This window comes from Capra hircus, chromosome 24, assembly GCF_001704415.2.
Source record: "Capra hircus breed San Clemente chromosome 24, ASM170441v1, whole genome shotgun sequence".
In the NCBI taxonomy this organism is placed as follows: domain Eukaryota; kingdom Metazoa; phylum Chordata; class Mammalia; order Artiodactyla; family Bovidae; genus Capra; species Capra hircus.
In genome coordinates, this window is record NC_030831.1 from 5,074,459 (window position 1) to 5,218,637 (window position 144,179).

The window sequence follows — 144,179 nt, forward strand, 5'->3', positions numbered from 1 at the left end:
CTGCCAAGTCGCTTCAGTCATGTCTGACTCTGTGCAACCCCAGAGACGTCAGCCCACCAGGCTCCCCTGTCCCTGGGATTCTCCAGGCAAGAACAGTGGAGTGGGTTGCCATTTCCTTTTCCAATGCATGAAAGTGAAAAGTGAAAGTGAAGTTGCTCAGTTGTAGAGACCCCATGGACTGCAGCCCACCAGGCTCCTCCATCCATGGGATTTTCCAGGCAAGAGCACTGGAGTGGGGTGCCGAAATGTAAATCAAAACCACACTGAGATATCACCTCACAGCTGTGAGGGTAGTCAATATATATTTTAAAAAGTGAGGATGTGGAGAAATTGGAATCCTTATACTACTGATGGGAATTTCAAATGGTGCAGCCTCTATTGAAAACAGTGCAGGCTTGCCTCTCAAAATTAAAAGTGAACTACCATATAATCTTGCCATATAAGTTTACCATATAAACTTACCATATAAGTTTACAATATAAACTTCCCTGGTAGGTCAGCTGGTAAAGAATCTACCTGCAAAGCCGGAGACCCCTGTTCGATTCCTGGGTTGAAAAGATCCACTGGGGAAGGGACAGGCTGCCCACTCCAGTTTTCTTGTGCTCCCTGGTGGCTCAGGCTGTAAAGAATCCTCCTGAAATGCAAGAGACCTGGGTTTAATCCCTGGGTTGGGAAGATCTCCTGGAGGAGGGCATGGCAACTCACTCCAGTATCCTTGCCTGGAGACTCCCATGGACAGAGGAGCCCAGTGGGCTATAGTCCGTGGGGTCACAGCACCATACAGTCCAGCAATCCTACTTCTGGGTATTTATCTGAAAGAAGCGAAATCAAGATCTCACAGAAGTACACGCATGCCCATTTTCACTGCTGCATTATTCACAATAGCTAACAGGTAGAAACAACCTAAATGCCCATGGATAGATGAATATGTAAAAAATAACACGTGATTTATACAAACAATGGAGTATCAGTCAGCCTAAGGAAAAACGCATGCCATATGTAAATGTAGACAAACCTTGAGGATGTCATGTTAAACAAAGAAGGACATACTGCATAATTCCATTTACAAAATGTATCTACAGTAGTCAATCTTATAGAAGCAGAGAGTAGCATTGTTGTTGCCGGGGGTTGGGAGGAAGAAGAGATGAGTTGTTGTTCAATGATACAGAATTTCAGTCACACAAGATGAAAAATTCTAGAGGTCTACTTTACAACAATGTGCATATAAATTACACTGTACTGTACACCTATAAATTTGTTGATAGGGTAAATTTTGTGTTATGTGGACTTTTTAAAAACTACAATTAAAAAAACAAGTTTAATCAATTCAAACACAGAAAAACTGGGTTTGTTTAGGGCAGATATGATGCACAACCAATGGTCAGCTGATGACCTATATTCTCCATTTTCAAATTCTACTCAGGACAAAACCTGAAGAGTTTGGATTCTGTGCTCCTATACCTGCTGTCCATCTGACTGGAATAAGGTTTTGTCAGATAAAATTACTCTAAATTGTGTTGTATCAATTAGAGCTCTTTTCCTGTGCAAACGACAATAAATCAATGCAAACTGACTTTGGCAAAACTGAACTCATCGACTCATAAAACTGAAAAACACAGGAGTAGTACTTTAGGCGCAATTTAATCCAGAAGCTCAAATAATACAAGATAATTTGTTTCTGTTTTGCTTTTCTCTGAGAAAAAAGAGAATTGGCTTTTTCTGAGGGTCCTAAACATCCCCAGGCTCAGTTTTTCCTTTCTGGAGGCTATCCATGCCCCCAAACTCTGGATGCTTCTTTCCTAGTCTATCTGTACTATTCCATAGTATATATATACTATGTATCCTATAGAGCATAACATCCTTTGTAAGAAAATATGCAAAGTATATTACCATAAAATTAGCATTACTGAGTAGTCCAATAGGTTTAAATAATACTTAATAGATCACTTAGCCATATTCATAAAGCCTTAAGATAAGCATCCATTTGGCTCCTATTTTATGCCAATACCTGTCTCAGTGGACTCTCCTTGAACATTTGACAGAAATAATGTCAGTATATCATTTGCTTGATTTGGTCAAGTGTTCATCACTGACCAGTCACTTTGGCTGTAGAATTTAATGCATTAGTTACTGACCTTAAATCACTCCCTACCCTTGGAGGCAGAAATGGACAAATATATTTATATATTTTATATTATTTAAGGAAAGTGTAAATGTTATCTTTGAATAATCTCTTTGAAAACTAACTTCCACATTTCATTGTTTAATCCACATTATCCTTACAGTAATAGGCTTTAATTTTATATTTGGTATTCCACAAGAGGAGGTTTTCTTTTCAAGCACCTTTATCCATCTGTATGCGGTTATGAATCCCAAGTTCTGTGCCTAAAATTTTAAAAATGAGTCAAAACTATATACCAAGAATAAATTATAAAAAATCCTTATTGCTAAGGGTAGCAAAAACAATATGTTTCATCTTTGAAATATTTATAGATTTTCTAAGGAAAGGCAAATCCTTCATTTCAAAAAAATGGACAAGGTGGTTCTTGAAAGTATATTCCAGTTAGGTAAAATAAGGTATTATAGTCCAACATATGAATATTTGTTTTCTCTTTATCTATCATCTGTCTATTTATCTAGTGTATTTTATTATTGAGCACTTTTTTCCTATTTTGGGGAATCAAAATTATAATCATTTTAGTCTTCTTGAAAGTAATCTATACCATCAGTATTAGTACCTAGGAGAAGGAAATGGCAGCCCACTCCAGTGTTCTTGCCTGGAGGATCCCAGGGACGGGGGAGCCTGGTCGGCTGCCGTCTATGGGGTAGCACAGAGTCAGACACGACTAAGACGACTTAGCAGCAGCGGCAGAAGATGGTCTTGGATGTGCAGAGAGTATCCAGTGGCTGTGTAAGGGGTGTTACTTTAGGAAAACACGTTGATTCTTCATGAATCAATCTGACCTTCTCTCATGCATGTGTGGGTGTGTGCTACACCGCTTCAATTGTATATGACTCATTGCAACCCTATGGACTGTAGCCCGTGAGGCTTCTCTGCCCATGGGATTCTCCAGGCAAGAATCCTGGAGTGGGTTGCCATTTCCTCCTAAAGAGGATCTTCCCAACCCAAGAATCTCACCCTAGTCTCTTAATCTGTCTCTTGCTTTGGCAGGCAGCTTCTTTATCACTAGTGCCACCTGGGAAGCCCCTTCTTCTCTCACTCCTTTGCAAAACTACTCTATTCAATACAGAACATTCTTGAAAAGGAAAACAAGCACTCAAAAAGAAGAAGCTTTATATAAAAGGTTTGCTCTTTCCTAGAGGACTTTGTCATATAAAAAATCATTTGGGATAAACTCCCAAAACAAACAAAAAAGATAGATCTCTGTTCACTTAAGATGATTGTCATGACCACAAATTTGCACAAGTGATATATTTGGCATTAGTTTGACTGCCCCTCTGAACTCTCTGGAATCATTGCTAATACATATTTTAGGCTTCTACAGCTATAGCATCTGTTAAAAATCTTTTTCTTGTTGTTTGAGTGTGAGTTTTCCAGTGGAATCCTCATGGTAGCTACATGAATGTTTTGAGGAATACCTCATTCAGACTTGGAAACAGAACTGTTTTCTATGACAAAAGTGAACAACTAACTGGGGTAAATGTAACAGACGGTGCTCAATGCACAAAAAGATGATGAGCTCTGTTTCCTTATTTCTGAACTCAGCCTAACCTCAAGCTCTAACATTTGCTCAAATACAGGAAGATAATTACTTTCTAAATTAAAGATACACAACCACTTATGATATAAAACTCAGCTCCTAAACCCCGTTCATTGATTCTCAACCAATAACAAGGATAGCTATGTCCTGATGGGGAAAAATTCTGTTGTTATTTTGAAAGGGACATAATTATTAGTAGACCCTGGGAATTAATGAGCAGGTGCCATGCTGAGGACAAAATACAAATATCAAGAAGACATTTTTGATATGGAGGAACTTCCCTGTAACTCAGAATTTAACGGCTTGACAAGGACACCTAAAGCAAGCACTAACTGTTAGCTAAGTCTTCCTGGTGGCTCAGCAGTAAAGATCTTCCTGCCAATGCAGGAGACACAGGAGACTCGAATTCAAAGCCTACTGTTTTGTGACAACTTAGAGGGGTGGGATGGGGTGGGAGGTGGGAAGGAGGTTCCAGATGGAGAGGGCATGATTCCTGGTGATGAGTGGCAGAAAAAAACACGACAGTGTAAAGCAATTATCCTTCAGGTAAAAATAATTTCTTTTTTTTTTTTTAAGAATAATACTTGGGGCAGGGCTGTTATGAGATGGGGCAAGGTTTGGGGAATGGCTAACTCAGAAGGAAAACATTAGAGTTTCTCTGACCCAAGGCACACTCCAAACTCCCATTGCCTAATTTCAGGTGGAAAAGAGCAAGCTAGGACTTAAAGTGCTATTCTTTCTTTACATAAGCATCATATCAAGAAGCTACTAGTCCCAAGGGATAATAAAAAAATGTCACAATTGCTGTGTAAGCACTCTGAAAGAATGCAAGGAATCTGCATGTGATAATCTTAGGCCATCTGACACTAATTTAGCCACCAAGTGATGACTCCTGAATAAATGACCCAGACCAGAACAGCAGGAAAACTATCCAGCTGAACCCAGCCCAAACTGTTGACCCACAAAATCATGAGCAAATAAACTAATTATTGTTTTAAGCCATGAAGTTTTGAGTTGACTTATTTTACTGCAATTAATAAGTTTAACCGAAGAAGAATACATTAGAAATACTGGATACAAAAAATGATCATTCCTAAGATGTTAAATAAAATGAGAGTATTGAAACAGTCAGTGTTGAAATACTGTCCAGAAGTTAGCAGGAAACAAACTCTTGGATATGAAAGATACATGTAAGGTTAGGCACACATCTCAGAATGAAAGATGGGGAGGATAATAAGAAAAAATGGAAGGAAATATCTTGTGTTAATAATAACAAAGAATGTTATAGATCTCAAACTAAAAACACATACGAATACCAAACAGAATATTTTGGAAAAAATAAGCAGCTAGAATCACAATAGTAACATTTAATAAAATCAACTGTAACAGACTTTTTTAAAGATTATGAAGAAATGGAAAAGAAAACAACCAACACAGACCTCAGAAAATAAGAATTACACTGACAAGAATTTTCTGAAAAGAAACATGGGGCACTAAATAGCCAGTAGAGCTATGTTGTCAGTATTAAAGAGAAAAACACTTCGAAACTGAAATTTAAAAGCTTGTAACCTATCACTTAAATTCAAGAGTGAAAAGAAAGATATTTTTAGCATACCCAATTTTCAAGAATGCTTAGTTGACTTGTTAGAGCAAGAATAATGACTTCAGAAGGATATATTATTTTATTCTGATATTAGTTCTGTATGCTTATTGGTTGAATTTATCAGTTTTGTGTTTTGCATATGATATATTTGTTTTTAATAAATGTTTAATAGGAGTTTAAAATGAGTAGCAAACTCATTTTGGTATGTTGAATTAAATTCCTGCTTACACTAAAAAAAATTGATCTTACCTACATACGTTCCCAGGTTTTGCTAGTTTTCTTTATTTATTTTTAAAATATCTGTGCATTTATTTATTTGGCTGTGCTGCGTCTGGTTGTGGCATGCTGGATCCTTGGTCCTCACTGTAGGGTCTTAGTTGTAGCACGTGGGGTCTAGTTCCCTGACCAGGGATTAATGGGGCCCCCTGCATCCGGAGCAGTGAGTCCCAGCCACTGGACCACCAGGGATGTCCCGCTAATTTAAAATGTATTTAATCAGTCAGTTTCTTAGGGGACTGTGTTAAAAATCTTCAACTGCAATGAATATTTCATATATTTCTCTATTTTTTCATTATTTCCTTTTTAAAAAAATGTTAATCTGAGGCTAAATTTTAGCTATACATATGTTCAGAAACATTATATCCACTCGCCGTGTTTCTGTTTTCTGTAAGTATACAACAGCATCTTTTTCATGATATTTATTTGCTTTGATTCTATTTGCTTAACAAACATTGTACAAACTGGATTGGGCCTCTTTTGCCCCAGAGTAGCATACCTCTGGTCTCCCTTTACATTGCTTTCAGCCTCACACTCACCCTGATGCTTGCCAGCCCAGAGCTAGTAACAGGAAAGGTCTGAGAGATCATATTTTTAATTTTTTAAAAAAGAAACTCAGAGACTTTATTAAAGTATTAACATATTACTATATCACTAATATTACAGTACCAAAAAGAAAAAGAAAGTATTGATCTTTATAAATTACATTAAGGGCTTCCCTGGTAGCTCAGATGGTTAAAGAATCTGCCTGCAAAGCAGGAGACCAGGGTTCAGTCCCCGGGTGGGGAAGATCCCTAGAGTAGGAAATGGCAACCCACTCCAGTATTCTTGCATGGAGAACTCCATAGACAGAGGAAACTGGCAGGCTACAGTCCATGGGGTTGCAAAGAGTCAGACATAACTGAGTGACTAACACACACATACAAATTACATTAATGTATCTTTAAATGAGAAAAAACTGTAAACCGATACAGTACCCTGTCACAGTAATGAATAATAACATTATAGTAACAAATATATTTTAATAAAATCAATATTATATAAAAGATACAATTTATGTACCTACTAAATTGTACCATTGATATTCTCTTTATTCCTTGGTTTTAAAACACAAAAGAACCTACAAAGAAGCACTCATTTCAATTTCAAAGATGAGAGATCATGCTTTTTAGAGACGGCCTTCACAACATATGCGGTCTGCAATGCGACTATGTCACTTTGCCACAGATAATAAATTCCACTTCTCTGTTCCCTTGTATCTGAGTGGACTTTGCAATTGCTCTGCTCAGTGGAATACGACCAAAATGATCATGTGCTAGCTGAAGCGGACACTTTCACTGGCCTTACGGTTTCTATTCCCTGTCACTCATACGTCAAGAAACCACTGTCAGATGTATAAACAACCTGATACTGCCATGCTGTGGAAGTCCAGGCCACGTGGAAAAGCACCAGGGCGTTAAGCATCACTGTTTAAGAGTGGAAGAGTGAAAGAGAGAACGAGGGACCCCGAGGCATCGGACATGGGAAGAAAGCAGTTGTTTGGAAGTTGATCCTCAGTTCTGGTCCCATCCACTGGTACCTCAGGGAGCACAACCAAGGCACCTTCTCACAATCTTATTAATGGTCTTGCAGCAATACGCTACACGGCAATAAAAAAAAAAAAGCTACAGCAAGTGTCATTGGCTTTGGTGCTGAGCAGAAGTTGGAAGCTGAAAGGTCCTTAAGTAGACTGTTACGGGGAGCTGAGAGGATAATGCTGGAATTGTTATCAGAGGCAGAAGAAATGTTGACATGCATTATACAATGCTGGAAAGTTTAACAAACTGCCCATGTCTGCTCACCTTGTCTCTCCTTATGTTGAGTGCATGTGTGTGTGTGTGTGTAATTACTCATCTATTTCAGTAAGAATTTGTAACAACATGACAATTACCTTCTATATGTCAAGGAGTTTCTGTTCTCTGAGCTTTCTCTTAAAATTCACTTGCTATTTTCTTTAATTGCTTTGCGATTCATGGGGTTGCAGAGAGTCGGACATGACTGAGCGACTGAACTGAACTGAACTAAAGAAAATGTTTGTTTTTGTTTTTCTTTTTTTAAAAGCACTTTGGGCTTCCCTCGTGGCTCAGAAGGTAAAGAATCTGCCTGCAGTGCAGGACACCTGGGTTCGATCCCTGGGTCAGGAAGATCCCCCGGAGTAAGGAATGGCAACCCACTCCAGTATTCTTGCCAGGGGAATCCCATGGACAGAGGAGCCTGACGGGCTACTACAGTCCATGGGGTCACAGTCAGACATCACTGAGCAACTAACACTTTCACTTTCATGGATATACTTATTACATTCAGCAGTGGCTCTGGAGGTATACATATCCTGGCTGGATGTGATTAGTGAAAAAAAAATGCAGAAAAATATTAGGGCTTTCCTTTAAACTCAGGTGAAAAAAATCCAAATTGAGTAGCAAGTTTTTTTCTTCCTACTTTTCTCCCAGGCTGTGAATTAGGAGATCTAGATTTCATCAGTCATTATGTTACAAATGAAGTGGTATTGTGGAAATCACTTCTTCTGGTCTATTTTTCTTTTTTTTCATTCTAAAATGATAGGATGGGATAAGACAGAGGATTTCAAACTCAACACTCACAGAAGTCAGAAAATCCGCTCCATTCCAAATCCTACATACTCATAACTGATGCTGTAAAAATACCGATAGTGATGGAAAACTATACGTTAGTACAAACGAAATGGTAAAATGGTGCAGATATTCCCAGCATAGTATCTAGGGGTAGCTGAGGATGGAGGAGATCATCATGAATTATCAGTTGTTCTTTCAGATTAATAAATTGCTGACATTTAGGAATGCCAGTAAACTGTGGTCCAATAATGATTTTTAAGTGAAACAAAAATTATCTAGAATGGGACTTAACAAAATACATTACTTGAAAGCATCAGCTTATAAACTTTTGAACCAAAAGAACTATGCTGTGCTTTAGTTACAAATAAAAATAATTGTAACTTAGTCCTCTGTGAATTTAACTCATATTAACTTGGTTCTCATGATCTGACCTTATGAGAACATCTAGTTCCTATAATACCAAGGCAGGTCTCTCACATTACAGTCATCAAACACAAAAACCTAAAGGACACACATTTTAAAATAAATCTTCAAATTTCTATTCTATGTGTATATGAGAACTATTTTCTCTTTACTTATCTGTTTGTTTCTTTGACAAAAACCCACTGTGCTCAGAGTACTGTGTCATATAAGCTTGTAACAACTGTAATTAATCCTTTAGTTTCCCAGAGAAATTTATAAAAATTAACTGTGTGTGTGTCATTAGAAAACTGTTTTGAAGAATATTATTTTAAATGGTACATTTACTAAAAAGCACTGATGACATCATCTCTTGATTAAAAACAAAAAAGTAAGTGTAACTGCTTGGCACAAATTCTGCTGCAGTATCGCTCCTTCCTGAAACTGTCCTTTTTTACAAATTTGTCTGCCCTAAAAATGGGGGAAAGAGCTATTTTAAATTTCTCTTTTTGTCTTGCAAAAGGAAATGAAAACATGTGGGACATTTCCTTGCAACATATTGAGTATAACAGAAAATGGAAAGTCAAAGAAACAAATAGATACATAGATAAATGACTTTGCTATTATACTATTTGTTAATTTATTTCAATGAACTAAAGCTTGTTTCTTTCCTAAGAATCATGAAGTTGAATTATGTCATGAGTCAGATCTAAGCGTTGTCCTAATTTAACATTCAGAGTTATTTTCAACAAGAAAGTTTTATCTTTTATCAATTTTCCAAATCATCCACATAATATCCAATAAATTATGGTAATAATAACATGATATACTTTAACATAGCTGAAAGAAGTAAACTTAAGTAATGCTATTACTTTATATACTTAAAGATAAAAATTATCTTTGGCACCCATAAGTACCATTAACATATCTAACTTGGCAATTTTAAGTAGTCTTGCTTATAGTCATTAACAGATATTTTGACATGGAATATGTAGGTTTATTCTTCACCTTAACGTACATTATCTAAATATGACCAAATCCTTTTTAAACCCCTGATGAGGGTTGTTTTCTCCCCTAAAATAACAGTGAGTGGGTAAAGAACAATGAACATCTCAATCTCAGTCCATATACTTAGAAAAGTTCCCTTAGTTTATGCTGGTTTACAGGCTACTAGCAATTTCATTAGGCCAGCGGTTACTAACAAAACTTCTTGTTTCTAAGCCACTGTCAACTAAAAATGAACCAGCAGAAAAATAATAAAGTTTTTCTAAAGTGTACCTGGTATAGTTCGGTAGGTAATGGACTTTTCTTTTCCCCTCACATTTCTCCAGACGTGATAATACATTTTTCCTGGAGGACAATTACCATTAAATATGAAACAAGATGAGGAAAGGCATGGCAACCCACTCCAGTATTATTGCCTGGAAAATCCCATGGACAGGTTGCAAAGAGTTGGACATGACTGGAGCGACTTAGCACATAGTTCTACAAGGAAAACCAGGTCTCAACATGAAAGATGGATAACAACTACGTATCTTTAAGTACAGGTGAAAATTGGCTGAATAATACAGTCCTGTGTAAGCTCTTACCCACAAGAGGCTAATATTCTTATGCTATAATACAACATATTCATACTAGGAAGAAAATCATATTTTATTTTATCTATTTTCATAACATATCCTATCTGGCTTAAATGTGAGATTTTAAAGGTTTTACCTGTCTTCTGTTTAATGCAGATTTTCTACCTGTCAGGATACATTTATAGATTGAAAAGAAATGACTTTATCAATACTGCTTAAACTCAGTTTCATACCAGAATACTGCAGATCATTTTAAAAAATTCCACTGTCTGGCAGCAATTATTTATGACCTGTTTTTGATAAGCTGACATTATGACCTGTATATTGAGTTAATAAATGGAAGAAACAGAACTTTAAAATATGTTAGGAGATTTTCAAGAGACTAATACAGAATGTATTGGAAGCACTATTGATTATAGTCATTTTTTTTTAACACCACCTATTATAGCCATTTAAATCAAAAACCTTGAAGAAGATGTCAATAGTTCAGATGAATTGACAAAAGATCCCTAGTAGACCTGGAGCTTTATTAGTTTCTATAGAGAACCACATGTATGCAGATAAATACTTTCTTTTGAATCAGAAGAACAAGTGTCCTACATCCATTCTTTTTGTTATTGTTGTTTAGTCACTGAGTCGTGTCCAATCCACCTGCGACCCCATGGACTGTAGCCCGCCAGGCTCCTCTGTCCATGGGATTCTCCAGGCAAGAATACTGGGGTGGGTTGCTGTGCCTTCCTCCAGGGCATCTTTCCAACCCACAGGTTGAACCATTGTCTTCTGCACTGGCAGAGGGACTCTTTACCACTAAGCCACCATGGAAACCCCCAATTCTTTTTAGGGTTTTAGAATTCCTTCTTATCATTCATTGTTATAGGGTGTACTGTTCAAAGGAAAACAATGACACTTTGATTGGGCTCAAAGGGCATTAATTCCGCCTTCTATCCTATAAGTAGTTTATATTTCAATGCTAACTTTGGAGAACTGTGACAAAACTCCCTCTTTCTAGGACAGCACATTGAACTTGTCAAAGCTATCTGTTTATAAGCTTTCTCTTTCAAAATAATCATATCTTGAAATCTGGCCATGTGTGTGCAAAACCTTCCCTTGGAGAAGCTTAAGTTTTCCCATATGCTGCTTTTCCTCACAAAGTAAAAAAATCATGGGTCCCCATCAGTGAGGTAGCATTACTCAGCAAGTGGCGGTTCATGACTCAAAAGGGAAAAGGCAGGTTGCCAAGCAAGCAAGTGGTGGATGGTTAACAGGGCTTGTGCATGTCTGTGTGCCGAAAAATGAATGAAATCTTCAAGGGAAAAGTTGCAGCCATAACCTAGAAGAATTTAGGGGTGGAGCAAAAAGCCTTAGCAGCTGCCTGACTCTCTCTTAGGGAGTGAAGAAGGAAGAAAGGACCTGAGCTCCTCTCTCATGGAGCTTCTCTCCCAGTTCAAGATATGCAGACTCAGAACTTGGACACTGAGGTTTGAGTAGAAGTACAACCCTTCTCATTGGAAAAGACCCTGATGCGGGGAAAGATCCAAGGCATGAAGAGAAGGGGGCAGCAGAGGATGAGGTGGTTAGAGAGCATCACTGACTCAATGGACATGAATTTGAGTAAACTTCGAGACAGTGGAGGACAGAGGAGCCTAGTTTGCTACAGTCCATGGGTTTGCAGAGTTGAACACTACTGAGTGACTGAACAACAATTCTTCAGCCCCAGGCACAGCCCAGAAGGCAGGGGTAGTCAGAGATCAAAGAGGCCCCTATTTCTGAGAATCTGATCCCAAAGACAGACATGCCGGCCAGTAGGAGACTGGAGTAATTACCACGTGGACAAAAGGCTTGGGTGCCCCTCCTCTTTGCCCTCTGGCCTGGATACCCGCTTCCAATGCAAGGCCCACACACTGGTCTAGCAGTATTTCAGTGCCCCCATCCTTAGCTAAGTTACAAAGACCTGTGTCCTGGGAAAGCAAACTGGGGGTGCGGGATTGTTAGACATATTTGAGTGGATGGATTTAGCAAAGACCAACTTTTCTTCTTCTTACCTTAAACTGCTGTTGAGAAATAGATTTCCCTTAAGAAAAATTTTAACGTTGCCACTGTTTCATTGAACGATTTTTCCCCCCAGAAGTCACTTTCATAAATAATATTTTTGGATGCAAAAAATAATTACCATCCAATCTTTAATATGTCAACATTCTACTATCAACTTATACGTCTTTGGCCGTTTTTAAATGGTCCTCCTTCACCCATAGATGACCTGTTCTCTTTGGCATCTATTCACCATCTACTAACTGCTCAAGTCTTCCTTGACTTCACTCCCATCCACTCAGCCCCCACCCCAACACACACATACACACATGCGCACGCGCGCGCGCGCACACACACACACACACACGCAAGCACACACCCCTCGCTGGCACAAGAACCGCATGCGGACCTGCTAACTATTTCCCACTTTGAACCTTTCCTTTTAGGAGCAGAAACGTGGGCAGATACATACCAGTTTTCCGAGATATTTCTCCGACTCTCCACCCATCGGCTCACTTCGGTTCATCTTTCCAGCTCACAGCTCCTTTCGCAGGCACGCCTTCCGATGGAGTTGGCCCTCGGCGGGCGCGCGGTCTCTCTGCCTCTGCGTTCTCTTATCTCTGCCTCTAGGTCTCTCTCTCTCCCTTCCCCCTTCCCTTTTCACCCAGTCTGGCGTTCACCTTCTACTGCTCTAGCTCTCCTCCCCACCCTGCCCCATCTACCCACTTTTCACTAACTGGACCGAAACACACACACACACACAGCCCTCTCTATGTCATCACTTTACCCCACCACGGTCGAGGACTTGCAGCTGCCCGGTATCAAAGAGCCAAAAGCTGGAAGGAAGGAGTCTTGGCGGTTGCTTCCGGAGCTGGGGGATCCTCTCGAGCCTCGGGGTCACCTCATTATCCCTCATCTCAGATTACTGGCAGGAAGACCTCCACCCTTTCGCCGCTGCTTTGCTGGGAACCTGAGGGCAGGGCGGCTGCGAGCATCCCGCGTCCCCCGCGCGCGCGCACGCCCGTGGGCGGCCCGGCGCTGCAGCAGCAGGTGCCAGGAGGGGGCGGCCCGGCCGCAGGTCCGCGCGCACTGCTCTTTCCTCTCTGCCTTTTAAGGTGACCTAGTCTCGGCGGCGCAGCGCCCCTCAGCTTTCTACCTCCTCGAATTCTTGCTACGCCTGCCTCCTCTCCGCCGTAATCCCCACCCCACCCCCGCCCAACTCCCAGTCCCAGCGGTGGAGTCGGGGGCTGCGGCTGGGCGCGCTGGGGTCTGGGGCCGCCGAGGCGGCGACTGGGGGTCGACGGCGTCCTCGGGGCCGCGAGGTGCGGCCGGCGGGGGTAGGCGCGGGCTGAGTGCGCAGAGCCCCGAGGGCGGGACGCAGCTCGGGGGTGGGGGGTTACCGCAGCGTCCAGGCAGGGACACCCCGCTCCACGCGCTCCAGCCCTGCTCGGGCCACCTCGTGTTTACGGTTCTCCATATTCATTTATTCTCATTTTAGAAGCTGGATTTTTTTTTTTTTCCTTTCGGGGTTGTTTCCCCAGCAACTCTTTTTTCCCTCCCCTCTCCGAGTTTAACGCGCTGCGCGAGCGTGCGTCTGTCCATTTTGGGGTAGGGTGGGAGGTGATCGGTGTTTGCCTTGGGGTTTTAAAAAATATCTTGGGGAGGGCGAAAGAAATGCGGTAGAAGCCCGTGCCTCTACCCGAGCGGTTTGTCTGGGGCGACCTCCGAGTCAGGCCAGGCGATAAAATGCGAAACTTTTAATGTTGCCTTCGCCTCCGGCGCGCCCCTGCCTGGTCTCCCAGCCTGAGCCCGGAGTATATGGCTAAGTCGTCACCCCTGAAGGGAGACGGGACCCGCTTCCTCTAGCCAGATGGACTGTGGGGCGCGGGGGACAGCTCGATCGCAGTTTCTAGGCGTTTTTCAAAAGTGAACATGTGAACCCCGAGAGGGATTTTCACGTGCTGGCCCCTCCTCCTCCCTCGCCTTTTTAGCCGGCACGAGGCTCCAGCTCCGGATTTGCCCGGCGCCCTCTGGCCCCCTTTGCCCAGGCTGGCGGAGTGACGGCTCCCAGCCTGGTCCTCGCCCCTCTCCCCCTCGCCCCACCCCCAGGATCGGAGCGGGTGTGATGTCCTTGCAGCCGCCGCCGCCGCCCCTTTCGGCCTCGCACCAGCCCCGGGGGCGCCAGCCGAGAGGTGCTGCGCGGCTGCACGCGGGCCGCGGGCTTCCCGGAGGGTCACGCCGCCCCGGGCTATGACTCAGGCGCCCACTTGGTAACTCTGCCATCTTCCCGCTCCCTCCCCGCCCCGTTCCCGTCCCCGCCTCCCCCCCCGCCCCCCGCCACCCCTGTCTCTCCGCCACCACCCTGCAGCCCTCCTCCCAGACGCCCACCCACCCGCTCCTCTCTCCGCAAGATCGCAGAGGTGGCGCGGAGCCCGGCGAGCCGATGACGGACCCCTTCCTCCTCCTGTCTTCAATGCCTCAGCGGACGATCCCCAAGGGCTGGACCGAGGAGGGCTGCTCCGACCTGCTGCTCGTGGTGTATGAAACCGGGGACTGAGGGAGCCTCCCCCCGCCGCCGCCGCCGCCGCGCGCTCCGTCGCTGCCGTCGGTCCGGACCTGCCCCGCCTCGCCGCGCCGCGCGGCCCCAGCCCCTGCCCGGCCCCGGCTGGAGCGCCCCAGGGCTCGCCCCGCGCCCGCCGCCGCCCGCGCGCCCTCCTGCCAGCCGCGGCCGCGGCGGCGGTGATGCAGAGGGGGCGGGAGCAGCCGCCGGCGGCGCGGATGGAGGCGCCCGGCGCCCGGGCGTGAGGCGAGCGTCACGGCCGGGATGCTGCCGGCTTCGCGGCGGTGAGAGGGCGAGCGGGTGCGAGCGCGAGCCCGGGGCGGAGGACGCGCGGACTCGGATCTTGCTGCTGTGTGGGCTCGGATCGCTGGCTTTCCCCCCGCCTCGCTCTCCCCCCGCTCTTCATCTGTTCCCGGTTTGCACCTCTCAACCCTCTCTCGACTCCGTCCTCTCCCTGACCACTGGAAGTCTTCCCGTCTCTAAATGGAATTAGTGGAGCCTGGAGCCTCTGGTGTAAGGAACAGACATGATCTATGGACGCAGTTTGTTTCACAGTGAGTACCTCTTCCCGCCACGCCGGGCCGCCTGGGGGACCCTCCTCCCCGCCTTCCTCCCCTCGTGGCCGAGCGCGCAGGGACAGCCTGGCCCCCGCCGCGCCCTCGCCGGACCCCGCAGTCCCGGCGAGTCTGGGGCAGATGTAAACTTTCTGTACTGCAGCATCCTCGACCCGGCGTGGGGGCGGCGCGCGGCGGTGGTCCCTGGAGCTGAGTGTCGGCCGAGGAGAACAGCCTCGCCGTGCGCCGGGGCGTCGGGGGCTGGAGGGTGCCGAGTGCCCGGTGGGGACGCGCACGTGCGGCAGAGGACGGGGAGCGGGTCCCAGGGAGGTCTCAGGTGGAAGGTGGGGAGAGAGCCGGTTCGACAGCTCCGGGGAGGAGAAGGAACGGTCCTTTCAGGGGCTTCTGGAGCCCAGCGGGCCCGTGTCGCCCCTCCGGTGGGTCGTGTGTGAGCCTCCTGAACGCCACGCTCGAGGGTAGCGCGAGTGCCAGCCTCAACTCTTCCGGAGAGTGTAGCTAGACCTCGAGTGTCGCTTCACGAGTGTGCGGTTCGCGTTCGGTTGAGGGGAGGGCGGGGGACTGGAGGCAAATAGCGTCAGAAGTCATCGAGTAAAAGGCGGGGTAAGAAGATCTGTGGTGGGAATCTCACAGGGCAGAGGGAGGGTAAGGCTGTCAGTGCCACCGGCGTTGCTGCTGTGTTCATCACAGGACACAGTCCACAGTGCGGTTCCATCCGAGTAGAAACCCCAAACCAGCAGCTTGGTATTGGTGGCTGTAAGCGTGTGTGTGTGTGTGTGTGTGTGTGTAGACATGGTAAGTTAAGAGTAAGGCTTTTTTTTTTTTCTACCTGAACACAGACAATAACAACCTGTTTTAATCTAAAAGCAGAACAGGCTAGATAGAGTACAAGTAAAATAATTGACATCCTTTCTCAAACACTAATATCAGGGCTCACATATACTTTTGCTGGAACAGTCTTCATGGATGCATTTTTAAGATCCTGTCCTGAACTTTCGTTTAGGAAATCATTGTGGATTATACCTGCCCTTATCCAAAATCATTTTTAAGTGGCCTTATAATTATAGACCTAATGAAACGGAGAGCTTTTAGATAATTGACAAGAAAATAAATGATGAAAGAGAAATACAGAAGGCAAAATCAGAAATTATGAAGACTAGATTACTTTAATACTTCTCTCTGTTTTAGACTTTGTGAAAATATTAAGTAAGTCAAGGATGGGGAAGTAGAACAGTAAGATGCGTTTTAATTGTCTTCGTAGATTTACTGTTAAGTTTTAGATCAGAGTCTTTTTCTGATACTGAAAATCTGCCTTAATAAAATGTTTATAGAAATAACCTTTCTTAAAATTATAAAATATTCCTGGATAATACAAAAGATTGCATCAAAGTTAAGATTAGGAGAGATTCATTTCCTAGCCTAAGCATGCTGAGGACTGGGGTTACTTGGTAGGTCAGTTTTGTAAAAGAAACATTTTTATTATGGTGCTTAATGCCTTCAGTCCACATTAGGCTGTTCTTCCCTTGTTCCCCTCCCCCACCTGCCATAGGATTTGGTGAAATATTTGTTTCCTAAAATACAGTAACATTGTTGATGAAAACACTTTTCCTTTTCATCCTTTGCCCTGCTGACCCTCTGTCTTCTTTGCAAGAAGCTGGCAAAGTCATTTACAAAGGGCAGCCAGGCCACACTCCTGAAAGCCCACTGTGATGTGACATTAGTAGATGACAGTGTTGACTCTTAGTCTCAAAGTCTGAATTTGCCTTAGGAGCTTGAGTCTCAACCATTCTTAACTGGCATTACTTCCTGAGGAGATTCCTAAATTGTCCTGATTTGTACATTTTGAATCAGTTTGTGCAAGTTCTTAGTTATCTGAGAAGGGTTGCCAGTAATAATCTTTGATATCTTTTTATCTTTAAACCGTTATGTTGTTAATAGAATTTGGTCATTTCAGTGTACATTAATCTTCCCAATTTTCTGTTCTGTTTCAGTTGTAGCAAGTTTAATCATCCTCCATTTGTCTGGAGCAGCCAAAAAAGGAACAGGTGTGTTTCTTTGGAAAAATTCAAGTGGGAGGCCTCTCCTCACTTGCATTTTCCTGTATTCTCCATATTCTTAATATTCCAGAATATCTGAGCATTTTATAGTGTGTATAATTGATTGGTTTTGACTAAGACAGCATTTAGAAGTTAATTTACTAATGGATATTGTAAGAATGTCCTCTCTATTTTTAGTTGTATAGAAAATTGGATAATGGGGCTTTAAAATTTTTTATTTTGCAGAAAAGCAAACCACCTCAGAAACACAGAAGTCTGTGCAGTGTGGAACTTGGACAAAACATGCAGATGGAGGTATCTTCACTTCTCCGAACTATCCAAGCAAGTACCCCCCTGACCGGGAATGCATCTACATCATAGAAGGTGAGGGAGCCAAGTCCGGCCTGGCTGTCCCTGAGCTCGGAATGGGCAGTGTGCAGAGACATGGGCAGACATTACAGAGATTGCTTCTGGAGACCGTACACGTAAATATCTCTGAGTGAAGCCAATAGCCATAAAATCTGGAATCGAGCTAATTATTGAAACGATTAGTAAAGTCTTTGTTGTTGTTGTTTAGTTGCTAAGTCGTGTCCAACTCTTTGCAACCCCATGGACTGTAGCCCACTAGGCCCCTCTGTCCATGGGATTTCCCAGGCAAGAATCCTGGGGTGGGTTGCCATTTCCTTCTCCAGGGGATCTTCCTTCGTCTCGGGATCTAACATGTGTCTCCTGCATTGGCAGGCAGGATTCTTTACCACTTAGCCACCGGGGAAGCCCAGTATACATAGAGACATTACAAAAATTGATTCTGGACGCCCTACACAAAAAATTTCTGAGTGAATCCAGCAACTATAAAATGTGGGATCGAGCTAATTATTGAAATGATTAGTGAGTGAATGAAGTTGCTCAGTCGTGTCCGACTTTTTGCGACCCCATGGGCTGTAGCCCACAAGGCTCCTCCATCCATGGAATTTTCTAGGCAAGAGTACTGGAGGGGGTTGCCATTTCCTTTTCCAGGAATCTCCCCCGAACCTGAGTCTCCCGCATTGAGGGCAGATGCTTAACCCTCTGAGCCACCAGGGAATCCCTGAGTGAAGTGATTAGTAAAGACTTATAAACAGGTAAATTCTGGAAAATAAAAAGAATTCAACAACTTAGTTTATTTTGCAGTTGATTTCATTGATATGGAATTCTTAATTAATGGAATGGATGTATGATTGGCATAATATTACCGAATGTGTAACAATTTTGGCAGCTCATCTTTTATTGGTTAAATAATTAGTAGAATAATCTATACTTTGTTGTTTTCTCTCTTAAATAATATGAAGCACCCAAAACGTATTCATGTAGAAAGAAATGTAATCATGGAGGGTGGGAGGGAGGCTCAAGAAGGAGGAGATATATGTATACCTATGATCGATTTGCATTGTTGTAAGGCAGAACACAACATTGTAAAGCAATTATCCTCCAATTTAGTTTTTTTTAAAAAAATTCATAATCATATTTTCCAAATATCAATCTGAATATTATTCTGAGCCTCAGTCTGTGCTCAAAAGTGACATTTTCATCCTTTCATGCCAAAGTCAGCATTCCAAATGATGATGTTTCTCCTCATCAGTTTTTTTCCCAGCCTGAAGGATAAAAAGTGCTGAAAAAGGGATTCGCTTCTCTTTGAACATTTTCCATTTCCATTACCCTTGTAGACACCTCTTTATTAAGGACAATTTTTTAAAATATATGAACATTTCATCTAGTGGTTGAAGTTTTCAATATTATGTGTTAGCACTTAATGGCCCCAAACTTGCAACTTCCCAAACACCTGTGCTCCCCCTACCACACACACACACACACTCACAGAGTTACCTTACCAGAGTTAACCATAAAAGGTATTTATGCTCACTATTTACTTACAAACAAGGCACATGTTAATTTGATAGATCTTTCTTTCATGTCAAGGACAAAACTTAAAGTTGGGAAATAAAGAGAACCTCCTATCACTGTGAACCCTTCTTGAAATACTTCATACTGGCCCCTTTGTCATTCATACATTTCGCGAATATTTACTGAACTACTCTTGTTAGTACAGTTTAGAGAGTATTGAGCAAAATAGACATGGTACTTGCCTTATGGAACCTACAATGTGGCCTGGGTACTATGCTGTTTTCCAGTAAACAATCTAAAGTAGCTCTGAGATGAGCAGTGTTTGAAATAGGGAGAAAGACAAGGCTATAAGGAGAAAGAGATGCTTGCATTTGGTTTTAAAGACCGTTCAGGACACTGCCATTCTCTGTGTAAAATAGCATGTGCAGAGGTTCAGAGACACAGTGTGGTTAGTTAACCACATGTCGATTCAGAGGGCTTTTGCAGAGGGTAAGGAGAGGGACAAGTGAGGAGGCTGGAGTGCACGTGGTCTCAGATAAGAGAGAATTTGGTATCCGTCTGTCACCCAGGCCAGTTTGGACTTGATATTGTAGACAGTGGGGTGCCACTGAAATAATCTCAGGAGAGAAATAGTAAGCTGAGCTTTTGATGGGGTAACTGGAAGAAAAGAACCGAAGTGGAAACTGTTGTGAAAGACCAGGTAAAGCACAGGGAAACCCTGAACTACAGAAGTGACATTGATGGGGAAACAATGAAGGGTATTTGCGAAATTGAACCTTGAGTGACTGGATGTAGGGAGGGGAGAGTAGGCCATCCTGGGACTGTTCTATAGGTTCTGGCTTGGTGACGTGTTAGATGTGATTGTTATGCCACCTAAGGAACAGGAGTGGAGAAAGGGGGGTTAAAGGGAAAGCCACGTGTTCAATTTCATGTTTATGGAGATGTCTCATGAAGAAATTGCACGTGTGGATCTTTAGTTCGGTGGACAGTCCTGGCATGAAAGTATGTGTTTACAGGTGATAAACACAGAGATTGATGTTGAGACTGTTAGTATGAGTACCATCATCCAAAGGGCATTTATAGCATTTTAACTCTTTTAAAAAATACAGATGCCTGGCTCAGCCTCCAGATTTTCTCATTTAATTGGTCTTGGATGGAGCTGCAAATACTATTATATTATAATCTCCCTCCTTTGGGATGTCCATGGCATCCAGTGCATTGGTCTGGAAAGAGAGGAGATAAGAAATACATAGAAGAGATTTTTGTAAACTAATACATAAGGGAGGGCAGAATAAAGAGAAAGGCAATGTGGACTGTGAAGGACAAGGCAGAGAGTTTCTGGGTTATAAAGTCAGTCTCTAATTTTCTGGTGATTACATATCTCAATTCTATATACGTTTTGATACCCATGCATTCATTTTAAACGCAAGCATATACCAAAGGCTTTAGTTTTAAAGCCACTCAAGTGTGTGATATTCAATATATATTTAAGAACTGGTGTGGAGGGAACAGTAGCCATTCGGAATGATTGCTGATCACATGGGAAGCGGGCCCTCCTGTGCCGGGTCTTAACTTTCAAGTTTCTGGAGGGGTTGGTCTTTGGAGAGGGTCAGGAGGTTGGAGAGCACTCAAAGGATTCGAGACAGCTGTTTGCTAACGAGGATAAAAGTGTGGATATCTCAACAGCTGTGATGTCTGTACTGGGGGTACCCTGACTGAGTAGCAGTCTAGAATGCCAGAATTTTGAACTGTTGGCCATGACAAGGCAAGAATGGAAAGGCTTCAGCAAATACCTCCATGTAGAGGTTTGCAGAGCTGCTCACCTAATCTCACTCTTCTGTGATGAGCGCTGTAAGCACACTTATAAAGATAAGCTCATTTACTGCAATTCACCCAACAGTGTGGTTGTGTGTGGGTTTTTGTGTGTGTGTGTGTGTGTGTGTGTGTTTGTTTTTTGTTTTTTTTCTTTTTTGGACAAATCCTCAAGGACAAGTACTGTGCTTGAGTGCTGAAGGAAGAAGGTGGTTGGTGGTGGTTTAATCACTAAGTCGGGTCTGACTCTTGTGACCCCATGGTGTGTAGTCTGCCAGGCTCCTCTGTCCATGGGGATTCTCCAGGCAAGAATACTGGAGTGGGTTGCCATTTCCTTCTCCAGGGGATCCTACTGACCCAGGAACCAAACCTGGGTCTCCTGCACTGCCGACAGACTCCTTACCGACAGAGCCACGAGGGAAGCCGGAAGAAAGACGGTAGACAGATACAGTTTGTGTATTTAGATTGAGAGAGGAGGTGTTCTCTTTGTGTGTGTGTGTATTGGTTTGTTGTTGTTTGTTTGTTTTTTAAGCAAGATTTCCTCACGTAAACAGGAGTTGGTTTGGAAGTGTACAGGTAGTCAAGGAAGTGGGAAAACACATGAAAACTTGGAAGGGTATACTGTCTTAGAAAACATGAAGGCCTGGAATGGCCTGAGCGTGGGCTGTTTGTGAGGTGGAGAGACCCTGCTGGGGCGAGCTGCAGGAGGCTTCAGAGAAACCTGTGTGTCCGTTGCATTGATTGTTCCCTTAGAGCTGATAGTTTCTGATTGAGTTTAAGCCTGAGGATGGCAGGATAACACTTGTGTTCTGGAAGAGTTACTCTTCATATTCCTCTACACACATTCCGCTCTAACCAAGACATCTGATTGGGACTACTTGACTGATTGTAGAACTCCCTGCGAAGCAGGTCTCAAGTGGTGTCTGACCGTAAAAATGGCTTCTCCTGAAGATACGGGAGAAGCAACAGAAAGGTTGGAAGAAGGCAATGGCACCCCACTCCAGTACTCTTGCCTGGAAAATCCACGGACGGAGGAGCCTGGTAGGTTGCAGTCCATGGGGTAGCTAAGAAGGAAATGGCGACCCACTCCAGTGTTCCTGCCTGGAGCATCCCAGGGACGGGGGAGCCTGCTGGGCTGCCACCTATGGGGTCGCTAAGAGTCGGACACGGCTAAGCGACTTCACTTTCCCTTTTTATTTTCATGCACTGGAGAAGGAAATGGCAACCTACTCCAGTGTTCCTGCCTGGAGAATCCCAGGGACGGGGGAGCCTGGTGGGCTGCCATCTATGGGGTCGCACAGAGTCGGACACGACTGAAGCGACGCAGCAGCAGCAGCAGCAGCAACAGAAAGATGCTTCTCCACTCTTTAAACCTGAGTTACGAGCCTCTCACAAAAATACCACGACTTGTTCATTGTGTCACACATTGAAATGGTCTTTTTATATATCAGAATAATATTTTGGGCAACCTCATCAGTTTTAAGAATCATCCCTTAGACATTCTTACAGAAATGTTATCCCTTAGAATACTAACTGAAACAAACTTCCTCAGTGTTTCTATGTATATCACAGTCAAAGTTGGATAGAAGTTATTATACAAGATGAAATCTTAAATAGAATCAGAAAAGTGAAACTACAAATTTAAAAAGGACCTTCTAGACATAATCTTTTTTTTTTTTCTTTTTAGCTGCCCCAAGACAATGCATTGAACTTTACTTTGATGAAAAGTACTCTATTGAACCATCTTGGGAGTGCAAATTTGATCATATTGAAGTTCGAGATGGACCTTTTGGATTTTCTCCAATAATTGGACGTTTTTGTGGACAACAAAATCCACCTGTAATAAAATCCAGTGGAAGATTTCTATGGATTAAATTTTTTGCTGATGGAGAGCTGGAATCTATGGGATTTTCAGCCCGGTACAATTTCACACCTGGTAAGTGGGGACTTGTTCTTTCCGTCTCTGTTTTCTTCCTTAGTTCTCCTTCTATCATAGTATAAGAACTTCTGTAAGACAACTTTATCATTTCCAAAGAGTTTCCCAGTTCTATTTGGAAGCAAATCTACAGTGCTCTCTCTTTTCATTTCGTAAATTCTGGAAGGGAAATTACTTTTCCTTAAAATTTAGCCTACTTTAGAGGTAAAGCGAAGTGACTCAGGGGTTTACATGGTCATCAGCAACACAGTTAATTAGTTGGACTTCCATTATGCTGAAACATGTAATTCAAGAGGCAGTCTGTAATAGAGAAACTAATTATACTTTGAATCCCAATAAACTTGAAAAGGCAGTTGCAATATTGCAAAATGTATCCATCAAAATGATCTTTGGAGAACTTGAATAAAATATTCATTTGTCCTGAAAATTATCATTTTTAAAGCAAATGGATCTTAGGATAAAGCCGACTAATCTCTTTTTTAGAAATGCAAATCCCTAAGAGTTGTGATGAAAGGAAAAGTGAGCCCCCTAGCAGCCCAGTATTCATTTGCAAGGCCTGGCACACATTATCTGTTATTATATAATTATCCATTCTATGTCAATTTTCCTTTTAAACTGCAATATTAAAAAAGGCCTGTGATATTGACTGGCTCACTTTATGATGAGCTATCATTTGTTATAATAAAAATTGTTATCACATTTTTAAACTTTGTGAACATCAGGCTGCAGCAATTTGAGATTTGATGAGGTCATTTTTTAAAATGGAAAGATGACTCAAATTACATAAAGCACATTATTTACTTATAATTACATATTTTTTTAAAGTTTGTGTGTATCGTTTTACTCAGGTTGTAACAGGCAGTAGATTAAATTGAAGTGTACATAAACTTTGTTCAAGTTTCCGTCCCACATTACAGAGGTAACATCAGAGCAGGGCTGTGATGCTCCATTCAAACACTAAAATATTTTAAATAATTAATATGAGATTAATGATGACTTTTATTATGGTACTATAGACTAATAATATAATAATTGAAATAAGTGATATAAACTAGCATATGTGTTAGCCTTAAACATTACTAGATTGTGGTTTTTATTATGCTTTTCTAATATTGGGTTGTTAACAGAAGTCATGGATATTTTACATGTGGCAATCAAGCTTGATGTGTTCTGAAAATGTATAAACATTGTGATTACTTAATTAGTGCTAGAGTTTTTAATGGAAATACGTATTTTCTTCTTGACCGCTAATTTAGAATATAGCCAGAACCTAAAGACGATGGCTTGTGTTATGATCTAGGCTTTCATAAGTTCCATTTTCATCCTGAGATTAGTAATCATGGAAGCAATGTGAGGATATAAAATTATAGTCTCGTTAGAGATGTAGCGTCAACTTCATCAACTTCAGCAATGTGATCCAGATTCTAGCTCTACTTGAGATGCATAAATGGTGACGCTTGATCTGCTATCCTTGGGTTTCAAAATCTTCTTGGTTCTCAAGTGCTGTTCTTTGCTCCTTGTTTCTTTAGAGCCATGCTACTTCATCTGTAGAAGGAGAAGATTTTATCACCTAGAGCTACTGAATCAGAAGGGAATGTAGGGAGGTGGTTCACGAAATGAAGACTACATTAAGGATAGACTTAAGCTTCTCTAGTCATGTGGACAAACTAAAGTGTACCAGGAAGCCTACACCTGGCATCTGAGGGAAATGTGGGACCATGAGAGATGTGTAAAAATCCCATGTCTGCGGAAGTTGACATTCCATGGCCCGAGGCCATTGTCTGAGTGGCACCATAATCCACAACTCATTCTGTAAAGAGACAATATTGAGGAGGCCACTTACTTGATGAAGGAGGCAGAGATTAGTGATAATTTGTCCGTGGACAGAGGAGCCTGGCGGGCTACAGTGCATGGGGTTGCAAAGAGTCAGCCATGACGGAGCGACCACGGAACACGTGGCATATAGAGAGCAGGGAGTCGCAGAGGCTTCACTTTAATTTGGGCTTTATTTTTATTTGGTAGTATGCTTCAAGTGGTGATTTGTGGAAGTTGAGCAGAGTTCTTCAAGTTCACTTTATCATCTAAGTTATAAAGCAGTGATGACATTCTGAGGGCCCCCAAGTGGGATGCTCACTGCAAGGAGATTGTCCCCACTGGGCTTCAGGATGGCCATGAGGAACACTGGTTTTAGAAGCAGATGAGGCTTCCAGTTCTGACTTTCTTATTCTTGCTTGCTATAAATTTTGGACATGATTCTTAACATTTTATGCCTCAATATTTTAATTTGTAAAATAAAAATAGAAATAATATTGATTACCTCAAAAGATTTGTTGGAAGATTGTTTGATTACTGACCAATGCATATTTATGGATTTTTCACTTCCTATAAGATCTCAACTATCGATAGCTCTTATTTTATTAATTTGATCGTGTGTTCTTTAGACGTCAAGGGGGCTTGGCATACTTTATTGGGAGAGCAAGCGTCCCACATCTTTTAAAAATTACAACTGCTGTTTCCCTGACTTTGGGGGGTGGATGTGCAAAACTTAACCTTCCTGATGTCACTTTTCCTTATTAGGTTTGTTTAAGTGGGTCTAAGTCTCCACAGAAGGGTTATAATTACTTCTGATAACAGTCATAAAATATGTTAGAGCAGACCAGGTGGTCTTCATTATTTTTGAAAACTTATCACAATCTGGAATCTGGATCTTAATTTATAGTCTCAGAAGCTTGAGGTGGGCACGTGAGAATTTACCCACTCTTAGTAATGAGTCCCATTAACCAAGCTAAAAAGACTGAATATACGCATATATGTGTAAACATCTATGCATATACATATATGCACACATATAAAAACATACATACATTTTCAGTTAAGTGTTCTTAGACTCACACAGCTCAGTGTTTCTTGTAAGCAACCATGCATAGACATCCAGATTATACTCAGAAGATTATACAGTGAGTGTGAAATCCAAATATTGAAGCTTAACTTTGTAACTTGCATCCAGCTAAGGTACATGATGATTCACCTCTATAACATGGATCATTTTTTCCCAGTGATGATTTAGTTTTAAGCTTTTTGTTGCTGTTTAGTCACTAAGTTGTGTCTAGCTTTTTGCGACCCCATGGACTGTAGCACACCAGGCTCCTCTGTGTCTACCGTCTCCCAGAGTTTGCTCAGAATTGTATCCATTGAGTTGATGATGCCATCCAACCATCTCATCCTCTGTTGCCCCCTTCTCCTCTTGCCCTGAATCGTTCCCAGCATCAGGGTTTTTCCAATGAATCGGCTCTCTGCATCAGGTGGCCAGAGTATTGGAGCTTTAGCTTTAGCATCAGTCTTTCCAATGAATATTCAGGGTTGATCTCCTTTAGGACTGACTGGTTTGATCTCCTTGCAGTCCAAGGGACTCCAAGAGTCTTCTCTAGCACCACAATTTGAAAGCATCAGTTCATTGGCACTCAGCCTCTTTTATTGTCCAACTCTCACATCTGCACATGACTATAGGTTTCAAACTGCCAGGGGTCATTTCCTCTGTCCAGTCTTGAGCTGTGGTCCTGCCTGACCAGGACACTAATTTGTATCAACTCTTATCTCAAAATTTGTTTTTGTCTCTTAATATCTTCGACTTCTTTTCCTAGTCACCTTTAAACATAGGCCTTTAATCCCTGGCTCCTGTGTTCCTGGGAACTACTTGTGATCTGGTGGTAGACAGTGGTAGATGGAGGTCTCGTGTGGACTTGGAGGGTGAGAAGCAGAACCAGAGAAGATGCCACCGACTCACTCTTACAGGGATTTCCCATCTTCTGACACATTCTGATGACTCTGCAGTTTTTATTTTATAGACTGTGACTATTTCTGGATGCTTTACCTTTACACAGTGCAATGATGAATCACCTAGGATTACAGTCTAGCATGCACGAGAAGGATTGTGAGATTGAGCGACAGTCAGAGAAAACTCAGCCAGTCAGACTCTGAGGTCTGCAGAAATGAAGGACAGGGTGAGGTCTGAAAAAAAGGGCTGAGGACCCCAGAGCCCTGGGGGAGGTTCCGGGATGATCCCTCTTGGGAAAACCTCTCTGCTTCTGGTGTAAACACAGTTGTGTTGTGACATACACTCTCCCGCTCCTGAGACAAGAAATGAATTCAGAGTTACTGAGAATGTTACAAGTTACATAATGGAAAATTTGATAACCCACAAATAATTGAAAAAGAAAACATATAAAAATTGCAATAGACTGACATTATTTTCTCATCTTAATAAGGTTTTCTCATCTTAATAACATTTATTGGGAAATATTTTCTCACGTGAGAAAATATTTTATAATAAAATTACTTTATTACTGGAATAATATTCACCAAACTCGTAACAATGATTACCTTAGATGATTTTGGAGTAGGATGGTTGAGAAGGAATTGAAGAAACCAAGATAGACATATTGTGAAAATTTATCAGCATTATCCATTATTTTTTATTTTTGAAAAGGATACTATATTATTTTTGATATCACTTATGTAAATAAAACTTGAGATGAATCAAAAAGAAAACATACCATAGTTGGTCATTTTAAGATGAACTTTATTCAAATTTAAAATTTATTTTTAAATAAAAATGAATTTTTAGAAGAGAGAATACCTCTTCTCCGCAATCCACATTTTTTTTACTTAAACAGAAAATGCCATTTAAGTAGAGAACAACTTCCCCCGCAGCCAGCTTCCCTAGGCCTCAATTTTCTTTGCCACTTGAAGATATAAACTAAAGAGAAAATATATGACCGTATGTGCTGTTCCACCAGTTTGGAGGCATTATCAGGGACTCTGTGTGATATTAAGAACGAAGAACATTCCAGATATTCTACTCTTGGGGAATGTAACCCTTTCAATCTCTTTAGGAACAAATATCTCTTCTTGTTGTTGTTTAGTCTCTAAAGTGGCATCCAAATCTTTTGCGACCTCATGGAATGTGACCAGCCGAGCTCCTCTGTTCATGGAATTCTCCAGGAAAGAATACTGGAATAGGAAGTCAATCCCTTCTTCAGGGGATCTTCCCATCCCAGAGATCAAACCCCATCTTCTGCATCGAAAGCGGATTCTTTACCAGTTGAGCCACCAGGGAAGTCCAGTTAGCCTTGTGCTTTCCTTCCTAATGGGGAGACTTTCTCCTCTTTCAGTTCAGTTCAGTCACTCAGTCATGTCCGACTCTTTGCAGTCACATGGACTGCAGCACGCCAGGCTTCCCTGTCCATCACCAACTCTGGGAGCTTGCTCAAACTCATGTTTATCAAGTCATTGATGCCATCTGACCATCTCATCCTTTATCATCCCCTTCTCTCCCTGACTTCAATCTTTTCCAGCATCAGGGTCTTTTCCAATGAGTCAGTTCTTCACATCAAGTGGCCAAAATATTGGAGCTTCAGCTTCACCATCAGTCCTTCCAGTGAATATCTAGGACTGATTTTCTTTAGGACTGACTGGTTTGATCTTGTTGTCCAAGGGACTCCCAAGAGGCTTCTCTGACACCACAGTTCAAAAGCATCAATTCTTCACCATTTAGCCTTCTTTGTGGTTCAACTCTCACATCCATACACGACTGCTGGAAAAACCATAGCTTTGACTAGATGGACCTTTTGTTGGTAATGTTTCTGCTTTTTAATATACTGTCTAGGTTGGTCATAGCTTTTCTTCCAAGGAGCAAGCATCTTAATTTCATGGCTGCAGTCACCACCTGCAGTGATTTTGGAGCCCAGGAACATAGTCTTTCACTGTTTCCACTGTTTCCCCATCTATTTGCCATGAAGTGATGGGAACGGATGCCATGATCTTCTTTTTATGAATGTTGAGTTTTAAGCCAGCTTTTTAGTCTCATCTTTACAGACATAAAATATAATGTTTTTGAAATCTTCCTCTTTTGATGATATTTTCCTGAACTTGTTGTATATATCAAAGTTATAAACATCCTGTTGGAGAAGTTTAGTTTTAGGAGTATGCCTTGAAGTATCAAATAAGTCAGGTCGAGTTAGGTGTTGTCATGGGATGAGTGGCGTTGTCAACATTGAAATTATCAGGATACTTTGTACTTAAATAGCGCGTTTCATCTGAGCAGTGCAAAGTGTTTTAGGAACATTCTGCACAATTCCTAGACTCCTTGGAAAACTCCATACTGATTCACTCCAAAGGCAATGGAAGGGATACACTGCAGTGCAGTGATTTAAATTGAATGTTTAAAAAAGATTTCTGTGTTATATATTAAATGATATATATTAATTAGGTAAAATACTGTCATAAACTCAGTGTTACTTTAATTATCCATTGCAGTGCTTTTTCTATTTGAAATGTGTGAATATTAAAACATGTTGAAAATTACTAATTTTCCTTGTCTAGATAATCAGAGTTTAGATATATGCTTTGGTGGTAAGAAAGAAAAGCTATATTTCATCTATCTGTACCAGTTTTTCAGTAACTAAACTTTAATTTGCATTTTATACTAAAAGATGAAAGAATTAAAGTTTATAGGTTAATGTTAAAACAAGGACAAGGACTTTATCTGATTATTTTTTTCACCTAGAAATAAAAGATTGAATAAGTTTTGGTCAGATAGCATTATGTTGTCTTTCTATTATCTTTTACACTGTAGGCTCCCAGTATTCTAATTTTAACCCCAGCAAATACTGTCAAATGGAAAATGTATGAAATGAAATTACATTTCTTCTTGAGGCTTTTATTTTTCAAGAAATGAAACTGAAAACTTGAGAGTCACAGTAGGGACATGTAATAATTACCAAAGATATTCATGTAAGGGCAGTTTCTCCATGCCTCAACTCTCATCCCCCCAGCCTGTGATTTGGTTGATCTGATGTGTATAGAAGAGGGCTCAAGGGGAAGGTTGAGGAATAAGTAAAGAGAGAGAGAGAGGGAGAGAGGCTGTTTGGTCTAGGTGGGTGTTCAGGAGAGAAGTTGAGAGTGGGAGAGAATTTCCAGGATTAGCTCCCATCTGTACAGAGAATACTGAAAGCTGTAGCAGAAGAGAAGAAGGATTTTTAATGAAGTTTCCTGTACAGACAGAATACCTTTCCTCATCTTACTTTTTCCTGGAAAGGTAGAGAAAAGTGTTTAGGTGTGTTTTGTTTGTTTGTTTAATGATTAGTTGTTGGACTGCATGTTTTTGAATATGGTACGTTTGAGACTGGTCCATGTGGAGCCTCAGATATATTTACATTGTAGGCATGGGTTTTCTTTAGATCTGAAAGAGACCTTGAAGTTCATCTCATTCAGCCTTTTTGTTTTAAAGATAAAGAAAGCAGTGATCTAGAGAAAAGGCGTTGCCCGGGTTCGTGAGCTCTGTGTAGAAGTTCAGTGACTGCTTGTTTATCAGTTATACAACCACTGTGCTGATACACCTTTCACAAAGGTAGAGATCATGACTTTAATTACATCCCATATTGTAAGTGCTTTCAGTTTAGTTATGTTAAGAAATTTAATTAAGGGACAAAACTGTATCACCCACATGTCACCATTACTGGTTATAGATTTTAAAATTCACCTTTCCCATATTGCCTGAAATGCCATTCAGTTGACAGTGATGAAAAAGGCAATGATTTATCTTCCTTCCCACTACCTCTGTTATAAACATCTGCCTTTTCAGCCCCGACCCCCCAGCCGGAAGTGTGTGACTCATTTCCTGTTCTTCTCAAATGTCTCCTGTTACTGACCTGGTCAGTTAGCTGTGTGTAAAGTGCTCTCATGACTTGGAACCTATGGCTGATGTGCTAAATACTCAAGGAGAAACCTTGAATTTCTTTCTCCTGCAATGACTCCTTCTTCCTAACACATGTATCTCTGACTTTCTTCAGAGACCAGTTGCTTCCAATCCCCAACAGCTTCCCTCTCCCCAGGGCTGCTGTGTACAGCTGTGATGTTCAGGACACCAGGCTGAGGGAAGGAGAGCTGATTCTGCTCCCATTCAGGTGCCCCGAGCAGACCCATATCCGGAAATGGGTGCTGTTCACTAATTTCCCCAAAGGCGTCTTATGGACCATCTAGGATCATACATTGATCAATCACATCACCTCTGAACGCATCACCTCTGGACCCATCACACCTTTGGATGTCCCAACATCCAAAGACCACCATCCACCCTCCACTAAAATTGTCCCAGAGAGAAATGGTATCATTTGAGTCAGAGAAGCATTCAAGAAATACAATAAAAGAACAACAACAACAAAAAAAGCATCTGTTTTATCTCCATTTTGCATTCTTATGTTTTTTCCTAAGTGTCCATAGTTACCAGGCTTTTTGGTAAAATCTCCTAGCAAACGCTAACGTTTGACTTATAGCATATTCAAAAAGTATGCTTTTCAAATTATAACAATCTATATCTATGTATTTTGACTAAGAAAACATTATAGTCTTGAGTTTTTTTATTTTCAAAGAATTTTTACAACAATTTGCCCATAGTTTAATACTTCTTATCATTTATTTATGTGCAGAATCAATCAAATAGTTATCAGGAAAACACCCACACTATTATTTTGTTGACCAAAAATGTCTTTCTATTTTATAATTTGTCTTCCATTATAGCTATTTAAGTACAGCTCATGTAACTGTACTTAAAGTGAACTCACAGAACGACTTAATCTCCACTTGTATTTGCCACTTACACTTATTCGCAAATATTTATTGATTTACTGTGCTAATATTGTAAATATACACTGTGTAAAACATCCTGTGTTCCCCACAATGAGTCCATATTCTATGAGAAGAGTAAGATATTGTGTAGTAGAGTGATGCCCTTCACCCTTCAAAAAGTTGATACTCTGTATGTATGTATATATGTACCTATCTCTCTATATCATTTGATTTTATGTGAATGCCATCTTTATACATAAATATGGCAGCAACTCCAACAAAATAGCAACTTGCAATCCTTTCCAGAGATGTGCATGGGATGGTGGCATTTTTGTTTGTGGCAATAATAGCTATTTGTAGAACCTGGCACTCTTTAAGCCTCTGCCTCTCCATGGCATATCTCCCTGATGCCTTTGCTTCAAAAGAGCTATGCTGTCTGTTGTTGCTTGCTCACTTGGCTAGCTTCCCACCATTCCACAGCTATGCTGACTTGCTTGAAATTCTGCTTCAGTACATCCTGATGGCATTTTCCCTCTCCAACTCATTTCAGACACCTCACTTCACCCAGACGACCGCAAGGATTACAGAGTGATTATGATACAGAAGGACTATTTGCAATCAGCAAGCCATGTGCCACAGAAGAGCTAAACTTGCCTTTTAAGCAGAAGGGCATATTAGTCGTACATACGTCACTTCTATTCTGTTGTCTGTTGATCATAACCCAAATCAGAAAACTGTTCTATTCCCTTGGAACTTTCCTTCTGAAATTTGCACTTCAAAGCCCCAAGGAATTTGTCTAAGTGATTCAAAGAGAAATTCAGAGATCCGTATTGCTACCTTAAAACATTCCCAGACTCTATTATGCTTGCTGGTGCAGTCTGAAAGTGTATTACCTTTAGCAGATTTGGCGGGCAAACAAAGTCGAATTTGTAGACTGGTCAGTGGCGGTGCTGATGAGCTAGGAAAGCAGAGATGAGGGTTGTCATGGCAATGATAGGTGAAGTCTGACATAGAGAGTTCCCACAGCATGAAAATGAGTCAGGTTTGAAGAGATCTGCTGTGGTAGATAATTGGTTAACTGGTGAGAAAATTATTCTTAGGTTTTTTGCATGGGCATATTACTTTCCTTTAATAAGTATTTTCAAATAATAGTTACAATTTTATTGTTTTATTTAAATTTTCAAATAATACTTGGGATAAATAAGGTTTATCCCAAATTTAAATTCAAAGAAAATTAGCATCAAAAAGTAATACAACCATGCTTATGTTTTGTTGACCACTGTTTTTATCATTTGTATCATTTCTTCGGTCCATTCCATTCATTATCCCCTTGGTTCTTGCTCTTGCTTCTGCTTCTCCATTCCTTCTTTCATTTACCCGAGTAGTGGCCACATACCTCTCTCCTTGACAGCTATAGGCAGTGTGTCTTCCACTGGCTTCTACTAACTCCTTACCGCCTTCTACTCACAGGTTGCTGGGCCCCTCGGCTCTTCATTATGCCTCCTCACTGTTCCAGCCCCATTGTTTGGTCTGAGCCCACATTTTCTAGAAAAAAATTCAGATATTGTGTCCCTCTTGTTTATGAGCCCTGACACAGGAAAAACGTAATGATTCTATGAATAAATACGGTGTTTAGTCTCCTGTTCAAATGTCGTTGCTGGCATGTATGTTCTTCGGACTACACTTTTCCTGTCTAGCTTGAGTTGTGTATCAGTTTTTCTTCCATTAACAACTTATATGTTCCATTCTAGATCATAAGGTAATCCACGACAAAGCCCAGCTTTTTGTTAACTTAAGGCAAATTGCTTCTAAGGATGTGATTTGTTGTGCTTTCTCATTATCTATGGATGACATGTTCTTTGATGCCTAAGAGGTACCCTTGTTTTAGAAAAGTTCCTCAATAGTTTCAAGTTATTTTCAGTGTAACATCTCTGTCCTCATCAGGGAAAAATAAGTGGAGGCCGTAACTTATAGTACATAGTTAAGTTAAAAGAGTTGTTTAGGCATTTCCTTCGAACTGTGCAGGGGAACGCTCCGTTCCTCTCAGAGAATATCGGCGCTATGCTAGGTCTTTGTTGCAGTCTACTTGGATGAGTCTTCATTTTTTCATTTTGCATAAACCTATTTTTCTCAGTTTCATGGTTTTCTAATAATTTCATATTACATGTATGTGTACATACACATGTATACATATATATATATAATATTTTGTGAAATGTGGTTAAATATGGGCCATAGTGCTAGACTGTTGAAGTGTTGACTTAGAAACTTTCTTATTATGTGACTTTTGGCAACAGCAGTTTACTCAATCTCTAAGAGTTTCAGTTTTCCTCATTAGACCAGTACTAGCCCCATTATCATTATAGATTTTGCTGCTAACGATATAGCCAAAATATGAACATATATTGTTGGATGTGACGTGATATTCCCTGAGATCACATCTAAACCTCTGATTATTTCTTAGAGTCATTCAGCAACACTAGAAGAGTTTTGACCCATAGTTGGTCCAAACTGCGCAGTAAATGCTGAGATGTGAGTGTGACTAAGATGCAGGATCTCCCTTGTGGAGCTGAGGGTGTGTTTGAGGACAGAATATTTATGCCTAATGTAGTGAGTGCCACGGCAAGTGCACAGAGCGCTGGCCCCTAAAGGGTAAGTGGGGGCATCGCCTGATGGCGAGAGACACGTCGCTCGGTGACATTTCCCTGCACACCCCTCCCTGCAGCCTCAGGATGGACCCTGTGTCCTCCCGGGTTCCCCTAGCCAGCTCCATCATGCCCTAGTGACATGCATGACAAAAAACTTTCTTTCTCTCCATTGACACCAGACTTCTCGAAAGGAAGGAACATCGGTTTATATCTTTAAGTTTCTAGAGCCTCTTCAGTGTTTGGCATGAGCTGATAGTTACTGAAATTTACATGAATGTACACCTACATGAGTTAAAAGAGAAATGAATGGAGTTAAGTACCCAAAGAAGGTAGAAAGAGTGAGATAGCAGCCATGCAAAAGTTGGTAAAATGTATAGCAGGAAGTCAAGACCATTTGGCATGTGGGAGCTTTAGTTGCCACATGTGGGATCTTTAGTTGCAGCATGTGGGATCTTGTTCCCTGACCAGGGATCGAACTTGAGGTCCCTGCTTTGGGAGCATGGAGTCTTAGTCATTGGGCCACCAAGGAAGTTCCAGTCAAGACCATTTGGAAAGCAGATTTGTGACTTTGAAAAAAGTTGAGATGAGACTGATTCAGATAAATAATGTTTCAAAAGCCATGGTAGTGAAAGTCACTCAGTCGTGTCCAACTCTTGCGATCCCATGGACTGTAGCCCGCAAGGAACCTCTGTCCATAGGATTCTCCAGGCAAGAATACTGGAATGGGTTGCCATTTCCTTCTCTAAGCCATGATTCAGTTCAGTTCAGTTCAGTTCAGTTCAGTCACTCAGTCATGTCTGACTCTTTGCAACCCCTTGAATTGCAGCACTTCAGGCCTCCCTGTCCATCACCAACTCCCGGAGTTCACTCAAACTCACGTCCATCAGTCAGTGATGCCATCCACCCATCTCATCCTCTGTCATCCCCTTTTCCTCTGCCCCCAATCCCTCCCAGCATCAGAGTCTTTTCCAGTGAGTCAACTCTTCGCATGAGGTGGCCAAAGTACTGGGGTTTCAGCTTTAGCATCATTCCTTCCAAAGAACTCCCAGGTCTGATCTCCTTTAGACTAAGCCATGGTAATGATATATAATTTTAGGAGAAGTGGGAAATAGACTAGTATTTTAAATTCAATTGCAATATTTGAGGCATTTATTGTAGTCCTGCCTGTGATTTATTAGAATGTGGAGGACGGATTGAGTAGAGAAAGAATAGAAATGCAGGAAACAAAGATAAACAATTAAAATCATGCAGGTAAAAAATTGTAAGAGCCAAAAAGAGCATAGTGTGTGCGGCAATGTACTGAAAGAACAAATTTGACATCAGTAAGATTTAGTGACACATTAGGTGTGCATGTCAAGAAAGAAGAGTAGAAACGACTGAAGTTTCCATCCTTAATGATTTGGTGATTATGTCATAACTTATGTTGGAGAATACAAGAATAGCAAGTGCTATGTTTGTTTTTAAAGATGTCCAAAGGGTGATAGCTTTTAAAGTGTGATAGCTCTGGGGGCACATTGCAAGCCTGTTAGCAGTTCAGAGCTGAAGCAGGAAGAGCAGCTAGGGAAGGTGAAGAATTGAGCGAATTAGAGGGCTGAGCACAACTAATTATGACATCCGCAAATTAGAATAGACTATTGTGTGAGTTTGAGCCAATACTCTTCTAAGTAAATTAGAACACAAAATTGTATATTTCGGAATTTTACATTTTATTTGGTCTTGGCGTCTTCTTATTGGACAGTCTTAGTTGGTAATCAATTGGCATCAGTTTTTCTTCGAGTGTAGGTGAACTTTAGGGGCTTTCCAGGTGGCTCAGTGGTAAAGAATCCACCTGCCAACGCTGGAGAGGCAGGAGACAAGGATTTGACATGGATTTGATCCCTGGGTCAGGAAGGTCCTCTGGAGGAGGAAATACCAACCCACTTCAGTATTTTTGCCTGAAAAATTCCATGAACAGAGGAGCCTGGCAGGCTATGGTCCATGGGGTTGCAGAGTCAGACACGACTGAGCTCACACGCCAGGACATAGTCCCATGCTTGGAGGGTTCTGATGCTTAAGGGCCTTTTCCTGAGTTATGGAGAGGACTACTTCCATGAGACAGGTTGCAAAAGATGAGCTTCTCTGGGATGGTTTTGAAAGGTTCAAGGGTAGACTTGAGCAGTGCTGCATATTGAATGGCAGATCATTTAGTAGTATTTTCATTTTCTTTCTGTATGGATTGCCATACTTCCTTTTAGTAATGATATCATTTATTTATGCTTGCTTTTAAATATATAATATCTCAATTATCAGGATGATTTCAGGTGTCTTTCAAGATTTGAAGAAACACATTTGGTCTAATTTAATGAAGAAATCAGGGGAGGGAGAAAAGAAGAGTTCCTTTTCTGTATTCATTATTTCCCTGTAATTCAGACAATATTTACTTTATTACTTTATCTGTTGCTTGATTGTCTCTATTGAATTTACGCTGATTGCTGTTACAAGTTGTAACATTGTAAAAGAGCAATGGGTATTCACTATTGGCTACAGTTTAGATGGTAGGGATAAGAAAAGGGAAGTTAGTTTGGAAAATATTTTGATACACATATCCTACATATTTATAAAAAGCTGCCTTCTTATCAAAAGTATTTGGATTTGTTAGATAAAATATCTCCTCCTCAAATTTCTCCATGTTATTGTCCAGCAGAACAATATGTAATAAATGTAGTCATTCAAAATTAATGTAGGCAGTGATTCTTGCCTTCCACTGTCTGATTATAAGATATTCATCTTAATAAAGCTAAAGAATTATTGGGTTCTTATTTTATGCCAGAGGTTGTTCTAAGCACGTTGCATACTCTATTTCATTTGATTTTTATAGCCCACCTGTGAGGTATTGTATCATTGCCGTTCTCATTTTAAATTCTTGAAAAAACAAATATTTAAAATTTTGCATATTGTGCTTAAGGTCATCTCCCTACCAAAGCTGAGATTTGAACATAAGAAATGTTTATATTTAGGTATTATGTCCTGCTGTTAACAGACATCTGTTTCCTTCAAGGCTAAACTTGACTTTTTTTCACCCTTTGTGATTTTTATTGTAGAGCATTGAGATGTTTTCCTTCATCCTAGAGTTTATCCTTTCTGCGTATTTTGCCATCTTTCAGATAACAGCAAGTTCTGTCTCTATGTCATAGTTAAGCAAATAAATAAATTCCCCTGGATTTTTAAAACCTTAGTTATAAGAAATTACTTTTATTATTGGATGGAGAATGATCCTATAAGCCAGTCTCTACTGATGAGAAATATTACCTGCTGTGGAATTTTATTCACCCCAGCCACGAAAATCTGCATTTTATTTTTTAAGTATTTTAAATTAATTATTCATTTATTTTTTAATGTGAATATTAATTTTTTGGCTGTGCTCGGTCATAGTTGCGTTATGTGGGATCTTTAGTTGAGGCATGAGGTATCTAGTTCTCTGACCAGGAATTGAACCCAGGCCCCCTGCACTGAAAGTGCAGAGTCATAGCTGCTGGACCACCAGGGCAGAAGTCCCAAGGGAGAATGCTTGGATGACCCGCACCTACTGGATTTTGAGAAGCTGAAATATCAGAAAGTGAGTCTTAATGATCATAAGAAGAACTTTCTTAGAAATTAAAGACTCATAGAATCCTCTCAAGCTTTCATTCACTGACAGGGAAAGAAATTTCTATATCAGTCAAAGGCTATAGTTGGAAGTAAAATAAAGTAAGATTATTCCTCTTTGAACTCCATAGGAATAAACCTAGTAAATCCTAGTAAACAAATCTATTAAAACTATTTTCCTATATTAGAAAGAAAAAACAAAAATTTAGAAATGTTTAAAAACTTACCCAGCCTCACCCAGTTTACAAGTTACAATAGAAAAATTAAAATCCCTTGAAGTTTGACCCTAACTCTTGCTTTTGACTCCTATGCAGTACTTCCTAAGAAAGTTAAATTAATAAACTAACTGTGGCCCTAGACACCTTTACAGTAAGGAAGAACAATGTTTTAACTCAATTTTGATTTTGCCGACCAATGCAGTGATTGTTTAACCTACAACCCACGCCATTGCTCTTCCTACATTTATCTTACTGTAGTTTCTCTGGAGTCAACTGGGGAGTCAGTTCTGCAGAAAGCTGCTTAATAGAGATCCCCTAGGTGTCCACTGTTATATTTATGATGTTCAAACTTGAGCTCATTAATTTTGCATGCCAAGTGAACACCACACACTAAAAAATTGCCCCAGGCTTAAGTCTTCTCCTGTGCTTTATTTGTTGTTATTCAAGAGCACCATGGTTCATCCAGAAATTCAAATCCAAATTAGATGAACATATTTAATTAGAGAACCATATTTAATTTTCTCTCTCCTACTCCCGAAGTCCTCATCACTCACTGAGTTCTCCTGAATCTACATCCTGAAAGTTCTCCACTGCTTTTAATCTCCCCCATTCCTACTCACATTATGTTCATTCTGGCCCCCAGGATGCCTCATCTGGCCAAGTGTAATATCCTGTGTCCTTTTTTTCAGACACATTTTCCCATCTCTCTAACCCACTCCTGCCAGAGTTATATGAGAGAAAAATCTAATTGTATTCACCCCCTGGTTAAAACCGTTCAGTGGCTGAGTATCCCATTTCTTAGGAGGACAGTCGTGGGCCTTAAGAATGTGACGTCGGTCTAGCCTTCCTCCACCATTCTACTTTTGACTCACGTCTTCAATTTATAAAAAGCTGTTTGCAATTCCACTCTTCTCTGCTTCTGCACGTTTCTCCTGCCTAGAATGTCCTTCCACTCATTCATCTATGTAGGCTTTTTTTTTTTTAATTGGAGTGTAATTGCTTTACAATGTTGTGCTAGTTTCTGCTGTACAATGGAGAGGCTCAGCCATATGTATACACATGTGCCCCTCCTGCTCTCTCTCCTCCCACCCACCTAGGTCGCCCCAGAGCGCTGAGCTGAGCTTCTCATGCTATGCATCAGCTTCCCACTAGCTGTTTTACACGTGGTAGTGTGTATACGTCAACCCCAGTCTCCCGGTTCATTCCGCCCTCTTTCCCCACCCGCCTCACCAGGCCCACGTGTCCATTCACTGTATCGGCATCTCTATTCCTGCATTTATTAATCAAGACTATATTGTGTACTTGTTCTGAGCGTTGTGGGCATTGGGATCTACTGATGATCCTGACAAATATGTATCTTCGTCTTAAAGATCTTAAATATCTGGTTACAGATATTAAATAACATATTTTAAATGATTAATGAGTTACACTAAGTCCTGGAACCAATCCCTCATGGATCCTTAGGATGACTGTATTATATCCCTCTCTTATTGCTCTTCCGCATGGTATTGTAATTAACTGTTTACATCATTTTCCTCCCACTAAACCATGAGATTCATAAGGAAGTAACTGTGAGTCATATTTGTGTTTCAAACATTAGCCATAGTATTAACATATAGAAGAATACGCTCCAAGTATTTCTTCCTTCTCATCTGTTTCTCAACCAACTCCTATTTTTACTTGCATGTCCACTTCAAATTCAATAGTATCAATACTTCCTTCCCAGAAAATTATGTTTTCCTCCCATATTTCATGGTTTGAGTAGTGGCACCACCAAGTCCTTGGCCTTCAAACAAGATGGGCATTATCCTTCACTCTTCCATCTCATTTAAACATCACGTCATTCAGAAATGCTTTCTAATTATTTGTTGAATCTCTGCCGTACCTTCCTGCCTTGGCACTGATTTTGCGCCCTCCTTATTTCTTCACTGAGTTGCCAGAAAGGAGTTTTAATATATGTTCCTGCTTCAGGATTGTCCCTCCTGTAATACCCAAACATCTACTGAAGTGATTTTCTAAAATTCACAGCAGGTCATGACACTGCCCTAATTGAACTCTTTTATTGGTGATTCTTTGCCCCAGGATAAGATCTAAACTCTTCAGCAGGGCGCACAGGGCATTTTGTGATCTTCTTGCTTCTCCATTCTGATGCCTGGATGCTCTAGTGCTCAGAACTCTGATTTAAACGTCTTGAACCACACTCAGAGCACCCAAGGCATCACCGTTTGTGCCACTGGAAATGCTGTCCAGCTAGTTGCCTCTTCCACTTAGCAAATTCCAAGTTGCAGATTAATCTCAGATGAAGACCATTCTGCTCTGTGAGGTCCCTCTCCTGCATATGCCTGCTGGCATTCATGGGATTCCTATTGCAATCTTAGTTGTGACTTAACCCTCTCCCACTAGAATATTGTGAGTTTTTTCAGCTCAGATATTATGCCCTAGGACTTTAAAAATCATCAGTGACATATTCCTGGAAACTACTATATTTTTAACATATTTTAGCCCAAACAATGTTGTCAATAAAAATTCAAGATAGTAGTTTATTTCTCTAAACAGTGAGAGATTTGGAGATGACTTCAGGGCCAAAAAAAAAAAAAAAAAAGCATAAATGAATGAATAACAAAACATGAATTTTATTTGGCTCAGCTCATTGTGATCCGAATAAAAATATTATGAAGTTGACAACTAAATTATTTTCATTACTTCTGTTACTCAAAAAGAAATTAATATTGTTTAGAATATTTGATTAACTTTTCAAAATATCGTGTAACTTAAAAGTGGAATTGGAGCTGGGGCACAGATAGTTTTTTCTGTGTTATATTGTCTGGTATAGACTCTATTTCTATGGAAATGGTTTGCATTAAATATCAGCAATCTAGCATAAAGTTACACATATTCAGATCCTTTTAACTGGTGTTCTAAAGATTTTGCTACAGCAAAATAGAACCTGTGGTTCAAAGGGAAGTAGCTCACTTTAAAGGAGTTCAGTTAAATCCTGCTGCATCCACTTTGTAGTCATGTGGCCTTTGATACCCTTCAAATCTCTCACCTAGAAAGTAGGAACAACAGCACCAAATTCATAGGGTTACTGAGACGTTTAAAATATAAGGCATGCAAAGGTTTTGGTACGTTGTATGGAATTATTGACTTAGAAAAATTCACAGCCTAAAAGTTAAGAGTTATGTTAGAACTTCAAGCCTGGGAGGCAGCATCTCAAGTAACCCGGAGAGAACTGCTCTCAGGAGGTTGGTAGGGGAGCCAGGTTATATGGAAGTCATGCAACAAAGGGCCGGTAGTCTGAACGTCAATTGATTATTGTTAAAGGGAAAGCAGGTACCTCGAGTTGAGGAATTTAGCGCTTTTCTATTAATATGTATGGAAAGATGCAAGAGTCTGGTCTCACTGAAATCCATCCTTTGATGTGCACCTCAGCCATCTGGGGCCAGCATCCTGTGTTTTCACTTCCCAAGTCCTCCCAGCCCCGTGGGGGAGGGGCTGCAGTCTGGTGGCTGCCGGATGGCAGGTATTCTTTCCTTCCTGAGCCTCTCAAGGCTCATCAGCTCACCATTGGTGGTGCTGGCAGTCTCAGGTGACTGTTACCTCCCTTGTTGATATGGCAGGAAATATTCCATTTCTCAGAATATATTGCTTAACAAGCATTTATTGCATTTATCACTTTTCTCTAGATTACACATACACACTAGAAACTTCAGCGACTATTTGAGCAAGAAACATGGTTAAATCTGTCTCCAGGGTAGGAAAAAATATTTCTAGTGGGTACTTTTAGTCATAAGCTAAATGCAACCTGTAGATTCTCTGTCTTGATTGTATGAGTTATTTAAGTAAATAGTTTTCATGCTTTTTTCCCCTCTTTTAATTTTTTAAAAAAATTTTTTATGTCAAAATCTACCTAATGTTGGTCAGGGTCATTGAAGAGACAAAACTAGGGAAGGGAATTGATGATTGCCACTTTTTGTTTTCTCTGAAAAGTTGTTTACCACCTTTTGGTGTGCTCTTGTTAGATTCCTCACCACTAATTGTTTTAAGTAGAACTCTCTGGGCATTTTACGCTGTTGAGAAAACAAATATTCTTCTTTCATAAAATGTTTTTCCCTTGAATATTCCTACCTTGGTGACTTTTCTTTGAATTCCTATAGCATGCCCTTTCTAGACTATATCCCCAGATTTGGCAGTAGTTATTTTTTACTGCTCTGTGTTATTCTGTAGGTTTCATGTTAATATGTTAAATTTTCCTAGGTAGGTTTTACTTTCCTTGGCCTGATTCTGTATATTACTCAGTATCTGCTGAGGTTCTTTTAAAATCAGTATATAAGTAATGAGTATAGATTGATGACCAGAGAAAATAAAGTAGGATAAATACTTTTAAAATCTGTAAATTAATAAGACATTTCCATTGAACAGTGTTCAGACTACCCAGGAGTATTCCTAACTTTTGCTCATTATATTTTTCAAGTTATCCACATAACGAACCACATATCGAAAAACTGAATAAGGTAGTATGAAAGAGTGTGTGTGTGGGGCTGGGGGGTGGTCTAGCTGCTTGCCATTCAAAAGTCTATAAACAGGCCAGGTGGGTGAAAAGGAAAGTTTGCTTTATTTCAGATGCCTGCAACTAGAGGGGGGAGGGTGGCCAACATCTACTCAAAGGTCTACTCCCTTCACCCCTACTCCCCCTCCCCCTGATAAGCAGGGAGTGAGACCTTTTATAGACAGAGTGGGGCAGGGCAGGCTCCAGGCAGAAACAGCACAGTCAGCTCTGACAACCTTCAGACTGGTCATCAGTGGTCTGACCAGTGTCATCTTGATTGTTTCAGGTACAGTTGTTTCAGTTCCAGGGTCCATTTGTTCCCATATCTTTGAGACTGGTTCTTGGAATTGTGGCGGCTTATGTCCTGGGTACAGTCTGGTCATCGTGTAGTTAGCTTCTTCCACCTGGGTTTTCAGTATCTGTGAGACAGCTCACAGGATAAGGCTCAGAATATCATCTATAGTCCTTGAGAAGGAACTAAAAGTCCTTGACTGTGCTTAGTGACTACATTATTATTATTTGGTCTCCTTTGACTGTTTTCCTTTGTCTCAGCATTTCTTACTTCTCTGATTACACTTGTTCTTTGACTGAAGTGTTCCCCCGACAGAAGGCAGGCTGAGGATGTGGAGGGGCAAGGACCATAGGGTCCTGCTCCATGTCAATATCACTTGCTAATAAAAATAGATCATAATTATGAACAGTGTTTTATTACACTCCTATATAAGGAAAATGTACATCTAAACACCAAAAACTGTAAAATTTTAAACAGAAAGCTGAATTATAATAAATGATACATTGGTCTGTTCATCCCTGTTAGTCTGTCTAAACATCAGGGCAGCCAGCAGAGTATATTAGGCTAGTCCAGTCACAGATCAGTCCCTTGAATCATCCTAATAAACCAGAAGATGTTGTAACAGGGATGATAAACATCAACTGCCCAGTGCTACCTGTGAGCTCAGGAGACAGAATTATAAGCCTTGCAGTGTATGGGTTAATAAAAGCCTAAAGGAGATGACTTGGCTATTTCTTAATCCTTTTGCAATATAATTCAGAAGTGGCTCTTCCTGAAGAGTAAATGTGACCAAATAAAACCTGAAGTGTTTATTTTTCCCTGAAAGAAATTTGATCTTTAAGAGAGTGATGCAAACTACCCAAATTTCAGACCTGAGACTTATCAACTCTTGCAAAAAATAATCATTGTCCTAAAACTGTTTTGAGTCTTACTGAAATGTCTAGGGTGTTATGAAATATTTCTGTAAATAAAGTTCAGGGCCTACATTTTTGTATTATATTTTCTAAGAATTATAAAACATTTTACATTGCAGCAGAATTTAAGACTAAGCACATGGTAGACCTAACAGGAATTTTAAAGATTATCACCAAGTTTTCCTGTTAGTTATTTATTCATGTGATAAGAATTGGAGATAAATAAATAAAGCTTATATTGTTCATCTTCTACTTTAGGAGACAAAGGGTACAATATGTTACATGTCATAATAAAGGTAACATGTAGTTTTAAGGAAGAAGATGCCTATAACTCACACAAGACTAAGCAACAGAAAAGCATTCTCAAGGGGTAAATCTAAATCTGACCTCAAAGTACTTAGAAGGAGGAAGGTATGAACAGACCTTGCACCACAATGCCCCAAAACAGAAATATTGCTATTGCTTTTCCATTTAAAAAAATATGCAGCAAGTGATTTGGCTTGGTTGGAATAAAGGCTATGCACAAAAATATAATAAATGATGTGTTTGGAAAAGGTATGAGATCAAAGTCAGTATTTGTTATGCCGGTGTATTTGTTCGGTCTTTAAACAATGGAAACCACTACCAAAAGATTTCATGTATGGAGATGATCATTGTTGAAACAGAAATATCACTGGATCACAAGCCAGAAAGTAATTTGGGAGAAGGTAGACTTGTTTATGAATTGGGAACCTGTAAAATATGTCCAGGTGAATTAATATGAGTTCCAGTGGTAGCACTAGAGATGAACAGGAAGATATAGCACCAAGAGTTATGGAGATGTTAAAATTTATAGCATATGTTCTCTGATTATATGTGAGGGGAAAAGACAGTGAGTTACACTGAAACATCTTTGGTTTGAGGTGAAATACAGGAATAAAGCAACATAGTGTTTTTTATTATCTGATGCGCCAGACTGTAATTCTGTGAAGTAGATCATTTTTAATTCATTGTTGTAGCTCCAGTTGTTGAATAGAATTTTAAATTATAGGAGAGATCTGATCAGTGAAATCAATTGTGTTAGTCATTGGCTTGGGGGTGGTAGTAGAAATCATGGGTGTAGATTGTATTGCTCAGCAAAGAAATACCAAGAAAGATAAAGACAACATTTGAGTAGGTGTATTGGCAAGAAAACAGAGAGGGTGCTGTTTGACACCTAAAATAAATGCTCTGATGGGTGGCCAACTAGTGTCAGAACTTCAGATGCTAGAGTGAGGATGTCAGAAACCAAGCGGAAGAAACAGTTTCAAGTAAGTTGGTTTCCAGTTTGTATAAGCTGAACTATAATTATCAATCTGATTTTTTTTATTTATCAAATACAGTTTTCCTGAGTGGTTAAGGTAGAATTCAAACTGCAGATAAATAAGCAGTGAATAAATTTGGGCAACCAAATAAGTAAAGAATAACCTTTCAAGGACCTAGTCAGTGAAAGAAATAATGGGATGGGAGGATGAAGAATGGGTTGGTGATTGAATCTGAGGGGCAATGCAGAGTCAAGGGAGGGGGATGGTTAAAGTCCATCTCTTGTCACTTCTTTATGCAAGACTTGGCTTCACTAAGAATTCGCTTTAACACAGGTTTTTCTTATGCCTTGCTTCTACCTGGTGAAATCCATCTCCTTCCTGCCTGTGCTATCCCCCAAATGAAGTCTGCTCTGCCAAATTCTGGCAAGCTTCTTTATTTACATCTGCTCAGTGAAGAATCACTAACCAAGGCACAGCCCCTAGACCTTTGTTATTTTTGCCATTTTTCTACTTTTCTTGGGGTCCTTGTTTAAATATTCCAGTCCCTTCCAGTGCCCAATATAAGTGATACAACAGTGGTTTTCTGAAGACATATGTGGTGTTACCTACGTTGCTGAAGTTCACACTTCGATGCCAGCCTCAGTTTCCGGTGTCTGGATACTGTCCATGGTGCTGAACATGTGGACGCACATGCCACAGCTTTTGCCAATTCCAGCAGCACTGTTCCCACTCTCAAGCCCGAGCCAGTACAGCACTGCTGTTCCTCTCTCATGTGGGGGCTGCTCCCTGCTTCCGTAATTCTGCAGATGACATATATGCTATACGATAGGATGACAAAGCAATAGATATTTTAGTACTTCCTCTTTGATTTCATCCACACGTGTAGCCCTGGGGACTGGACTGAGGCAAGCTCAGAGACATACACTATGAGTTCTTCCAAAGTGCCCTTCTTTATTTGCACAGCCAAGAGTTTCTCTTCTCTTGGGCGGAGTTTAATTCCACTCCCACCCCTGTGGATACACTCCCTATATATTCAGATGTATCTTAACCTGCCTGGGTCAGTCCTGGGATACTGCATTTTATCCTCTAACTCTGCGGCAGTGCTCAGCCCTACACACGTGCATGTTGTCTCCATAGCTCCACTGATGTGGCAGAACTATACTGTCACTAGAAGTGACAGTAGGAAGTTCTAGCAGGATTAGCTTACGATCCTGACTAAAGAACAGTGGGTGTGCTGCATCGGTTTCACAGAAGCTGGGCAAAGATTGTTTTGTTCCCAAGGGTTTCTATTCTGCTCTCATTATTCCATTTATTTTTTTCAATTTACTTTTTGGCAAAGGAGAAAATAATTTGCTTGGGTTCCAAAAAGTAAACATATGTTAGGGTAAAACAAACACAGATCTGTTTTAACAGCTAAAGTAGATACTGGATGTTGAAATACACTTTTAAATTTCTCAGGTTTGAATCATGTGAGGTGTGTCAGGAATGTGCTGAGACTAACTGTGAAAATTTAAAAATAATGACAATAAGTTGTATTATAATACGATTTAATAACTAGTCATAGGGTCTTGGGTATTTCTGGATCTTTATTCTTCCATCAAAGAAGCGGAATCATCTTGTCATGACCCACTAAAGAAGACCACTGTTGGGGTTTTGGTTGGTCTGTAGATCTGCTTGAGGAAAGCCAGCATTTTCAATAGGTTGAGTCTTGTAAAACTTCATGATCACAGTGCGCACTATAGCCCTTGTCTTATTCAGGTCTTATCAAATCCCTTTCGGTGTCATTCAGCCCTGTGTCTTTCAAAATATCTTCTTTGACCCATTCTTTTGCTGCAGCAATTGTGGTTTTCAATTTCTGTTTGAAGTTAATTTATTTCTGTTGCTAACTTCTAATTTAAGTTGTATTGTGATTAGAAAATGTAGGATGTTCCTTATCACCATTTTTTTCTTTATTTTCTGATCTTTCCTACATTTGAAACTGGTTGGAGATCATATTTCTTTGAGAATTACAGCCTCAAATTTTCCTTTAGAACCAGTCTCTTGGAGATAAAAATCTTCCCTTGTTTACTTACTGTCTAAATGTCTTTATTTCCCCTTCATCCTTGAAAGATCCTTTGGCTGGCTGACAATTTCTAGGTTGACAGGTATTTTCTCCCAGCTCTCAGTAGATATTATTTGACTGTCTCTAGGCTTGTGTTTTTGCTATTGAAATGTCTGCCATCACTCTGTCATTGCCCTTAATTGACATGGCCTTTCTTTCTGCTCCTTCAAGGTTTTATCTTCATCTTCTGTTTAGTGATTCTCCTGCCGTGTGTCCACATGGATTTCCTTTTATTTACTTTGTTGGAAGATACTGTACCCTCTAGATTGGTGGCTTCATATTTCCATCAGCTCTCCAAAATGTTTAGCTATTATATTTTAAAATATTGCCAATTTCAATTGTGTTCCTTAACAAATTTATATATGGAAATTCCATTTTCAGTCTTTTTTAAAAAATAATTTCTTTTTGTATACTTCTTTTTGCAAATGCCTCTTTCAAATCATTATATGTATATCTACAAAAAGTATATTCTGTATTTGATGATTTCACTCTAAAATCTACTGTGTGTTATTTATGCTGGATGTCATGTGGAATGATGACCCTTCTCTTTTTGTGAACTTATTACATTCTCTTTTAATCTATTGCCAAATGTGGACTAATCTGGGGAAACTTCCCTCTTAAGATGGCTTGTTCTGCTTCTGCTTTGTTTCTGCCTGACCAGTGCTACTTCAGCACCCTTGAAAGTGGTTTTCAAATTTCAAAACCCCCATAGAAATGTCCATATAGAAATCACATATCAGCAATACCCTCCTTTGTTGTCTTGTTGTTTAGTTGCTTAGTTGTGTCTGACTCTTTTAAGATGCCATAGACTGTAGCCTGCCAGACTCCTCTGTCCATGGGGTTTCCCAGGCAAGAATACTGGAGTGGGTTGCCATTTCATCCTCCGGGGGATCTTCCCAACCCAGGGATTGAACTCACATCTGCTGCACTGCAGGCAGATTCTTTACCACTGAGCCACTACTGGAGAAGCTCAATACCCTCCTTGATGTATGTTCAAACATTCAGACCAATTTATGTTTGCATTTCTTTTCCCCACATTTTCTCCTCCTCTGGACCAGGTTACTCAAGCCCAGCCTCTGTTGGTGCAGCAAGAGCTCAGTTCAGACTTGTAAAACTGTTTGAGTCTGAGAGTCATTTTGTGGTTGGTGAACCAGTGAGGTCTCTATGAGTGTGATTGTCATGGGACTGTCCTTGAAAAAGAGTGTGTACATGTGTGTGCATGTGTATGTGTGTGTGTTTAAGTGTAGTGCTTCTTAGAAGTTCTAGTCAATTAATATGACAAGATATCGAAGTCTTCAGAGTCATTTCCAAACAATTTGCTATGAATATATTAAACGTCTATATTAAAAAATAGACTAAATATAAAATTCTGCAAACCCACTTCTGAGCCTTTAAAATATTGGAAGGTTACCATATTAAACAAATAACTTACAAATTTGAGAAAAACTACTACGTGTATAGAAATACTGTCTAACTGTCTGTGTCTGTAGTTTCCAAGCCACCAAAGAGTTAGAAGGGAATTCAGAAAGCTTATAAATCAAATAGAAGGCAGAAAGACAGGAAAAAGGAAATGTGAAGAAAAAAGAGGTTTAAGAAAATTCAAAATTTGGTGGCAAAAACATCTTTGATTATATTTAATACTGCTGCTGCTGCTGCTAAGTCGCTTCAGTTGTGTCTGATTCTGTGCAACCCCATAGACGGCAGCCCACCAGGCTCCGCCGTCCTTGGGATTCTCCAGGCAAGAACACTGGAGTGCGTTGCTATTTCCTTCTCCAATGCAGGAAAGTGAAAAGTGAAAGGGAAGTCGCTCAGTCGTGTCCAACTCTTTGCGACCCCATGGACTGCAGCCCACCAGGCTCCTCCGTCCATGGGATTCTCCAGGCAAGAGTACTGGAGTGGGGTGCCATTACCTTCTCCTATTTTACACTGATCAATATAAAATATAAACAAAGTAAATTTACCAATTAAAAAAAAAACTGAGAAGTGGATTAAAGTAAGGAAAAGAATCAGCTATATAATACTCACAAGAAACACATCTGAAATTAATTAAAGTATACATATACACATATAGGAATATAGAAAATTAAGGAATATAAAAAGATAGAGAGGTATTAATTGAAAGAAAACCACCATTTCTTATCTCTTTCCATGTTTAGTATGGTTACCAGAACCATCCATGGCTGGACATTTCTTTTTGTATTAGAACTTTCACAAGAATATGTGACAGCCCTTCTTGTTCTATCATTCAAAAAGCAATATGTAATTTTATATTTGGTCCAAATCTCTTTTATTGTAATTTAAGTAACTTTTCTAGTCTTGAGAAATGAATATTTGGAAACTGTTCTCATCCGATCATGTTCTCAGTAGTTAATGAATACTTCCCAGACCTTTTCTATTATCCAAAGAAGACTCTTAATTCATCTATACCAAGTACTCAGAGTCAGATAACTGTAACTTCAATTTGAGATCATAACTCTAAAACTGAGGCTCACAAAAACTTTATGAGAAGAGAAACATACGCATGGTAGAATGCCATGGAAATATAATTAGAAACAAAGTTCCCTTCAGGCAAGTCCTGTATGTGACTTGAGTCACAATATGACCGAGTCCCATTACTTCTTCAACAGTTATTTCATGAGTAGCCACTAAGTGTTAGGAATTTTGAGAACTGTGTTTACTGAGATGAAAACAAACCAAAAACCTCTGCCCACTCTCTAAAGTACTTGTCTACTCCATTAAAAGTTTTGGATGAGTAAACATTATTGCCATAGAACAAAATGGTATAATACAGACATAAAATTGTATAATAAAGTCAAGTTCTATTCCCAACAGAATATTTTCCACATGGCAGTCAAAGTGTTCTTTTAAAAATACAGCCACAAAATCATCCCTCTATGCCACCGCCTACTATTTTTCTTTTCCATCCGGATCCTTCCATTGCCAAGATCGCCTTCAGGAAAGGACCAGAAAGTAAATATTTTGGGGCCACACAACCTCTGTGAAATTCACTTAGTTCTGCCATTGTGGGGGGAGAGCAGCCCCAGACAATGCATAAAAGAGTGGGCGTGGATGTGTTCCAATAAATCTTGTGGGTGAACAATAAGAATTTTTGAGTATCTTTTTTTTTTTTTTTTTTAGAGGGAAGGAGGTTGGAGAATTTATCGCAGTAGCTTCTTTTGTTCTTGTGTTCCCAGAAGTTGGATTGTATATGCAGGTTTAATAATTTACTTTTTTAGAAAAGCTTAGAGAACAATGTCTGCCAAGAGTTAAGTCTTCAGCTTTTATCCCTATGACAACTCATGCTGTTTTGATAATAGTAGCACAATTATTATCTATTCTGTAGTTATAAGATGCATGAAACTCGGGCTTAGAAAAGTGTCACTCTGTTTCATCACCAAAATTATGTTCTTGACTCTGAGCTCGCAGATTTGCTTGGCAGTAAACAACTTCGTCTTATGCAGTTTTTTCTTTTTGTTTTTAGTCATAGTCAAAATTCCCCTCAATTCTTTTGACGCCTCCTCTGCAAATGGCTCTATTCTCTGCTCTACTTCCCAAGTCCTGCCATGGGACACAAGAGCAGGGCAGTGTTCCTCACTATCTTTCGTTGGTGGTGTCAGGAAACGGTAGCTACTACACTTGCAGTCTGATCTGTGGCTTGGGCTGTGCCCAGTACCCACTGTCCACAGGGCCATTGGTCCATCAGTAGCTTCCTGGTATCATGAGCCCATGTGAGCTGACTCTCTTGAATGGTCCACTTGCCTGTTTGACGATCAGTTGTCTCTCTGAAGCCACCTCTCCCCACCTCCTCCAGCCTCAGGAGACTGGAATCCCAGTCAAGCTCCCACATGACTTCTAACATCCTCTCTGTACCTATGAGTCACACACAGATCCCCCTCTATCTGTGAGGAGTCAGAGATACTACAAGACCTCTGCTGTTCTCCTCACAGGCTCTTTCCCGCTGAATCTGGTATTAGGAAAACTGTGGTTACAGACAGGTTTGATCCCTGGGTCAGGAAGATCACCTGGAAGAGGAAATAGCAACTCACTCTTGCCTGGAAATTCCAAGGACAGAGGAGCCTAGTGGGCTACAGTCCACAGGGTTGCAAAGAGTTAGACATGACTGAGCACACACATGGGCACAGAGCTGTCTAGGGAACACCCTTCACTCATCAGAGCCCGGGAGGTCTTCAGCTTCTCTCCTCTTCTGTTGAGAGGACACTGGGACAACCTAGAAGACGAACAGGAAACCAGCAGGTGAAGGTCAGCAGGTAACCTGGGTGACCGTGAGCACGATGTGTCACGGCAGCCTCACACCTTTCCCCTTGCAGCTCCTTTAAATCATAGAATGACACTTTGGTCACGTAGCAGGTAAGAGTATGGGCTCTCGAGCAAGATTACCTGCCTTTAAATTCCACTTTTTCCACTTGTTTGAAGCACGATCTTCACCATTTTTCTCAGTCACCTGAAGTCGTACTTCCCTCAGCTTTAAAAATTGGGATGATAACCACCTTGAGAGATAGATGTTACTGTGAGAATTCATTCAGGTCAATTCAGTTGCTCAGGTGTGTACGACTCTTTGTGACCCTGTGGACTGTAGCACGCCAGGCTTCCCTGTCCATCACCAAGTCCCAGAGCTTGCTCAAACTCATGTTCATCGAGTCGGTGATGCCATCCAACCATCTCATCCTCTGTCATTCCCTTCTCCTGCCTTCAATCTTTCCCAGCATCAGGATATTTTTCAATGAGTCAGTTCTTCACATCAGGTAGGCAAAGTATTGAAGATTCATCTTCAGCATCAGTCCTTCCAATGAATATTCAAAGGACTGATTTCCTTTAGGACTGACTTGTTTGATCTCCTTGCACTCCAAGGGACTCTCAAGAGTCTTCTCCAACACCACAGTTGAAAAGTATGAATTTTTCTGCACTCAACGTTCTTTATAGTCCAAGTCTCACTTCTTGAAAGTGACTGCTGGAAAAACCATAGCTTTGACTAGATGGCATAGTTTTACTAGACAGCAAACCACAGTTTGACTAGATTTGTCAGCAAAGTAATGTCTCTGCTTTTTAATATGCTGCTTAGGTTGGTCATAAGTTTTCTTCCAAGGAGCAAGCATCTTTTGATTTCATGGCTGCAGTCACCATCTGCAGTGATTTTGGAGCCCCGCCCCCCCAATAAAGTTTCTCACTGTTTCCATTGTTTCCCCATCTATTTGCCACGAGGTGATAGGATTGGATGCTGTGATCTTTGTTTTTTGAATGTTGAGTATTAAGCCAGCTCTTTCACTGTCCTCTTTCACTTTCATCAAGAGGCTATTTAGTTCTTCACTTTCTGTCATAAGGGTGGTGTCATCTGCATATCTGAGGTTATTGATATTTTTCTTGGCAATCTTGATTCCAGCTTGTGCTTTATCCAGCCTGACATTTCACATGATGTACTCTGCATAGACATTAAATAAGCAGGGTGACAATATACAGCCTTGATGTACTCCTTTCCTGATTTAGAACCAGTCTGTTGTTCCAGGTCTGGTTCTAACTGTTGCTTCTTGATGTGCATACAGATTTCTCAGGAGGCAGGTAAGGTGGTCTGGTATTCTCATCGCTTTAAGAATTTTCCAGTTTTTTGTCATCTGCATAGTCAAAGTCTTTGGCAAAGTCAATAAGCAGAAGTAGATGTTTTTCTGGAATTCTCTTGCTTTTTCAGTAATGCAATGGATGTTGGCAACTTGATCTCTGGTTCTTCTGCCTTTTCTAAATCCAGCTTGAACATCTGGAAGTCCATGTTTCACATGCTGTTAGAGCCTGGCTTGGAGAATTTTGAGCTTTACTCTGTTAGTGTGTGAGTTGAGTGCAATTGTGCATTAGTTCTTTGCCTTTGTTTGGGTTTGGAATAAAGCTGCAGAGCATCAGAGTCTTTTCCAATCCTCTAGCCACTTTTCCAGTCCTGTGACCACTGCTGAGTTTTCCAAATATGCTGGCATATTGAGTATAGCACTTTCACAGCATCATCTTTTAGGATTTGAAATAGCTCAACTGGAATTTCGTCATCTCCACTAGCTTTGTTCATAGGGGTGCTTCCTAAGTCCCACTTGACCTCACATTCCATGATGTCTGGCTCTAGGTGAGTTATCACACCATCCTGGTTATCTGGGTCATGAAGACCTTTTTTGTATAGTTCTTCTGTGCATTCTTGCCACCTCTTCTTAATATCTTCTGCTTCTTTTAGATCCATACCATTTCTGTTCTTTATTGTGCCCATCTTTGTGTGAAATGTTCCCTTTATATCTCTAATTTTCTTGAAGAGATCTCTAGTCTTTCCCATTCTATTGTTTTCCTCTATTTCTTTGCTTTGAACCCTGAGGAAGGCTTTCTTATCTCACCTTGCTATTCCTTGGAACTCTGCATTCAGATGGGTATATCTTTTCTCCTTTGCCTTTAGCTTCTCTTCTTTTCTGAGCTTTTGTAAGGCATCCTCAGACAACCATTTTGCCTTTTTGCATTTCTTTTTCTTGGGGATGGTCTTGATCACTGTCCCCTGTACAATTAACTTTGAGGATTAATGAAGTCACCAGCGTTAAAGTGGCTGCAAATTGTGAGGGTTTGCTAAATGTTTCACGATTCTTATGAGATATTCCCATAATTTTATTTATTTATATAAAGTGAAGGTCAGAAAGGGCAAGAAAGCTCAGCTCCAAGAATCAAAATATAGGCACTGAGACATTGATAATAAGTAGGGTGCTAGCCAGTTTTAGGGATGTTTCTAGGCAAGAGATGGGCAGGAGAGAAATGGGGGCCTGTGTGTCATCTGTATTCGTCAGGCTTCTTCAGAGAAATGGAATCGATTATGTACGGAATCAATTATATCAATCATAAATATGAAATTTATTAAGTGGAATTGGCTCCATGATTATGAAGGCTTAGAAATACAAACATCAATAGGTGGGGACCAAAGAAAGCAGATGGTTTACTTCCAGTTCAAATCCAAAAGTCTGAGAACTAGGACAGCCAATACTGTTTAACTTATATTCAGAGGACATCATGAGAAATGCTGGGCTAGAAGAAGCACAAGCTGGAATCAAGATTGCTGGGAGAAATATTAATAACCTCAGATATGCAGATGACACCACCCTTATGGCAGAAAGTGAAGAAGAACTAAACAGGCTCTTGATGAAAGTGAAAGGAGAGAAAAAGTTGGCTTAAAGCTCAACATTCAGAAAACTAAGATCATGGCATCCAGTCCCATCCCTTCATGGCAAATAGATGGGGAAACAGTGGCTGACTTTATTTTGGGGGGCTCCAAAATCACTGTAGATGGTGACTACAGACATGAAATTAAAAGACGCTTACTCCTTGGAAGGAAAGTTATGACCAACCTAGATGGCATATTAAAAAGCAGAGACATTACTTTGCCAACAAAGGTCCATCTAGTCAAGACTATGGTTTTTCCAGTGGTCATGTATGGATGTGAGAGTTGGACTATAAAGAAAGCTGAGAACCGAAGAATTGATGCTTTTGAACTGTGGTGTTGGAGAAGACTCTTGAGAGTCCCTTGGACTGCAAGGAGCTCCAACCCTTGTGGCTCAGACGGTAAAGTGTCTGTCTACAATGTGGGAGACCCGGGCTCGATCCCTGGGTCAGGAAGATCCTCTGGAGAAGGAAATGGCAACGCACTCCAGTACTCTTGTCTGGAAAATCCCATGTATGGAGGAGCCTGGTAGGCTACAGTCCATGGGGTCGCAAAGAGTCAGACACGACTGAGCGACTTCACTTCACTTCATCCTAAAGGAGATCAGTCCTGAGTGTTCATTGGAAGGACTGATGTTAAAGCTGAAACTCCAATATTTTGGCCACCTGATGCAAAGAGCTAACTCTCTGGAACAGATCCTGATGCTGGGAAAGATTGAAGACAGGAGGAGAAGGGCACGATGGAGGATGGGATGGTTAGATGGCATCACCGACTCAATGGACATGAGTTTGGGTAAAGTCCGGAAGTTGGTGATGAACAGGGAGGCCTGGTGTGCTGCGGTTCAGGTGTCACAAAGAGTCAGACCCGACCGAGTGACTGAACTGAACTGAACAGTATCAGTGGAAAAGCTCCAGATCCACATTTCAGTTTGAGTCCCAAGGCAGAAAAAACTGATGTCTTATTCAAGCAGGCAGGCAGGAGGTCTTTCCTCTTAATCCAGCTCCATTGTTGTTCTATTCCAGTCTGCAACTATTCCATGGATGAGGTCCATCCACATTAAGGAGGGGGCTTCCAGGCTGGCTCAGCGGCAGACTGCCTGCCAACTCAGGAGACACAGAAGACGTGGGTGTGATCCCTAGGTGGGAAAGATCCCCTAGAGAAGGGAATGACAACCCATTCCAGGATTCTTGCCTGGAAAATCCTATGGAGAGAGGAGCCTAGCAGGCTATATGGTCCATAGAGTCACAAAGAACTGGACATGAATAGGCTCTCATTGCCTACCTTATGCTGAGGAGGGCAACCTTCTTTACTCTCTACCAATTAAAAGGTTAATCTCATTCAGAAACACCCATACAGACACACAAGAACAATGTTTGGCCAAATGTCTGGGCACCCCAGGGCCCAGTCAAGTTGACACTTAATTGTTGCATCATCCTGTGTGTTTCCCAAGGAGAGCAGATGTCTGCTGAACAAATGGTACCACCAATACAAGCAAGTGGGCTGGTGGGAAGAGGGACAGAGTTCTATTGCCTTGTTAGGTAAAGATGGCAAAGGATACTGAAACCAGCATAATCTGCCCTTGATTCTGCCTTCCAGTCTAGATGGTTCCAACACATTAATCTTGATGTTTAACTGCTCTACATGGAGGTAAATTGTGAAGAGTTGAAACTTTAGAAATAGGAGCTTATAAAATCTATTTCTCACACATTTTTTGTCAGTCTTTCCTGAAACATAAAAAGTAAAAAATCATTTATCCGTCTCTCATTGTCTATATATAGATTAAATGAACGTCAAGGGACTGTCCATATATCAAAGACTTTTCTGAATTTTTTAGAATAGTTTAGAAATTTGAATTTTCTCACTTATGTAGCTTTAATGTGAAACATATTCTTCACTTTCTTCTAGTACAAAAGCAGAAACAGAACCATTTTATTTTTTCTCATGCCAGAATAATGCTGTCTATATGTTTTAGTTTTTATAGTATGTATCTCATGCCAATAAGTATATTTTGAAATAGATTCTGGAAATGGTTTCATTAAATATAATTAGCTGAAAAAATTAAGTCCTGATATATTAATAATATATAAATTTAATATCCTGAAATGACAGTCTTTTCATATCAAGTATAATTCAAAATTAATTTTATGTTTTTAAAGAAAAAGTAGGGAGGCAAGATAGGGGTATAAGATTAAGAGATAAAATAAATTAGCAACAAAGATATATTGTACAGTACAGGGGAATATAGCCATTATCTTGTAATAACTTTAAATAGAGTATAATCTATAAAAATGTCAAATCATTACATTGTACAAATACACCAATTAAAAAATAAACTTTTTTTATTTCTAATATTTTATTTTGAAATTTCTCTACATTTAACATTGTTTTTTATGCTTAATATCATTATTATTTGTTTCCTTGTGAGGAAAGTTTCATGATAGTTGACAATAAGAAATTTCAATATTTGAGAAAATAAATTTTAAGGTAGACAAATTAAGAAGTGAAACTAAAATTATATCAAATGTTTTAATGTTTTTAATATTTAAAGTCTTTTAAAATTCAGATTTATATATTTTAGTGTTGGCAGACTTAAGATTAATTAAAGGCTTTATTGTCAGAACAGAACTTAGGAATGTTATGAAAATATCTCATTTTGAAATAAACCCTATATTGATGTTAAATATGTTTGTAATCATAGCATTACTTAATTGTGAAGTGTTAATCAATTCTCAAAATTTCAGCAATTATACAGTTTTTTAGAAGTTTGTAATTTTCTGTAAAGAAAACAGTATCAAATACATCAATAAGCTAAGATTTGTTAGAAGAATATATACACTGTTGGAATGAAAAGTGTCACAATTTTCCCAGCATCATTTGTTGAAAAGAAGGTACTTTGGCATTGAATGTTTTGGAACCCTTTTCAAAAATCATTTAACTGCATATGGGAGGACAACTTTTGCTTTTTATGTCTATTCAGCTAAAACATTATATACAAAGTACTGAAGAAAAGGGGGACTAAGGCAAAGAGATTGGTTAGAATTCTGATGCCCTAAGGTGAGAAGGTGGGACTAAGATCCCAGCAGACTGGAAAAGGAGGTTGGTAGTGAGAGGTTTTACAAAAATAATTGAAAGCTTTTGGTATCTTGCTGATGAAAGAACCGTGCAAAGTTAATTTTGTTTTTGAAGTTTTCAGCTCAGGGAGTCACGAGAAGGCTAATGATTGATAAAATGAAAAGTCTAAGGGAATAAAATTAATGGGATCTCATCAATCTTACTCTCTGACTAAACAGGAGGGACCTCATTTTCTCCTTCCAACCTAAAATTTATGATGTTGATTTATACTGCTATAGACCATTACTTTGGGGAAACTATGGATTATTTTTACACCTCTCAATGAAATAACCTGAAGTGCAGGTATATTTGAAAGACAGAAAAATAAGCAACGGGAATGCAGATTTAACAAATGTCTCAATAAATAACTGGGTCTTAAACTAGTGCTGTCTAAGGGCAAATGAACAATTTCAGAGTTTTTGTAATGCAATAGTGTTTTCAGAGTTACACAATTATTTTTTACATACCAGTGGAAAGAAATGTCAGTTATAGTGCTATTTAAAATTCTAAGACATATTCCAATGAACATTTCAAATCGTTTTTGATGTAGGTTGAAAATGAGCTTGATTCTTTAAATCTCTAGGAAATGATAGATTCGGAGGCCAAATGGATGCTCTGGCATCAATCATTCTCCCCAAGACGGAGGCTCCACTTTTGAGAGTTAACTCTTTTTCAGAGTTGGATGGGTTTTGGGAGCTTTAGTCTGATATGGCTAATATGTGATTCAAAACTAGGTTCCCGATTTCGATCACTTGTATTCTCAAGTGAAACACTCATGAAAAATACTGTTTTATACACTCATTCAAACCTGCAGAATCACTGTGATCTGGGGGACCTGAGGAGAGGGGGATGGAAATCGCTGTGAAAAGTGGAAATGGAAAGATGATAATTTTTTTTTGTAATTATTTAACTCCCCTAGTTTTAAAATGGATCAAGATTACTTGCTAGTGGAGAAAACAAAAAAGTGATGATCTTTTCAGTTTTCAGATAGTTTGGTAACCTAGGAGAAGACCTCTGAAATTGCCAACTGCGATGTTAGACACAGTGCTTTCTTACATGGCTTCGTACATATTTAGATTAGCTCTGTTTTACTCTAAAATTTGGATATAATTTTTGAGCTAAATGACATAAAAGGTCCTTTTGTACCTAGTCTATGTTGTTAAACACTAAGGGAAAAACGGATATCTGGAAATTTACCAGGTTTCTAGCTTACATTTGGAGATTTATAAACATTCAGTAAGAATTATGTTATGACTTTTATGCAGGAATTCTCCAACTCATCTCAGGCATTGGAGGAAGTGAGATGCACTTCCCCAAACTGAAGGCTTTCTAATAGAAATAATTGCAGTGTGAAGAAGATAATGAGGCTACAGCAGTTGTGTTTAATTTGTAATTTTAAAACCACAAATAATATTTTAGGTATGTAAAATAATATTTCAGGTATTTTTCATCCATTTTTCACCCAAGAGTGAAAATTCTAAATTTTACATGGATATAATTTGTTTTTAGGTGTTGCTTTATACATCAGGAAATATGTATCCTATCTATGATCTCTCAGTAGTTGATATTGGCAAGTCTTCTGCTTTGTACCAAGCCCAGCTGATATTTTTATCCTAATCTTTTAGAAAGAAGCCTTATTGTTGTTACATAATACAAGTTCAACATCATTAAAGCTTTCTGGTGGATTCTTCTTGATGAAATTAATATTTAATTCACTTTTTAATGATATATTTTGGCTTTTCTTTCAGGTCCATTTTGTTTAATAGAATACATTGCTATTTTTTCATTTATTATTGTTATTAACACTATTTAACTGGCATATCATTTTGCCTTTCTAATCTCAATCCTTCCACATCTCCATGCAGTGCTTGTGGCTGTGATAAAGGGCTGCTCATGGCCAAGTCTGGGGATCTGCAGAACTCAAAGATTCTGTTCTTGGTGAAAGGAGGTAGAAATTGTGACTTAAAAGTAAGATCACATTTACATATATAGACAGAACAAAGTCTTGTCTAGCCTGGGAAGCCACTCCATGGACTTCAGGAGGATTTTTCAGCCAGAGCATCCCGCGTGCTTCCACAGAAATCAATTGCTAGTGCCAGAGCTTGGCTTGTTGAATTTGCTCTTTTTTCTGGTCCCATTGTGGCTGTCTTTGCCCATGTGCACTGCTAGTGCCTGGCATACACATTCTAGTATCCTAGCCAAGGGTACCAACAGAGAACATTCCCCATGTTTCCAGTTAGGGGCTGTTCCAGTTCTATTTAGAAGGGGCTAAGCTCATCAAATTGACAGGAAGTTCAAAAAAATCTTGCCTTAAAGAAAATAATCTTGCATTGAAGCTAAATTTGCTTGGCTTGTACAACTTTGCTATTATTATTGTTGTTCAATCACTAAGTCGTGTCTGACTCTTTGTGACCCCACAGACTGCAGCACACCAGACTTCCCTGTCCTTCACTGTCTCCCGGAGTTTGCTGAAACTCATGTGCATTGAGTTGATGTTGCCATCCAACCATCTCATCCTCCGTCACCCCCTTCATCTCCTGTCCTCAATCATCAGGGTCTTTTCCAATGAATCAGCTCTTCGCATCAGCTATAACTTATAAGGCTTCTTCAGGATACTTGCATTTATATTTTTAAGTGAAATGAAAAACATAGCCTTTTAGTAAAATATGTCATTTTCTTAGTTGTCAGTGGTGTGATTTATTTAGCGTGAAGTGACCTAAATGGGATGAAAGATGCTGATGTGAGGATGAGCCATTCCTCACCACCCCCCCCCCCCATACACATACCTTGTGGAGCCACCCCTGCTTTCAGTTCCTGCCATGTTCAGAGCCAGGAGGATTCTATTCCTCAGCAGCCATGTGCACACGTGCTGGGCAGATTCCAAAGCAATTAGTTATTCCCAGACTCTCACTTGCTCTCAAGATGTCATTTCCTGTTCTGACTCGTCTAGGCATAAAACCTCAGATCCAGTCTCTACTACTTGCCATGGTCTACGCACTGGCTGTAAAAGAATTTCCAGACATGAGGCTGAATGAGAGCAGTATAGAGTTTATTAGAATCAGAGATGCCGTTAGAACAGTGGGTTGGCTAAAGAGAGAGTCAACCCCTTTCGTGGACTAGTAGCCAATGGTTCTGGGCTTCGCTGGTGCCCCAGCTGGTAAGAATCCGCCTGCAATGCAGGAGACCTCCGTTCCATTCCTGGGTCAGAAAGATCCCCTGGAGAAGGGATAAGCTACCCACTCCAGTATTCTTGGGCTTACCTGGTGACTCAGACGGTAAAGAATCTGCCTGCAATGAGGAAGACCTGGGTTCAGTCCCTGGGTTGGGAAGATTCCCCTGGAGGAGGGCATGGCAACCCACTCCATTATTCTTGCCGGAGAATCCCATGGACAGAGGAGCCTGGCAGGCTACAGTCCATGGGGTCACAAACAGTCAGACACGACTGAGCGACTAAGCACAGCCAATATTTATAGCCTGAAGACAGAGAAAATCCCTACTGGAAGGGTGGCTTTAGGTGACTGGTTAGGGTGCTATAGAGCGGGTAATAAAATGAGTATTTTACCAAATATGGGGCCTGGGAACTGGCTGGTTAAGATCAGCAGACTCATGGCAACAGTTGCTATGTGTGTGTGCTAAGTCGCTTCAGTTATGTCTAACTCTGTGCGACCCCTTGGACTGTAGCCCGCCAGGCTCCTCTGTGCATAGGATTCTCCAGGCAAGAACACTGGGGCAAGGTGTCGTGCCCTTCTCCAGGGGATCTTTCTAGCCCAGGGATTGAGCCTTTGTCTCTTAGTCTCCCGCATTGGCAGGTGGGTTCTTTACCACTGGCACCACCTGAGAAGCCTTTTGGGCTTGGTTAATCCTGGAAATTTTTACCCTCTGACCTTGGTACAAGGCTCTACACCAGGGACCTTGAAATAGGCCTCCACACTACCTGCCAAAATATTTGCTCTAAACTCTCCTGTGGTCAACCTTCCAATCTTCCTCCTGATTTCTAAACAATACTCGCAGTGTATGTCAAAAGACATGAATAGGTATTGGGAAGGGAGTGATGAGAAGTAATGGATCAAGAGAGGGGGGCATTGGAGGAATTGTAATCACTGACAGTGCTGACACCACAGTTGTGCCAGCAAGAAATGTCCTACTAAACCAGTTCTAGTGGAAAAAGATGGTTCGGAAGATGGATTCAGTTATTTGTGGTTTCATGTGATTTGGGACCTACTTAGGAAGCCAAATCCAGCCTCTGTGCCCTGACACTGAATTAATTCTAGGAGGTAGAGTTCTGGATCACATAGAAAAGATTAAAGCTAATCTTTGTTGCTTTGCTGGGCAAAGGGGGCTGCAGTGGGCTGATGTCCTCAAAACTGTGTGTCCCAACCTGGAGATGATAATGAGTTGTTTTGTATTAGTGGTCCAAAGAGGGCTTGATCAGCTCGTGGACATTCTCCTGATTGGTTGGTGGTGAACTAATCTGGAGTCAGTCATCGGCCTTGTGGTTCCAATGGGTCTGGGGTCTGTGTGTTTGTGGGCAGCATACTCTTAACCTCTCCACCTGGTGGGGGTTTCCGTGTCTGCAAAACAGTTCAAAGATATGGCGCTGTATGGGCTTCCCCGGTGGCTTAGCAGGAAGGAATCTACCTGCAGGAGACTCAGGTTCGACCCCTGGGTCAGGAAGATCCCCTGGAGAAGGAAATGGCAGCCCACTTCATTATTCTCACTGGAGAATCCTATGGACAGAGGGGCCTGGTGGGCTACAGTCCATGGGATGGCAAAGAGCTATTGACTGACTGACAGCACCATGATGTGTATCCCTTGAGGGGAAACCAGGACTCTGGGCCAGGCCTGCACTATTGTTTCTTGACTGCTCCTCTTTATCTCTGCATCTCCCCCGTTCCCTGCTTAGCCGTTATTTGGATCTGGTCGTTACAACTCAGGGAGGGTCCTGGAGGCTGAATGAAGACTGTTTCCAGTAATCCAGAAAAAGGGGGACACAGGAAGCCTTTTGTGCCCAGGAGCCCCACAAGGTCTGGCTTGACACCATGATCATCCACTTACTGGATGAGTGAATGAGGGAATTCTGAGAGAAACTTGACAGGGGAGTGGTTTGCCAATAATCAATCAAGAGTTTTCCTGGTTTCCCTTGGATAGAAAATTTAATACGTTCTATAATATCTGATTCCAATACCAAACTTTGGTTTTGGACAATCTAGTTTTTCTTTTTAATTGTTTTTGTTATTCTTTTAATCTTCTGATGATTTCTTCTTCTCTTCTTTCCTCAAGGTTTGTCTCTATTCTACAGAGAAATGAATATTTTCTGCTGGGAATATTATTATTGCCTTGTGACTATCAAAAACAAACATTGCAAAAGCCTACTTCATGTGAACACAAGCAAAATCCAGCATCTGTGCATTCATTTTATAAGAAAGAATATATTCTCTCAGTATATTTAAAATTAAGAATATGAGCATCATGAGGACACAGAATATATTACAGCTAAATAAATAAGGAAGCAATACATTTATAAAAACCATGCAAATATCAATAATATTTTACAGGACTTGCAAACTTCCTTCCAAAAACTCTTATATGTTTTTATTTCTAAAATTCATATATGCATAAATTTTATGTTAATCTAGAAAGAAGAAATCATGATATGTAAACTCTGCACTGTGGGCTACAATCCATGGAGTCTCAAATAGTGGGACACAACTGAGTGACTAACACTTTGACATTCATATTCACATTTCCTTTATGAAGGAAAAATCATACTGAAGCCACTGTTGTCATTCAGTTCAGTTCAGTTCAGTTTAGTGGCTCAGTCATGTCTGACTCTTTGCGACCCCATGAATCTGAGCCACAGTCAGCTCCCAGTCTTGTTTTTGCTGACTGTATAGAGGTTCTCCATCTTTAGCTGCAAAGAATATAATCAATCTGATTTCAGTGTTGACTATCTGGTGATGTCCATGTGTAGTCTTCTCTTGTGTTTTTGGAAGAGGGTGTTTGCTATGACCAGTGCATTTTCTTGCAAAACTCTGTTAGTCTTTGCCCTGCTTCATTCCGTATTCCAAGGCCAAATTTGCCTGTTACTCCAGGTGTTTCTTGACATCCTACTTTTGCATTCCAGTCACCTATAATGAAACGGACATCTTTTTTTGGGTTTTAGTTCTAAAAGGTCTTAGATAACAGTAAACCTTTAGAACAGGCTTAAATGCATATTACACTGTGCATTTTACACTGGAGCGATGCTGCTTCTGCAGAAGAGATAAATCAGATTATTAGAATACCATGGTGATGCAAGCTATCTTAGTACTGTGCTGTCAAGTGGTTTTGCAGTCAGTTTTTAAAATGGCATCCTACATTCAGTTAGCCAATTTCAAAAACCACAAACAGTACTTTTCAATCTTGAGTAGGAAACAAGGCTGAACGCTGATGGGCTTCAGGCAGGTGAAAAGACAGGAGAGTGCTTATTGACGTGGGCAGTTAGTTTCAAGGCAAAGGCTGATTTAATAAAGATACAAACATTAGAGATTTTCAAAAGTAAGTATAGATGAGAAGTGGAAACATTATGGAGCTCATGACATAATTCAGGCTGTGTGAGATGGTGAAAATTTGACAAAAATACCAATTAGCTTTCTCTGGTTGAGCTGTGCACTGCAAACATATGACAGTATCAAAGTTGATTTCTATAATCAGGGGGTTTTACAAGGCCATGTCAAGCAATTACATTTTCCCATAAATGTTCTTCTAGAAACACTGCTGTGCTCTACGGTATAATGGCTCACTTGTACATTTAAAAGCCTAAACCAACAACATCTTGATGTTAGTTAAGAAAAATATGCTTCCAAACTATTCAGTGATTTGTGCAAAGTTTTAGGTTTAGCCTTTGGGTCAGAACTAGTTTATTTTTCTAAAGGTGTCAAAGCTCTATTTTTTTTCATTTGTAAAATGAAGATGCTTCTGATTTTGATTTAGTCATAATTTAGTCAGATAAACAATAATTTACTGAAAGTCCATCTACAAGCTGGGGCTTCCCTGGTGGCTCAGATGGTAAAGAATCTCTAACAACAATGCGGTAATTTTGCTAACATTGTGGAAATTTCCTTGGAATGTAAAATAAATGAATTGCACAGTCCTGAATTTAATAACTTGCCATAAGAAGTTTTGTTTGGATTAGACATTTCCCCATAATTCAAAGATGGAGTTGGTTAAGGCAGAAGTTCTGAAATATTTTGGTCTCAAAAGCCGTATCTTCTCTTAACAAATACTGAAGACCTTAAAGTGCTTCAGCTTATAAGCTATATCATGCAGTATTCGTCATATTAGACATTTAAACTCATAAAATTTTAAATAACTATTAATTCATAGAAAAATCACACTGAAAACCAATTATGAGGTAACATAAAAGCATATTTTAAAACATTGATTAATGTTAACATATCTATTAATGAATATTAAAATAATAATACTTAGGGGGATTACATTGTTTCACAATTTTGTCAATCTAATGTCTGGCTTAATAGGACATAGCTAGATGCTCAGATCTGCTTCTGTATTACAAAATTCTAATGTGCTCTTATGATGGAAGTCTATGAAGAAAATTCAGCCTTACAGAGAAATATAGAGGGAAAAGGGAAAAATGTTTCATAGCCTTCTCACCTGAATACTAGCCCAAACTTCATAAAGTGATAGTTTCTCAAAGCTTAGTTGCAATGGGGAATGTGAAACTGTGTCAGTGTTCATATTCTGTTACATTAACATCTGTTAACGTATTTTCCTCTTCAAATGCCTCTTTTACCCATGCGTAATTATTCAACACCAAAATCACTAGATAACAGTTATTGGATCACTGTTAAGCAGATATTCCAAATATGAACATATTTCATTACTCAATATCAAAAATCATACTTGTTCACATAAACAACAGTCACATTGAAAAATTACTTCAGTATTGAGGATCTGTCAAATACACACTGATGGATACGTTTCAGTTCGCTTCAATTTCTTCTTTGGCAGCAAATGTTTTCAGTTTGTTTTCCTTGAGAAGTCAGCAGATTTACTCTGTTCTTTCTGCAGAAAAGATATGTAATCAAAAGTTTACATTTTTTAAAATTATTAATTTTGAATGCTTCATCAAGGAGATTCTAAAGTAAAAGGCTTTTGTACCGTCAAGAATGCACGGGGGTGAATTATGTAACAGAATCTAACAGCTAAGGTTTGGTGCCATGGTCCTGATTCAGCAGTTTTATTCACTTATTACTTGCACCATCAATGCAACTGTCAACACAGATGTTTCAGTGTAAGTCCTAAGATTTAAAAGTTATCCAACAATTTGAATATTTCAATACTTCTTGTGTTTGTTGCCAAACGTTCGTATAAACGAAGATCTGTGATGACTTTGAGAAAAATAAGCAAGCTCAGCCATGTCTGTACATCTGTCTATCTGTTAGAAAAAAGTAAGGTTCCGTAGACAAAATGTTAACTGTCTTCCTGTTTAAAGCTAAAAATTTACATCTGCAAGTTACTATATAGTTAGAAAGCGGCAGTGTCTTGGGTTTTGTTGCTTTTAAAAAAAATACTTTTCAGCCAGTAGACATTCAACAGTGTCAGCTGACGAAAGCATTGCTTGATTAGTTTTTCTGGTCTTGTGTTTGCTTCTCTAGTCAACACAATAACTTGCTTTGTAAGATATTTCAGTGACTGTTATTTTTAGTTTCAAAAGTAAAATATGAATTTTCGCTTTTTTTGGTTTTGAAATATTATTTTTTGTTTATTCAAAATTTTCCCAAATAAAAAGTAATAAGTAATAACTATGCAATGATATAACATTATCTCATATACTTATACAATTATTAACAAGCATTATTTCACCATAAAATTAAAATATGTGTATTTTACTATATTTAAAGAGGCATTGTAGACTTTTGTAAAATTAGACAACTTGCTTTCTTAACCTAAGTGCATGTTTTAACACCTAACGATGCTGAAAAAGAAATTGAAATAACAGAGTTCTCTGACTCATGGAAGTGAAAGATCTCCTTCAAAGAAAATGAACTAAACTCTAAATAAGAAATGAAAGTATAATGAAATCTGTACTTCCCCAGGCTTCATAGGTGTTAAAATTTAACTGACTGTGTGTTATGCAACAGGACATTCTTGAATGGTATTACTGCATTAGTTCAGTTGTGGCATAATTTTGAGGTCAATCATTAAAGAAAAAGAACTGAATTTTTCTACTGTAAATGTGATGAACTCTTTAAAATTGAAAAATTAGCTGTTACAGCTTTCAAACTAGAAATGCAAAAGACAGCAAAGCATCTTAAAAGGTAAGTTCTCACACTGGTTAGAGAAACACATACAATACTCTCTCTAAAAGAGAATTTTAGCTTTTAAAGAGCGTATTATGTTCATGTTTAAAATATTCAAGACTTCCCAGACTATTAACTGTCTCAAAATAATGCTGCAAAGTGTCACAATAAAACTACTATAAAATATATTTCTTCCTAAATCACAATAGGGCAAATTATTAACATCAATAAAGCTGAAGGAAAAATAGTTTTTTTCTCCATCTTTTCATTTCTTATGTAAAGCTTTTTCATTTTATTTGGAGTACATTTCTCCTTTCCATAAATAAGAAACCTCTTTGAAATATGAATTTCATTCTTTTCTCAAACTTTAGATACAGACATTGTAATGGTGATGGAGAAAGTGAGTTTTAGTCTCCTCCATCTCTGACAAAATGTCCATCCTTCACAGTAAGAAAAATATATTATAAATACATTTATTTCATTTCAGAGGAAATACTGTTAAATTTCATAATGCTTATACTTTATCTATCGCTTCATATCTGTCTATCTATATATGTATGTGTGTGTGTGTTTGTGTGTGTGTACTTATAAAATAGGACAGGAAAAATGTTAGCTGTGCTTCCGTGTGGACTCAAGACAAAGTTCAAGATTTCTAAATTAGAATGTATTGGACAAGAATGGACTTACAGAGATTATAGCAGGGGAAATTAAAGATAACAGGTCAGTGCCCTATTAAATCATTGAGAATAAAGTGGGCTCATCTCTGAAACTGTATGTCATCTCTACCCTAAACTTGCTGCCTGAGACTGCTCTTGAAAACATAAGCGAATCCTCCTTCAACCACACTTGTGATGTCATCACGTGTCATGTAGGATCTGAAAAACTCTGCCCTACATTCCCGAGAAATGAGGATAGCAAAAGACAACATTTTAGTAGGATTGTGAAACAGGTTAGCCATTGGCTATCATGAAAGTGTCTCCTGCTCCCTAGAGGCCCCTGACCATAACTTGAACAGTGTTGGGTTAGGAGAGTAATTTATGATAAAAACAACAAAATCCTAAAACCTCAGTAATTTCAGGTAATTGAGATTTACTTCTTGGTCATGTAGCCTCATCAGGAAAAGGCTGTGCTCCACTTCCGTTTCAGAATTGGAGCTGGAGTTCTACATCGTCAAGGTCTGCCTCCTGGTGTTGACCCCGGGAGAGAGAAAGGGAATGGATGATTTTTTCAAGAAATACTTGTGAGCTCAACCTTCAAGTGAACATTACTGTTTTGCCCACATTTCACTGGACACGGTACCCAGAGTTGCAAGGAAGCCTGGAAACATAGTCAGCTGTGTGCCCAAGAAGAAAAAAGATGTGGTTCAGTAAATAGGAAGTCAGTCTTAATTACAACACCTAAGTACACTTAAATACAACATTAATGATTTCCTGTAAGTGCTTCTGGATTGGAAAAGTGTTTAAAGCATTGCAAATCAGTCAACAATACAAGATAATCAAGTTATATCAGTTCATATAACTCATACAAGTTATACATATAACTTGATTATCTTGTACTGTTGACTGGTTTGCAATTATTTTTATATGCAAAGACAAGACATATGTTATATTCAGTAGCATTTATTGTGCACCTATTATGTCCAAGCAGTGTCTAGGGTCATGGATAAAGGGAGGAAGAAGAGATTAAAAGGCCCTTGTGAACTTCTTTATAGTCTAGTGGGAGTAGGTGGTCAATAAAATGATAATAAATATGAAATAATAATGAGTTTTTATATTTTAAAAAAATGAACAAAAGAAAGTGGGATTCAATGCTGCCTTAGAGTGGGTCATTCAGAAAGGTCTTTCCTCAAAGATATTTGAGCCAAGAACTGAAGAATAAGAAAGATTCATGGGTGCAGAGCCCTGGGGGAGAGAGACGGCAGACCTAGAAAAGAGCAAGTTCAAAGTGCTGAGCATGAGAACAGCCTAGGGTGCTGGAGAAACGGAAGGCGTCTACGTGTTTTGAGAGGAGAGAGTGAGGTTAGCAGCCTGGGGTGTGCTGGGCAGGTGGTCTGGGAAATGAATACCCAGGATGTTGTGTTCCATTACAAAGAGTTGTGGCTTTACCCTCAGGGCAATGGGAAGCAAGGTGTGTATCATGATTTGATTTGTGTTTCTAAAAGTTGATTCAGATTGTTTAGTGGAGCATAGACTTAGGGAGCTCTAAGTCCAAGGTCACTGTGCTTCTGCATAATAATTTATGTCATTGCCCTGGACAACCTGAAGCAATAAATCAATCTCAATATCCTTAAATTCAGTGTTGGCTGTTTTTACAAGTCACTGTGTTGTTTATTTTTTGTTTGTTTCTGCAGCTCACAGGGGCCATGTATTAATGTGCTCGTCATATTACTGGTGTCTAATTCACAAATGATTATTTTCCCCAAAGAATTTTTTTAAGCAATCAGTGCTTCACCATTAATACAATGACAAAAATACATTTTTTCAATTCTCAGAACTGGAATTTCTCTCAACGTTGTCTGGCATGAGTTATAAAAATGACAAATGTTAGCCTTCAAACTAGAGAATAGAATACCAACTGCATTCTCACAGGAATCGCAGGAACAGCTCTGCAAGGCTGAAACATTCTCATCAAAAAGAAGATAGTGAGTAGCACTAATGACCATTGTTAAGTATTATGCAAAATAGTAAAAAAGAATGTAATGAATAATAAATATTCCAGCTAACTGAGGATGAGATGGTTAGAGCGCATCACCGACTCAACGGACATGAGTTTGAGCAAGCTGTGGGAGATAGTCAAGGACAGGGGAACCTGGCGCGCTGCAGTCCATGGCATCCCAAAGAATCAGACACAACTGAACAACAAAAATAACTGAAGTAGGCAAGCTTAATGGCTGGATCTTTTCAATACCAATAAAACTGCTAAATGATGACAGGCAGTTTGCATAATTCTCTACAAAATAATTCTTTTCTTGTATACAGTAGGTATTAACATACACATTTCTTGAAAAAATGATCAAATACCCATTGACTTAGATGAAGGGGAAAAAGTCTCTGCTAGGAGGAGACCGATCCAAATAAACTCTTTGTCTTCATTTCTGTTTCTTCAATGGAAATTCCATGCAGGTATTTCTGTTTTTCTTTTCCAAAAAGGCAAAAGAACTGTTTTCAAAATACTTATGCAAAAGAATTTCTTTGTTGATTTTAAATACATGGTTATTCTAACAGTGTCCTGCAATAAAGTGAGTCTAAGAAGAAGACAGAGGACGCATCTAAATTGTAGGAGGAACAATCCCACAATCCTTTCGGCTTCAACAGATCAGTGCAATTTACTAGTTAAAAAACCCACAAGAAATTAAATCTTTCCTTTACGTTGTAGAACTAGTGACACCAGTTTACACTTATGGGCTTGTGCGTTCACATACAGAGATGCACTGAGAAGCATCCTCAGATACACACGGACACACACACACGTGGTATCAATATCCAGACCTAATTCTATCCAGAAGGAGTGCTAGCCTTCAATATTTCAACCCCAGAGCATTATCAAGTGGTGTCTTACAAAACATTTCTAACTTTGTACGACTTTTGTCACTAATACCATACCGGCAAAGACAAATTAAATTTCACAATCATCTTTTAAATTGAATACCGTGTGTCTCCAAGATAAATCATAGCCTTTGATGCCTTTGCTCATAAATAAGAGAAAATCAATTCAAAGTAACTGAGACTATAGGGACGTGTATTGTTTCAAAAAGCAAGAAGCTCAGAGAGTTGCAAATCCAGACAAGGTGAATACAATGCCCAGTGATATCCTTAAGGACTCACAGTTCTCCATGGTTCCATTCTGTTCATCATTTGTTGTGGTTGTTTAGTCACTAAGTTGTTTCCGACTCTTTTGTGACTCCATAGACTATAGCCCGCCACACTCCTCTGTCCATGGAATTCTCCAGTCAATAATACTGGAGTGGGTTGCTGTTTCCTTCTCCAGAGGATCTTCCTGACCCAGGGATCTAACCCTCATCTCTTGCACTGCAGGCAGATTATTTTTTTTACCACCAAGACACCTGGGAAGACTCTGCTCATCATAAGAGTCAGCATTTTCTTTCTTTAGCCTCTGCCAACATCATAAGTTGCCCATCGCACATGATCCCAAAGGGGCCAACACCAACGTGCCGGCAACCTGAGCTGGGAAAACTATACGCCTTGTCTCTATATATTATCAAGTGAAACATTCTCAGAAGCCCTCCAGTAGGTTCAGTGATATGTTATCCTGGCTGCCTAGTCACTTCAGAATCAATTCCAGGAAATGGAAACGAGACTCCCACTTTTGGTTTATAACAATTAAGATGGTTGATAACAATTAAGATGCTGCAGAGGCTCATGACAAATCAGGCTTCCCTGAAAGCACATGTGGGGCAGGTGGTAAAAAATCCACCTGCCAAGGCAGGAGACTCAAGTTCAATACCTGGGTCAGGATAATCCCCTGGAGAAGGCAATGGAAACCCACTTCAGTATTCTTACCTGGAGAATCCCATGGAAAAATGAGCCTGGTGGGCTGCAGTCCATGGGGTCACAAAGAGTCAAATACAACTGGGTAACTGAGCAGGAAAACACCTAAGTGATCAGAGAAGGACAGACCCCTGGCCTGGAGGAGACTGTGAAAACTGGGAGGAGACTGGTTGTTGAGTAGACAGAATCCTGAGGAGCACTTTGAAAACTAGCATGGGGTGAAGATTTGGGGAAGAAGATTTGAGGAAAACAGGATTGGGAATTCCCTGGTGGTCCAGAGGTTAGGACTCCTCACTTTTACTTCTGAGGGTCTGGGTTCAATCCCCGGTCAGAGAAGTAAGATCCCACAGCAGCCCAGCCAATACACTACCACCAAAGGAGCAATGTAGTACAGTTGGCCAGAGGAGAGGGACTTTATGGTTTATGGTGTTCCACTTTCAATTCTGTTTCAATTCAAAGACTTTGAAATCACACAAAATAATTGTATCTAGAATAGGTGAACAGTTATCCAAACCTTGACTTACCTATAGATTTTGTTGTTGGTTAGTCGCTCAGCGGTGGCAGACTCTTTTGTGACCCCCATGGACTGTAGCCCACCAGGCTCCTCTGTCCATGGGGATTCTCCAGGCAAGAATACTGGAGCGGGTTTTCATTTCCTCCTCCAGGGCATCATCCCACCCTAGGGCTCGAACCCGTGTCTCCTGTATCTCCTGCACTGGCCGGCGGGTTCTTTACCACTGCACCACCTGGGAAGCCCTAACTATGGATTCATTTTACAAAATACATGTATGTATATATATAGTCTGATTACAAAGACAGTAAGATTTTTACTTGATTATTAGATGAAGGAATGACATTGGAAGGTTTTTTAAAGTGGCTCTCTGATAAGAATCCTGTAGTAATAATATTATATAAATTAACATTACAGTCTTAACATTATTATACAGTTTTTATTTAACCATTTAATTTCCCTTAATAGGTTTATAAGGGAGATTCCTGAGTGATTCAATGATATCTTACTCAGTATCATTTTAAGTCATAAATACAGAATAAGACTAATTGTCTTTTTCTCAATTTTTAAGATCCTGACTTTAAGGACCTTGGAGTTTTGAAACCATTACCAGGTTGGTAAAACAGATATTTAATACTGTTCAGAGACCTTTGTTTTCTGCTGTGATATATACTTTTGGTTTATTACTCAAGTTCCATTTTTGTATGTTTGTCTGGCATCTCGTTATTTAGTGTGTGAGTTTGAGATGGGCGGCCCTGAAGGCATTGTGGAGTCTATACAAATTATGAAGGAAGGCAAAGCTTCTGCTAGCGAGGCTGTTGATTGCAAGTGGTACATCCGAGCACCCCCACGATCCAAGGTCAGTCTCAAGGTGAAACGCAGGTTTGACAACTTGAAAAGTGTCTCCAGCATTGCATTGCTTTGAACCAACCAGACATGCTCAGTATATTTCAGAGTGCAATCATAAGCGATCATTTTATTTTTGTTTTGAAATGTAGCATGTCTTCCTCTGTTTAATGTAACATTCAAGGTCACAATAATATGGAAAGAATGCTGAAGAGATCCTTGGATAATCTGGACAAGAGACTCTAGGGTAAATCTACCTCTAAAAAATGTATTGAAATGTTGTAAGCAAGCTATAGTTTAACTAACTTATGCCCTTATTGTCAGTATCTGCAGTTTGCTTGCTTTTTAACTTAAAATCTGTGAAAGAAATTGTCCAGGGCTCACAAAGTCATGCATTTCTGGTGTGTAACATTATGGTCCAGATTCAGACTCAAATCTCTGTTTTGGAAACACTTGTTTAGAACAACTCTATTCATGCTATTATGGATGTGTCTTAAGAAATACAGGGATGAGAATTTTGTACCAGTAGCAATCACTGGTTTAGTGTGTTGATTATTTGCTTATTCTCCCTTTATTGTCATCTTTTAGAAGTAGAATATAGTTACAATAAAGCTTTATTGATTTGTGTTAGATTTAGAATTGCCAGTTTATTGAGGTTGAACAGTTTGTTATTTAATTAATTGGCCTAGTGTGTCTATACACTCTCAAGCACTATGGTGAACAAATGAAAAATTATGCTATTATATTTAATTTTTAGACAACTATGTATCAAAATAATCCATGAAATAAGACAAGATCATTGAGGTATTTATAAGGTGTAGTAGAGTGAAGAAGATCACTTGCCCCTGGTGAGGGGAATGAAAGGTAGGATCAAGTTGCATTGCAAGGCATCTTCTGAGTTTTGATGAGAAATGATGCTCTCAGGTAGACAGGGTGGGACTTGCCTTGATAGGTGGAGTAAATAGCTTCCCTACGGTCATGGGATCATAAGTGATCCCCCATCTCGGGGATTAATTGTGTGTAACCACATGAAAGCAGAATTCCAGAGGTGAATTGTTAAGCGGAAGGATTCTGTTAGTTCCCTTCAAGAGCCCAGATTCATCCTGAGTGCGTTAGTGATGCATGTGCATGTGTGTGTGCTGAGTCCCTTCAGTCGTGTCCAACTCTGAGACCTCATGGACCGTAGCCCACCAGGCTCCTCCATCCACGGGATTCTCCAGGCAAGAAGACTGGAGTGGCTTGCCATGCCCTCCTCTTAGTGATACATACAAGACTGTGAAACAGCAAAGTGATATGGTCCAATGTGTATGTTCAAAAAAACAGATTTTCCATGTCTAGAAAGGACAGAGTTGTCACCCGAGGCTAGATATGAAAGAATTTGGTGGCTGGATATTCCAAATGAGGGAAAAATAAGACTCATCTCCATGTGAGTTGGTATTTCAGGAAATACTTTTATCTTTCTTCTCTTGATTTCCTATGCATATGTCTTTGGGATTTGCATATAATCTGGAAGTGTGGCATATTTTTCCCAAACTTCTGGTGATGGAGATTGACTATGGTCCACTATCCAGCTTTACCACTACAGGTCTCTCTGCATCAAAACAAATCTTTTAAAAGGTTAATTAACTTTGTTAAAATTATGATTTATGATGAAAGACATAGTAATACTTCCATTAAAAAAATCCAAGGCTACTAGGGACATAAAACCCAACCTACTACAAGGATTATGTGAGAGTTCAATTGCAGTTTATTAGGTTCTTACATAATTTGTGGATTCACATGTGCTGTTCATTTTCCTTCAACTCTATGAGTGAACGCTATTTTAGATTCTTTTTTCAACAGGAAGTATCTGAGCCCCACCTCATGGTCATAACTGGCATCTTTGTCACCGCAGTGTCAAAGAGAGGATGTCAATGAAAGTGCGAACACACACCGTTTCCTTCCAGCTGGTAAATGGACCATCTTTTGTACAATCCCAGAACAGTGCCAGGTGTACCTGCTTATTACAGAATCTGGCATTCTGTGACCCAAAGGGGAAGCCGCCTGCAGAGCTGGACAAAGATGGCTCTATTGTGACAGGCCTTCTCTGTTAAATTAAAGGTGAAGGGATAGGAAGTGGCTTTGAATAACTGTCGAAAAAAGCAATGGAGATGACACTTTACTTGGGGTTTCTGTTTATATGGAGGTCCTAGCAGCCTAGGAGAACAGACTATCAAAGCCCAAGTTAAGCTTGAAATGGCTCCTGTGAATATGTGAATGATAACTGGTGATTGCAACGTATTACACAATGAACGTGCTAAATAGCTTACTGGGGTTCCATTAAAATTTACATCAAGTGTATGTCACTTCTCAGCCCTTTCATAAACAGAAAATACACTATCTGATAGCTCCTTTGTTTGAGAATTGTAATACAGATGATTGCCTTTAATTAGAATGTGATTAACCCAGATTTCTTAGAAATCGGAATACCAGAGCCAGAAAGAAAGTTGGAAATCCATTACTGATAAGTGCGTTTAGCAGATGAATAAGCAGAGTCAGGATAGTGAAGCTGGTTAACAATGAGATGTTGAAATATGTCTCTGTAAGCAACTCTTTCAGAGAAGGCAATGGCAGGCCACACCGATACTCTTGCCTGGAAAATCCCATGGGTGGAGGAGCCTGGCAGGCTGCAGTCCATGCGGTCGCTACAAGTCTGACACGACTGAGCGACTTCACTTTCACTTTTCACTTTCACGCATTGGAGAAGGAAATGGCAACCCCCTCCAGTGTTCTTGCCTGAAGAATCCCAGGGACAGGGGAGCCTGGTGGGCTGCCATCTATGGGGTCGCACAGAGTCGGACACGACTGAAGCGACTTAGCAGCAGGAGCAGCAAGCAACTCTTTGGCTTTCATATAGATTCTAGAGCAAGTGAGATGGGAGCATATTAATTGTGTCTAGTTCTGGATCAGGTTCAGTAAAGAACCGCTAGAGAAGGATATTAGATGAGCCAATGATGGTAACAATGTTAATTTTGTGAAGGTTGGAGCTCATTTCTCTTTAGGTGTGTGCGTGTGTGTGTGTCAAGTCACTTCAGTCGTGTCCAACTCTGCAATCCTATGGACTGCAGCCTACCAGGCTTCTCTGTCCATGGGATTCTCCAGGCAAGAATACTGGAGGAGGTTGCTGTGCCCTCCTCCAGGGCATCTTTCTGCCCCAGGGATGGAACCTGTGTCTCTTAGGTCTACCTGCATTAGCAGGTGGGTTCTTGACCACTAGTGCCATCTGGGAAGGCCTTTCTCTCTAGGTACCCAGTGCCAGGAAAAATCTGTCATTCAGTTAACACTCATGGAAAAAATAAACTGATATATATATATAACTGGACATAGTGACAATCTATTTACATCTGAAGAACTGTCAGGAAATAGAATTCAGAAGATAAGACTTAATTTGCATATTTTTAAAGTACTGGAATTTATTTGAATGCTTGGATCTAGAGAAACATTCAATATAAAGAAGGTTTTTGTTTTTTATTTTAATAATGGAGATGTCCAAAGATCAAATGAGAATTCATGGAAGGAATCCAATAAAATTTGGCTGGGATTTTGTATAATAATTAAAAAGTCAAGTTATTTTTTGGCATAGATAATACTAAACTCCTTTTAAGATCAAAACCTGATGAATCTATGATAAGTAACTGCTCAAATATTTGATTAGTTAGTAGAAGGATTGAAGCAAGTCTCTCTCTTGACCCCCAGTCCAGGGTGATGTCACAAATAAGTCAAAAGACTTATAAAAGTATATAAATTTAAGATTATTTATTTAATAATTAAGGTTTGGGGAGAATAAAACTATAAATTTTATTAACTATCCATCATTTAAAGCTTCAAAATAATTTTTTAAATGTTACTTAATTCAAAATGTTGTGAATAACATTAAGACAAAAAAGAACAAACTTACAAATACAATAAATTAATATTTTATAGTGAAGTTGAATTTTCAGACTCATGTGGCCTTAGCAAAGACCACAGTGCAGCTCACCAATACTTCTGACCTACAGAGCTTAGAGATAATACACGCACGTTATTTAAAGCAGAATTCCAGGGCGGGGGGGCGGGGTGGGGGTGGGTAGTGGTAAAGAATCCACCAGCCAATGCAGGAATTGCAAGACATGTGGGTTCGATCCCTGGGTTGGGAAGATCCCCTGGAGGAGGAAATGGTAACCCACTCCAGTATTCTTGCCTGGAGAATCCTACGGACAGAGGAGCCTGGCAGGTTATAATCCCTGGGGTCACAAAGAGTCGGACAAGACTGAACGACTGAGCACAACTACACAACAGCATTGTTTAAAGCTGCTCAGTTCGTGGTGATTTGTTATGGGAGCAAGGAGAAAATGAATGCAGCAGCAAAGGGCAGCAGCAAAAACTGATGACAATGATAAGATTAGGGGCTCTAAAGACTGAGCCTGCCCTTATTATCTCAGTCGGATGAACAACATGAAAATCTTCACTGACTAGAGAACTACCTACGACAGTGTTATGCTTCAACTTTGTTTTTAAATGAAATCTCAGTTTGTAGCATCAGATTTTGAAAAGTTACTGAGATGCTTGTCTGTGCAGGCCAGAAAATCACGTTAATGTTGTTTTATCTGGGTTTGTTGTGTGGAGTGTGTGTTTTTTCAGCACTTCAGAACACAGTATGATGTTCTGGTTTTCTCCTCTGAATAAAGTGCATGCTGCTCTCCTCCAAATTCGTGGGATATACTGCTTAAAATTAGAAGGCCCTGCAAGTCCAGCCACAAACCAACAGCAACCACAGAAGTCCTGGGCAACACGCTTTTTAGAATGTAGCTTTATCTATCAAAATGTAAAGTAATATTGAAACTGTGGTCAGTGTTTCTCAGACTGTGGTGCATTTAATTTATATTTATCATGGAGAAAACTGTTCTGGCAAGTCTTAAAAAATGACCCCCAAACAGTGTTTGTTTTTCACACATCATTGGGAGACAGACGATGGAAGCAGGTTGAATGGTTGATTATAAATGTTTGCAAGTATATTAACTTAGTAAATTGTTAGCCAGATATCCTTGGTTTAAATATGCAAAGGGGATTCTACTCTCCTATTAGTGTGACTTGGAAGACAGACATTACTAGAAATTGCTTATATGTTCTGAAGCCTCCCACGTCCTATTCCATAAATCATTTTGTCAGCTCAAACTCTTTGTGACTGATTAGAAAGAAGAATGCATCAAATTGATGCACTGAGACGAGATTGTAATCTGACTATTTTACTGAAGTTATATGTGATTCTGTTTATCACTTTCTCTTTTCTTCAACAGACACACTAAAAAGCTTTCTATTGTTTTCGACCTTAAGTAAAAACACTGTCACATGGCATTTTTCCCCTTAGTGATATTATGGCATGAGCTTTAAGCTGACGAAATATCATTTAAATCCTAATGTGGGACGGTTTTTAAATATGGTATATCCTATAGCTACAGTGGGAAAACTTGATCACTGGTCTGGTTAATGGATTTGGTTTGTGCAGTAACAACTCTGTACTCAGTAAAGTTATCACTGGAATATTTTATTTATTTTTCAAAATTAATTTTAAAAGTTTTAAAATGAGTGAATGCTTCAGAAGTGAATATATAATATCCAGTGACTGTAATTGTTCAGCCCCTCTACGGATAGTATTCTAATAAGTTTAGTTCAGTTGCTCAGTCGTGTCTGACTCTTTGAACCCCATGGATTGCAGCACACCAGGCTTCTTTGTCCATCACCAACTCCCGGAGTTTACTCAAACTCACGTCCATTGAGTGGACCATACCATCCAACCATCTCATCCTCTGTCGCCCACTTCTCTTCCCGCCTTCAATCTTTCCCAGCATTAGGGTCTTTTCCAATGAGTCAGCTCTTCACATCAGGTGGCCAAAGTACTGGGGTTTCAGCTTCAGCGTCAGTTGCTACAATGAATATTCAGGACTGGTTTCATCTCCTTGCTGTCCAAGGGACTCTCAAGAGTCTTCTCCAACACCACAGTTCAAAACCATCAATTCTTTGGCACTCAGCTTTCCTTATAGTCCAACTCTCACATCCATACATGACTACTGGAAAAACCAAAGCTTTGACTAGACAGACCTTTGTTGGCAAAGTAATGTCTGCATTTTAATATGTTGTCTAGGTTGGTCATAACGTTTCATCCAAGGAGCAAATGTCTTTTAATTTCATGGCTGCAGTCACCATCTGCAGTGATTTTGGAGCCCAAAAATATAGTTTCTCACTGTTTCCATTGTTTCTCCATCTATTTGCCATGAAGTGATGGAACCAGATGCCATGATCTTAGTTTTCTGAATGTTGAGTTTTAAGCCAACTTTTTCACTCTCCTCTTTGACTTTCATCAAGAGACTCTTTAGTTCTTTGCTTTCTGCCATAAGTTCAGTTCAGTTCAGTTCAGTCACTTAATCGTGTCTGACTCTTTGTGACCCCATGAATCACAGCACGACAGGCGTCCCTGTCCATCACCATCTCCCGGAGTTTACTCAGACTCGCGTCCATCGAGTCAGTGATGCCATCCAGCCATCTCATCCTCGGTCGTCCCCTGCTTCTCCTGCCCCTAATCCCTCCCAGTATCAAAGTCTTTTCCAATGAGTCAACTCTTCACTTGAGGTGGCCAAAGTACTGGAGTTTCAGCTTTAGCATCATTCCTTCCAAAGAAATCCCAAGGTTGATCTCCTTCAGAATGGACTGGTTGGATCTTCTTGTAGTCCAAGGGACTCTCAAGAGTCTTCTCCAACACCACAGTTCAAAAGCATCAATTCTTCGGTGCTCAGCCTTCTTCCCAGTCCAACTCTCACATCCATACATGACCACTGGAAAAACCATAGCCTTGACTAGATGGACCTTAGTTGACAAAGTAATGTGTCTGCTTTTGAATATGCTATCTAGGTTGGTCATAACTTTTCTTCCAAGGAGTAAGCGTCTTTTAATTTCATGGCTGCAATCACCATCTGCAGTGATTTTGGAGCCCCCCAAAATAAAGTCTGATACTGTTTCCACTCTTTCTCCATCTATTTCCCATGAAGTGATGGGACTGGATGCCATGATCTTCATTTTCTGAATGTTGAGCTTCAAGCCAACTTTCTCACTCTCCTCTTTCACTTTCATCAAGAGGCTTTTTAGTTCCTCTTCACTTTCTGCCATAAGGGTGGTGTCATCTGCATATCTGAGGTTATTGATATTTCTCCCAGCAATCTTGATTCTAGCTTGTGTTTCTTCCAGCCCAGCGTTTCTCATGATGTACTTTGCATATAAATTAAATAAGCAGGGTGACAATATGCAGCCTTGATGTACTCCTTTTCCTAGTTGAAACCAGTCTGTTGTTCCATGTCCAGTTCTAACTGTTGCTTCCTGGCCTGCATACAGATTTCTCGAGAGGCAGGTTAGGTGGTCTGGTATTCCCATCTCTTTCAGAATTTTCCATAAGGGTGGTATCATCTGCATATCTGAGGTTATTGGTATTTCTCCCAGCAATCTTGATTCCAACTTGTGTTTCATCCAGCCTGGCATTTCGCATGAGGTGGCAATGGCACCCCACTCTGGTACTCTTGCCTGGAAAATCCCATGGATGGAGGAGCCTGGTAGGCTGCAGTCCATGGGGTCGCTAAGAGTCAGACACGACTGAGCGACTTCACTTTCACTTTTCACTTTTATGCATTGGAGAAGGAAATGGCAACTCACTCCAGTGTCCTTGCCTGGAGAATCCCAGGGACGGGGAAGCCTGGTGAGCTTCCATCTATGGGGTCGCACAGAGTCGGACACGACTGAAGTGACTTAGCAGCAGCAACTCTGCATGTAAGTTAAATAAGCAGGGTGACAATATACAGCCTTGACGTACTTCTTTCCCAATTTGGAACCAGTCTGTTGTTCCATGTCCAGTTCTAATTGTTGCTTCTTGACCTGAATACAGATTTTTCAGAAGGCAGGTCAGGTTGCTGATATTCCCATCTCTTGAAGAGTTTTCCACAGTTTACTGTGATCCACAGAGTCAAAGGCTTTGGCATAGTCAATAAAGCAGAAGTAGATGTTTTTCTGGAACTCTCTTACTCTCTTCCTTTTCAATGATCCAGTGGATGTTGGCAATTTGATCTCTGGTTCCTCAGCCTTTTTAAAATCCAGCTTGAACATCTGGAAGTTCATGGTTCACATACTGTTGAAGCCTGGCTTGGAGAATTTTGAGCATTGCTTTACTAGTGTGTGAGATGAGTGCAATTGTGCGGTAGTCTGAGCATTCTTTGGCATTGCCTTTCTTTGGGATTGGAATAAAAACTGAACTTTTCCAGTTCTGTGGCCACAGCTGAGTTTTTCAAAGTTGCTGGCATGTTGAGTGCAGCATTTTCACAATATCATCTTTTAGGATTTGAAATAGCTCTAATAAGAATGGTCTTTAAATATAGAAGGTTCTTCCACTTCAGCCATGCATGTTCTTGTAAGAGTGCACACCATTCACCTCCCATGGAAAATGTCAAATGAGAAAACAAGGGTCAACTATGCAAATCACCTTTTTCCCTATATCAATGTTCTTCTATAAGATAATCTTATTTTTAAAGAAAATTTAAAACAGCCATTTATTTCAGAGGGACACATTTGTTTTCTGTGAATTTCGTTCATATGTCAATCATCAGTATGTTTCTTAGTCCCTTTAGAAAAATAGAAATGGTTTGTTTTGCTTGCTTACTTGTCAATTTTGTTGTAGTTTGTTTTCATTTAGGACTATAACTTTCTGGACTATCCATCTGAAAATTTTCAAAAAAATTTATCTGAGTCTGCAAAGTCTGATACCAAGGAGAATAGTGTCAAGCAGAACTGAGTTGAATACTGATCTATTACTTAAGGTCCTGTGTTGCTTTAAGAGCATCACTTTGCTTTTTTAAATGTCATATTATTTTAAAATAGTTGTGATAATAGTACGCATTGCTGTCGGAGAGATTTGAGTGAGATAATGCCTTTGCACAGTGTCTTGAGTTATTGTCAATGCACGATGCAAGTAGTTAGCATTTTAAGTTGACTTTATTCAGAGTCAAGAAGAAACCTGAAATAATTGTCCAGACATATTCACCCCTGAATCAACCTGAAAATATGACACAATCAAAAATCTTTCTTTCTTAAATTAGTTGAACAATCGCCTTAACTATTTTTCTTTATGTGAGCATCGTGTTTGTTTCTTATAACTTTGTAAGAACACTGGAGGGAGGGATTTTCAGTCACTCTGCTCAGTGTCTTCTCCTATTACGAACTATGTGTGTTTACAATTCTAATTGCATATTACTTTGAGGGCTAATTATATGTTGGAATCATTGTGTACTATTTGAGAATATAAATATATATTTGATTTTTGTTGCATTTAAGTTCTTCTACCTTCCAAGAATACTTAGACTTTATAGTTATTTATATTTTTATACAGTTTTCATTTTATTTACTTTTAATCAGGATGGGCCAAATGAAAAGATCTTTAATATAAGAGTTCAGGATTTTAATCCAGTTTAAGGCTTTCATATTGATTTATTTTCCTTAAGTAAGCTATTTGGTCTCCTTTGCTTCATGGCAAAGATCATGTGAATGACAGATACAATTCCTTTGTACAAATCCATGTGAAAATTTTAAAAACAAACTAGTTAGTATAAACTTGTTTGATATTTTCACATATACCTTCCTAAGATGGACAGTAAAATTTTCTGGATAATTTTTTGAAATGCAATATTTGGTTGGGAAGAGTAGATCTAAGATAGGCTACATGAATAATATTTGAACTTTTGAAAGAATAAAATAAAGCAATAACCTGGGAATGATAAACAGGAGGTTTTCTTAGACTGTAGGTTTTATAAGGCTGTAGTAATGGCGGCTCACTGAGAATAAATCCCCCAGCCAATGCAGGAGACCGGGGCTCAATGTAAAGAATCCCCCTGCCAATGCAGGAGACCCGGGCTCAATCCCTAGGTCAGGAAGATCTCCTGGAGAAGGGAATGACTCCAGTATTCTTGCCTGGGAAATCCCAAAGACAGAGGAGCCTGGTGGGCTACAGTTCATGGGCTTGCAGAAAACTGGACATGACTGAGGAACTAAACAACAGCAACAACAATGTCAGTTAATTTAAAATCAGTATCAAAGTATTTGGGAGTTTTGGCATAGCTTCCAACTGAGATTTTACAGATCACATATACATGAAAACCTTCTCACCATACAAAGCATAATAAAACTATGGTGTTTGCCATTACTTCTCAATTTTGTCTATTTCTCCCTATTTTCTGTTTTGTTCTTACTCCTGAGAACTATATGAAGATTTCCTGACTTAAGATCCACATTTTACTCAGTCAGTTCCTTATAAGTCTGCATCATACTACATATATGCTTTTATGTCATAATTTAGAGTTATATTATAAATAACTTGTCTTGAGAATTATTGCATACCATTTCCTCTGCAAATAATAAATTGTCATTTATTATATATATATGTATATAATTATCATGATTTATAGCACTCAAAGTCTGGTGTATAGGTGCCCGATAGATATGTGATGGATGCTGAAAAAAATGAAGTCAATAAAGAAAACAAAATTATAGTCAGTCATTAAACGTACATCCATTACATTTTATGGTGAGGGCTTAACATACATAACACATGGCCAAACACTGAAAATAAAATAAGTACAGCAGTGTCCCAGCTTTTTAGGAGCACACAGTTCAACAAAAGTTACATATGACCTGTAACTAAAGCTCAAAATATGTCCAAAGTAATATTGTTGTACAAAGGAAGAATAGCCACTGTGATTGGAGAATGGAAGAAGTCATTTTTTAATATTACTGCTACATGAGGTACAGGCATACGGCACTATAATTCACCACCTACGTGCTCTGCAAGGCCGTCACCGCCTCAAGGCCAGTTACCATCCATCAGCATAAGGTTGACCCCATTTACCTATTCTGCCCACCCTCAACTCACTTCCCCTTTGGCAACAACTATTCTGGTTTTGTTTTGTTGTTTTCTATCTAACAGATTGATTTTTTTTAAGCTGTGTTTGGTTTGGTTTTTAGATGCCACATATGTGTGAAATCACGTTTGTCTTTCTCCACCTAACTTCATACAGCATGGTACCTTTGGGGTCCATCCATGTTGCTTCAAATGGCAGAATTTCATTCTTTTTTGTGGCTGAGTAGTAGTCCATTATATATGTTTATCATTGGTTGAATTAATTGCTTTGTTTTTAATGCAGATTCATAGAGAGTCAAATAATGTCTGTTGCTCTTAAAACAGTATGTCCGAAGCAGTGTAATATGGTGAAAGGACTACAGACTGGCTTGAGGGACCTTGTGTCTAATTTGTAATTTATATCATCCAAGTCTGCATTTCCTGAATATAATAATAAATGCACCACTTTATAGACTTTGGGGGAGTATTTAACAATAATCTCTAAAGTAGCTTGTACAGTCCATTTTACCTATTAAGTGTCAATCTAATTTTTATTTACATGGACTTAACTAAATGGTTTGATTCTATGTTATGGTTAGAATGACCACAGATTTAGCTGTATTTTAAAATATATATACTCTATCTTTAAAATGAAGCAGTGTAGTTATGTGAAATAATTTAAGCAAAGTAAAAGCAGAGACTATCTTTTGATGCCATTTCTGGTTTTGTTTGATATTAGTACAAAGGTTGCATTTCCACACATTTTTGGAAATAAATTGAAGTCATGGAACTCTAACAAGAATATATCAGCAATATTTAAAACACATTTGTGCTGATTAAAATAAAATAGTAAGTATGAAAACTAATGATTGATTCCAGAAAAGAGAAGACATAAGAATTATCTGGGTAAAAATACCTAAAAGGAGGGATAATAACATTTGAAAAAAGTATTAAGCAGAAGTTGATCTGAGTGATACACGTCTTTACTTTCTACCACCCACAGGGACAAAAGAATAAGACTGATTGCAATCAAGCTTGTCTTGTGAGACTGAGAAAGAGAAAGGAAGCGCTGGTGCTTACTGAACTGCTTCCCTCTTTGCAGGGAAATGATCGCATCTTCGTTGTTTTACAGATCTACTTACGGTTCTTGGACTATGAGATGCAGAATTCCAACGAATGCAAGAGGAACTTCGTGGCGGTGTATGACGGAAGCAGCTCGGTGGAGGACCTGAAAGCCAAGTTCTGCAGCACGGTGGCCAACGACGTGATGCTCCGCACGGGGCTCGGGGTCATCCGCATGTGGGCCGACGAGGGCAGCCGCAACAGCCGCTTCCAGATGCTCTTCACGTCCTTCCAAGAACGTAAGCGTCTCCGCTCTTCGCTGCTCCGCCTTCCAGTGGGTCGGAGGGTGCAGATCTCATGCACTGTGAATGGTGTTTCCTTCATGCAGCTTGAGCCTTAATAAGTTGTTCAAACCGCTTAGATTCCCTTTCCTTCTCTTTGATCCAGAAACAGGAAGGTTACATATGACCTTTTGATTACTTACATCAGCAAATGCAGGGCTTCCCTGGCGACTCAGACGGTAAAGATTCTGCTTGCAATGCAGGAAACCCGGGTAAAGACTCTGCTTGCAATGCGGGAAACCCGGGTAAAGACTCTGCTTGCAATGCGGGAAACCCGGGTTGGATCCCTGGGTTGGGTAGATCCCCTGGAGTAGGAAATGGCAACCCACTCCAGTATTCTTGCCTGGAGTATCCCATGGACAAAGGAGCCTGGTGGGCTAAAATCCATGGGGTCGCAGAGTCAGACAGGAGTTAGGGACTAACAGAGCAACACAGTATCAACATATGCACTGTAGCCATACTTAAGACATTTCGCACTACTAAACTGGGGTATGATGAATTCCATTTGTCTGTGGGTTAGATCTTAGGAAGCCAGGGAACGGAGGCAGCAGTTTCCGATGCTGTTTGAGTTTAAATCTTAAAAACTGTCATAAAAATATTTGGTAGGTTCTCTTTAGTAAGCTTCTCTTGCAGTCCCATTGATTTTAAATAGGTCCTTGACTGCAGAGTTCCAGGTAAACTAGACAAAGAGGAAGAATTGATTGGGAACAGTGTAAACAGAAAAAGTTCCAGAAAATAGTTTAAATGGCACAATGGATGATACCCAGAGTTATGGGCAAAAGCACAGCAATTTTAGAAAATCATGTTCTTACAAATAATGAGTCAGATGAATAGACATATATTTGGAATGTTCTTCAGAAACCCTGAGTAATTTATGCTTGATAAATTTATGCAAATGAAAAATAACCCAAGAAATTCAGCTTTAAGGAATCAGTACCTTGTCATTTGAAACTCTACGTTAAAAAAAGAAAAAGACAAAATGGTTTTGAAATGTCAAGGATTTCTCAAAGTTAGCTGCAGCAGCCACCATCTTTTTTTTAAAATCCAAAAATGTTAAATGTCCTAGATGATTATTTTGCACCATGAATGAATGGTTTTGGCTTTAAATTGCTCTCTACTTACCCAGTTGGAGAATTCTATGGCACCAGAAGTAGGCAATGTCCCTCAGTCTTTTGAATCTTGATACCATCACAGAGTATGTTAAGTCTCCCATCCTGGGAGCAAATTTAAGCAGCAAGTTGTTATCTTGGTCTTCCTTTCAGGAATTGATCAAAATGTTAGAGCTAGTGCATCTTTATTTCAGCAAGGTATCTGGAGAAAAAAACCTCATTATTTTTTTACTTAGAATTTAAATCAATTCAGGCTAGAAGATAGCACATGTGGTGTTTTCATCAATGAGTACTCTTCTAAATCTAATCAATTGTGCCTTTGGTGAGGGTCAGATTATACCTTATTCAATATTTTTATCAGCCTTGGATAATCACAGACTAAGAACTTCTTTCTAGTTTAACATAAATGGGAGGTCTAGTTAGTGCATTAAGTAATAAAGTTACTAAAATATTACAAAATGTGCAATTTTTATCAAAACTGCACCATAATTTAGTCAGGATAAATTACAAAATGTCTTCTTACGTTTCATATGTCAAGCAAAGGAACCCAGACTCCAGGATTTCTTAAGATTTTATATCATTTAAACTCAATAGAAGCCAATACTTTTAAGAAATAATTGCCATCAATAATGTAGTCTTAGCTTGTGTTAACAAATGTGCAATAAGCAGCTCAGAGGAGATACGCTCACAGGAAGCTGCAGTGGTCAAAATGCAAATTGCGCAGCCTGTTCTCTTCTGAGTGTTATTCATGAGAGCAGAGTAATTAGCTAGGAGTGGCTGATCCGGATGCAGAAGTATTTAGAGTCAGGGGGAAAGGCTAAAGGAGAAGGTATCCCTATCCTAGAGATTCTTTTGTCCAAAATGTGACAATTACCTTAAACTTGGGGGAGCGGTGGTATGGATTAATGTCTGAGAAGTAAGATTAATGTTAAATTAATTATATGAAGCGATTTGACTGTGATTCAGGGAAAAGTGTCTAGCTCATAGAAAGTGTGATATTACAACATTGGATGAACTTCCACGGAGAATATATGAGAAATGGGTTCTCATCAGGTGTGAATGGTATAGGGCAAGTCTCTAGGCTGGACAGCGGGGAGGGAAGACGAAGCGCCTTTCAATTCAAAGGTGGAGATCCATGAGTCTTTAAAGTTCTTCTTATTTAAAGAATGATGGGATTGTATCATACTGTGTATGTGTCGTGCTTCCCAGATGGTACTAGAGGTAAACAACCCACCTGCCAGGGCTGGAGATGTAAGAGACGTGGGTTCAATCCCTGGGTCAGGAAGATCCCCTGGAGAAGGAAGTGGCAACCCACTCCAGTATTCTTGCCTGGAGAATCCCATGGACAGAGGAGCCTGGGGGGCTATAGTCCACAGGGCCGCAAAGAATAGGCCACGAGTGAGCACGGCACACACATATGCAATAAAGATTAGAGATGTGAATCGGTGACCAGCCCTTTCTTACTCTAATAGTGAGAAAGCACCTTGATATTTTTCTTAGTTCCCACATTTCTTAGATGGTATCCCCAGTTCAGTGTTGAGAGGTGCTTTAGGGCATATTCAATAATATTCTAATGTCTGTCAAAATATTTTATATTAGGGCCATAAGATATTTTAGAGGTTAGATAAGAGCTTAGAAGTCATGTATTTCAATCCCAAACACTTTATGAATTCAAACAGAAAAAGAAAAGACCCAGGAAAGGTTAACTGACTTCCCCTGAATACCCTCAACCCCATGCTCAATGATTTGTTAACGGTACTGAGGCAAGAATGTAAGACCTGAACCCTGATATTGGCAGGTCTCCATGGATACCTTTGTCATCTTTAAGGAATGAGCAGAGCTTCCGCTTTCTAAAGATGATGATGATGTTAAAAGCAGATCACACTTATGCATCACTCGTGAAACATTTGTCAGCATAGTTTTACATGCTTTACAAACTGAATTTTCATTCTTCTGTCTTACCTAATACATCTTACATTTATGTTTCATGGTTACATTCTATAATCATACATTGTACAGCATCGTACATTACCATAAACATCAGACTAATGTAGAATCATGACAAGGGGCTTCTGTTCTCAAAATATGAACCCAGGAATTAATGGTTGCCAGTGGGAATATATTTTCAAATCATTTTTATTTTTGCATTTGAATATGTTGTTGTTCGTTGTTTTTGTTCAGTTGCTAAATTGTGTCCAACTCTTTGCAACCCCATGGACTGCAGCACACTGGGCTTCCCTGTCCTTCACTATCTCTCAGGGTCTACTCAAACTCATGTCCATTGTGTCCGAATAAATCGCAGAAAAGACTAAGGATGAGTGTGTAAGAGAGGTACAGAAATTCTTACTGTGAGTCATCAGACGTTGAGGTTTCCCATGCACATTAGAGGCATTTTAAAAGTCTGGGTTAAATGCCAGCATTTGTAGCAACAACAAATATCGTCTAGTATAATGGGGGGACTATAAGATCACTGAATGGAGAAGTATTTACCTTCAACTGTGTCATGAGGAATAATGTGATGTCTTCACTGGATCGCTCCCATAAATAGCATACTCCTGCCCGCACTGTCTTGCTGACTGTTCAACTCAGCCTTTTCTCAGCTCTACCTGAGATGGCTGCCTTGATTAATAGTATCACACTGCTGCTGGCTGCTGCTCAAAGACATTGGCTTCAGAGGAATAGTATCCAGACTTTACCCCACAGAGCAACTTTGAAACCTAGCAACTAGAGAAAAAAAAAAAAAAAAAACAGTATTATCACCAAAGAGGCACTGTCTTACTTGATTATAGTCTTTTTAATACTGGCATTTTGTACTCAGATTACTCACAATCTCAGTCCACTCAAACAGTCCATCTAATGGAGATGAAAACACATATAGGTACCCAAAAAAGATCTCAAATTTTAATATATTATTAATAACCTTGGATAGTGTTCTCTAAGAAAGATGACTTATTTAAACTTTAAATGTATTCTGAAATGAAGAAGAAAATATATTAACCATTGTGACTAATTTGCTTTCTTGGGTCAAAAATCAACAAATAGGAGGAAAAAATCAGAGTAGAAACACAAGTGAGGATAAAGAAGAACGAATCCAACTTGACATAAACATAGAACACTTTGAATAATTCTTACAGTGATATTGAAAGTGTGTTATATTTTATTTTGGTAGCTCAATTTCAGATTGCCTGTAAGGATAGAGTTTTACACATTTGCATCACTTTATATAAAGATATTGTCTTGCTCTGAATAATCATTCAGATTTTTTAAAAATTGATTAGAATTGGTGTAATTTCAACTTTGAACATACTTATATATGAAAATATGTGATCAATTATGATAGAACTATATGGTTAAGTATTTGATATGCATAATGGAGACACTGGTGAAGTGTACCTCTTCACAGTGAGTCACAAGTCAGACTTTCTGAGCCAGTCTTTTTCTGTGTTCCAAGAATTTGCAGCAACTGGAATGAAAGAATACCCTGAGTACTATCTCATGGTGACTTCTCAAGCTCCACCTTCCATTGCTCTTCTACTCTTATTTAGACCACAATAAAATCTCAATCACTTAATGCTTGATTAATGTGCAGCATATTTCTGATAAAAACAGACATGCAACAAAAAAAGCGATGAAAGAAAATTGTTCACTTTAAGGATATGGGAATAATGGTTATAATACTTTGCTAAGATGAGATTATATATTTGGTTTCATATCATTTTATGGCAAAAGACGATAGAATCTAAACTACAGGTTTATTTACAGCAAAGAGTTGACTCATTGGAAAAGACTGATGCTGGGAGGGATTGGGGGCAGAAGAAGGGGATGACAGAGGATGAGATGGCTGGATGGCATCACTGACTCGATGGATGTGAGTCTAGAGTGAACTCCGGGAGATGGTGATGGACAGGGAGGTCTGGCGTGCTGCAATTCATGGGGTTGCAAAGAGTCGGACACAACTGAGTGACTGAACTGAACTGACTGATAATAGTAATTTTTAATTTCAATGAGGCATTGAGTTGAAAGGTTCTGTGGAAGGCAGAATTCTGAGATGATCCAAAAGATTTCCACCTCTCAGTATTTGTTGTTGGAAGGAAATGGCAACCCATTCCATTCTTCTTGCCTGGAGAATGCCAGGGACGGGGGAGCCTGGTGGGCTGCCGTCTATGGGATCACACAGAGTCAAACACGACTGAAGTGACTTAGCAGCAGCAGCAGTCACTAAGTTGTGTCTGACTCTTTGCGACCTCATGGACTGCAGCACACCAGACTTCCCTGTCCTTAGCCATTTCATGGAGTTTGCTCAAATTCATGTCCGTTGAGTCAGTGATGCCATCCAACCGTCTCATCTTCTGTCATCCTCTTCTCCTCCTGCCTTCAGCCTTTCCCAGCATCAGGGTCTTTTCCAATGAGTTGACTCTTTGCATCAGGTGGCCAAAGTATTAGAGTCTTACAACCTTTCTCCTCTTGAGATAGGCAGAACCTGAGTAGCTTGAGATATGATTTTCTAATACATTATATGGTAGAAGTTATTTTGGAGATATAAATAAGATCCTTAGTCAGTTGATTTTGATCATCAAAAGGGAGACGTCTTCACCAATGTGTTAAGTGCATGTCTTTTATCTCCTTGGTTAAATTCATTCCTAGGTTATCTTCTTCATTTTGATGTAGTTGTAGATAAGATTGTTTTCTTAATGTCCCTTTTAGATAGTTTGTTATTGATATATAGAAGTGCACTGGATATCCTGGTTGGTCTAAGTATACACCACAAATATTGATAATAATCTTTATTCCCTTTTGAAAGAAGTTTGAGAGTTCTAGTCCGTGACAAGGGTCCGGTTTTCTACTTCTTTGTGATCCTCCATTCATTTTGTTGTTCTTCAGTAAACACAGAAGCACCAGGCGCTGGTGGCACAAAGATGAATAAGAGGGTTGCTCCTCTCAAGGTGCAGCCTCACTCATTCCAATTGAATTCAAATGTGTGACTCATTTCAGCAAGCATTCCCTTGTATCTGGAACTCGGTTCCTCCCACCACACACTTCCTCATATTCTTCAGTATATCATCCACTTAAACCCTGCATTCTAAGAAACCAAATTCTCTTCTTGTATAGTTTTTTTTTTTTTTTTCCCCTTCAGCTTTTGTTTATACTAGTAGGATCCGTACTCTTCTGTCACGGTAATTGGTGATTATTTCACTGTTCAGTTTTATCACCCTATCCTGTCTTGTCTGGAACATGGTTTGGCCTGCCAGCTGCTTCTTGTACCCAGTCTGCATTCTGTCCTAGGTAGTACAAATTCTCCATTTTATAATGCACAAGGAAATTACCATATCACCTCAATAAGCTGAATTTAATGGATCCTAAAATTAAAAAAAAAGTGTGTAGATTATAATTTGATTATTACTATACAAGTGCACAGAGCTCAGTAACACTCTGGAAAAATACACCAAAAAATTTTGATAGCAATCAAATCAAAACTGTAATATTTAATTTTCCCTCTAGGAAAGTCTAGGCCAAACACATTTACAAGTTTCGGTCATGTGCTGAGATCAAAAATCATTATCAGTTCAGTTCCGTACAGTCATTCAGTCATGTCTGACTCTTTGCGACCCCATGGACTACATACAGCACACCAGGCTTCCCTGTCCTGCACCAAATCCCAGGGCTTGTTCAAACTCATGTCCATAGAGTCAGTGATGCCATGCAACCATCTCATCCTCTGTTGTCCCCTTCTCTTGCTGCCTTCAATCTTTCCCAGCATCAGGATCTTTTCCAATGAGTCAGTTCTTCATATAGGGTGGTCAAAGTATTGGAGTTTCAGCTTAAGCATCAGTCCTTCTAATGAATATTCAGGACTGGTTTCCTTTAGGATGGACTGGTTTGAGGGGGACTCTCAATAGTCTTCTCCAACAGCACAATTCAAAAACATCATTTCTTTGGCACTCAGCTTTCTTTATGGTTCAACTCTCACATCCATACATGACTACTGGAAAAACCATAGCTTTGACTAGACAGACCTTTGTTGGCATTATAGTCTATATGTATTTCATCAAGGAAAGAAAATTATAAGTGCTAGAGGGAGCAAATGACCAATTAGAAGGCAGACTAAAGTGTAAATTGACGTTGTCCTGATACAGATCTTCATTCATCACTGTGGTGAGTTTGTGTATTTTTAAAAGATTAAGACACGTAACCCAGTAATTCGTTGGTCTTTGAATTAACAGAATTGCAAGCCTGAGGCTATGGTCTCCATTGATGCTTGGCTTTAATTCTTTTTTATTTTATTTTATTTTATTTTTTTTTTTTTAGAGAAAATATATTTTATTAAGACCACTGAGAGCGGCTTTAATTCTTATTTACTCCTTATTTACTCCAAGTTCTGGCCTTCCCTGGATGCTCAGTGGTAAAAACCTGCTTGCCAGTGTAGGAGACACAGGAGACTTGGGTTCTATCCCTGAATCAGGAAGATCTCCTGGAGAAGGAAATGGCAACCTTCTCCAATTCTTGCCTGGGAAATCCCATGGACAGGGGGAGCCTGGCAGGCTACCGTCCAAAGATTGGCGAAGAGTTGGTTGTGACTGAGTGACTAAACAACAATACTGAAAGTCCTCCTTTGGGGAGTTGATATGTTCAATAATGAAAACAAATATGCATTAATGTCTTTTGTTGTAGACATGTGTTCATCACCTATGAAAACAAGCCCTGGTCCCTACGCCCAAGTCCTAGTAATAATCCGAGTGCAGACCCCAGCGAAATATAATATCCTAGTTATTGTAACTAGAGTGATATCTAGTTGCACACAGTGCGTAAATCATCAGGTACTTGACCCAATGCAGACATAATTGCATATAAAACTATGTAATGATTTCTTGGCATCAAATCGAATGGATAAATCATGAAGTGGTCAGTGCCCTCTGTGAAGAAGGAAGTGGTCTCTATCCATGCATTATAATATTCTCATGAAGATGCTTCTCTTTTTGTAATAGCATATGCAATTTTAGAGGAAACATTTGGGGATCTAATAAATGTGAGTGGTATTAGATTGTGGATAGAACTTCTTGTATTAAAAAAGAAAAGTTTAAGCTATAGCTTAATAAAAATACTGGATATCTTGACTGATAACTAAGTCACATTGGAACATAGAGTTTTGGAAGCAGATATTGATTTTTCAAAAAAAAAATGAAGATGATAAAAGAGATGAAGAGAAGATGCACAAATCTATTTCTGGCCTCAAATCTAGTCTGCATTTTTCAAGTAAAATGGCATTTCCTCTAATGGCATAGCCCAAGATGCATTTCATGTTTAAAGTATGGTGGCAGGGAAATTATTCCATTCATTTTGGGCAAAACAAAACGTTTGTTTTAGGAGGCAATTCTAATGGCTGTATATATATATGCGTATGTATATATGCTTGCATTCCTGTTCTTTTTCTATGATTCTGATCTCACCATTAAAAATCATACTTAGCAGCAAGTTACACATTTTTTAATATAGTTATTGAGTCCTGAACGCTGACTCAGATGCTTACTCATAATTGGGATCTCTGATGTTTTAGACATTTTCTTCCATCAAATGCATAAGCAAAATTTAGCTATTCCTTAGAAATTAAAAGCATTGTTAGAATTTAATGAGAAGATGGCACTTCATATCCATTTTACTGCTTAAAGGAGTTTTGCTCTGATATCTAGTTAGCAAGTATTTATGGACCTACAATATAGAACCTGTTGTTCTGAGCCCCAGTGATAAAGCAGTGAGGAGAACAAGTCCCTTGCTTCTCATTCTTATAAATGGAAGCTAATGATGTGGAGTGAGTTAATTTAAAAAGATAAACCCTGTTAAGAATTGTGGAAAAACACAATATGAGGTAATGTGCTGGTGAATGATGTGGACATGAATGCCCTGGGTGGTTTGGGCAACCCTGGAGCTTAGGAAGAAGCTGGGTAAGACCTGGGGTAAGGAAAAGGAGTTTCCCAGGTGGCTCAGTAGGAAAGAATCTGCCAGCAATGCAGGAGACACAGGTTCAGTCCATCAGTTGGGAAGATCCCCTAGAGGAGGAAGTGTCAACCCACTCCAGTATTCTTGCCTAGAAATCCTATGGACAGCGGAGCCTGGCGGGCTACCATCCATGGGGTCAGAGAGTCAGAGACAGTTTAGAGACTAAGCACACATCTGTGTGCTGGAAGAAACCCCAAAACACACAGTCGGTGCTAAGGAGTTTGGGATTTTATCTCACTTTACTGGGAAGGTTTTGGAGTGTTTTAAAAGGGAGTGATGCTTCCTAAGGCCCACTTGACTGCACATTCCAGAATGTCTGGCTCTAGGTGAGTGATCACACCATCGTGATTATCTGGGTCGTGAAGATCATTTTTGTATAGTTCTGTGTATTCTTGCCCCCTCTTCTTAATATCTTCTGCTTCTGTTAGGTCCAAAACATTTCTGTCCTTTATTGTGCCCATCTTTGCAAGAAATGTTCCCTTGGTATCTCTAATTTTCTTGAAGAGATATCTAGTCTTTCGCATTCTGTTGTTTTCCTCTATTTCTTTGCATTGAACCCTGAGGAAGCCTTTCTTATCCTCCTTGCTAGTCTTTGAATCTCTGCATTCAAAGGGGGTATATCTTTCCTTTTCTCCTTTGCCTTTAGCTTCCCTTCTTTACTTAGCTGTTTGTAAGGTCTTGTCAGACAACCACTTTGCCTTTTTGCATTTCTTTTCTTGGGAATGGTCTTGATCACTGCCTTCTGTACAGTGTCATGAACCTCTGTCCATAGTTCTTTAGGCACTCTATCAGATCTAGGCCCTTAAATCTATTTCTCACTTCCACTGTATCATCATAAGGGATTTGATTTACATCATACCTGAATGGTCTAGTGGTTTTCCTTACTCTTCAATTTAAGTCTGAATTTGGAAATCAGGAGTTCATGATCTGAGCCACAGTCAGCTCTGGTCTTGTTTTTGTTGACTGTATAGAGCTTCTCCATCTTTGGCTGCAAAGAATATAATCAGTCTGATTTCTGTATTGACCATCTGGTGATGTCCATATGTAGAGTCTTCTCTTGTGTTGTTGGAAGAGAGTGTTTGCTCTGACCAGTGTGTTCTCTTGGCAAAACTTTGTTAGCCTTTGCCCTGCTTCATTCTGTATTTCAAGGCCAAATTTGCCTGTTACTCCAGGGAGCTCTTGACTTCCTACTTTTGCATTCCAGTCCCCTATGATGAGAAGGTAATCTTTTGGGGTGTTAGTTCTGGAAGGTCTTGTAGGTTTTCATAAAACCATTCAACTTCAGCTTCTTCATCATTACTGGTCGGGGCATAGACTTAGATTACTGTGATATCAAATGGTTAGCTTTGGAAACGAACAGAGATCATTCTGTCATTTTTGAGATTGCATCCAAGTACTACATTTTGGACTCTTTTGTTGACCATGATGTCTACTCCATTTCTTCTAAGGGATTCTTGCCCACAGTAGTAGACATAATGGTCATCTGAGTTAAATGCACCCATTCCAGTCCGTTTCAGTTCACTGATTTCTGAAATGTCATTGTCCATTCTTGCCATCTCCTGTTTGACCACCTCCAATTTGCCTTGATTCATGGACATAACATTCTACGTTCCTATGCAATATTGCTCTTTATAGCATCAGAATTTACTTCTATCACACATCACATCCATAACTGGGTGTTGTTTTGCTTTGGCTCCATCTCTTCATTCTTTCTGGAATTATTTCTCCACTGATCTCCAGTATCATATTGGGCACCTACTGAACTGGGGAGTTCATCTTTCAGTGTCAACCTTTGTGCTCTTTCATGCTGTGGCTAGTGGAGGTGATAGAATTTGAGTTGAGATATTTCAAATCCTAAAAAATGATGCTGTGAACATGCTGCACTCAATATGCCAGCAAATCTGGAAAAGTCAGCAGTGGCCACAGGGCTGGAGAAGGTCAGTTTTCATTCCAATCCCAAAGAAAGGTAATGCCAAAGAATGCTCAAACTACCGCACAATTGCACTCATCTCACACGCTAGCCAAGTAATGCTGAAAATTCTCCAAGCCAGGCTTCAACAGTATGTGAACCATGAACTTCCAGATGTTCAAGCTGGATTTAGAAAAGGAAGAGGAACCAGAAATCAAATTTCCAATATCCCCTGGATCATCAGAAAAGCAAGAGAGTTCCAGAAAAACATCTACTTCTGCTTTATTGACTATGCCAAATCCTTTGACTGTGTGGATCACAACGAACTGTGGAAAATTCTGAAAGAGATGGGAATACCAGGCCACCTGACCTGCCTCCTGAGAAATTTGTATGCAGGTCAAGAAGCAACAGTTAGAACTGGACATGGAACAACAGACTGGTTCCAAATTGGGAAAGGAGTACGTCAAGGCTGTATATTGTCACCCTGCTTATTTAACTTATATGCAGAATACATCATGAGAAATGCCAGGCTGGATGAAGCACAGGCTGGAATCAAGATTGCCAGGAGAAATATCAATAACCTCAGATATGCAGATGACTCCACCCTTATGGCAGAAAGTGAAGAACTAAAGAGCCTCTTGATGAACATGAAAGAGGAGAGTGAACAAGTTGGCTTAAAACTCAACATTCACAAACAAAGATCATGGCATCTGGTCCCATCACTTCATGGCAAATAGATGGGAAAACAATGGAAACAGACTTCATTGTTTTGGGTTCCAAAATCACTGGAGATGGTGACTGCAGCCATGAAATTAAAAAGACACTTGCTCCTTGGAAGAAAAACTATAACCTACCTAGACAGCATATTCAAAAGCAGAGACATTACTTTGCCAACAAAGGTCTGTCTAGTCAAAGCTATGGTTTTTCCAGTAGTCACGTATGGATGTGAGAGTTGGACTGTGAAGAAGGCTGAGCACCGAAGAATTGATGCTTTTGAACTGTGGTGTTGGAGAAGACTCTTGAGAGTTCCTTGGACTGCAAAGAGATCAATCCAGTTCATCCTAAAGGAAATCAGTCCTGAATATTCATTGGAAGGACTGATGCTGAAGCTGAAACTGCTACCTCATGCGAAGAACCAACTCCTTGGAAAAGGCTCTGATGCTGGGAAAGATTGAAGGCAGGAGGAGAAGGAGACAACAGAGGATGAGAAGGATGGATGGCATCACTGACTATGGACGAGAGTTTGAGTAAGCTCTGGGATTTGGTAATGGACAAGGAAGCCTGGCGTGCTGCAGTCCATGCGGTCGCAAATAGTCGGACATGACTGAGCAACTGAACTGAACTGAACTGAAAAAGGAGTGAACCTGCACCTGATTTACACTTAAATGTCTAAGGCTTCTCTGTTTGCTGTCTCCATGGATCCATGTAGGAGACCATCAGTGAAAGATGATTCCGTCAGTGGAGACATTACTGGAGCTGAGAGAGAGCTGGCAGACCTACAGGACAGTTTGTTGAGGGCATCAGGGCAGAGAGGATCCAAATATGACCCTAAAACTTTAGCCTGGAGCTGAGGAGGTGCCATTATTCACGTCAGCAGGGTGTGTGAAGGCAGAATTGAGGCAGGGAGTGATTAAGAGGAGTGGGGTGGTAATGTGTTCTGTGAGCTCATCCAGCCGTGTACAATTTGAGAAGGTAATTAAGATGCAAAGTGGGGAAGTTACCTGGAGTCTGGATGCACAAAATAAACCCTTATCTCAGATACGAGTCAGAAGAATGAGCCCCTGAGAATGAAGGCAAATTCAGGCTCTTTGGAGAAGAAAATTGCAGCCCACTGCAGTATTCTTGCCTGGAGAATTTCATGGACAGAGGAGCCTGGTGGGCTATAGTTCATGGGATCGCAAAGAGTCAGACACGACTGAGTGACTAACACACACTCAAACCCAGATACTCATTTAAGTCTTGGAGACAGAAAGCTTTGGGTGAAGTAGGTGAGCAATTTTACTGCTTTGCCAGGCAAGGGGGCCACAGCAGGCTAATGCCTTCAAAATATGTCCTGACCTGGAGGGGGAAATGAGTTTGATTCAAAAAGGGTGTGATCAGCTCAAGAACATTGTTCCAATGGGCTGGTGAGGAGTTAAGTGAATATCAGCATCATCAACCTTCAGTTCCAATCAGTCTGGAGTAGACATGCTGGTAGGCATCGGGGCATCCTGCTGTTAATTTCTCCCACCTGGTGGGGATTTTAGTATCTGGGAAACAGCTCAGAGATACTGTTAAGTATATCCCCGGAGGGGGAACCTAGACTCTGCCCCTAGGTTGCCCCATTGTTTCTTCTGACTGTTCCTCTCTTCCCTAATTAGCATGTTTAAACCTGCTCCTGGGAACTCAGGGAAGGTCCTGGAGGCTGAATGGAGCCTGTTTCCTATCATCCAAAAATGGAGGACTGTAAACCCCAATCAGTTTTTAGATGATAAAATGATTTTTTTGAGTTAGTTTTTTTTTAAAAGTTATTTATTTATATATTTTGGCTATGCGGGATCTTTGTTACCTCTGTGGCTTTTCTCTAGTTGTGGCTGGTTGTTCAGTCACAAGTCGTGTCCAACTCTTTGTGACCCAAAAGACCCTCTAGGATCCTCTGTCCATGAGGTTCTCCTGGCAAGAATACTGGAGTGGGTTCTCTGCATCCTCTAAGGGCACAATTTGCATTCTCATAGTCATTTACATTACCAGCGGCATTCCATGACTTAGCTCAGAGACACTGGAGTAAAACGTGGAGGTTGTAGCAAAGGGCACACTGAATAGGAAAATTTTTTTTCGTGGAGGGGAGGCGACTTCAGTTTTTCCCACCAGGAAAAAGGGGAAGAGGTATTCCCACTAGAGGAAATCCACCCCACCAAAAAAAAAAAACCATTGGTCTGCACGCTTCTCTTTGCGGTGACTTCTCTTTCTGCAAGGCCAGGCCTAACAGCACAAGCTCGATAATTGTGGCGTGTGAGTTCAATTGCTCCTTGCATGTGGGATCTTCCTGGATCGCTTCTCTTTGCGGTGACTTCTCTTTCTGCAAGGCCAGGCCTAACAGCACAAGCTCGATAATTGTGGCGTGTGAGTTCAATTGCTCCTTGCATGTGGGATCTTCCTGGATCAGGGACCGAACCCATGCCTCCTGCACTGGCAGGTGGATTCTTTCCCACTGAGCCACCAGGGAAGCCCCAGATGATAAAAATAATTTTTAAAGAAAAATAGGATCAAGCATCACTTATATTTCCAAATTTTCTTGATGAAATACAATGTAATTTTGATTTTGAACTGATCTACCGAATGATAGTTTTATTAACCAGAAAGCACAGGTATTTGAAATATCAATGTTTCAGAGAGATATCTGACAGTTTTTATTTCCATTTTGTTTTAATATTCTCTGAGTCGTATTTAGTGGATTTCTGGGCTTGAAAAGAAATGTAGTGGGTGAAGAAAGAAATAACCTGAATAGATTAAACTTTAGTGTTGGTGCATAACCAGCAGTTATGAATTAAATATCTTCAGGTTGTGCTAGTGGTAAAGAACCTGCCTGCCAATGCAGGAGGCATAAAAGATGTGGGCTCAGTCCCTGCATCTGGGAAGATGCCCTGGAGAAGCAAATGGCAACCCACTCCATTGTTCTTGCCTGGAGAATCTCATGGACAGAGGAGTCTGGTGGGCTACAGTCCATGGGGTCTCAAAGAATTGGAAACAACTGAAGCGACTTAGCATGCACCTAATTACAGAATTGGAACAGTACTCAAAGCATGTGACATGATACTGAAAAATGATGATAGATCTATGATTAATCTATAAAATATATGTTTTGTGATTATCATATTTTAAAATAAGTTTAATTTTGGGTGTTTGACTACCCTTCTTCCTCTTGTCCTCTTTTACCTAATTCAAATATGCCAAAAAATTCATTTTGTTGTCTCCTGATCAAGTTTTTATTCCTTAACAATCAGCCATGTATATAGATGTAAAGGTTATTTGTCTCAGATGCATTCATAATATAAGCATCTGGAAGGATTGAATCACTATTTCACCCAAAAATGGTGAATGCTTGCCACCTAATGGTAAGAATGGGAACATGAGAGGATTTTTAAATATCAACAAAAAATAATTTCCAAAAGAAAGAAATGAATTCAGTGAAATATGTAGTTCATTATCTTTGAATATAATAAAATATTAATGATATTTGAAAGCTACTCTTTTACTTCTTAAAATTTGAAAGCTAAAATAGACTTGTTTGGATTAACATTTGACTTTTTTTCATGAAAAATCATCAGATTTTCCCAATCATAAAAGTAATTATTTGTGTGTATATGTATATATGAAAAAGTTTCCCAGCAAAATCCAAATATAATTTATAAATATCCTAGAGGTAGTCATTGCTAGCATTTTAGCTTAATATTTCCAGTAAAGGTTTTCATATATATATATTTGCATGTGAGACTATAATTTAAAACAGTTTGTATCCTTATTTTCCACCCAACTTTTTACCTCAGTAGTCTCCCTGCTGCTCCATAACACCTTAAGAATTAAGAATCCTACCACTATAATGATTTTTGAACATTGGAGCAACACTTGCCAAACTTTTGTTTTTGAGTTTGTGTGTGTGTGTGTGTGTTGTCTCTCTTTTTTTGTGTGTGTGTTGTCTCTTAAGAGGTATACAAATAAAATTGGAGATAGTTGGATTAAACACGGTTAAACATACACTTTTTCAGCAGGGTAACGCTAGGAGGTCATCTTGGCATATGGGGCTGTGGTGGATCCTAAAACCAGCGAAACCAGGGTCTCACATGCAGCCACCACCAGCAGCTAGCAGCAGCTAGCATGCAGCTGGCCGTAAGTCAGTCACATAGCTTCATTTGCCTTGAACGTCAAGAAGGAGCATGTTGTCTGCAGGTAACAGAATATATGGGGCTTCCTTGGTGGCTCAGTGGTAGAAAATCCTCCTGCCAATGCAGGAGACTGCTGTTTGAACCCTGGATCAAGAAGATCCCCTGGAGAAGGAAATGGCAACCCACTCCAATATTCTTGCCTGGGAAATCTCATGGACAGAGGAGCCTGGCAGGCTACAGTCCATGAGATCGCAAAAGAGTCAGACACAGTTTAGCGACTAAACAACAACAACCTGCCTCCCTGTTCTGTAGATGTGGTAACTGAGTGAGTATTGTTGAAAAAAGCGATCTCTCCTTAGGGATTATCACTCCTTAAGTCTGAGTTGCTGCTCTACCCTCTGTAGTGTTTGCTGCTGCTGCTAAGTTGCTTCAGTCATGTCCGACGACTCTGTGCGACCCCATAGACAGCAGCCCACCAGGCTCCCCCGTCCCTGGGATTCTCTAGGCAAGAACACCAGAGTGGGTTGCCATTTCCTTCTCCAATGCATGAAAGGGAAAAGGGAAAGTGAAGTCGCTCAGTCGTGTCCAACTCGTGGCGACCCCATGGACTGCAGCCTACCAGGCTCCTCCATCCATGGAATTTTCCAGGCAAGAGTACTGGAGTGGGGTGCCATTGCCTTCTCCTCTGTAGTGTTTAGTACTCTACAATCCCAGGACCAAGTGCCGGAAGAAGCACTCTCTAAGCTTCAAGTTCATGGACAATTAACCTGGTCCTAAAAGGGTGCTTTACACAAATGTCTTTATCTGTCCATGCAGGAGAGAAGAGAAAACAGATTGGAAAGACTCAGTGTTAAAATATCCACTTTCTATATCTAGAAATATCATTCTATGAATGATTAAATCAAGAGCACTGCTGTGCTTACACAGAAGGCATCTTTTGGCTCATGGAATATTTCAGTATATTCAGTTTCTGTTTTTTCTCAAAAGAAATACTTAGGGTTAGATTGGATGATAAAATGGTGATGTTGATAAATCCTTCTGATGAAGCACAATTGCTATACTCATTATGTCTAAATATGCTTTTAAATAATTCAGACACCAAATGCAATGCAAATTCTTTCTTCTAGGTACTTGGGTTTTAACATCAATATGAGGCTATGTTTGCTATTCTGAAAGCGACAGAAGACCTAGTCCCAGAAATAGTATATTTCTGATCATAGGAACTGCCTTTGTGAAATACTTTGAATTTTGAGGGTTACTTTATTAGCTGCATTATTATGTGTCGAGGGAGTGTGTAATTTCCTCGATTCTGTCTCGCTGCAGCAAAAATTTGAAGCAACAGGTGAATCGGTGTTACAGCTCAGTTTTATTTAGAAAGCAAAGGAAAATACATCCTCGGGCCATGAGGGCAGGCTGACCCAAAAGATGCGAAGAAAAGCCCCTGGCTCAATTTTGGCTCCTCTTTTTCTCCTCCCTCTGAGCCTGACCTGTATAAACTGGGCTAGCCAGGAGGGCTGTTTGTTCTACCTGAGGTCCTCACTCTGGTCCTCAGACCTTCCTTTGTTCTATTTTTGCACGCTTTTCCCTTATTTGTGTTCCATTTTGGACTCCTTTTTCCTATTCTAGCTACTTAACATTCCCCCTTCAAGAGATAGGAGGCCCAATTCTTTGGGAATAGGTGCATCAAGGTCACTCTGGCTACTTCCTGCTGAACTGGATGGCAAACATCATTGGACCTCTCCCTCTTGCTAGTCTCAATCCTCAGAGTCCTTATAGTGGTGTCCATCTAAGGGTGAGTGATATTTTCTGTGGTCAGCTGTAGTTTTATATGTCCTTGTTAAACTGGTGCTGCGTGTTGTAGCCTTTTGGCCTGGACAGAGACAAAATGGGTGAGACGATTGATGATATATGGAGCAATCATAAGCAGCATCAATATGGTGATAACAAGGATTAGTAGGGGCATTAACTAACTCCAAATTCCCTCCACGCCAGGAGAAGGATCCCCAAAAGAGAGACTGTGGCCACCCCCAAGAACTCTCCAGCTTGTTCTCTGAGGTCCTGTAGCATCTAGAATGTTTTTCTTGCGGACTGTGAGACTTTCTTTAACTTAGCTGGAGGTATTTACCCAGGAACAACACATCTCATTCAAGATGGCTCAAGTCCCTCCTTCTTCAGGGATCAGGAGATCTGTCTCCTGTCTATTATGGAGTACAACCCCTGCCAAGCTGTGTTGGCTCTTTAGAGCTGTCCTGAGAAATCTTACCCCCAGAAGCTTAATTTTGGGGGTGTTCATTAGAATGGCACTCATTTGTTGTTCTGAATAGGTATCTGAGATCTCCCAGTGGCTCACAGGTAAACTGAGAGCTCTCTTCTGTTTTTCTCCATGGCTTGACTCATGAGTAGTGAATCCAGGAGTTGTGTCCTGGAACCTTGACTGCTGTGAGGGTAGAAAGTATTATAGGGTACGGGCCCTTCCATGTGGGCTGGAGTGGAGCCTTTGGGGACCCATCTTTCCAGAGTTTAATTACGACTTGAGTCCCTGGAGCATATAACGGTGGCTCTTTAGAATCTTTAGGGTGCTGGTTGACATCCCACAAGCATATAAATTGTTGGAATTGTCCAACGGCCATGGTATAAGACCAGAGGATCTGAGCCTCTGGATCTAAGAAGAAGTCATTGGCATAAAAAAAGGTCTCCCATGTAGCATCTCATAAGGACTAAGACCAACCTGTTCCTTAGGGGCAATCCAGGTGTGGAGGAGAGCTATCGGAAAAGCCTCGTTCCATCCCAGGGAGGTCTCCCCAGTTATCTTTTTTATCCCTTATTTTAAGAACTGGTTGGCTCTTTCTACTTTTCCTGAATACTGAGGCTTCCAGGCAAAATGGAAATAATAAGTAATGCCCAATGCTTTAGAGTGGAGAAAGCAATGGCACCCCACTCCAGTACTCTTGCCTGGAAAATCCTATGGACGGAGGAGCCTGGAAGGCTGCAGTCCATGGGGTCACTGAGGGTCGGACACGACTGAGCAACTTCGCTTTCACTTTTCACTTTCATGCATTGGAGAAGGAAATGGCAACCCATTCCAGTGCTCTTGCCTGGAGAACCCTAGGGACGGGGGAGCCTGGTGGGCTGCTATCTATGGGGTCACACAGAATTGGACACGACTGAAGCGACTTAGCAGCAGTAGCAGTAGCAATGCTTTACAGACCCCTTGGGTGATCTTAGAACTAAATGATGTCCCATTGTCACTTTGTAATGACCCAGGCAGACCAAATCTTGTAATGATTTCATGGAGCATTTTTTTTTTTCTTTTTACCACCTCCTCAGGCTTCTCAGTCCAGGTGGGAAAGCCTTCAATCCATCCTGTGAATGTATCTATCATGACTAATAGGTATTTATACCCTTAAGCAACTGGCATCTGGGTGAAGTCCATCAGCCAGCCCTCTCCTAGGTAGGCCTCACATCATTGGATGGGCTGGGCTAGCTGGGGTTTTTGAGCTCCTCAGGGGTTGTTTAATTGGCAAGTGGGACAAGAAGAAACCACTTGCCTATAGTTGTTTGGAGGCCTGTTCCTCTGAAGGACCTTTGTGGTAATCTTTGGAGTGCCTTCTCCCCTAAATGAGTGGTGGCATGTAAGGAGTTAACCAACTTCCATTGGAGGTTCCCAGGCAGAAAAAGGAGTCCCTCCTTTTGGAACCACCCCATATGATCCTCTTGAAGGCCCTCACTCTTAGCTTTAAGAGTCTCACCTTCAGTATATGATGGAGTTTCTGGTAAATTAGTCTGTGGAACTAAGGTGACAACCCCTATTAGGTCATTGTTCTGTTATACTGCGCTCCTAGCTGCCTGATCAGCTGCTTGGTTCCCTCGTGCCATTTCCATGCTCCCTTTTTGGTGTCCTTTACAGTGGGAGACTGAAACCTCAGTGGGTGGATGAACTGCCTCTAAGAGCCTGAGGATTTGATCACCATATTTGATTGGGGATAATTGGGTGGTCAAGTGGCCTCTTTCTTTCCAAATAGCTTCATGTGCATGTAGCACCAGAAAGGCATATGTGGAGCCAGTATAAATGGCTACTCTTTTTCCTTTTCCCAGCTCTAAAGCTCAAGTCAGGGCCATGAGCTCAGCTAATTGGGCTGAAGTACCTGGTGCAAAGGCTTAGCCTCTGTGGTCTCAAAATTGGAGACTACTGCATACCCGGCTCTTCTTTTTCCATCTAAGACAAAGCTGCTTCCATCAGTGTACCAGATTTCCTCAGGATTGGTCAGAGGATCTTCGGATAATCCCTCTCAGGGTTTTGTCCAGTGGCCCAAGGTTTCTAGACAACAGTGAAAGGGGAGAGAGCCCTCGGGGGTAGGCAGGATGGTGGCTGGGTAAAAAACCTCACAAGTGGTTATAGTGAGACCTGGATTTTCCATCAGCTGTACTTGATATCTGAGGCTCCTTTGATCAGACATCCATAAACGGCCTCTGCCATTCAGGAGTTGTTTCACTTGGTGGCTGGTAAAAATAGTTAGTTTGCCCCCAGAAGAGAATTTTAAAGTATCTTCTATCAGGACTGCAATCGCTGCAAGATTTCAAAGGCAAGGAAATATCTCTTTCCAATAAGGGAGTAAGACACTCAGGGACCAAGAAACTGATGGGAAAATAGTTGTCCATCCCAGCAACAAAGAAGTGCTCAGGTAAATCTTTCTGTAATTGTTTTTTCCTGTAGCACTCAAAATGGTACAGGTTTGCACTGAGAAGGCTGTGAAGATGGAGGTCAGGACAGAGTAGGTAGCCCCTGTGTCAACCAAGAAATTCTTGAATCTACCTGCCACATCCAGTTGCACTTTTGGTTCCAGCCCTGTTGATGATTATCTGTGACAGGCGGGCTGGCTGGAATGGGCTGCTTCAGTCCTCTTGAACCATCATGAGGGAAGGCTTGGCATTTGACCTTGAGAGTCTTGAGTCCTGAGGCCAGAGTGCCGCCCAGTGTCCCAATTAATGGCATTTGTAGCAAGCCGTTTTATGAGACTTGTCATGGTTTTGACACTCTTTGGCCCAATGTCTCACCTGTCTACAGATTAGGTGTTTGCCCTGTGCCTTGTCCTTCAAGGACTCGGGGTTTGCCATAGGGCTTCCCTGGAGGGTGGCCAGCATCTAGGCATGCCTTGTCTCTTTCCTTCTCTCTCTCTTTCTGGGGCTTGGCCTCTCTCTCCTGTTCTCTGTTATAAAAAGTATTGGTGGCTATCTGGACCATCTCATCTGAAGAGGCAGCAGGGTCCTGCTACTGGAGCTGTTGTAACTTTATCCTGATACCTGATGCACATAGGGACAGGAACGTGTCCTTTAAAATCACCTGTCCCTTGTAAGAGTCTAAGTCCAGATGGATAAACTTTTGGAGGGCCTCTTTTAGACTTTCCAGAAAAGCAATGGGGTTCTCATTGGACTCCTCAGTTATTGCTGAGACCAGGCACAGTCCCAACTAATAGGCCTTCTTCTGTTTCCATAGGTGGACGTCCTTAGCGGTGAGTCTTTCTGAAGCTTATCTGCCGGGGTCCAGCCTCGGTGGATCCAGGGTAATTTGAAGGGTGAACAGCGTAGGCAAGGAAAAACTTATTTATATATTTAATTAGAAATATAAGATTAGATTAGGAAGAAATAGTGTAGTAGGAAAATTAAGTGGAGAAAAGATGCTGAATAACTTGGTTTACGTGGAAAGCCAATAAAACTTCGAGACGAGAAGTTTGCACCATCTACGTTAGGCCACCGGCATCCGTTTGAATATAGGAGGGTGCCCCTCCTTGGGCTCCCTCTCTTACGGATCTTAGAAGCCAGGGCAAGTAAGTAGACATGGCGAGCCTCCACGCTGAATTCCCCCCAGATGGGAATTCAGCCAGAAATTAGAGTAAAGAGAAGACACGGGGGAAGCCAGTCCAGCGACTGGCCTAGCCTCTATTGTCTTTTAGGCCTTTTATACCTTTTTGATTGTACATAGAGATCAATGGGTAATACAAAATTATGCAGCATCAGCAGCCCTGACTCTTATCAAAACCAGGCTTTCTTTCTGCATACCTAGTTGTATACACAAGTCTTAGGTGATTTACATCATCTTCTGGCCAGAGGGCCAACTAACATTTTACGGCCCTTTTCTGATAAGGATTTGTCAACCAGAAGACTTATTTATGTTGTTCTTCCCAAAGTCTGGTGCCACTCTCAGAAAGCACTAAATAAAGTTACATTCTTACATAGCAAGGACACAAGAGGAGTGCAGTGATATATAACAAAGAAAAGTAATTAACTCAAAAGTCTAGTGTTGCTAACATCAAAACTACTATATTCCTGTTTCTATACCCCAATTACATTGATTAATATCTTTCAGGTGCCTAAAAGATAAAGAATATGGAGGCCTGGCAGCAGTCATTGAGTCAACAGTGAAAACCTGTCACCAATATGATTTTTAGCTCTTTAGAAAAGTCTCTGTATCTTTAAGATGCTTTAAGCTTCGTGCCTCTTGCTGTTGTGGGGCTGTAAGCAATTCACAAATTGTAAAAAGTCCGGGGAAACCTGTTAGGCAAGTTAGAGAGCCATCAAAGGTGTTTGAGCTGATGCAGGAGACTGAAGCCCTGAATTAACTTTTTGCCAAAGAATAGTGGTGGTGTGCAGGCAGACTCTGGTTTTTTGGGGGTAGATGTTCAGGAAAACTCAGGGGAACCCCTGAAGCTAGATCACGCCTTTGCGTTTTGTCTGGCTTCCTTCCTCATGACCATTGCCACGGGCAGGATTCCTCACACTGGCTCCCGGCACTTATCCTAACCCAGTATTGCTGCAACTGAGAGCCGGGCATCCTGAGTCAAGGTGCAGATCCCCAAGCAGGTTGAGGCATGTCGGCCTCCAGAGAATTGATTCCCTGGGCAGGTTGAGGCATGTTGATCTTCTGGGACCCCAGGCTGGTGCATCCCCAAGCAGGCTGAGGCATGTCAACCTCCCAGGGGTCAGATCCCTAGGCAGGTCGAGGCAGGTTGACCTCCTGGGATCCCCAGGCTAGAGTTGGGCATCTTGAAGGTCTCTAGTACGACCAGTGCTGGGAAGGATTAAGGGGTTGTAATCTTAACTCTATGCTGGTTTGTCCACTACAGATGGGAATAGATATCATGATATAAAGCCATCCAAGCCTGTGTCGAGACTGGGAACCTGGTAAAACAGCCATAAGCCTTATCCTCTTATTGCTCTGAGGAAATGTAAGTCACTGATTTCTTCCCCTAGTCCTCCATAAGAGCAGTTTAGGGTGTTTCCAGTGGTAAACATTTCATTGCCATAGATCCACTTTAGGTAATAACAGAAGTAATGACAAAGGAGTGGGTTATCTGGTCCTGTTAGGGGCCTTAAGAGTATTTTAATAATAGGCTGAATGGAGCAATGTTGCCTACAAGGAGGCAGAGTCCTGGTTGTAGGAGTTAGAAAGTGGCTTAAGAACAAATTGATAAGAGGCAGCAAACTAGATGTTCCATAAAAGTAGAGTGGAGATTTGATCCAGGGGTGTGTCTCCTATGTAACTTTAGGAGAATTGTGGTAAGGAATTGGGTCCAAACAACCTGCAGGGCTAACTCCTCAAATGGCAAACATTATCCCTATAAGCCCAATTGCCCTTGAAGAGATACCACCAATAGATGGACTTTTAGCAGGCATTGTGTGCCTGTCATCTGCCCTAGTGGGTTCACTGAGAAATGCTGTTGATGCACATGTTGTAAGAAGCATGGAAGACGAAGGCCTGAATATCTAGAAAGATTGGATATTATATGGTATTTCTCTCCCAAGGGCCAGCTATTTTCTGGTTGTCCCTGCAGAAAGGGACAGGAAAGGCAACACTGTGAGCCCAGAAGGGGCTCAGGTAAAGAGCATGAAACAGAAGGGAAGGGGGCAGGGCCCAACTTTTGAAAAAATGACAAAGCCCAAGGGCATAACATAAACTGATTAAAATCAGATGGGTCCAAGATGACTAGTCAAATTCAACTAAACCTTGATCCTCAATCTGCAAGCTAAATGACACACCCAGAGGCGCCAGCACAGTTCCAAGGCACTGTCAAAAGACTGAGGAGTGGGTGGTTCCCCAGTTGTTGGAATGATCCTCCCACTCATTAGCATATGAAATCACCCAGCCCACAAAAACTAACCACATCACATTCCACAGCTGCTCCCCTCCGTGATGGCCCACACTCTGAATGTGCTTCTCTCTGAATCCAAACAAATCCACATCTTACCTATCGCTGTGTCTCTCACTGAGTTTTTTTTCAATAAGCCATCAAGGGCCTGAGCTTCATTAGGTCCTGAAGCCAGGCACCATGGATTTTTGGCCAGTCTGAAGTCCCAGTCAGACATGACTAAGTGACGAAGCATAGCACAGAGTCCCTGCCACGAGGGTTTGAGTCCCAATCTTAGCTAAATGATTTCAGGCACAACTTTCAGAAATGGAAAGATGATGACCTGCCCAATACTTTGTAAGCAGTGGCATAGGTGGAGAGAGGAGCTGAAGGACAGGAGGAGAAAGCAGTGGGGAAAAACGTGCCAAGGAATCCTCTTCATAACCTGACAGAAAATCTGCTGAATACCTGACCTGTGCTCACAGTTTTCATTGGCTTGATCCTTGGAAATAAGTAGATTTCTGATCGTAGACACTACCTGTGTGAAATACTTTGAATTTTGAGGGTTACTTTATTAGCTGCCACTTTCTTGTGTCGGGGGAGTGTGTAATTTCCTTGGTTCTGTTTCGCTGCAGCAAAAATTTGAAGCAATGGATGGATCAGTGTTACAGCTCAGTTTTATTTAAAAGCAACGGAAAATACATCCTCAGGCCTTGAGGGTGGGCTGACCCAAAAGATACGAGGAGAAGCCCCTGGCTCAATTTTGGCTCCTCTTTTTTTATATTTTTTCTCCTCCCCCGAGCCTGCTGTATGTAAACTGGGCTAGCCAGGAGGGCTGTTTGTTTTACTCGAGGTCCTCACTCGGGTCCCTGGACCTTCCTTTGTTCCATTTTCGCGGGCTTTTCCCTCCTTTGTATTTTAGCCACCACCATTTTGGACCCCCTTTTCCTATTCTAACTACCTAACATAAGTAAACCTTGATTTCTTCAAGATAATTTTAGGAAATAAGGGGGTTGGTTTTTTAAGAGACAATCGCTTTTGACAATGTATATTGAATTTCCAAGTAGAATAAGTCCTCTAAAAATTGATAGAATATGTGCTTTTTCAGCAGTAGTCAGAGAACCAAATGAATGAATGAGATTTAGTTGCTAAGAATATCACAATTTCTATTGCATTTGAAGAGTTGACCTGGAGGGTTAATTCTCCACCAATAAACACACTTGCAAGAGTCATCTCTCTCTGGGATATTCAGAGCTAAATTGGCCAGCTAAACTTTCAAAAGTTTAGCTGATATTAAATTAATTAAAATATCTGTTGACTCTTTACTACAACCCTAGGAATATTAACCCACTAAGAAATTAAAATACTTTTTTTTGTTAAAAAAAACAAACAAACATGTTCATAGCCTTAAAGAACTCATGGGGAAAGATGAAAAACTTATACTAAGTGTTAAACTCTTTTAAAAATTAGAAGTAGAATAGGATTTAAGGCAAAGATAACTTTCTGATAGATTGGAATGATATTTCAAGACTCTATAGATAATTTCATTCTGATAGGATTTGGATAGCAGAGTAGAGCTGGAGTTTTTCTAGGACACAGAGAAAGGGAGGGAACAGTGTGGCCAATGAACCAAAGGTCTCAGGAGCGTGTGGGGAGCAATGGGAAGTGCTTATGGGCTGAATGTGTGTATGTCCTCAGACATCCTTGAAGGAACAGTGAGAACATACCTTGATTTGGGAGGCAGGAAGCCGCCATTTAGTTTTTTTTAGCAGGAGGTAAAAATTAGAATCTTTAATGAACTCCTGTGCATTCGCATTTTAGATGAGAGAAATGTTCAGACGTACAATATAAAGACAGTTCAGAATCCGGTCCTATTTTGTTTTTGGTGTCTATAAGACAAACTTTAGTTTTGTTCAAGGAGCCGAAGCTGTGATAATTCGTTTCTTAGCCACTGCACAGTGTCCTTATTTGCTTGTGTTTGTTGTTTGCCTGGCAGTTCTATAAATGTTAGCGAAGGTGAGGAAGGCAAAATGAAACAGGAGTGGAATAGCAATCTTTTTGCAAGTGAGGATGGTTTCAATTCACTGGCATATTTGCATAATTATCTCATGTAATGTGTCAGGAATATGATTTATTGACAGTCCTAGATGCCCTGTTCCGTTCCCAGTCAAACCACCAATATTTAATGATAACTGACTGACACATTGGTGTTTCGTAAGACATTTTTGAGACTGATTAAGTTGCAGAAACAGAAACAAAATCACTTTTGGAGAATTTGGAACCCAAATCTTTAGTGCCTTTACTAAGCTACTGTTCTACCTCACTGGTACAGAATGCGATGCCATTTTACCTATAGATTTAAAATTTTAAAAACAAACCCATCCTATTTAATAGTAATTCTAATGATTTTTCCTCCTCTTTCAAAGCATATTTATGATCTTTTAAAGGTATTCTTGATGGATTAGTTGTACTTTCAAAACCACTGCAGTTTATCAGGTAGTAAGTGTTTTTTCCATTTTGCAGCTGTTCTAATCTATTTGCAGAAAACTCCTTTTTTGTTCTGTGTACACATTTTGACAACATTCGTTATCTGCTAAACAGACCATATTGGTTCTGCAAAATGGTTGACTACAGAAATTCAAAGTTAGTTCCATACTGAAAAGCAGACTTTTGCAGTAATAGATTACATCATTACATTTTGCATTATAAAAGCTTTACACCATGTTGAAAGCAGGAGTCAAATAAAATGTTAAGCCTGATACTTTTCAAAATGACTACTGCATCTGCATCTTTTCTACTCTTTAATACCGTTTTTCAAAATGACAATTACATCTTTTTTATTATTTAACAAGGGATTTAGAGGCAAACCAAGCAGAAAGAAGAAGAAACTCTCCTGGGGTCTGGGATGAGGGGGACAGCAGGGAGAAGGGCTTGGAGAGTCAGAGGAATGCCTGGTTCAAATTATGTTGCTTTTGATTTTCAAGACTTGATCATTTAAAGAAAGTTTTCCTCTGGGAACATTCAAATATTTTAACTTACCTTATGTAAAGCATTTTCCTAACAATTTTGATTAATATAGAACATACATTTAAAGAAGATAACTTTCCTTAAAGAAAAAACACCCTGCAATATGTGGTTTTGAAGGTGAAAATTACAACATGACTGCACTGTTTAGATAATACTGATCACTGATAAAAACTTTACTGATGAACCACTGTAAATTTTGTGTTTTGTATCTAATGGGTTTTTCTGGGGATACCTGTCCTGAAAATGGTTATGGAACTATTATTGACAAAAATAAACACTAAAATTACATTTTATGAGATGTGGATGATTAAAAAGGCAAAAACAAAAATTACTTTAAAGCCCTGTCTGTAATTCATAGTGTAGTATTACTCTAGAGATTTGTTATAAATAACCAATTATTCTATAATGAAAGAAATGTATTTTTCTAATATTGAAGTCATATCTAACATTAGAATTTATTTAATTAGACGCATCGCTAGTTCTTGTATTTTTATAACCAAGTTACATAATTCTTAGAGTTCTTACCTTATCCAACATGAATTATAATATAGAGATCATTGGCCATCGTACCTAAAGTTAGTAGACTGTGTGAAATATAGGCCAAGTAGGGAGAAGACTCTTGAGAGTCCCTTGGACTGCAAGGAGATCAGCCCTGAGATTTCTTTGGAAGGACTGATGCTAAAGCTGAAACTCCAGTACTTTGGCCACCTCATGCAAAGAGTTGACCCATTGGAAAAGACTCTGATGCTGGGAGGGATTGGGGGGCAGGAGGAGGTGACAACAGAGGATGAGTTGGCTGGATGGCATCACTGACTCGATGAACATGAATCTGAGTGAACTCCTGGAGATGGTGATGGACAGGGAGACCTGGTGTGCTGGGATTCATGGGGTCGCAAAGAGTCGGACACGACTGAGCGACTGAACTGAACTGAACTGAGGCTAATTTCGTTACCATATTACATGCTAAATGTCAATGAGAATGATATGTATTTTTCTTATGTTGTTCAAGATTAATTTTCCCTTGTTCTGAATTTCCATGATATTCTTTGCTTCTTTCGTACGCTTAAATAATATCATAGGGTTTGGTTTAGTATATAGTTTCTTCATTAGTATTTTGTAAGCATACACTTTCCAAAGTATTTCAATAGTTCCATTACACTAAAAATTTTTTGAACAGGACAGTTAAATTTATACATACAGAATTTCAGTGTAAAGCATAATGTTATGCATGTGGTCATCAGTGAAGTTTCACTAAATGAATGCACAAAGTTAAAAAAAAAGAACTCGCATTGATAAAGTGCTTCATTTTTATGATGGAAAACCTCCTGTGCCAGTTTTATAAGCTGAACACATCTAGAAGAATGCCAGCTCTGTTAGTAGCACAAGAAATAATTACTGCTATGGCAACACTTGGCGAATGGAATGTCGGTCTTATCATTTATCTCAACCTGACTGCGAATTATCATACTAATCTTTTTTGTTTCTAGGTTTGTGATGTGAGTGATTTACAACTGAGCATCAGTTAAAACTGTTTCCTTCATTTTTTTCTTCTCTTTTAGCTCCCTGTGAAGGCAATACTTTCTTCTGCCACAGTAACATGTGTATTAACAATACGTTGGTATGCAATGGACTCCAGAACTGTGTGTACCCTTGGGATGAAAATCATTGTAAAGGTAATCATGAGTCCCTGGACTTGGCAAACTCTCTATCTGTAGTGTGGGAAGAAGCTTATCCAATGTTTTTATGCATCAGACGATCTTAAATATAGATTGTATATTGGCTTTACCAACTTCCTGTATGTTTTAGAATTGATTTTTGGCCTTTTTCTTGGCTTTTATTCTTGTTGTTTTTGCATTCCTTAACACGCAATGAACTGCCTTTTACACTTGAATGGGCTTCCCTGGTGGCGCAGATGATAAAGAATCTGCCTTCAATGCGGGAGACCCAGGTTCGATCCCTGGGAAGGGAAGATCCCCTGGAGAAGGAAATGGCTACCCTCTCCAGTATTCTTGCCTGGAGACTTCCATGGACAGAGATGCTTATTGGCTAATCTCCCTTCTGGAGCTGCAGCACCATGGACTGGCCACTGGAGCTTCTCAAGCCAAGTTGGGTTTCCTATCAGAAGCTCCCTCATCAGTGGCTGCACCTCTCCATCAACCCCAGTCTGTCTTCATGGGACATTGTGCACATACTCTAGAGGTAAAATTGTATCCAAGGAACCTTAGGGCCCTCAGGTACCTAAAGCTGCTTACCTCAACTTCAGTTTTCCTACTGAAATGCTTTGTTTCCTTTCCAATGAGAATATCTTCCTTTGATCCAGCCTCCTTCTCTGGCCTGTACACCACCTGATGTGAGGAGCAGACTCACTGGAAAAGACCCTGATACTGGGAAAAACTGAAGGCAGGAGAAGAAGGGGGTGACAGAGGATGAGATGTTTGGATGGCATCACTGACTCAATAGCCATGAATTTGAGCAAACTCTGGGAGATGGTGAAGGACAGGGAAGTCTGGGATGCTGCAGTCCATGGAGTCTTGGAGTCAGACACAACTTAGCAACTGAATAACAAAACTCTTCACTTGATTATGAATGATGCAGGTTTTGGTTAAGTTCAAAGTACCACATACCCTCTTCTGTTCAGATCTTATATTCACCAATTTGCAAAGGAAAAAAAAAAAAAAAAACGGGCAAATAACCGTCCATACTTAAAGTCCAGTGTGTGTGTGTGCATGCTAAGTTGTGGCTGACTCTTTTTCAACCCCAGGGACTGTAGCCCACCAAGCTCCTCTGTCCTTGGCATTTCCCAGGCAAGAATACTGGAGCAGGTTGCCATTTCCTCCACAAGGGATTTTCCCAACCCAGGGATCGAACCTGCATCTCTTGCATCTTCTGCAATGGGAGGCAGATTCTTTACTACTATGCCACCAGAGCAGCCCTAAAGTCCAATATCTTCTATTAAAATATTGAAGCAGAGAGGCATTACCACAGTACCTATTGCTCACAGAATCAACAAGAAAAGCAGAGCTGGCAACAGTTATTTAGAGAATGTGAGCAATGATCCGTGTTGTGTCCAAGGAACCGCTTTGGAATGGAAGGGGAATTAACTGTTTTGTGAAGAAGCTCGTACAGCACTGTTAGAGATTGGCTTTACTTAGTTAAAGCGGATTTGTTGCCATGGTTCTTATGGCCCACCTCTCTCCATGGGCACCACCACTCTCTGCGCCGATGGGGGAAGTGGGATGGAGGCAGGGACAGCGGCCCACTTCTCTGGGAGGAACACTCCCGCTTTATGAATCAGGCCCTGGCTGAGGATGAGGACCTCTGGTCCTCTCAGCTTACCCCTTCAGATAGTTTCACGCTATGAGTGAGCTGGGACGCATGTGATTGGAGCCCAGTGTGCTCAACCTGCTGTCCAGGTATAGACCTTCTATCCTACCAGTGGGCCCTGGAGGGAGATGGGGAGGCCCCAGCATTGGCCCCTGACTCCTCCCTGGAATGGAGAATCTGCAGGATGGATCTGAGGGGTGGAAAGAGAGTAGAGAAATGCTGGTGGCTTGCCCTTGCTGGTAGGGTGGGGGGTGCTGTACCTCCAAACTGGGGCCAATAGGGAGAGAAACCATCAGGACAAACTGAGGGTGGAACAGCTCAAAGGCCACAAGCTATCCCTGTTCTTAAAGAAATTTAGTAGATTTTCTTGAACGTATGTACCTCTGTTTGCTGTATGCCACTCAATTTCCAGAAACTTTAAATGTTACTTTTAAAATTTTTGCCAAAACTGTTTCATTGGGAAAAAGACTCGCAGAAATCCTCATGCCAGCATTCCAGAAGTGTCTGTCTTAAAGTGTAATCATAATCTTTTGATATCAGAAAACTGTGAGTTCAGTTATCCACATCAAGAATAAATACAAAACAATATAGGTATGTTCCTGTTCCCATTGCTGGCATGTGTGAGTTTTCTTACACCAATGAGAAGAAGGAGGTACTATTTTTAACATGACCAGCTGATTTGCAGATGACATCCTAAAGGTTTTATGAGACCTTCTCCAAAACATATATTACATTTAAGTGAGTGATGCTGTGCAATGGCGGGGTTGGTGGTGGTGGCTGTTTCTGAGGCTAGCAGATAGGGCTCTTGTGAAATTCTTTGTGTCTTTTAAAGACTCGTTTTACATTTAAGACAGTGAAAATTTTTATGCTCAGCCTACTTCATCTTGAAGTTCTCGATGTACGCTTTGACTGCCATATTAATGCGTGGTGGGTTGTTTCTTGTTTTGTTTGTTTGTTGTTTTTGCTCCCTGGACCTGTAGAAAAGAGGAAGGCCGGGCTGCTGGACCAGCTGACCAACACCAGCGGGACGGTCATTGGCGTGACTTCCTGCATTGTGATCATCCTTATTATCATTTCTGTCATTGTGCAGATCAAACAGCCTCGTAAAAAATATGTCCAAAGGAAATCGGACTTTGACCAGACAGTTTTCCAGGAGGTGTTTGAGCCTCCTCACTATGAGCTGTGTACCCTCAGAGGGACAGGAGCCACAGCTGACTTTGCCGATGTGGCCGACGACTTTGAAAACTACCATAAACTGAGGAGGTCCTCTTCCAAATGCATTCACGACCATCACTGTGGTTCACAACTGTCCAGTGCGAAAGGCAGCCGCAGCAACCTCAGCACGAGAGATGCTTCTGTCTTGACCGAGATGCCCCCACAGCCCGTCAAACCCCTCATCCCGCCCATGAACAGAAGGAACATCCTCGTCATGAAACACAACTACTCCCAGGAGGCTGCCGACGCCTGTGACATCGACGAGATCGAGGAGGTGCCCACCACGAGTCACAGGCTGTCCCGCCACGAGAAAGCCGTCCAGCGGTCAGTATCTATAGATTTTTTGATGACAAGTATAACCTGAAGACTGAGATGCTTCCAGCATACCCTGTTCTAGTTTGTCTTCCCATTTCAGTCTCTCTTTCTTTAATGACAAACCGTAGTATTTCAGAGTTTGCCTCTTCTTTTCCTTGTTGCCCTGCTCTCTATATTTTTCCTAAATCCCATTTAGGTACATATAGGTGTGCTTACACAGACCAAAGAGATTTTGTTTATTTCTATACATATATAATATTTATTTCTATAAAAGATCTGATGTTAACTTATATTGCAGATTTATATAGCTAATTTTCTTCCACGTGGTGATAAAGTTTGCTCTCATCAATATTTCTATATTTTAAGATGTGAGATGATATTTGGAATTAATTGCCTTACCAAGGTGGTTAACCCATCTTGCTGAACAATTTTAATGTAAAATAACATATTTTGCAATATAATGCATTATATTTTTGGTATGAACATTAAAATACTTTTTCCCACATACCACATAATACTTATATTATAAATTGTGTTTGATAGTGTGGTATGCTAAAACCTTAAACATTTATATTTAATTGTGGCAAGAATTAGTAAAAACATTTTCCTTTTGATATGAAGACAATATTATCTATATTGTATTATGAGCCTCCAAATTAATAAAAGTCTTGAGGAAAGAAAATTTAAACTTAGAAAAAAAGAAGTGACTTTAAATCCCCAAATCCAATCTAATTTTGTTTTGCTTTGCATGTTTACTAGCATTTAGTTTGTTTTATAAAAGTTCATACTTCCTCAATTCATTATATAACCTCAGAAACCTATTTTTAGTTTATTAGCTATTTTTGCATGCTGATGGAAAAAAAATCTATTTCCACACTTTTATGAATTTTTAGGAATGCTTTTAAGTAAATATTTGTGTGCATATTTGTTTTTTTCTGAAAATATTACTTTGTTGAATGAAATAGCCATAACATTCCAGGTTCTGCCTCATTGGGTCTCTAAGCAAACATGAATCTGAATACAACACAACTAGGGTCTAAAAAGAAAATTCAAGGTAAGCAAGTGCCCTCGGTTCCTTCTCCCACTTTGTTGTATTCTGTTTTGTTTCGTTGCAATCGTCTTGCAGTTTTTTAAGGGAATGTGCTATCTACTCATTATTTCCAGAGATACGTGTTTCATAACATTTCATGATTAGAAACATACTGGATTCAGTGCTGATGGATGGATGATTCTTAGACGTAACTTTACATGTTAATATTCTTACCATCAAGCATTATAATACAATGTCATTTAAAAGGATGTTAAGTTAATAAATTAAACTTTCTATGCTTTAAGGTAAAGATACAAAAATTGGTGAACTCTTGAATACCAAAAGAAATCCAAGGTTCTCATAGTTAAAGAATTGAATACTGTCTCAATATAACTGAAGTCAACATATAAAACTGGCGATAATTGTATTAATTTGGCAATATCTACTCAAAACGCATACACTATTTGGTGGTACTGATACAATTTGCGCACTCTTATTTTTGCATGAATATGTAGCTTACTTCATCCAAATTAAATGCAGCATGTTATGTCAAATTTTATAAATATAAAATTTGAATGCTTGATAATGTAAAACTTTCCATGAATATCAGTTGTCTATGTGTACATCTATTTTTGTTATCAGGTAACATAATGGCTTTATTTTTAGCACTTAAGAGTCTATGTCTCTATTAGACTAATTTGTCTCCAGTTACATTTACTTATAGTTAATCTCTTCAAAGCTCTTCAAACCTATCAACTATTCTTGAATTAGGTGAATGCTTTCCTATGCTCTATGTTACCTTGATAAATTGGTGGATTTGTGTGCATATTTCATTGGGAGAAAATGTTTTAACTGTGTTTTATTTTCAGAGAAGAACTATTTATACAAACATGGGGACTGTGAAAAGGAAATTCTATAGTGAATTATGAAAAGTGGACATATTTCTAAATTCATTCCACTGCCTTTATCCAAACTTAAGAATTACAGACATTTGTTATTACTTCGGCAAGACCTCCCCGCTGCACAATGATATGTTCATTTCATAATTTGGTTGCAGGCCACCAAGTGCTCCTTAGTTTTTAAATACATTTTGAGATTTACTGGAAACTTGAAGAAGAAATTAGTTCCTGATTGAGACTATCCCAACTTTATTTTTCCTGTCGGTTTCACTTTGTTTCTATGTTGCTTTATGTCTTTGTTAGATAATTGTACATTGTGTGATATGTGAAAAAAAAAACCCACAATTTTGGATGAACTTTGTGTTACATGTACACTGTTTTCATTATATAGACTGCTTGAGAATAGTGCGTTCCTGAGTGATTTTGAACATGCTACAGTGAAAAGTGAAAATATGGACCGTGGAAACACCAGCTAGAGGTTTTATGGACTATAAACATCTGTTGCTGTAATATCATTAAATGCAGCCAAAAGTACTAAGTAAAATTACTAGATTGCAATAAGAAAAATCTCAATTTTTTTTTTTGTCTTTCTTATATACTCCCATTTCCTTTTTTTTTAATCAGAGGAAGATTCCAAGTTTCAGAAATAGTTTTGAAGTCAGGTATTTTACCATTCATACCCTTTAATAGAAATGATTTTTGATTAAGCATTTAGCAATATGATTGATTGGCAGTTTAAGAAAATACCCTGCATGTCAGTACTGGATATTTGAGTTGGAAAAATGTTCTTTTTATTAGACACACTGTAAAAAGCATGCATTCTCTAATACTGCTGTTACTCTTCCATTTCCTGTGTCACATGCTTGCTCTTGTAACTTTTTATATAAAGATATATAAAAATGTATAATAATTTCCTAACTTGAGTTAAGAGAAATGCTTTCTTCTATTAGAGTGATAAAAACTGACTTACGTAAGTACACGCTCTTTATCAATTCTTCCCACCTTTTAGACTACAGGAAGTCCTTAAGAATTAAGGCATACTTCTTCCAAATTTGACTTTGAAAACTTTATGGAATATGATCCCCTTTTAGAAAAGAAACTTTTTTTTTTCTTAATACTTTAAAATCACAAGCCCTGTATGACCCAAATTACACAATTCTGAGTTGTCCTTATGCTCAGGCACATATATAAATCCTGAAAGCTTATGAATTGTGATGTTTCATATAAATTAAAATAATATTATAATATATTTAATTGCTTTTGAATTATATACACATTCTATAAAGTTTGATTTAGTGAGTGGGTAATTTTAAATATTGAATGTGTATTCTTAGAAAATAATTTATAAAAACCAGATTGCTATAAATCTGCTTAATAGCATTTCCAAAACTGCTGAATTCTATAGAATTTTGTCCTTCAAATGGCAAAGCTGTCTAATCTATCACAATTCCAACCTGGTAACACAAGCAAGCTCTACAAACTCAATAGATGAATTTATTCACATACATCCCTGTTGGGAATTCTGTGTTAGAGAAACAAATAAATGGGAAAGAAAAAATTCTGAAAAGAAAATTGATTATGATAGCAATTCTGAGTAGTCTGTATTTAAAAAAATATCAGTCCACAGAAATAATCACTTCATGAATTTGATAAACTGGTAAATAGAAAAGCTGTGTAGAACATTATAAAGAAAGATTATTTTTATTGTTTTGCTACAGATTTTATCCACATTATGTTAAAATTTAGTCTTTTTAATTTGATTTGACTATTTTATTATCATGCTTATTTTCATGACCTTTTTATTTCAAAGTTAATGCATCCAGAGATCTGTTTTTAAGTGATTGGCTATATTTTATATTATTCTCTCTGTTGCTGTTCAGTCACTAAGTCATATCTGACTTCTTTGCGACCCCATGGACTGCAGCATGCTAGGCCTCCCTGTCCTTCACTATCTCCTGGAGTTTGCTTAAACTCATGCCCATTGAGTCTATTTAAAAATCTCTATATAGAAGTTGTCATAAGATCCTATACATGTTGAATGAATAATCTCAAAAAGAATGATGTACATGTGAACCGCTTACTTTTCACTGTCCCTTGAAATATCCACAGGACTTTTCTCTCTAGTTCTTCCTAAAGAAGCAGGATGCTTCCAATCTGCTGGTTCACTGATGAAAGGAGATTTACACCATAAATCAAGAACTTAAAAAACAAATCCAACTGCATTAGGTATAATGATGAAGACAGATGGCTTACATATATTTAACACACAACAGCTCTATGGAAAACAAAAATATTTCAGATGAAGATCGGCCTCTCCAGTGGTAACACTAAAAATGTCTAAGTATGGGCATTGCCTGATCATTGGAGAAGGTAGTGATGAGTCTGAGGAAGGGACCTGGAGGCATCTGTTGTCCCTGCTGTAAATCTAGATGCCGGATCCTGAGAGTGCGGCGGCTCCGCAATGCCTGAGAGTCCCCTGCGGGAAGATCTTTAAAAGTCAGCATTAAAATTTAAAATTTACCAGCATATGTATAGGCTATATCAGACCATGTCATCTGAAGATCAACCTTTGATTTAAATTCAAATGGGGAGACATATGTAGATAAGGAAAGGGATATTTTGAGACTTTCAAGATGTTTCAAATCAAGTTGTTTTAATAAAGATACATTTTTGATAGAGTGAATTCAAATATTACTTGCATGACTGCTTTATTAATCCCATAAGATGTTTTCTGACAGCATAGTTACACACCACATTCACTCATTTGAAAATAGCTGTTTTGGGTTCAATTCTCTATATTTGAATTTACTTTCAAAATCTGGGAGGCATATCATGGTTATGTGCAATACCTCTGAAACCCTTGGAGAAGGCAATGGCAACCCACTCCAGTACTCTTGCCTGGAAAATCCCATGGATGGAGAAGCCTGGTAGGCTGATGTCCATGGGGTCACGAAGAGTCGAACACGACTGAGCGACTTCACTTTCACTTTCTGAAACCCTGAATGAAGGTTTTTTTACTTCCGTCCAAATGCATTTTACTTGCCTAATTCAAGTCTAGTGTGCTGATTTGGAAATATAAGTTTTTGCACTTGATTTTATACATATGCCATTTTTACATATCATATTAGAGAATAATCATATGTAATATTTGATTTGCCATGGTTAAATTCCATTTGATTAGAGAATTAAAGTGTGGATATAAGCCTAATTACAGTGGTAAGAATAATAAACTCAACCTGCTTCAGACTTCAAACTTATGAGAGCTGGTTCCCAGAAGGCTCTTATTACTGCACCAGCGTGATTGTTAAATTAAACCGTTTATTTTTATCCACAGTTGTGCAGCCAAGTGTTCTTGTTTATCCCCAGCTTCTACCACCTCTCCATACTCTAAAGCATTGTCATTTTACATTGGCTCATTCTTTGGAAAAATAAAAGAAAAAATTTGCCCTCCTCTTAATAGACACAGATCAAGACACAAAATGTAAAAGTGGCCAGAAAACACAACATATAAATTACTTAAAATAAAAATTTCCTTATTATATCAAATTATAAAATTTGTGCTTTCCATTCATTTTCTCATGGGCTAAGTTTAACATAGCCAGTGTTTTTTGAGCCTGTCTAAACTGTGTGCCAGGACTCTTCCTAAGTGCTTTGGGGATGACAATAAAAGGTGGTGAGCTGACAAGGAACATAATTATGGAGGCTTATAGAGGAAAGTGTTTTTAGAGGAGGTCAGTAAGGAAAATGAAATTCAAAATTATTTGCTAAGCTTTCCATTAGAAAAGCTAATTAGTTACTTCCTGCTAATCTGGCATGGAAGATGAAATATATTCAACTGTCAGGAGTGTACAATATAAAGAGTGTCTTATAATAAAGACATTATTAGCACAGATGTGGAGGTAGGATATATTCTCAAGGAGAGAAGAGAGGTTTAATGAATAGTTGCTTTTCTAAGCAGATCTTGAAGATTGAGGACTGTGGCCAAGCAGTATATCAGGGAGATTTCCACCTAGAGAAATCAGAGAAGAGAACAGTCTCCCAACGTCACGGATTTGAGTTGGCTGGAACAGAGGATTAGACTAAAGAAATAATAGTCAATACAGTTGGAAGAGCAAAATTGCATTTACATCTTGATTTCTGAGTGCAGGTAATGCCATCCAAGGGATTTCACATTTCATTCTCAGGATTTCAATATCTCAGCAAAGTTTGGCTGAAAAATTGTACTTGAAGTAGGATCCTCTGACAGCACTGTGTTACCTAAACTGAATGAAACTGAAATAAATAGAGGAAATCAGAACAGTACAGAAACAAGATATTAAAAAGAACAACTGGTGGATTGTTAGATACCTCGAAATACCTGTCTTACTTTCTGTTTGTTTTCTACCGTTTTTTATTATTTTAAGATTATGATTGGGTAACTAGTCAAGATACTGAGTGTTACATGCTAAGGCCCATTCTGAAAGTTTTCCATGTGTTTATTCCTTTAGTCAGTTTAGCAATTCTATGATTACTACTAACAATACTTGTTATGGTTGTTCTTGTTGTTGTCATAAATTCCATTGTACATATGAAGAAACTGCAGAGAGTTTTGGTGGCTTTTCTAGGATTATACAATAAGGAATGAAATATCCAGGTCTGAACTCAAGCTGATTAACCCCAGAATCAGCCATCAGTCCTCACTGATGTGAATACAACCCTTTAATATTCAATATAGTATGTTTCACTGAAATTAGTTGATGCTTAATCACAAAATCCCATGCTTTTGTGTTTTCTCAGCTGTAAAAATATGTATTATAGTAACTTTTCTCCATCCTATTGCTCTTGAGGACCAAATGACAATGCATTGGAAAATACTTTTTATACCCTATAATACATTATAAATAAATCACTTTTCCTAAATTATGTGTAAACTTCATTTCCTAGTCATGGAACAAATGCATCATCTATATGGAGCAGGTATGAAAAATAACTTCCAGCCTCCTCTTGTCCACAGTGAAATGTATGACTTCTGGAACCCACCAATTTTCATTTCACCCAAATGAGATTTTCTCCAGTGTTTATATTATTGCATCATCTTACTGAATAGCATTGAGCTCCAGAGCTTAACAAGTACAATCAGAAACACCAACACTTGACAGAAAACTCTGGTTTTCAGTCCCAGACAATAGTTTGGTATACATTTGCCTGATAGCTTGAGAGCAGGATAAGCAAGCATATAGCTAACTAGATAGGTAACTGCGGTCTCATAATCATTATTGTTGTTGTTCAATCGATAAGTCATGTCCAGCTCTTTGCAGCTCCACGAACTGCAGCACACCAGGCTTCCCTGTCCTTCACCATCTCCCAGGGTTTGCTCAAACTCATGTCCATTGAGTCGGTGATGCCATCCAATTAACTCATCCTCTGTCACCCCCTTCTCCTCTTCCCTTCAATCTTTCCCAGCACCAGGGTCTTTCCCACTGAGTTGGCTTATTGCATCAGGTGGCCAAATTATGGTATAAAAATGTGGTATGATGCAACGAAAATAGCTTTTCAACAGAATGAATTCAAATTCAAATATTAGCTTCACTTCGTATTTTTCATGCGCTCTTATGTTGTTGGAATTCTCTGAGCTTCACCTTCTTTATCTGTAAAATACAAAGTCTGTACCTAATGAAGAAATTTGCTACAAAAATTAGAGATGACACTGTCTATAAATAAACAATGTGAAAATGGTGGTACCAGTATGGGAGCTCTAGTTTTCACATGTGTGTCTAACCAGTTTGTCCCACAGAGTGGGGAAAATGTCAACTCTGAGGCCCATGTTTATCCACCTGTGAACCAGGCATTGCTGACAAAGAAGGAGCTCTCCAGCACTGTGATCAACCTGGGATTTAGACAGCTCAGGAGTAGACCTCACCTTTCATCAGTTTGGGAGGGCTTCTTAGGACAGGACCAAACGGAAGGACTGTAGGGGTGAGTAGCTGGGGGAGAAGGAGGTCAGCCTTTAACTCTTAGCTATTAATTTGCCACCATCTGTCATAACTGAGGTTGGTACTAGATAGCACAGGTGTGCTCCTAATGATGTGTAATTGAGAATTGTTATTTCTAGAACATAAGGATTTGAATGTAGGTATTGGAAATGGGCAATTTGGGTATCCCTCAAAATAGCTGTTAAGTGCACAGTCAGTATGACTCTGTTTGAATAAGCAGATGAGTACAAAAGTCACATTTAAACTAATCATCTCTTTACTTGGCACAGAAGCACTGGGCACAGAAGCACTGTCCTGACTTGTCACTTGGCTTCTATTTATTAGCCCTTCCTTCTAGAAACTCTAGTCCTTCCCTGGTGGTTCAGATGGTAAAGAATCTGCCTGGAATATGGGAGACCTGGTTTTGATTCCTGGGTTGGAAAGATCCCCTGAAGAAGGGAATGGCTACCCACTCCAGAATTCTTGCCTGGAGACCCATGAACAGAGGAGCCTGGTGGGCTACAGTCCATGGGGTCACAAAGAGTCAGACACAACTGAGCGATAACACTTTCACTTTTCTAAACACTATAGAATTAAGCCAGATTCAAAGTAAGCCTGAGGGAGTACTACTTATTAGCTTTTAATAAAAGTCTCTGTAGATTTTTATATTCTTACATATGCTAACTTTATGAATAAAAGTATCTTTTTAAAAAACCACTCTTTGAAAGGCAGCTCTTCCTAGTAGATCATTATTGTTAAGGATGTATACTGCTACAAAACAGTTTCATATAATACACTTGCCCAACTGTCTGAAAGGACATTCTTTATGTGTCAAAAGAAAAGATGAACAAACTCGTATTAATTGATAATGTTAAAGAATTATGATTTTATAAATATTCATGCACTTTTGAGAACACACACCCTCCTTACCCTTTTTCTAAGGCCAAGTTTCTTCTCCCAGTTTTGTTGAAATTTTTCTATGATATACAGATATTTTCTGGTCCTATGTTGTCCTTTAGCCATCTGTAAGCAGGCATCATTTTTTGAAGGACTGTTCTTGTTGGTAAGGTGTTATGTATCACCTTCAAATCAACTCTGCTCTAGATGAGTAGGGCTGACACGCTGCAAATGAACCATCTCCTTTGCCAGCTGATCCCTGCTCAGACCTCCTCACAGAGGTGAGGAGAGGAAGGTGGAGTGGCAGATGAGGCCCCAGAGGACGTCTAGGTTTTGTTCTGTTTCTGTCGGCCTTCGAGGGATTGAATTCTGTCTGGCATTCACTTGGACTCAGCGCAGCCCCCAGCCTCCTTCAGCACCTGGGGACCAAGGCTCACTGCTCCCTCAGAGACAGATGAACCAGCCTACGTGTCTCCCTCAAAGCGCTCAGCCCTGCCTCTGAAGGACTCCTGGATTCTATATTCTGAAAACCTCGGTTCGTTTCCTTGTTTCCTCAGTCCCAGAGCTGGCCAGGCTTCGTGTGGCTTAATACCTGTGACCCCCCACCCCCTTTTCATTTTTCCTGCCTTCCAACCTGAGTAACAGAATTTCCTTGAGCACCGTCTCTCTGTTGATGTATCCACTATGTTTTCTGTTTTCCTGACCCAAAGATGTTGATGGATTTTAACTGAAATGTTTTCCCTTGCTAAGGGCATTTTCAAAATCCTTCCCTGAGATTGTTTTGCTTAACTTATGACAATGTTGCCTAATTAAATTTCACACAAGAATGAAGCATTTGACTCAATTGTTTCTGAGCTATTAGTTCTTTAATCCCGAGACATTAAATTAGATATGAGAACAATGCATGTTTCTAATGAGCGGGTGTTCCCTTTTGTGCTATTGTTTTGTTTGGTGCCTCAGGCATGTCCGACGATTTGCCACCCCACGGACTGTAGCCCATCAGGCTCCTCTGTCTGTGGGATTCTCTAGGCAAGAATGCTGGATGGGGTCCCATTTCCTTCTCCAGAGGATCTTCCCAACCCAGGGATTGAACTGGTGTCTCCTGTATTGCAGGCAGATTCTTTACCACTGAGCCACCAGAGAAGCCCTCCCTTTCATGGGTATCTCTCACTTCTCATGGGGATTTAAAAAGGAGACTATCATCTATATTAAAATGGCATTGAAATGAAAAAGCATCACGTGCTCTCTTTCTGATTTATATTCCTGACCTAAACAGCTCTGGGGCTTCCCAGATGGTGCTAGTGGTAGAGAATCTGCCTGCCAATGCAGGAGATATAGGTTTGATTCCTGGGTTGGGAAGATCCCCTGGAGGAGGAAATGGCAACCCGCTCCAGTATTTTTGCCTGATTAATATCATGGACAAATAAGCCTAGTGGACTGCAGTCCGTGGGGTCGCAAAAGACTTGGGCATGACTGAAGTGACTGAGCATGCACACAAACAGCTCTAGTCAACTCTCCTTCATTCATTCATGTGGACCAGAATCAGTTCTTATGGATCTCTAAATTTTTCCTTTATTCTCAGGGAATAAACTCCCTTTTTAAAAATGGTTGGTCAATGTCTTCAGGAGAGCATGGAGACTCTACCCAGGTCTATTAGACATTTTAGAGCATTTCCTAGGAGAGTTAATAACTTAAATTCTAACTAATCAGCCACGGAACATAGAAAGTTAAAATTTTATCACTTCAATTTTTCACAAGGAATGACTTCAAATCTAATCACCCGGTGATAAGAATTTTAATCTTTATAAAGTCAACCACCATCAAACTTTTATCTCAAGGGAACAGGGAGACAACGAAATGTGACTGATAGATGCACTGAGTAATTTGACTCAGTCTGGGGTCTATTCAATTGTGATTCCCTGTAGTTTGTGATTACACAGAGGGGAATATCCATTTTCCTGGCTTAATTGGATGAAACTATAGATTGTTATGATAAATTCATTTCACCCAAAAAATATTCTTGATAGTACTTAAATTTGAATTTTTACCAGAACATGCACCTGTACGTATTCCTGTTTTCATGGTAAGTGTAGCCCACTTAGCCATTTCTGAAGGTACAAAAAGGAGTTTTATCTCAAAAGTGTGATGACTCCCTAAACAATAGCTCTGCATTAAAGTATTTAGTCAGGAACCATGATTGAAGGTTCAACTTTTGTGAATCACTGTTCTAAATATTTTACAGGTATTTCCCAGTCAATCCTCATAACAACCTTAGAAGGTAGTTATTGTTAGCGTTATTTTACAGACTTGAAAATGCAGTTCAAAGAAGTTCCATAACATACCCAACCTCTTGTAACTAATACATTGTATGGCCTGGACTTAATTTTGGAAGTCTAGGTATAGAATCTATAGTCTTAACCATGCACGATTTTGCTGCTTTTTGATAACCCGTTTCTTAATTTAAAAAAAAAAATGGGGAAGAAAATGTTAGCCATTAACTTAAAACCACTCTTTCTGATCTAATGAGTGCCAATGGAGACAAGGAACAAAAGACAGATATAACAGTCAATTCTCCTTGAAAGAATGCTTTAGGAATTCCTGATGGGAATCACTGGAGCAAGATAGTAGAGAATCTTCATCTGTGGATTCGTTATAGCGTGATGCACTGGCCTGTCTAAACTGCTTGTGATAAATGAAATTACAATTCATGGATTTATGGCACAAAATCTGCTAAAAACTGTCCAAATCAGCATGCAGCTATCTAAGTAATAAATGACAATATTTCATGACTGAAATGTCTCTCTCAGTAAGGGAAGGCATACACAATCCACTTAGAGGGACCCTATGCTGAAATTGTGTCTGGTGGTCCCACGGCAGCTATAAGGGACTGGGAGTGTTGAGTTTGCACCACTGTACCTCACATGCTTCACCTTAGATTCACGGTGACCTGTATCCTTTAACATATTGGTGAATTTTGATCCTGTGTAACACGTGATTCTTGTGTGTCTGAATTGAGAGTCTGACTCTTCTTTCTATATCCATGAATTTCCTACAGTTAGACATTTTGACATTCCAAGAAGTTCAATGCCTCAAATGTATGCTCCTTTGGCTTGCTGTGGTAGTTATCAGGGCCATTGCCAATTTATTCAACAAATATAACACAAGCAATAGCAATTCATCAGTAAATATTTATTGCAAGCAATTGGTGAAGAACCTGCCTGCCTATGCAGGAAACTAGGGTTTGATCCCTGTGTCAGGAAGATCCCCTGGAGAAGGAAATGGCAACCCACTCCAGTATTCTTGCCTGGAAAATCCCATGAACAGAGGAGCCTGGTGGGCTACAGTCCATAGGGTGGCAAAGAGTCGGACTCAACTGAGCCACCAAATAGCAAAGGTACACAGACTGTTTTAGTCATAAAGCAGATGAAAATATTCCCTCTTTTGTGTCATGCAATCTAGTTAAAGGAAACATACAAAAGGGAATAAACAGCAGCAATAACAATCACATGTCATCTTATGAATTGACCAAACAATTAGGCATACTGGAGGAATAGAGAGAGTTGCGATGCAGAATTGTTACTCTATGAGGAAAAGACAAGAGCACTTCTGATAGTGTCATGCTTGACCAAAGTCTTAGTCAAGTAAAATAGGGAGATGTGAATATCTGCGGGAAGAGATTACCTGGAGTTTGGAATGAGAAGACAGTGTGGGAGGGATGGGGAGGGAGTGAGCATCAAGAGATAAAGGGAGGAGCAGCTGGGGATGGCATCAGATAAGGATGATCAAGCCATGCTGTAAAAATCAGGTTGTATTCTGACTGAGCTGGGAAGCCGTTGCAGAGTCTTAGCAGAGCAGTGGCTGAATGTGGCTCAGCTCTCCCTGGTGCTTTCTGTTGCTGCCTGGAGAAGAGCCCATGCAAGAGCAAGGACCCAGGTCCCTGAGAACCACTGGGAACCACTGGGGCATCAACAGTGCAGGTGAAAGAGGATAGAAGTTCCTGACATGGAGCCACCAGGAAAATCAAAACCACCTGAGATAGTCAAGGCATGGGAGACACAGCTAGGAAGAAAGGGCTTTTAAGTAAGTTTTGGGAAAGCCTGAAGGAGCAGGGTTCAGAGACGTTCCACCAAAGGTCTCAGCTGAAAGCACCAAAGGAGCTCTGGTGCCTACAGGATTCTGTCATTCTCGAGATTCTCTGGACAACCGCGCACAACTGTTGGAGTCCACAGAACAGAGTGAAGCGGCGAGCTCTCAAGAACACGCCTGCACGTCGGGGAGCCGCGTGCATGCCCATAGCCTCCAGCTATCTGTGCCTTGCCCTGGAGGAGTCTCTTCCATGCCGCAGATCTTGCATGAGCGCTGATCACTGACAAAGCCTCTCCTTAATTGATACTTTCTAAATTCTTCAGACAGAATTATTCCCTGCTTGTCATCTTGTTTTGGTGTCATCATCTTCTCCTGTGTCATTCACTATTCAGTGGGTTGATAGAGAGGGAAGACCAATATTTGGTCTCTGGGAGGAGAAGTCGATGCCCAGCATATTTCGTTAAATAAATAATTGAATTGCTTATGTTTGTATCTTTTCGTCCCACCAGGGTGCCAGCTTTCTGAGGGAAAGAAGAAATCCTTTTTGTTTTTTTTGTTTTTTTTTTTTTTTTTTTGTAACCCCAGAAGATATGCTGGACACACAATAAACACTTTCTGGTTGAATGAAAAACTTTTCCATAATAAGAGGAGTAATCACAGGGCAAGCTAATGCCAGTAGGGTAAGAGAAACAAGATGAGCAAGAAGAGGGTGTATATTAGGGTGATCTATGCTGAGAGAAGTATCTACATGAAATTAGATTCAAATTTTTAAAGACTTTTCTGCTATGTACTATTTTTAAAGTCTGTATTGAATTTGCTACAATGTCGCTTCTGTTTTCTGTTTTGGGTTTTTTGGCCACAAGGCATGTGGGATCTTACCTCCTCAACCAGGGATCGAACCTGCATCCCTTGCCCTGGAAGGCCAAATCTTAACCACCAGGGAAGTCCCTCTGATTTGAATTTGAGTGAGTGTGTGAAGAACGTATTGGGCCAAAAGAGCATAGCGTGAAGAGCAGAAAAATACCTAAGTAAAATTTTTCAAAAAATGTGTGCTGGGCATAAGCCAGGCTTAGCAGAACTGCAAACATTTTACAAGTTTTTTTTCTTTTCTATTAGCTTTTTTTTAATCACAAAAATCTTTCAACTATTCATGATGGACTTGATCAAAAAAAAAAAAAAAAAGATTAGAGGTTTACATTCTCCTCAAGGTTTACCAAGAATGATTACTTTGATATGCTTACATTTTTTTTCAGATATCATTACATTTCTTGGTGCAATTCTTTGTAAATTGACAGCTTAATCCTGTAAAGCTCTGAAAGAATATATCTAAAGACTATCCAAGAAATTATTTTGGAAATTGTGCTTGTCAAAAAGCAAAAATGCAACCACACACCAAAAAAAAAACCCCATTTTGTAATCAGACTCAATTCATTGCTTTCCCTAGAGTATTCTCGATTTACCTGATGGTCACGCACAAGTCAGATTATGGCAGAAGCTAGAGCTTGGTCTAGCAAAGACAAACAACTTATGCATCTATTAGTAGGGTTTGGCTTCTCAGCAATAGATATGAGTTTTCTCCTGTCAGCATGAACATTTGTACTGAAAATGACAAGTTACTGGGAAACCATTAAAGGTTAATTATAAAGTGATTCTTGAACATACATTATTTTGTTTAGTTGTATCCTGCCTTTAATTCTGAAGGAAGATATTATTATGTTCTCCATTTTACAGGTGAGTAAGATGAGTCTTAAAGATGTCAACTGATGTATCCAGTTCACAGAGCCAATAAACACAGAGACTCCCAGAGATTAATCTAGGTTTCTCATTGGTGAACATATTCTAAATGATGACTGCATTTATCAGGCTCCTGAGATGTACTGTTGTTTGATATGCACTATCTAACTCAATCCTCAGGAACTCATTATAAGATGGGTGTAAGTAGCCCCATGCTTTTCCTTGGGGAATTGATGCTCAGTGACATTATATGACTAACACCAAAGAAAGGATTTAAAACAATTTGGCTGGTTAGAAAGAAAAACAAAACAAAAAATAACAATATGCATGCATCTTCATCTCTATGAAAACGAATTTTCCCATCAGTGGTGAGTTGTTTGTTTGGTTTCTCTTTACAGGAATTCAGCTGGATTGTCTGTTTTTCATGAAGCACCACCAGCACTGTGTAGTAGGATGGGAAACTAAGTTCCACAGTATTCCCTCCCTCTCTGACTCAGGGGTAGTGTTGGTGAGAGAGGCCCTCACCCAGCTCTTGGAAGGGGGGATGGGGTGGACGCCGTTTTCAGGAAGTCACGGGGGGCAGACGCAGCACCTCCGGGGCCACGTCTCCAAGCTTCCGGTTCCCCGCTGTGGTGACCAGAAATGGCGGCTCTGGTGGCTCCGGAGCTCTGTCTTCTCTGTCCCCTGTGCTTCGCTCATAAGTCTTCATGGAACGTGTCCGCAGTTCTCAGCCCTGCCTTACCCTTCTCCTCTTACATCCGTGGAATCCCCAGTTCTCGTATTAAACTCCTTATTCTTATGGTGTGTGTGACGGTGTGTTAGTCACTCAGTCGTGTCCGACTCTACGACCCCATGGACTGTAGCCCGCCAGGCTCCTCTGTCCATGGGGTTCTCCAGGCACGAATACTGGAGCGGGGTGCCATTCTAGTCTCCAGGGGATCTTCCCGACCCAGGGATCGAACCCAGGTCTCCTGCATTGCAGGCAGATTCTTTATTGTCTGAGCCTTATAATACCATGGAAATTCTACTTTCCTGACCTGACCTAGACTAATTACAGGTGGAAGATTTGTCCTACGGCTTAATTCGAATGGTGGTACTGCCAATAGTAGGGGTGCAGTGATTCTTTTCTGAATGGAAAAAAAAATGGTCATTGGGAAGAACACACTTGAAATTTTTCGAATTTTATATATATATATATTTCACTGTGCATCTGTGCTAAGTTGCTTCAGCCGTGTCCAATTCTGTGCAACCCTATGGACTGTAGCCCATCAGGCTCTTCTGTCCATGGGATTCTCCAGACAAGAATGCTGGAGTGGGTTGGGGTTGCCATGCCCTCCTCCAGGGGATCTTCCTGATCCAGGGATTGGACCTGTGTCTCTTCCCTCTCCTACATTTTCAGGTAGGATCTTTACCACTAGCGCCACCTGGAAAGCCCCATATAGTCCAACCAGTTTGCTTAATTCAACCCAGTTAACTCTGCGGGAACAAAATAGAAAGCATCATAGAAGTAGTCAGCATATACAAAGAAACCTGTGTATCTAAAATAGACAATTTCCCTAATTGCTTTTTGTGATCAGCTACTGGTTCTGGCTTTGGCAGGAGATTATTTTGGAAATTGCAAAAGGATTTTACAAAAAGGATTTTGACCTCGTAGAAGTAGTAACAATATTCTTATCGACATCTAGGAATGAGACCAAAGGTTTAAGTATGCTGACAAGATATTGGCATATTACATATTGACTACGTTTTTAAAGTTTATTCTCTAGAGAATGTATTTCATTTTTATTATTAATATGGCTATCATTATTTTGGTCACCTGATGCAAACAGCTTACTCATTGGAAAAGACCCGATGTTGGGAAGGAGTGAGGGTAGAAGGAGAAGAAGGCATCAGGGAATGTGATGGCTGAATGACATCATTGATGCCATGGACATTACCTTGGGCAAACTCCGGGAGATGGTGACAGACACGGGGGCCTGGAGTGGTGCAGTCCATGAGGTCGCAAAGAGTTGGACATGACTGGGCAACTGAACAACAATGGCTACCATTTTATAGAGAATATACAACATTTGAACCCCTTGAGTTTATAAGAAATTTCATGTATTTTTAAATAGGTAATGTAGTGCCATAAAACGAAAATAACGCTTCCAGGTAAGTATATCTTTAAAAAGCCTGGATTTTTTAAAATCATAAATGGTAAAGATGAGGTCTTGCTATATACCAAGTGGCAGCATATTGAATTATACATGATGCCAAAAAAAAAAAAAAAACCTTCTTTTGTGCAGAGTCTACAAACCTAAACATACAAAATGATAGGACTGTCAACAATGCTGTCATAAAGATTCATGCAGAGGAAGGCCTTCGAAAACAAAACCTGCTATTAAATGTTCAATGCAATTACCATCAAGAGATTCAGGCCCATCTATCAGGACCCACTAAATAAAGATTAACAGCCTTCTCTATTTTACAGGTGTTACTTATTCCTATTCTATCTCTGTCTCTGAGGAATAAAGTAATCTTTATCCATAATACTGCTGCAGATTTATTATTGAATGGAGTTACTATCAATGTATACACAAATATGTAATTTGACTGAATAATCTAATCAAACAGTTACATACCTTGCTTCTTACCTGTGACTGAAACAGATTATAGACAATGTTTTGAAGACATGAGTGAATACTGATTTGTGTTCAAAATGCAACATAATTGAGTATAGTATTTCCAAAGACAGCATGAAAAAGAACTGGGTCTATAATATGGCAAATATGGTGTTATGGAGAATGTATCTATGGCACTTTTACAATTAAGAATATCCCTTAAGATGATAGCAAAAACACCTAGCTTCTGCCTCTTTTACTTGAAATGCTGAATCCTTTGCAATCATCACCATGACTGTGATGAACTACATGAATGTCCAAGAGGAAACCTACATGGTGGTGTTTGCAGCTTCTATAAGATCCATACTTCCTGTTTACCCTTGTTTTTTAACCTGGATTTCGGCTAAAACACTGTTACTTGTCTTCGGTCCTCAGTATCCACATTCTTTGTGTTTCTGTTGGGTGGTGCTCACCCCATGTCCCTCGATCCACTTCTCTACTGAGATAATGTTACTCCAATATGCCAACAATTAGAAAACAGTCATCCCTGTAGACTAAAAATTCCACTGAGGGCAAGCACTATTTATTGTGTGTTTTGTTACCTCTCTTTATACATATAGTATCTAACATTGCTTCAGGGACACAGCAGGCTATCAATGTGTGTGTGTGTGTGTGTATATATATATATATATATATTCATTATATTATTCATCAAATGATACAGAAAAATATAGATTATTTAAGTGTTGGACCAAAAAAATGGCTGAACATCAAAGAATTGATGCTTTCAAATTGTAGCACTGGAGAAGACTCTTGAGAGTCCGTTGGACTGCAAGGAGATCCAACCAGCTAGTCCTAAAGGAAATCAATTCTGAATATTCATTGGAAGGACATGTGCTGAAGCTGAAACTCCAATACTTTGGTCACCGGATGCGAAGAGTTGACTCATTGAAAAAGATCCTGGTGCTGTGAAATATTGAAGACAAAAGGGGAAGGGGATGGCAAAGGATGAGATGGTTAGGTAGCATCACCAACTCAGTGGATGTGAATTTGAGCAAACTCTGGGAGATAGTGGAGGACACAGGAGCCTGTTGGGCTGCAGTCCACGGGCTGGCAAAGAGTTGGACATGATTTTGTGACCGAACAACAAGCAGTTTCATTGCTTTGCTCAGTAACTTTGGTTTCCTGAAATCTATCTTTTCTTAACATTTTTAATATCTCACCTACTTCTCACCAACTACCTTTGGCATTGAAAGCTGGGGGTTTGTTCTCCACTTCTGGTCCTGGGGTTTCAGTCGATTTTCATATCTTCCCGCTGGCAACATATTCTTTCAACCTACACTATTTGATATAAATCAAGAAGTGACTTTGCTTTTCCTTTTTTAGCTCTAGAGATCCGATGGGTCACAGTCATTCCTTCAGTCTTTTCCTGGATCCTTCTTCTTAAGAAAGGTATTTAGAAACATATGAGACCATAGTTACTGGCAGCAAGAAAATCAACTTTCCAATTTCATTCTTGAAGAAAAATCTCTCGCCCACATTCTTTCAAAACGTTGCAGAATAAAGTGACTGCTTGCACTGTCTGCCAACCTGAAATAATTTGACAGATCGCTTCTAAAGTGAATCTAAACTTAAACAAAATATAAAACTTTAGTTAACAAATTGAAGTAATGCCATACTCATAGATTTCATAGTTTCATGACAGTTTGACTCAGCTATACTGCTTCTCACATTCTTGGTAAAAAGAAAGTGTTTATTAGTTTGACTTCTGACTAGCAGCAACAAAAAATAAATACGATAAATATTTGAAGTATCATAGGGTATGTGCAATTATATATGTACATATTATACATGCATAGTAAAGCTTATAAAATTATAGTGTATGTACAATTATATATATACATATTATACATATATAATAAAGCAATAAAGTAATTTGATTGTTCTTATGTGAGTTTTACTATTTTTAAATTAAAAAAAATATTTGCATGTTCATTTAATATTTTAATCATGGCTTCATACATTAAATTAATATTTGCAAAGTACATGCTCTGTGCCAGATACCTATTTGTGACCTAGAAATTTAAACATGAACATCCATGTTCTCGTGAAGATGGTAAGTAAATAGATAATTGCAGTGACATAGACTTAGATATGTAGAGATATAAGGTATATTTATATTTGTATAATATGAATGGAGATTGGGTATCTCAAAAACAGGTAATGCCCTGAAAAAATTAGAAAGATATTTCCTACATCTTTGATATTGTTCTGGTTGTTATATTGCCTTCTTACAAACTCACAGAGACAACCTTGTTCTCCAGCCAAAGCAGGGACCAAATGCAGTTTTTCTGGCCATGAAGCCACTCAAATAACTCTTAAGCTGGGCATCAAAGGAAAATTGGGTGTTTTCCAGGGGAGGAGGCTTGTCAAGGGTTTTTCAAGAAGGAGGGCTGCTGTTGGTGGCTGAAAAATGAAAGTGTTTCAGATGCTGTGCCCAAGAGCCGTGACCAGTCAGTGACTAGAGGTCAGGTTGTCTATTTTCCACATTGCTTCTTGCTCAGTTTGAAAAAAGTGATATTTGCTCAGTTGTGTCCAACTCTTTGTGATCCATGGACTATAGCCCAGCAGGCTCCTCTGTCTGTGGAAGAATGGACAGGTGTGAGTCGCCATTCCCTTCTCCAGGGGATCTTCCTGACCCAGGGATCGAACCCAGGTCTCCAGCACTGCAGGCAGAGTTTTTACCATCTGAACTACTAGTTTACCTTCTTGTAAATCCCAGATGGTGCAGTGTAAATAATCTGCCTGCCAACGCAAGAGACCAAAGAGATGCAGGTTCATTCCCAAGGTTGGGAAGATCTCCTGAAGAAGAGAATGGCTACCCACTCCAGAGTTCTTGTCTTGAGAATCCCATGGACGGAGAAGCCTGGCAAGCTTCATTCCAAAGGGTCGCGAAGAGTTAGAGATGACTGAGCGCTCATCAGTTCAGTTCAGTCGCTCAGTCGTGTCCGACTCTTTGCGAACCCATGTATCACAGCACGCCAGGCCTCCCTGTCCATCACCAACTCCCGGAGTTCACTCAGACTTGTATCCAGCGAGTCAGTGATGCTATTCAGCCATCTCATGCTCTGTCGTCCCCTTCTTCTCCTGCCCCCAATCCCTCCCAGCATCAGAGTCTTTTCCAATGAGTCAACTCTTCACATGAGGTGGCCAAAGTACTGGAGTTTCAGCTTTAGCATCATTCCTTCCAAAGAAATCCCAGGGCTGATCTCCTTCAGAATGGACTCGTTGGATCTCCTTGCAGTCCAAGGGACTCTCAAGAGTCTTCTCCAACACCACAGTTCAAAACCATCAATTCTTCGGCGCTCAGCCTTCTTCACAGTCCAACTCTCACATCCATACATGACTATTGGAAAAACCATAGCCTTGACTAGGCGGACCTTACTTGGCAAAGTAATGTCTCTGCTTTTGAATATACTATCTAGGTTGGTCATAACTTTTCTTCCAAGGAGTAAGCGTCTTTTAATTTCATGGCTGCAGTCACCATCTGCAGTGATTTTGGAGCCCAGAAAAATAAAGTCTGACACTGTTTCCACTGTTTCCCCCTCTATTTCCCATGAAGTGATGGGACCGGACACCATGATCTTCATTTTCTGGATGTTGAGCTTTAAGCCAACTTTTTTGCTCTCCTCTTTCACCTTCATCAAGAGGCTTTTTAGTTCCTCTTCACTTTCTGCCATAAGGGTGGTGTCATCTGCATATCTGAGGTTATTGATATTTTTCCCAGTAATCTTGATTCCAGCTTGTGTTTCTTCCAGTCCAGCGTTTCTCATGATGTACTCTGCATAGAAGGTAAATAAGCAGGGTGACAATATACAGCCTTGACATACTCCTTTTCCTATTTGGAACCAGTCTGTGGTTCCATGTCCAGTTCTAACCGTTGCTTCCTGACCTGCATACAGATTTCTCAGGAGGCAGGTCACGTGGTCTGGTATTCCCATCTCTTTCAGAATTTTCCACAGTTTCTTGTGATCCACACAGTCAAAGGCTTTGGCATAGCCAATAAAGCAGAAATAGATGTGTTTCTGGAACTCTCTTGCTTTTTCCATGATCCAGCGAATGTTGGCAATTTGATCTCTGGTTCCTCTGCCTTTTCTAAAACCAGCTTGAACATCAGGAAGTTCATGGTTCACGTATTGCTGAAGCCTGGCTTAGAGAATTTTGAGCATTACTTTACTAGCATGTGAGATGAGTGCAATTGTGAGGTAGTTTGAGCATTCTTTGGCATTGCCTTTCTTTGGGACTGGAATGAAAACTGACCTTTCCCAGTTCTGTGGCCACTGCTGAGTTTTCCAAATTTGCTGGCATATTGAGTGCAGCACTTTCACAGCATCATCTTTTAGGATTTGAAATAACTGTACTGGAATTCCGTCACCTCCACTAGCTTTGTTCATAGTGATGCTTTCTAAAGCCCACTTGACTTCACATTCCAGGATGTCTGGCTCTAGATCAGTGATCACACCATCGTGATTATCTGGGTCATGAAGATCTTTTTTGTACAGTTCTTCTGTGTATTCTTGCCACCTCTCCTTAATATCTTCTGCTTCTGTTAGGTCCAGAACATTTCTGTCCTTTATCAAGCCTATCTTTGCATGAAATGTTCCCTTGGTATCTCTAATTTTCTTGAAGAGATCTCTAGTCTTTCCCATTCTGTTGTTTTCCTCTATTTCTTTGCGTTAATTGCTGAAGAAGGCTTTCTTATCTCTTCTTGCTATTCTTTGGAACTCTGCATTCAGATGCTTATATCTTTCCTTTTCTCCTTTGCTTTTTGCCTCTCTTCTTTTCACAGCTATTTGTAAGGCCTCCCCAGACAGCCATTTTGCTTTTTTGTATTTCTTTTCCATGGGGATGGTCTTGATCCCTGTCTCCTGTACAATGTCACGAACCTCATTCCATAGTTCATCAGGCACTCTATCTGTCAGATCTAGGCCCTTAAATCTATTTCTCACTTCCACTGTATAATCATAAGGAATTTGATTTAGGTCATACCTGAATGGTCTAGCGGTTTCCCTGCTTTCTTCAATTTCAGTCTGAATTTGGTAATAAGGAGTTCATGATCTGAGCCACAGTGAGCTCCTGGTCTTTTTTTGTTGACTGTATAGAACTTCTCCATCTTTTGCTGCAGAGAATATAATCAGTCTGATTTCGGTGTTGACCATCTGGTGATGTCCATGTGTAGATTCTTCTCTTGTGTTGTTGGAAGAGGGTGTTTGCTATGACCAGTGCATTTTCTTGGCCAAACTGTATTAGTCTTTGCCCTGCTTCATTCCACATTCCAAGGCCAAATTTGCCTGTTACTCCAGGTGTTTCTTGACTTCCTGCTTTTGCACACACACAAATTAATATAACCAATCGCCATTCACTCTTGGTGTTCAACTTTTGCTGAGCTCCATGCCAGAACTCAAGAGAGACGGTGATGAACAAAAAGAGTGATTCTCCAACTCTTAAAGACTTAGTCACTAGCAGAAGAGAAGAAAGTCATTGAGTGTTCACATTAGCCACTGCAAGATTGTGGGGAGATCAGAATCAGATACTTGGAATCTGGTGTGAGAGAAATGCCCATGAGAGCAGAAAGCGGAAGTCTAGTTAGTCTGAGTCAGTCAAACATCTTGGCTTCTGAATCAGGAAATTACCTAAATTTCTGTCACTTTTGTCTGCAGAGTGGCTTTCTGGATCCATTTTTAAGTTGCCCATATGCCGTTCATGTTAAAGTTAAAGCTCATCTCTTGTTGTTGATACCTTTTAGGGTTTTCTGATGTTTCTTTTGGCTTCCATAAGTTCAGACTGCTGTTGTTCGACTTTCAACAAAATAAGCTCTGCTTTAAGTATCTTTGACATTTCTCTGGTCTTTTCTCTTTCAGTCACCGCATATATTACTTGTCATCCATCACCATTAGACATCCAGACACCTAGATTTTCTAATCTGACATCCTAGATGAAGTCACCTTCCTTTTGATGAAGAAATTCTGTTCTGAATGGCTTCCCTTGTGGCTCAACTGGTAAATCCACCCAAGAAGAAGACTTGGGTTTGATCCCTGGGTTGGGAAGATCCCTGCAAAAGGGAAAGGCTACCCACTCCAGTATTCTGGCCTGGAGAATTCCATGAGTCAGGCACAACTGAGCAACTTTCACTGGTCTGAGTATTTCTTTGGTGCCAAATTGGCATTTTGGAGAACCAGTCTGCATTACAATAACTTCTGTTTTCACCTGAGGGCTTCAGCATCATCTCATCTCTTTTCCTTCCAGATTGCCTCTTGGCAACCCTGTAAGAGATTCAGTGTCTGTCTTGTATTCCAGGACACACCTGACTTTCTCAGTCTGGCGTGGTGGCCCCTCTAGTCCTTGCTCCCATAGACTTGAATTCAGATACAATAGTCTGTTCTTGCAATGATGGATTTTCTTGGTTATTTCTCCTCATTGTATTTGAATTTGAGACAAGGGATTTCAGGGGCTTCCCTGGTGGCTCAGGTGGTAAAGAGTCTGCATGCAGGGGACCTGGAGTCAATCCCTGGGTCAGGAAGAGCCCTAGAGAAGGGAATGGCTACCTACTCCAGTATTCTTGCCTGGAGAATCTCATGGGCAGCCTGGTGGGCTACAGTTCATTGGGTTGCAAAGACTGGACATGACTGAGCAACTAGCATACATGGTCCTATTCACATTTTTATCACTCTATGTGTGTGTGTGCTCAATTGTGTCTGACTCTTTGCAGCCCTATGGACTGTAGCCCACCAGGCTCCTCTGTCCATGGAATTATCCAGGCAAGAATACTAGAGTGGGTTGCCATGCCCTCCTCTGGGGGATCTTCCTGACACAGGGGTCGAACCCATGTCTCCTTCATCTCCTACATTGCAGGGGGATTCTTTACTGCTGAACGATTGGGGAAGCCCACAGTTTTACTATAATCCAGCAAAACATCTGATATAGAGAATGTCCAACAAGTGTCTATAGAATTTATGAGCGAATGATTACTTATCAAGAGGGAGAAATCTTGCTTCACTTTAGTCTTAAAAAACATTTTACTAAGTATTCTAGTCATGATTCCCTATATTATTCTTCAAACATTACTCTGCATTTATTAATAATTAGTGTGCATTATGTATGAATAGACTTTAAAGAGTCAATTAACCCACCTGAACTGCACTACTGTGTGGGAGGGGGTGGTCAGGAGTATTTGTTTTTCAGTCTTAAGAGTTAATTACCCAACAGTGAGGTAGATGGTATGGGATTTTAATCCCTTTTGGAATTTGGGGTTTGAAGCTGTACTGCTCAGAAGGAATAGCAGAATGAAAATGTTACATGAAAATGTTTCCCTAAATAACTAAATTGTTAACAAATATTAATTATAGTGACTATGAAAGTGAAAGTGAAGTCGCTCAGTCATGTCGGACTCTTTGCGACCCGTGGACTGTAGCCCACCAAGCTCCTCTGTCCATGGGATTCTCCAGGCAAGAATACTGGAGCGGGTTGCCATTTCCTTCTCTAGGGGCTCTTCCCAACCCAGGGATGGAACCTAGGTCTCCCACATTGCAGGCAGACGCTTTGACATATTAGGTATATTCTCACTAACTTCTCAATCTTCTTTAAAAATGATGAGGATAGAAAATGATGGGGAAGCAGTGTTTTGCCCTCTAAGTAAAGGAAACCATATCGAATGATCTACCTACCACACATGTGAGCTTTTTAAAAGACGCATGGAAGAATGGATCATCAAGGTCTCACCTTGTGGAGGGAGGAGAAAAGAGAGTGCAAGCTGAAAGGTTTCAGACTCATCTAGGGTGAACCACTGGCTCCACAGTTGACAAACTGAGGACCAGAGAGGTTGAGTGACTTCCCTGAGGTCTCCCAACAGATCTGAGAATAGGGTCTTGCTCTTCTCTTTGCCAGTTGAGTGCTGCCAACATAACGCCCACACCTTCTAGGAGGAGAACCATGCCAGGAGGAAACAAGCTAGATCCCAACATATCTGAAAGTAGACTCCAATTTCCAAGACCATCGTCTATTCGATACTAAAAAAATCTCAAAGGGGAAAATGCTGTCTCTTTAAACAAGGAAAATGACCTATTAGGTCTCTGTAGTCACCACAGTATGGAACTCAGTGATTTCTTGACACAGGCTGGGGAAGGGGGCCCTGGGGAGACCCTGCCAAAAATGGACCCTGCAGCCAGGCCGGTGCCCGTCCTGATTATCAGATGGGGCGACATGGAGCCTTAGGTGTTGCTATTGTCACAGCAGATGAAACACATCCTTTTGGCTCGTGGAGGGTTTGGAGTCCGTTCATGAAACCAGATGGGTTCTAATTAATGCAGGAGCTGTACACAAGCCTACTTCCTTTTATTCCTAACTGGCAGCCTGAGATCCATTTGGGATTTACCTAATGAGTCTATTCCAGGAAACTACCATTTGCATTAATTAACTCTATGATAGGAATGGGGGTGCATTTAGAGGGCTGTTAAAATTGCAAGGAGAGTGACAGATTCACAGTTCTATGACTCTTTTGGCTCTTGAAGAATTGGTTTTTAAGAGAAGAATGATGTCCCCAAACCATCTAGAGTTCCTCAGCCTTTGAAGTGTGGCCCGTTTCACCCAGTGATGTGCCCAGCTTCACATCCACCTTCCTGGCCAGACATGGCCCCGTGAACAAGTTCAAGGTGGTGATGTGTCAATAAAAGTCTTTGCATGACAATTCTGCAAATGGATTGTTTCTGACCTTAAAGAATAGAACTCAGGTGACCCATAATGTTTACCTTCTCTTCCCACTTGGATTCTATACATGGTACATGAATTTGGTTTCATAAGGGCAAAGTGAAAGTGATGGCTGTTCAGTTATGTCTGACTATTTGCGACCCTGTGGATTCTAGCTGGCCAGGCTCCTCTGTCCATGTAATTCTCCAGGCAAGAATACTGGAGTGGGTAGCCATGCCCTTCTCCAAGGGATCTTCCTGACTCAGGGATCAAACCCAGGTCTCTCGTATTGCAGGCAGATTCTTTACTGTCTGAGCCACCAGGGAAGCCCCTTCATAAGAACAAAGTTCCTATGAAAAGAGTTCAGTTCAGTTCAGTCGCTCAGTCACTCAGTCGTCTCTTTGCAACCCCATGAATCACAGCACGCCAGGCCTCCCTGTCCATCAACATCTCCCAGAGTTTACTCAAACTCATATCCATCAAGTCAGTGATGCCATCCAGCCATCTCATCCTCTGTCGTTCCCTTCTCCTCCTGCCCCCAATCCCTCCCAGCATTAGGGTCTTTTAGCAGAGCAGAAAAGTGGACAGAGTCCAAGACAGGTGGCCTCCTGCATCCAGGCTCCTCTCTGAGCTGCAACTGTGACTAAAGACCAGATCCCCGTTTGGCAAATTAGCTACTCATCCATACCCTAAACCCCATGGTGCCCAAGATCTCCCTAGAATATTCTTGTGAATTAAATAGAAAGAAGTCTTATATTTTATGGATCACTTTTCCTTGCATGTGATCATGAGTTTGCACATTGTCATGAAAATACAGATGAAAAAATCAGCCTCTCACCTTTCTCTTAGCACAGTAGAATATAATATTGTGTATAATACAATATTTTGTGTTCAATCATGTTTGATTTTTTGTGATCCTCATGAACTATGGCCTGCCAGGCTCTTCTGTCCATGGAATTTTCCCAGCAAGAATATTGGAGTGGGTTACCATTTCCTCCCAGCTGCAGCCCCTGGCCTTGGGCTCTGGGTGGCTCCTCAGGGTCACCACCCCTGGCCTCGGGTAAGAGGTGGCTTCTCCTGAGCCACCCATGCCTGAGGTGAGGGTAGGCGGCCGGGAGGAGCAACCCAAGGAGCAGTGGCTGTGCAGGCACAGGAGGGCCTAGAGGAGCTATCCTACATTGAAGGTCAGGAACTGCAGCGGTAAGGAGATACCCCTATCCAAGGTAAGCAGCAGCAGCTGTGCTTTGCTGGAACAGCCATGAAGAGATG

General features: G+C 40.2%; 1 protein-coding gene across 2 annotated transcripts; it reads left to right on the forward strand.

Moving 5' to 3' along the window:
- On the forward strand, nt 15,000-119,823 carry NETO1 (neuropilin and tolloid like 1). 2 transcript variants are annotated; one of them, XM_005696956.3, is made up of 11 exons: nt 15,000-15,349; nt 17,359-17,412; nt 17,650-17,787; nt 22,784-23,032; nt 72,476-72,517; nt 72,636-72,763; nt 84,825-85,053; nt 113,677-113,790; nt 116,422-116,980; nt 117,951-118,025; nt 119,292-119,823. In XM_005696956.3, exons 1-10 carry the CDS (start codon nt 15,322-15,324, stop codon nt 118,009-118,011), a joined length of 1,602 nt encoding a protein of 533 aa, XP_005697013.1. In that variant the 5' UTR covers nt 15,000-15,321; the 3' UTR covers nt 118,012-118,025; nt 119,292-119,823. The 2 variants fall into 2 exon arrangements, with proteins under 2 accessions (XP_005697013.1, XP_013829790.1); XM_013974336.2 differs by having other exon boundaries at nt 118,871-119,814.

Excerpts from the sequence above, each read along its gene's own strand:
- NETO1 (XM_005696956.3), top strand. The coding sequence starts at position 15,322 with ATGATCTATGGACGCAGTTTGTTTCACA. Across the intron at positions 17,788-22,783 it reads ATGCATCTACATCATAGAAG|CTGCCCCAAGACAATGCATT; the intron begins GTGAGGGAGCCA and ends TTTTCTTTTTAG. Across the intron at positions 85,054-113,676 it reads CTTCACGTCCTTCCAAGAAC|CTCCCTGTGAAGGCAATACT; the intron begins GTAAGCGTCTCC and ends CTTCTCTTTTAG.